This window comes from Apodemus sylvaticus, chromosome 6, assembly GCF_947179515.1.
Source record: "Apodemus sylvaticus chromosome 6, mApoSyl1.1, whole genome shotgun sequence".
In the NCBI taxonomy this organism is placed as follows: Eukaryota; Metazoa; Chordata; class Mammalia; order Rodentia; family Muridae; genus Apodemus; species Apodemus sylvaticus.
The window spans coordinates 51,545,405-51,689,583 of NC_067477.1; the positions used below are offsets into that span (position 1 = coordinate 51,545,405).

The 144,179-nt window shown below is 44.4% G+C and overlaps 2 protein-coding genes across 5 annotated transcripts; one reads left to right on the plus strand and one right to left on the minus strand.

The window, feature by feature from the left end:
- Positions 1–11,572: 11,572 nt before the first annotated feature.
- Frmd6 (FERM domain containing 6) lies at positions 11,573–87,724 on the minus strand. 4 transcript variants are annotated; one of them, XM_052185708.1, is made up of 14 exons: positions 87,615–87,724; positions 49,973–50,237; positions 40,624–40,714; positions 36,097–36,176; positions 34,762–34,838; positions 32,473–32,659; positions 29,817–29,972; positions 26,448–26,513; positions 25,426–25,494; positions 23,225–23,399; positions 19,452–19,787; positions 18,390–18,521; positions 15,232–15,323; positions 11,573–12,891 (listed from the first exon to the last, which is right to left on the minus strand). In XM_052185708.1, exons 2-14 carry the CDS (start codon positions 50,069–50,071, stop codon positions 12,607–12,609), a joined length of 1,845 nt encoding a protein of 614 aa, XP_052041668.1. In that variant the 5' UTR covers positions 50,072–50,237; positions 87,615–87,724; the 3' UTR covers positions 11,573–12,606. The 4 variants fall into 4 exon arrangements, with proteins under 4 accessions (XP_052041668.1, XP_052041666.1, XP_052041667.1 ...); XM_052185706.1 differs by having other exon boundaries at positions 36,073–36,176; XM_052185707.1 differs by lacking the exon at positions 87,615–87,724 and adding an exon at positions 87,065–87,475 and having other exon boundaries at positions 36,073–36,176.
- Positions 87,725–126,408: 38,684 nt separating this feature from the next.
- On the plus strand, positions 126,409–126,804 carry LOC127688059 (60S ribosomal protein L36a). The gene has a single exon (XM_052186795.1). The coding sequence runs from the start codon at positions 126,415–126,417 to the stop codon at positions 126,733–126,735; it is 321 nt and encodes a 106-aa protein (XP_052042755.1). The 5' UTR covers positions 126,409–126,414; the 3' UTR covers positions 126,736–126,804.
- The last annotated feature ends 17,375 nt before the right edge of the window (positions 126,805–144,179 follow it).

Below are 144,179 nucleotides of genomic sequence, written 5' to 3' on the forward strand. Positions count from 1 at the left end.
TCACTGTGCTGTACAGAGCGAAGGTCACTGGGAGCCATCCGCCCTCCCCAGGTTGCCTTCATACTCTGCTCCTTCTGATCCCTTCTGAGAGCCGCCTTCCTTAGTTCATCCAGTCTGATGTCTTCCCCAGAGCGAAGGCATCCTGGATTGTGATTCAGCTAAGCTCTCTGTTTGTTGTCAGTTGGGGATAAAAACACAATCCACAGCACGCACACCCTGGGGCGCCGGCAGCTTCCGGAGGACAGAGTTGGAGGAAGGTTAGCACCAAGTAGGCAAAATCCATCCTAAGATCAGAAAAGGGGGGGGGGGGGTTAGGATGATACAAGTCTTCTCCTCCCCTTCCTCCTCTTCCTCCTCCTCCTCCTCATCTTGTTCATCTACTTCTAAGTTTTCTTCCAAAGCCAAACATTACTATATTCACTTATCTAAATCCATCATATGTCTGCTGTTCTACACTTCTGATCTAGAAGCTGGATGGGGGTGGGTGTGTCCAGTAGGGCTTCCACCAGGGGTCAGAAGGGTGCGTGTATCGCTCTGGCCTGCACCCCTGAAAGGCTATGATTCTATTAGCAAGCTTTCTCAGAGCCTACACTGTGACATAAGAGGAGAGCAACCATCAAAAAATAATAAAGAAATGGGTTAGTGGGTCAGACTGGAGGTTAGGACAGGTGCTATTGACAAGCCTCTACAGGGCAGAGACACGATAGAAGCCGGCCGACCGGCGTTAGAACTGGAGGGCAGGCGAGAACTGTCAGAGTAGAGGCAGGAGCTAAGACCAGCATGGATCATGGGAGGAGTGGGGGGGGGGGGGAGGGAGTCTCGGTTGTGATCTACCCTACTCACCTGGCTCCCTGGCACCACGTGGCTACAGAACTTTCACTTATTGCTAACCTCAGCATTAATTGGGCACCTTTCTATGCTAGGACCTACATTAATTAGGTCCTTGGGATGTCACTGCAAATGGGAAGGAAGGGAATGGTTTCTGAACCTATTCCAACAACTTGCTGCAAGTTTTTAAAGAACAAAGAAAACTCTAATACATTCACCACTTTACCTTCCCCGATGATCTCTGCCCCTCCCTTTTCACACCATCTCTCTCTGGAGATGGCTGGAATGAAAAATGGCAATAGCCTATAGGAGACCCCCCCACGGGGAGCCCCCCCATGGGGAGTCCCACCTCTACTGGGGAGCCACACCTCTACCTGAGAGCCGCGCCCCTACCCTCCTTGGGCACCTGTGGCTCCTGTAGCACCAGTTCATCACAGACAGAGGCGAAGGCTTAAAAGGCAGATTTTCAACATACATCCCAGACCCCTGGGTGCAGAAAGTTCCCTTTGCATTAGAACCTAGGGACAGAAGAAGAAGAGAAAGTACTCAGGTAGAGACCTCTGTCTGGGGCTGTGGCTGGGGTGTGCATATCTGGTCCACAGCAGGAGTCTGAGAGGAGAGTTGAAGGACGGATGGCTTCCATGGACCTCGGCAGCACTCCTCAACGTTCTGATTGGCTCTTACAAAAGCTCCCACTTAGTAGCTTCAAAGCCGCCTCTAGGTTTCCTTGACCTTGATCTAGGGTGGACTGATTCACAAACTTCTGGTGAGATCCCTTCCCTCAACTCCAGGCACCACACCCTTTGTCTACAGCCCCTCCCTCTGAATACAGAGTCTCAGGTTCTACTTTTTGTCCTTAGCCCCCAAGAGGCGTGAAGCTGAAACTGGAGGCAGAGCCAGCCCCAGTGCCAGGTGGAGCAATTGACTTGGGTCCTTTCAACAGGGGCGTTGGGTTACCAGACACCCATCTGTTGGCTGTTCTCAGCAAGGAAACTCAAGCCAGATCACTCTCAGGGGCATCAGCGCCACGCTTCCCTGCCTGCCCAGAAAAGGGGCCGCCTCACCTTCTGGCACCTTCCTACTAACAACTCCTGTGTGGACCCTCAAGGCTTTTCATTACTATCCCAGCACCTGGAAGGACAGTCACTGGCAGAAACAGTCTGCTGCTTCTAGAGAAACTGCAGCAGCCGGGCTACGCACCCTTTCCTACCCAAACACAGCAGCACATCCCCCACAGAAGCCAGGTCACCACGTCATCAATGCCACCACCTTTCCAGGAAAAGCAAGGTCACTAAGAGCAGTTCAGTAGTTAGTGAGTGAAATACATTTGATCTCTTTTAAAAAGAAAAAAAGTTAAACCTGGTGTCTGAGTGGTACATTTGCATGAGTTAAAAGTCAAAGACTCTACTAGGCACCATTTCCAGGCAGCAGTGATTTCAGCTCACAGAATGGTTTTAGAGGAGGATTTATGTCCGTAATTCTCAAAGGCATTCTGCTTTCTAAACGCTTCTTCATTCACTGTAGGCCATGAGCAGCTTTCTAAAAGCAAAGGTGAGACTCTCCCACGGCCTTTTTCCACACATCCTCCCGTAGGCACCAGTTTCTGCTCCAGGCGGGAGCAGACAGTGCTCTCCTTAGTCACTGCTCTCTGGTTTGCTCTGTGTGAATTTGTATCACTAGCTTTCTCTACCTTCTTCACGGAACGACAAACCTCCCCTATTGTTCTTAAAAAAACAAACACATTTATGAGACTTTCCCAGTTTTTGAAAACTCCCTGATGATCTGTCTTGAACTGGATTTTACTATTCATTTTTTGTGGGCGTTTCCTGCATTTTTCCCTAGTTTGGACATGCCTGCCCTCACTCTGAGTCATTTCTTGCAAGCCTTCTTTCCATCTGGCCATGAGCACCAGCTGCCTTTCCATGTCTGCAGGTCCTGGATGTCAGCAACCTCTCCCTTTCTTTCTCGTCCTGTTGTCCCTTTGACCTTTCGCTCCTGCTCTCTGGGGACTCCTTTTCTTCCAGCTCCACACCCGGAACGTTCATTTAGCTCTGTAGTGTAGAACTCTCTCTTCATTGTGTGGCAACCTTCTCTAATCTTCTGCGTGCAATACATTCTACCTCTGACAGTATTGATAGCTTTGCTATAAAAGGCACTTACTCCCTGATTCATCTATATTTAACTTTTAAAATTCACATTTATTTAATGAAGGTATGAATGTGGTATGTGTATGTTATGTAAAGGTCAGAGGACAACGTGTGGGAGACTATCATGTGGATTCTGGGGTTCAGACTCCGGCATCAGGCTTAGCTGTAAACACACTTGGCTACTAAATCACCCCTCAACTGTAATCTGTTTATTCTAAAATACTAATTTCCTGAGAAGAATGTGTAGTTTAGAAGAAAACAGCAAAGGTCTTTTTCTGTCTTTAGCTAGTCTCTTCAAATTTACTCAATGTCCTTCATGATCATTTGCCATGCACTGAAAGGATAGAAAATAATACAGCCTAACTCTAATGACCCCAAGGAATCAGAAGTTTAAAATGCTATCTCACTTTGTTAGAAACTAGGTAAAAGGTCACATTCCAGAGCCCGCCCTTTGTTTAGACCTAGCAGACAGGCCTTGAATAGGTGATCCTGGCCCCATAAGGTAACTGGAAATGGGCTAAGCTTATCTTGCTTCTGTAAACTTATGCCATTACCCATACGCAGCTGTAGACATTATAGGAAGCTAATTGGTCCACTGAGCGCGGGCTCCAATAATTTAAACTGATTGGCCTAAAAACTATGGAGTGGTACAAATCAATTGGCTTGCATTTCACGGGCTCTCCATGCTAAGAAATGATTAGTTTGTAATTCACGGGCTTTGTCATAAGCTTATAAAAGCTGTTGTGATTGGCTCGCATTTCGTGGGCTCTCCATGCTAAGAAATGATTGGTTTGTGATTCTCGGGCTCTGTCGTAAACTTATAAAAGCTGTCGCAATTCGGCACCCATAGTCCTCAGTCCACTACCCCCTGCGTGGTGTACGGCTGTGGAACCCAGAATTCTGGAATAAAGAAATCCTCATGCTATTGCATCGAGACCGGTTCTTGCGAGTGATTTGGGTGTCGCCTTCCGGGGCGTGGGGTGCTGGGGCACCCTCGGTTTTGGGGGGGTCTTACAACACCTAACACTTAAGCTCACACTGATAACCATGTCATCGACGCTGTACCATGCTAGTGTAGAGGATTTGTGTTAGCTCACTGACTCAGAGGTGTCAGGGGCTTCAGCAGTCCAGATCATGTTACAGCAGCCAGAATGTACCCAGAGAAGACCCGTCTGCACTTTTTTTTTCTTTTAAAGATTTATTTTACATGTGAGTACACTGTAGCTGTCTTCAGGCACACCAGAAGAGGGCATCAGATCCCATTACAGATGGTTGTGCGCCACCATGTGGTTGCTGGGATTTGAACTCAGCAGTCGGTGTTCTTAACTGCTGAGCCATCTCTCCAGCCCCCATTTTTCTTCTTAATCTGTTTGTGACTCAGCCCACGGGATGGTGCACCCCACATTCAGTTCAGTTCTTTGCCTACTAGTTAATTTTCTCAGAAATGTTCTTACAGATACACCAGGGGTAGGGGTAGGGCACCTTACTATAATCTAGTCAATTTTTCAATTCACTCAGGCTGACAATCAATATTGCCCATCACAGATAGCCTTGGAGCCAAAACCAGCCTGCTGTGTGTGTGTGTGTGTGTGTGTAAAACTATCTCTTCATTTGGAACAGATCTATGCTCCATTGCTTCTGTTGTCTAGGCTGCATTTGTGTTATAATTGTAGAGGTGTGTAGTTCTAATACACTTCACATGACTGAAAAAAAACCAATGTGTTCATTTTTTGGCCTTTTATAAAAAACAAATTTGTACTTCCTTTGATTGTATATTTTCATCTCTTTTGGTCTTTATGCCTTATGGCCAGACATCTCTTTTCCATATGTGCTTATGAACATAATACATTGCTTTTGTTTTTTGTTTTTGCATAAGGCAAAATATAGTTAGCTGCTGTGGACATTCTGAAGCAGCCCCATATTCCACACCTAGGATTAAAACAAAACCATACTCTTACAATATTTCTATGTTTTTTTTGATGAAACCAAAATTCCATAATTCTCATTACACACTAATGCCCAGAGTTTTAATGCACCTAGTCAAGTTGGAAAGTTAATCGTCGTACTCATCCATACTGATACAGCATGTACAACCTTTCACATTGCCTCCCCTCGGACAATCCAGGGATGGAGTCTTAAGGCTCCAGAATGACTCCCAACCCTACTTCCTTCCTTTTCCCTCCGTGGATCAGAAGATTACGTCTTCTAGACCATTCTTTCATGATAGCAGAAGATCTTCAAGTGCTGCTGGGGCAGGGTGTGGGGCAGGAGTGAGTAAACAGTGACCACTATTCAACCTAAGGGTCGACAGGGTTTGAAGCGCTTCATCGGGCCTGCCTCACTGGATGCTGTTTTCTGTGTGTTCTGGCTGCGTATGGAGGACCATGAGAAGTAAAACCTGAGATTTCCCTCTTTCCCTGCGGGGTCTGCTGTCACCTTTCCATCTGCCTGTGGGGTCGCTCCACCGACCTTCTTTGACAGATGGTTTTACTAAGGCAAAAGGCAAAAACCAAAAACCAACCCACCAACCAATCAACCAACCAACCAAACAAACAAAAAACCCAAAATAACAAAAGACAAAACCAATCATCTAAACAAAAAACCTTCGATAATATCCAGGGATAAAACAGGCATTTTCAGCTAGTCAGTGGTGGCGCACGCCTGTAATCCCAGCACTTGGGAGGCAGAGGCAGGCGGATTTCTGAGTTCAAGGCCAGTCTGGTCTACAGAGTGAGTTCCAGGACAGCCTGGGCTATACAGAGAAACCCTGTCTTGAAAAACCAGAACCAAAGCCAAAGCCAAAACCCAGGCATTTTCAGGCTAGTAAATGAAGTTTGGGACGTGTGTCTTAAATGTCAGTCACTTTAGAAGCAAACTTGGAACACAGTTCCTTTCCCAGTTGAGAGCTGTCTGTTCTAACAAAATCAACCTCTGGCAGTAATGGGAGCAATATCTGGCGACGACCTCAGCTGATTGCACTTGATACAGGATGGGTAAACAGTCACCCTATGTAATGAGTTGGTTAATTATAGCTCTTCCATGTTTATAGGCATCCATTAATCTCTGAGTATTTAACGTTGTCACCTACAATGGTTCAGAGCATTTAAGCAGATCTTTTCAAAAGTCACGTCCCTCTGCTGACTCTACATACTGGCTGAAGAAGGAAAGCGTTAGGTGGAGTAGCTCACTTTCATTATCTGCTGCTTGGCTTGGGATCAGCCTGCACAAAGCATCTGAGAAACCATGAAGCAAACAAAACAGTAACAGGGGATTTAAAAATAGCTGACAGCACTCCCCAGTCTCCACCCTCGTCCTCAGCAACACAGTAGCTAACACTCTCACCTAGGGAGTGTGGATGTATTCACATGTCCTGAAACAATGAATCCATTACCTCATCTGGACTTCAGTCCCCTCTAGCAGTTATATTGATGAAAGAATGTCACTCTCACAAAATGTAATGTTTGGATGCTCTGGGGACCTAGCTCATCCCAATCAAGGTTCATGGTGGCTTAGGGGCAGTAGTCGGGCTAGTCCATAGTGCGCAGGTTCAGCTATCGGAAAACTGGCTCAACTCTTGTGCATGTTTTCCCTGCAGAACCACCCTGGAGGAAGATTGGTGAGATGCTCTGGGTTAGTCCCCAGGGCCATGGCTGGGTTCTGCTCTACAGGTCTTTGCAACAAGCAGTCAAGACAAAAGAGAGTAGAGAATTAATTGTCACTATACCTGTGGTGGTTTGAATACACTTGGCCCGCGGTCGGTGGTGGCTCATGCCTGTAATCCCAGCACTCTGGGAGGCAGAGGCAGGCAGATTTTTGAGTTTGAGGCCAGCCTGATCTACAGAGTGAGTTCCAGGACAGCCAGGGCTATACAGAGAAACCCTGTCTCAAAAAAACCAAATCCCAAAAACAAAAGAGCAAACCAAAACAAAAAAAATATGCTTGGCCCAGGGAGTGGTTCTGTTAAGAGGCGTGGCCTTGGAGATCCTCCTCCTAGCTACCTGGAAGCCAGCCTCTTCCTGTTTGCCTTTGGATGAAGATGTAGAACTCTCAGTTCCTTCGGAAGCATGATGCTTACCTGGATGCCGCCATGATTCACGCCATGATGGACTGAACTGAGCCTGTAAGCCAACCCTGATGAACTGTTCACCTGTATAAGAGCTGCTTGGTGTCTATTCACACACTAAGCCACCTACTTAGGCACCCAAGTAAGATGGTGTCTAACTTCAGCATGCAAAGTATTCATGCAGCATACATGTCACTAAAAGTACAGAGTAGTAGTAACTGTCGTTCCAGGGCCTTTCCCAGGTGCACAATTGCCGGCGCTCTACTGTTTTGGGTGGAGGAGAAAACATGCATGTGTGTTCAACAGCCCTTTTGATTAGGTTCTCTCCCTGCCACACCCTGCTCAGAGCCTCACCATCCTCTCTGCTTCCCTTCCCTAACCATCTGCAGGTACCACTCCTCTGTTGACCTCAAACCAACACACATTTCCTTCCTTCTACACCTTCCTAAAGTGACTCCTTTCCGTCCACAAAAGAACCAAACCAACCCAAACCCCGAGCACTCTCTATGCCCTCCAGACCTTCCATGGCCAGGCCCAAAAGGAATTACTCAAGCCAACAGGTTCCTGGAGGTCCTCACTAGGCCCCTGCTGATGACTGTCGTCTGGGTGCCCTTTGCTTGGCTAGCCCCGTGCAGCCAGAAGAGCCTCATTCAAGCAGTCTTTCCTAGTAATACCTCTGCTTTTTTTCTGTTTCCATTCCTCATCCCTGCCTCTGTGCCAAGGAAACACCTGTGTAAGCCTCACATATTCCTGCTGTACTGGGTTCTAAAAAAACAAAGCACTTACTTAGCAATTTCACTCTAAAAATGTGTTGTTCTCCAAGGGCATTGGTTAGGTTGCTATACGTAATTGGAAAGGTTTTGTACACTCTTGGGTTTAAAACTCCAATGGCTGGAGAGGTGGCTGAGCAGTCCCGAGCACTCACAGGGCAGCACCTACTCATCTCTAGAGCAGCTCCAGGGGACCTTTGCTGGCTTCAGACCTGCACACAGACTCATGCACACATGCAGATGAAACTACCCAAACATTTAAATTAAGAAAAGAATTAAATGCTACTGCATCATTCACGAGCTACAGGATCTTGGGGGCAAGGTTGTTTTCTCAGTGTGAAATTTGAAGAACTGCTTTTCCAATAGTTAGAGGACAGGATGGATATAAAGTGCCTGCCTTACACACACAAGGACTGGAGTTTGGATCCCCAGAAACCACAAAAGAGCTGGGTAGCTGTGGTGGCCACCTAGAAGCTTACCTCCTGGGAGGCAGGGGCAGGGATTGATTGGGCAGTTTGGCTGGACTAGCCTAGGCCAGTGAATTCCAGGTTCAGCCTGAGGCCCCGCCTCAGTGAAGTGGAAGGAGAACGGGGACACAGTCTGTGTTAACTTTGGGCTTTCACACACATTTGTGTCATGTAAGTGAAGGGAACTTGGATCATAGCTCACAGTACAGTGTTGCTAGCTTGGGGCCCTAAGCTCAAACCTCAGTATTGCACCCAAATACTCAGTCTCCCCCTACCTCTCATTTGGACTCTAGGCTTCTAAAGGGCTCTGTTCCCCAAGAGCTAAATGTCTGTTTACATTCTGAAACCCTTGTCTCTACCCCTACTCACCAGCAGCATCTAATTTAATTTCTCAAACAATCCTTGGGATTCTTACTGCTACTTTGTAGCCAAGAAAATCAGAGTGAAGAAACGTTTGGTTGTGTGTGTGTGTGGGTGTGTGTGTGTGTGTAGCTGGGCTCTGGAGAGAGATGTCCGAACTCAGCTTGACTCCTTCCCTTTACACCTCGGCCTTTACCTTCCAGCCTTGTGAATACAAGCACACAAAAACAATAGAAACCAACACCTCAGAGACAGCTTTAAATGTCTATGTTTGAGTTATTGCTTTAATTTTGTTTTTTAAAGTAGCCCCTTTAGAGTCAGAGAGAGAGAGAGATGTCTTAATGAGCCAAGGGTCTTGCTGCCCCGCCAGAGTTCAGTCTCTGGAACCCACACAATTGCAGGGAAATCAGCTTCTGCAGATGCCCTCTGCCTCTACATAGGTGCTGTGGCATATGTGTGCGTCCACAGGTACATACAATAAATCAAAATGTAAAAATACACACACTCACATACACATACACACACACATACACATTAAACTAGTTCTTTTAGCCTCTGATGAGACAGCAGAGTGTCTGACTTTGCTCCAGTGTCTGGAAAAGCCCTTGAAACCTTGCTGGTTATCTTAGCTGGCAGTAATCACTGCCCCATAGATATGAGAATCAACACACACTGTTCTATTATGGGTAATGCAGGCCTGGTATGCCCAGAATTATTATTATTATTATTCTTCTTCTTCTTCTTCTTCTTCTTCTTCTTCTTCTTCTTCTTCTTCTTCTTCTTCTTCTTCTTCTCCTTCTCCTTCTCCTTCTCCTTCTCCTTCTCCTTCTCCTTCTCCTTCTCCTTCTCCTTCTCCTTCTCCTTCTCCTTCTCCTTCTCCTTCTCCTTCTCCTTCTCCTTCTCCTTCTCCTTCTCCTTCTCCTTCTCCTTCTCCTTCTCCTTCTCCTTCTCCTTCTCCTTCTCCTTCTCCTTCTCCTTCTCCTTCTCCTTCTCCTTCTCCTTCTCCTTCTCCTTCTCCTTCTCCTTCTCCTTCTCCTTCTCCTTCTCCTTCTCCTTCTCCTTCTCCTTCTCCTTCTCCTTCTCCTTCTCCTTCTCCTTCTCCTTCTCCTTCTCCTTCTCCTTCTCCTTCTCCTTCTCCTTCTCCTTCTCCTTCTCCTTCTCCTTCTCCTTCTCCTTCTCCTTCTCCTTCTCCTTCTCCTTCTCCTTCTCCTTCTCCTTCTCCTTCTCCTTCTCCTTCTCCTTCTCCTTCTCCTCCTCCTCCTCCTCCTCCTCCTCCTCCTCCTCCTCCTCCTCCTCCTCCTCCTCCTCCTCCTCCTCCTCCTCCTCCTCCTCCTCCTCCTCCTCCTCCTCCTCCTCCTCCTCCTCCTCCTCCTCCTCCTCCTCCTCCTCCTCTTCCTCCTCCTCCTCCTCCACCACCACCACCACCACCACCACCATCATCATCACAAGGTAATTTTAACTGAGAAGTATAATAATAAGAGACACCTTAAAGGCAAAAAAAAAAGTTAACTTTATTGTCTCTCTTACCATGAAACACCTATAAGAAATAATTACAAAATAACACCGTTGCTTTTTCTTTTTTACATACTTTTAGTATCATGCTGACATGATGATCCTTTCACAGAAAGGACTGTTTACAGCTCACTTAGATATAAAGCTCACTGTCGCAAAGACAGGTGCAGATGGCGCGGGGAGGTGACACACTGGGCTGGTACATTTACCAGCAACGGACACGCTAACAAGTGCAGCATGAGTAACAGCTTTATACTTTCCTCCTTTTAGTTTTGAAAATGATTTCCCAATACAAAATTGTCAGTTCTTCAAAGTAGATTTCCACATACATCCGTCTAAGATTCTATTGTGGGTCAGAAACTAAAAACTGTTCCCTGGCTGATTTTGTCTTTGAAAATCTGTAAGACTATTCCCAAGTCCGCCTGGAGGAGGGCAAATGACTAGGACAGCCCGGGCAGAACCCTGGAGACTGGATTCTGGAGCAGAGAGAAAAAAGGTTTAAAGCACAACCTGTTCAATTATGCAACTTTTCCATCTTTGTATCTGCAAGAGACGCCGGGGGCTGTGGGGACGCACAGCGCCGCAGTCTGGGCTCTGGAGAGCACACGCCTCACCAGGGTCTGGCCCCTGGGTGTCTGAGAGCAATGATGAGATTGTGTAATGACTCCAAAGCAAAAGAAGCCATCAGGCGACTGACCCCTTTGCTCTTCTTTGAGGACATTGAGACACTTAGACATTCTGGCATCTGAAACTTTGGTTCTTCTAAAAGCATTCGACAAAAGCAAAATAAAGTCATGAGCACAGGACTTTTTTTTTTTCCTTCTTTAAAGTGTCAGGTGAGAGTTTCTGGATGAGACCCTGCTGAGGCCGTGCTGGCACAGGGGCTCTGAACACTGACCTAGCCAGGGGGAAACACTGCTATGTTCTGCCTGACCCTAAATCTATTTCTTCCTTACTTGGAAACATAATTTTGTACAAAAATATGAGTTTCTTTAGAAAATAATACATAGTCTTCTTTTTAATAAAACCCGGCAGATAGCAAAAATGGAGTATCAAAATATGGTAAACAAATGCTGTAAAATACTAAATCATTAAAAACATCTAGAAAGACATTGTGCTATGAAGTTCTCCCCTCAAGGGTGAGCAACATCTTCAATGTAGATCGGGTTGATCAAACTCATTCTCCTGGCTTGGTTTCATTATTCACTGTAACAGCAGCAGGCCCCGCCTTAAAAATGGCCCTTTCTCCATCACCAATAACCTCTGCATCCTTTTACTTCAAAAGGAATAGAAAGACACTCTTGGATTAGTGGTCTCCAATCCTACTTCATGACTGTCTCTACCTGGTACACTTCAAATCAATCTCCCAGCCACAGGAGACTGGTTCACACTGGCCTGGGGTGGGACCCAGGCATGTTTTAAAAGCTCTCTGGACAAGTCTATTTATGCAATCAGGGCTGAGAATCTTGGCCAAAGGCACACATGGAAAAGTCACTCTTAACTCTACATTTATCAACTGATTGTCTGTGGCTAAGCATCTTCGACATTAAACAAGGAATTCTGTGTGTGCAAGACATACACTGAAGTCCAAATGAAAAGCCACTAAGCTTCAAACACATATAAACACAGAGTCCCATGTATCTAGATATGTATAACATATACATACAGTCAGGGTATCTTGTTAAAGCAGAAACTAGCATTACCATCTGTTTGCCACCATTAAAAACCAACCACCAAACAAATGTCTTCTGAGACATTTCCATTGGTTCTTAACATACACCATCTTTGTAAACTGCAAAATGCACCATGTCACGAGCACAGGCGAATCCCAGAGCTTCCTGGGAGGCTCCTGGAAGAACAAAACAGCGGACGTAGCACTGTCCATGCGTGAAGGAGCCCAGGCGTCCCAGCACGCCTTCGGGACTCCTGAGTGGGGCTGCCATCACATACGCATCTTTGGCTAGAACTATACGACTCACACCAACCTCTGTGAGGCAGCAATGGCTATGTACTAAGAATGGCTCTCCATAAAAGAAGAGAGAACTCCCTCTGTCCTCCTCACTGTAAGCACTTCATGAGGGCGTGGCTAAAAACTCAAAAGCAAATAGGCAAGTCAACGTCTTTCACGTGATAAACACATATTTGAACTGGAAAACAAAAGATGAACAAACACTGCAGTCTAACAGTTTGAAAACCAGGTAAAGCCGGAAAGCACGCTTCTTTCTAAAGGTGCAATAAACATCTGGGCACTTGTCTTCCTTTTACATTCTGTGTTTCTTTTACCTCTGCATAATACTTAAAGTGCAACTGTCCCAAGGCTTTTGTTTCCATCTTGAATATTATAAAGAAAGAGCTAAGTTTGGGGTGAAAAAATTATGGCACAAATAATGTGTAAAGACCCTCAGACTCCACAGCCTCCAGCAGACAGCGGCTGCCCGCAGGGCTGCCCGCGGGGTGACTTAGACAACAAACTCTGGGACTTCGTCATGAGTGAGGTCCAGAGAAAAGTACTTGCTGGTTCTTTTCACTGGAAAAGCATCTTGTATGTTGACACACTGCTGAGCCAAGCAGCTGTTGCAGTAGAGACCGCTCTCATCCAGTTCATGGCCACACCCAAACGTGTAGCTCTGAGCAGTGTCCTGACACAGGCCAGCAATGCGCAGGAAGTCTTTCTGGTACAGTCTGATGTCATCAAGGCTCAGGCTATGCCGATCGGTGGAAGTCTTTGGTTTTCGACATATTGTCTGCAAGATAAGGGATGGGTGAGAAAAATACAAATATAGACCATGTGAGAAGGTAATGCCTCTGCCTAGCAGAAACAGCTGCTGCAAACCAAAAAAATGTCGAGTAGTCCTTTCATGTTAGAAATGGCTTTTCAACCCGTGTGTGCCCTTCTGGGGGAGTAACTGAGTATATCACAATGCCTGGCCTGCCAAACACTCAGCTGGTACAGCTGTGTGGCAATTCTCCCAGTGTATATAGCCAGCGCAGAGTCAGGGGGGCAGCCACTCCTAGCATCTGTGAAATGGAGCAACTACTGTAAAGGAAGGCTATGTGATAAAAATACTGGTTTTTGTTTTTCTTTAATCCGGATAGGGCAGTTCAACTTGCTAATACCTCTCCTGCTTGGGTCTGTTAATATTTTAATAAGAAATGGAAAAGCAATTATCACTCAAAAAACAGAACTTGAAGAAGAAAGTTTTAAAGAGTCCAGGGTATAAAGTGTGTCCTGGCTGCCCAAGGCTGGGAGGGAACTGGGGTTTCAGAGATGGCTTAGCCGTTAAGAGCACCGGCAGCTCTTGCAGAAGAGCCAGGAGACCTCCAAGCACCCACAGCATGGTTCTCAACCACTTGTAACTCCGGTCTCCAGAGAACTACACACTCTTCTGGCCTCCACAGGTACCTAATGCATGTGCACACATGTGCACATACACATACGCAAAAATAATTTTTGAAATGCAGAATAAAAAAGCAGTTCGCTGGAGAGATGGCTCAACGGTTAAGAGCACGACTGCTCTTCCGATGGTTGTGAGTTCAAATCCCAGCAACCACATGATGGCTCACAACCATTTGTAATGAGATCTGATGCCTTCTTCTGGGGTGTCTGAAGACAGCAACAGTGTACTTACATATAATAAATAAATCTAAAAAAACAAAAAGCAGCAGTTCATGGTCCTGTCCTTCCAAATGCCACCAGTGGGTGGCCAGCTCTTTGAACTCATGATCCCAAGTAGTCTTGGTGGAAAATAAAAAAGTTAAAAGCTGACTCAGATAATATCACAAATTGGAGATGGTTACTGAGTAGTCAAGAAACCAGACAGTCTTAAGTTTGCTGGTTAGCACCACAAAGGACATCTTGTTGGGAAAAGACACCAATTTGCTAGACACAAAAGTTCCAGGAAGACATTTTGCTACAAAGTATCACATTTGAGTAACATCAGCTATACTGAATAACCCCTTTAACTTACTAATAGTCTTCCCAGGTCTCAAAAGGACCTCAGATGTGGAATTATTTGGTCATTGCCACAAACCCTCAAGGCCCACAAATGCCCCAGAGTTTGTAGGCTTGGCATTTGCTGCTCAGCTGCAACACCTATGATGTCCAGGGATGGCCATCACCACAGCATATATGGGAGGCCGTATGCAGTGAAGCATATATGGGCAGCCTGTGCAGTGCAGCATATACGGGTGGTCGTGTGCAGTACAGCATATATGGGTGGTCGTGTGCAATACAGCATATATGGGTGGTCGTGTGCAGTACAGCATATATGGGCGGCTGTGTGCAGTGCAGCATATATGGGAGGCTGTGTGCAGTGCAACATATATGAGAGGCTGTGTGCAGTGCAACATATAAGGGCAATCATGTGCAGTGCAGCATACATGGACTGGTAGAGCTAGCCTCTAAGTTTCCATGTCACACATACTGTTTAATATTGGGAATTTTAGAAAAATATTTAGTAAATATCATTTTCACAGTATGGGCTTCTTTTATGGAAGTACAAAAAATGGGTTAAAAAGGTAGGAGTAAAAAAGGAAGTAAGAAAGAAAGAGAAGGAAAGAAAGAAGGAAGGAAAGAAAGAAAGAGAGAGAGAGAGAGCGAGAGGAGGAAGAATATAATAATACAGTTTCAGAGTTGAACCAGGGGTCACAGCTGGCAGACAGTCTAGCCAAGCACACTTTGGAAATCCATCTGAAAGGTAAAGTGGGGTAGAAACTGCTCTTCAATAGTATATTCAACAGCAACCTTTCCACCTGCTGAGGTGACCAGTCAGCCCAGAGACACACCACACAGACTCACACAGCCTCTCTCCCTCTCAGGTGTACACACTCAGTTAACCAGAAGCCTGAAGACCAGAGGCTCCCACCCAGAGGGAACTAGAGAGTGTGCAATAAAGTATACAGTTCATCCAAATAAACTCAAATGTAGGTGGAACTTCTAGAGAAATGAAAAAAAACCAGCATTCAGTGAGGATTACGTCAGGAAGCATTTCCTTCTGGCCTTTTGCTCGTTTGTACAAACCGCAGCCTGATGTGAGTATGCCTGCTACTCCAGTTGCTAACATGAAGGTTTCAATCCCCAGTACCTGTGGAAGAGAGTCGGTGCTCTGTCCACGCAGCTTGACAACCGTTTCCGAGGAGCTGGAGGTGGACGAACTGATTTCCTTCACAATTAACCCTGAGGTAAAAGAGAAAAACACAGTGACCTCCTCACATCGCTCTCCACATTCTCTAACAAGTACCACTACCAACTGTGAGCACTGCTGGGCCTCTCAAGTGACTCCTCCTGCTGCTGCTGGTGGCCTTGGCTCACAGCTGGTGGCACACACTCTTTGGCAGGAAGTAAGGGGACTCTAGGAAGGGGTGGCTGGGGTAGGGCGGTTCAGGAATGAGCCATTTATAATGTTAGATGGAGGTCTTAGGTGTCAAGAGGCCTCTTCACCGCATCTGCAGATCTCCCTTCTCTCCACACATCACGAGAGGAACACCAATATCACCTAGTTTTGTTTCCACGTGGACATAAGATGTGGGTTGCTGACCTCTGCTGTCAGATGGCCGGGGCGGGAATCTGCCCAGACAATTAACCGGCTGTGTATCCAGGCCAGTTCTTAACTCTGCCCACATCTCATTCACTTCCTTTTATACACAGGCTGCTACTCAACTAACATTTTAGTGATGACTAAAGAGTTGTGGACAACAAGGGTCAGGCGCTCCTGCTGGTTAACAGATCACAGCCTCCACCGCAGACGCCAGCGGGAAGAGACCAAGACATAGACAGCAGTGAGAATTCAGCACTGAGTCTCATTGGGCAGCACAGCTCTTAATCACCTCTGTGCTCTGAGGAAAGCTCAACTTTCAGAACTAGAAATCTAAGGCTGACATTCTCCCTTCTGACTTTAACAGGTAAGTGATGTGTCCCTCCAAAAAATGTTTCAGAGGCTAAAATTACCAGCTCCAGCTGGGGATCGGACTGAACACCACTAGAGTTCTTCTTGATGAAACAAGTGAGGGCCCACGGGAGAGGCGTGGGACAACTGCTTCAGAGGGGTGGGGCCCCCACCTTATAGGAACTTTTACTCAGATGCTGCTAGCAGCCCAAAGCCCAGCGTGCACCTTGAAGGCACACAGGACTCAGTGACTTGTGAAGCCGTCCCTGGCTCACACACAGGCCTTTAGAATACTTGGGTGACGCTCAGGTTTGGGCGTGGTACACTGCACTGCCAGAGGCCTTCTCCATAGACTCATGAGGAGCACGCACCCACAGGACTGAGGGGCTCCTGCGCTGGCATGGATACTGTTCGACTGTGTGTGGGTTCCCTGGTGCTCTTGGCGCCTCTGTCTGGGAACAATCTCTCCAAGCCCACAGCACCACTAAAGAAGTCAAGACTCAAACATGGCTGCCTTCATCTGTATTCAACCTGAGGTCAGGGTCCAAACGCAAGGCTCATGTGGCAGAGAAGCTAGAACCTGGGGTGAAGCAGGGAAGAGACTGGAAGGCCCCATGGCCCCAAAGTCACATCTGACATGTTATGTCTTAGTTTCATCACTTTTGCATAACCTGTGCTTTCCTTGCCTAGCTTTCGAATTCTGCATGGTATCCTTTGACAATCTTATGTAAAGGCTAATAGTCCGGTGATCGGGCAATTCAACTATCCACTGTTTGTCTTTCTCTTTCACTACTAAAAAGACACACAAATGTTTATTAAATATTATTAATGGCCATCCTATTTAAAATATATTTCTATTTAAAACTAAAAAATTAATAATCTCATAAAACTGAATGCAGAAAGAAACATAATATGAGGCACTTCCCAGTGGCATTTTGGTATATACCACTTTAAATTTTCTTTTTACAAACACAAATATGTAGCATTTCTCAATGCACTTATATGCATACAGTTGCGGGTCTACATTTAATATATAAAGAGACAATTTACTACAATAAAGAGAATGGGTCGGAAGGTCAAGGTCGGCCTAGCATCATGAACCCGGTGTGGCGAGGGCCCCATTCTCCATCTACAGGTCTGGCCTGTCCACTGTGGTTCAGGCTGAGCATCTACGAGTTGTGGTTGGGCTGAGTGAGCAAACAGACTCCCACAGAGAACTGTCCCCTGGACTCTTGTACAGGAAGAGCCAGGATGGCACAGCGTGTGTCTGTCTGCTTCCCCTCTCGCAGCTGGTCATCAAAGCCGGCAGTGGCTAGAGGGGAACTGTCCAGGGCTCTCTTCCCGTGCGGGCTCCCTAAGTCTAAACCTGAGGAACAGAGGAGACTGATGCGACGTGTGAGAAAAGGATTAAAACAAACCGTCGCTGCTGCTTCGGAGAATATTATACAACCTCGAGCTGAAGTTACAGCGAAGGCATACTTGCTAGAATTCATGCAAATATAAAACTCAAGAGTGTCTGTCTAAAAGTCAGACTGGCTTGCCACCCTGTCTTGCAGATCCTTCTATTCGGATGGCACGGTCTAGGACAGGAAGCACACGGAGCCTGGGGGCTGACTTCTGCTGCTAGCCACGGGCACTTGTCTTGTTAATCTCAATTATTTTTCTCATGTACAAAATGGGAAGAGGACAGACTAAAGGATCTTCAAGGTTCCTTCCAGGGCCATTATGTGGTTCTCTAGTTCTCAGATTTATAACGGCAAGGGAGCAAGGGTGGGAGGGAAGAAAGAAAGAAAGAAAGACAGAAAGAAAGAAAGACAGACAGAAAGAAAGAAAGAAAGAAAGAAAGAAAGAAAGAAAGAAAGAAAGAAAGAAAAGAAAAGAAAGAAAGAAGAAAGAAAGAGAGAAAGAAGAAAGAAAAGAAAAAAGAAAGAAAGAAAAGGAAAGAAAAGAAAGAAAAGAAAAAAGAAAGAAAGAAAAGGAAAGGAAAGAAAGAAAGAAAGAAAGAAAGAAAGAAAGAAAGAGAAGGAAAGAAAGAAAGAAAGAAAAGAAAAGAAAGAAAGAAGAAAGAAAGAAAGAGAGAAAGAAGAAAGAAAAGAAAAAAGAAAGAAAGAAAAGGAAAGAAAAGAAAGAAAAGAAAAAAGAAAGAAAGAAAAGGAAAGGAAAGAAAGAAAGAAAGAAAGAAAGAAAGAAAGAAAGAAAGAAAGAAAGAAAGAAAGAAAGAAAGAAAGAAAGAAAGAGAAGGAAAGAAAGAAAGAAAGAAAAGAAAGAAAAAAATCCAGTCATCCTACAACACAGTGTCCAGGACTGAGTAGAAGATGCTAATGTTCTGGAGGCAACAGCTTGCCCTAAGCGCTCACCTGAGTGCCCGTTCAGCTTCCTCGACAGGAGCATATCTTCTGTGATGTAGATACACATCTCCGGGCTGACTTCCAGCGACTCTTCGGTCATCGGCTCCAGGTCCCTGGGGTCATCGACCAGCATCTCTATTTCTGAGACACAGGCAGGGAAGAAGACATTTGATGACCCAAAGGAAAATGAAGACCACAACCCACAGGCATACCACACATGTGGGGTCAGCCAGTAAAGAGTCATATTCGGAAATGATAGGGACAAATTCTCAGCATAACACGCTCCTTTCTGAAAGGCTGTTGTTACCGGCACAGCTTCTCATGCCGTGGTTTGATGCCAATTGCTCTACTCTTTAAGGAAGAGAAGCTGTCCAGCCTACTGCCATGACCCAGGGCTCCCAGATGCTGATGGGTCACTAGCACCGGGGCCAGGAACTGCTGACCCGCGCCCACCTGACCTCCCACTTCCCACAGGAGCTGCCTCAGAGCTGCGTGAAGTATACAGGAGGCTGACATGCCGTGCAGTTTATCTTAACAGAGTCTATAGGTTTCTTTCATCAACCCTAGATGTTACAGATCTAATGTGACATAGAAATGGGCTTAAAAAGTAGCACGTGAATGCTAAACCTGCCTGGCGCAGGCTGGGGGGATCTGTTGCTTTATCTCAGCGGAGAGTAATTTCCTAGCAGTCAGGTTCTGTATTTCTTTTATACTAACTGTAGCTTTGGTTAAAAGGTAGAGCACTCAAGAAACGCTCTGGGAGTTAATCCTATATACCAGATGCAATTTCAGTTTTAGAGAAAGAGGAGGACATTGAGCTCTGTGGACCTAACCACTGCCTTGCTTCTTATGGGGATGAAAAACATAAGGCATAAGGGCTGCAGGGTTTCTGTCCCCTCTATGTCACACAATCCGCCAACCCTATAGTTGCAAAGGTCCCTGGCAGACACAGGCAACGCAATCAGGTCTCTGGGGAGGCAACAAGGCTTCTTCTCTCTCATCATTCCTTTCACTTCCCAGACACCAGCTCTACAGGACCGACACGTGGACAGCCGTAGCAACGGACGTTACCGTCATCTTGCGAGTCCTCTTCCAGGCGATCTTTGCCTCCACTCTCAACCCCTGAGGTGTGGGAGCTGCCGTGGCTGGTCATGGAGCTGCAGGTCTTCAGCTTGCGGTGCATGGCGCTGCCTGAACCGCCGTCTTCTGGACCTGGGTCCCGGGGCTTAGTGTCTGCCTCGATGCCAGACGTGTGGGAGCTGCTGTGGCTGGCCGTGGAGTGGCGGGACAGGCGCTTATGCTTCACACTGCCCGCGCTGCTGCCGCTGGCACGGGATCGCTTCTCCAGCGGGTCCATGTCGAGGTCCAGGTTGTCACTGATGTAGGATTCCCGGTACTGCTTTTTCTCTGTGTGGGAGAACACAGCTGAGCGGCGTACTCAAGCAAGCCAGGTCATGAAGACTGTCAGGCTGAGGTCAAGGGCAGCCTCCCTGAATCTAGTCACTGAGGAATTCTGGGAACTGGAGCTTGACACACACCACCATACAAGGAATAAACACCAGGGCAGCAGAACAGGGGATCAAGGCGGAGGCAGACTTTAAAATGAAGCTGCATTATAGAGAAGTGGGCTCCTCAGAGTCACGGCATGCCCCTTCCTGTCTGTTCACTGCTACCATCCACAGGGATACAAGGTCAAAACTGAGAGCACCTGACACCTTGCAGAGCAATGCGACACTGCACAACAGCCACAACGGGCTTCTGCCTTCTGCAAAGCTGTCAGAATAGCATGTTAAACATCACAATCTGGTCCTCCACAGATGATTCTAGAAAGTCAATGAACACTTGCCAGTGTGCTGACTGCTGTCCATTTTACATGTCTATATGTTCCATTGGGCTCCTGATGCCTTAGGTGCTAAGCCTAACATGACAGGAAATTTCTTTCAAGGATTCTAAAACGTAGCTTTTCAAAAGTAATCCAATACTGGCTTTCTCCAGTTTGACCAAACAATGAGGCATGAGGCATGGCCTACCATGGTCGTCATTACCATGGTCGTCATTACTGGTTTAGAGACACACCACCTGCCCTCTGATTGGTAAAAAACCTCAGATTTAACAGATCAGTGTTGTTGGTTGACATGGTCAAAGTCAGACCCTGGAAAGCCAGACACTAGGATGGCCTCTTAGCAAACACTGAGCTAAACACACTGGAAGTTACGTCTCAGCTGAAAGCGGTGCTGTGCTCAGGTGGCATGCTTATATCTCAGGTTAGAAACATTTCAAAGACACAGTCTATCCTCCTTGTCTTACTACGGATGAGAAGGAAACGCAGCAGACGAGTGCTGAGGACGGAGGACATTGAGGACATTTGAGGAACATTAAACTGGTATCATTTCAGACTAGCAGCCTGGCTGGAATCTTGGGGGCCTGCTCACGGATACAGCCTGCTTCTTGGCTAAGTGGAATCATTTGCAGCCCTGATGTGTGCACACAGCCCTGAACCTGCGCCTCCACTGGCTCTCCAGAGGAAAACGGGTAGTGGACGAAAGAACAGAGGTCTGGGAGATGCAGCCCCATGCCTCCTGATCACGAGCGCTCACAGCCAGATCATCAGAACACCCATGCCCTCTATAGAGTATATTTTGGAATAAATTGTGGTAAGTGTGGCTTCTTGGTCTGGGACCCAAGGATGTTCAAGTAACTGCAGCCGATGTTTTTGATGAGTCAAGGCTTGCTTCTTTCCCTTATGGGCCCCATGGCAATATTCTTGTAACCATTTTCTATAAAAATGGTAAGACAGTAGTATCTCAGAAAGGTACATAGACATGAAATATAAGAACATTCCCTCATTTATCCTCCTAACGCCATAAAAAGACTTTTCTGGTTAAAATAGTCCACAGGTAACATGTGGATGAGTGGATCTGCATCAGAGCGAGCTCACAGAAATTTGGAGTAACAATTTCTTCAGATCTGAAGATACTGCTAAGTAAAACAAACAAACAAACAAACTTTCTTTGTAAGAATCCTGCCTCTATCATTTATTTAAACTCGACCAAATAAAAGATGCAACATGCACCTTTTCCAGTCCTCCACCCCTACTGTGCTTTGAGTGTGCCCCTCAAACTCAGGTTGGAATTCCAGTAGTGCTGTTCAGGGTGAGGCGTGGGGCTGTTCAGAGGTGACTGGGCTGTGGGAGCTCTGTCCTTCCTCACAGAGCACGCTGCTGTGGGAGTGGCTTCCCACACTCCAGTGCCTGCTCCTTGCCCTTCAGATGCGTCAGGAAGTCCCTGCCTGACATTGCCTATGCATCAGCAGCCTGGGGTGTCCTGTTATGGTGGCAGAGTGAACAGACACTTGTCACTCAAGCTCCCAACACACTGAGGGAGGGGGCCCTGGCCTCCAAGAGCTCGGCATCTTTCGAACTTTCCCTTATCTCTGCAGGGAGATCAGACTCTCAAGGGTCCCCCTCAAGGTCATGTGCATCAGTAAATGCTTTGGGTTGAGAGCTGAAGGGACAGATAAACCTTCTAAGGCGCCGTGGTAGCCGCTCATCAATGAGGCACACTGGGAAACAACCTTGGGCTCTGTGCCCGGTGGGCTCATCTGCCCTCACAGGCTCCCTCACGCACATTTGCCTCCCCAGTGGATTCCTCTTAGTGTTCATGCCAACCCCGAGGTGAGTCAACCTGGGAAAAATGGGCAGTCTGCGGCAGAAGAGTCATGGTGGCAGACGGCACGGAGTGAGTGATCCGTCCCTCATCACTGTACAGTCAGGGACTCCACATACACATCTGGCCACACCTGGCTTTAGAGAAGCTGATCAGATGCACGTCTTTAGGGTTGCTTTGTTACACAGAGGGAGGACAGCCCTTGCTTCCCATGGGAGCACTGGTCAGCATTTGTTTCCTATACAGATCTAAAGCAGGAGCCACTGTGCCCAGGGCCCAGGCAGCCATCCCATCTCTAATCTAATTTGACAATAACCACAGTAGGATTCTGTGGAACAAACTGAAAGCAATTCCAAGCAAATATGTGACACTCACGGCCTTTGGGGATGAGGAGCCAGTGTTCACTATGTGGAGGAGGCCCAGGGCGCCCTAACCAAGAGAGAAACTGCTAAACTCAGGTCTGCAGCCAGAGGCCCCAACATGGACTCCTCCCTTGTACAGCTTGCCTCCCCTCAGCAACAGTGCTAGGACCTCAGACGTAACCTCCAGGTCCAGCACATCTCCTCAAAGCCCTGACAGGGCCTTGGTCAAAGTCCTTGGATGGAAAAGGCCTTCTCCATTGTTATTATTATAGGGCCATCTTAAGGACCCCCCTGCTGTCAATCAGAGAAGCTGTGGTCTATCTTCACTTTCACTCGGGGCTGGGAAAGCATCCCACTGGAAGGGAGCATCCCACTGGAAGGGAGCAGCTTCCTGCAGACAGCAGCAGACAGGAACTCTCAGCACTCTGATATAGAGGGTGCCCACCCTAGTCCATTACAAGCTTTTCAAGTCAGGGGCTAGAAACTCTGAACAGATGAGGTGGAGGAGCCGCTCCATCAGTCCTACAGGACTGCAAACTGAATGGAACTTGGCTCTCAAGCTCTGGTCCATGTCTCTAAAAATCCCATTCTGGAGGTTCTTAAAGTTTCTTGTTGCTGGCAGGTAGAGTCGGCCAGCAGAGACAGCTGGGCATGGCACTTCACATCTGTAATGCCAGCACTCAGGAGGCAGAGGCCTGCATTGAGAATTCCAGGACAACCAGGAAATTCTGTCTCATAAAAAGAGGCCAGGGGAGGCAGACACCCTCTGCTTTCCCCATGTGGGACCGGGACTCCCGCCGTCCCGCCACCGGCTCACCTTCGCTCTCCTCCTGCTTGCGGAGGTGGCGCAGGACAGGCTGCAGGTTCATGTAGAGGCGGTGGCTGTTGCTCAGCAGCTGCAGGAGATGCCGGGAGCGCGTGGGGCAGCCTGTGTAATACACCAGCTTCCTGGCGGACGGAAGGCCATCCGGCAAGATCTCAAACTTCTTGCCCTGTGGAGGAGAAATACGAATCAGATTACGGCAGAACACTTTACAAATTGCCAAAGTCCCCTTGATTTTTAAAGTAAGATCCTTATAGATGTGTGAAGTTGCACTGACCATCCTCTGAGGGACGTCTCCTCATCAGAGCTGTCAAAGGACAGAGGACACCAAATTCAGGGTCTCTGGGAAACCCCAACAGTGGGATGGGATGGGTGTGTTCATCTTCTTTATCCTGGCACCAGAGACCCCTCCCCTCCAGATGTAATCCTAACACCTTCATGTAGCAAATGAGAAATGGAGCTGAGGCAAAGCCCAAAGTCCAAGGCGGACTGTCGTTCACAGAGATTGAACTACATTCTTTTAAACCACTGGTTCTTCAACTTATTGGACCCCAATCCTGAGAGGGCAGTATCTGAGCACTAAGCAGGCATCAAGTCACTTAAACCTCACAGACGTCTACAGTGAAAAGCCTGCTATAACCGTCTGAGAATGAATGAGAAACTGAGTCACTAGCTCAAGGTCACACGTGTGGACTGCACTGAGACACTTGTGAAGATGGATTCCTGTCTCCAGGCTAGAATCTTGGGATCAAAAATCCCTTGAGGAAGGGAATAAGGCTGAGAGATCGGACATCTTCAACAAAATCTTAACTAAGAGTGACATGTGAGTTCCCGGGGTCATCAATGATTACAGTACCCTAGAGTCTTAATATCATTACTGATCCTGGGTCATGATTTTCAGTGTTTTGTTTTGTTTGAGCCAGGGTTTCTTTGTGTAGTCCTGACTATCCTGGAACTCACTCTGTAGACCAGGCTGTCCTCAAACTCAGGGATCTGCTTCTGCCACTCAAGTGTTGGGATTAGGTGTGGTGTGTACCACCACAGCCTGGCTATGATTTTCACAGTTCTGGAAAAGGTCCAGACCATGGCAGCATCAGTGCGGAGTGTGGGCAGAACATGCTCCAGTTAACATGTGAGTGAGGCCAGAGCAGACAGCACCCAAGGAACGATGTAGAGTGGGGCCTTCTGACTAGCAGGCTGCGAGGAGCCTGTGCGATGCCAACAAGGTAAGGTGGCCCTTTATCTGCACAGGCCTCTTGTCTACAGGGAGAATGCGTGTCCACACATCCTCAGCTACAGCTTTTCCTGGCCTACTTTTCTCAATTGTTTCAGAGTTCAGTAAAATTGTGGATTTTAGTGACCTCCAAACAAACACAGATGATAGTGGCTGCAATGCTTTGAGTGCTACCACAGTGAACATGACTGTCATAGAACTCGCTTCATCCTCAAGCTCCTGAAGATGAAGTGCTTCCTGTTGCTTGCAGCAGACTACTGCAGACAACTATGAGGCGAATGTTAATAACTGGCATTAACAGAACCATCTTTTTATTTCACTTTCATTCTTCACTCGAACTAAGAAACATCTGAGGCCACCAGCAAGCCTCCACACTGACTCGGTTACCCTGTGGTGCCCACAGGCTGTCTGCAGTGGACTTTTAAATGGTTCTATTTGACCAATTTACCTTGTGTCCCTGCATTTTCCCCTGCTATGGTTCCAGTGACTTAGGACAGTGTGGCAGATACTGGACACACAGATGATAGATAGCTTTTGATTTTAATTTGCTACTGACATAAATGACTGGTTATGAGGATACTTAAGGAAGCAAATTGTCAGTTTTTATTTTTAAGCTTTTTAACATTTACTTATTTTGTGCATGTTGGGGTGTGTGTGTGCAAGCCACTCTGTGTACTGGGGACAGGTCAGAGGCAGTCTTGTAAGTCCAAGGGATTCAACCCAGATTGTCAAGTTTGGCTGCAAGCCCACCATGGCGAGTCATTCTACCTGCCCCTAGCTTCTACTTAAAAACAAAATAAAACAAAATAAAGACTACCCCAACTCCATTCAAATAAACAGACTACTTTTGCTCTTGGACACAGTATTTTTCAAAGTGAAACCTCCCAAATTCTCAAAAATCAACTGATGAGACTTCTTTCTCCACCCCCCCCCCCCATTTCCTAAGTTACTTTAGACTCACCACAAACACCAACTTCCCAACATTTGTCCAGGGGAAATCATACAGCAACTGTTTCTCCTCTTCTAGGTTCTGTGGAAAGAATTTCGGTATATAAGGAGTTAAGGGGAAACAGGATAGATATCCTCAAACTGTCTTGACTTATTATTATTTTTAATATTTATTTATTATTATATGTAAGTACACTGTGGCTGTCTTCAGACACTCCAGAAGAGGGCATTAGATCTCATTATGGATGGTTGTGAGCTATCATGTGGTTGTTGGGATTTGAACTCAGGACCTTCAGAAGAGCAGTCAGTGCTCTTAACCACTGAGCCATCTCTCCAGCCCCTATCCTGACTTATAACAAAGTAAAATTCAGTAATTCAAATCTGAAACAGTCCTAAGCCCTTTTATGGAGAAGGGCTGACAGTAACTAAGATCAACAACAGCCAGCAGCTCCTGTGCACTGCATGCACTGGCCTTCAGAAGGCCACTTTCCCTTAGTTCTATCCCTAAGTTTAAATATTAAGTCCTAAAGACTCAGACACGCAGCAACCGGGAAGGGACTGAGACTTCCAGAATTGGATGTTTTCCCTACACTGAAGATAAGACATCTTTATAGCTTCATCCCAGGGAGCTACCTCCCCTAATCCCTGACATAAAGCTAAGGTTTAACACTGTCCCACGGACAGAAGGGAGATGGTCCCCACCCATTTATGGGACAGCGTGTGTCTCGGACAACTGTAATGGATGTTGAAGACCTGGGTAGGCGCTTTCTAACAGGAGAAAAGAACACTACAGTTCATAAGCCCCAAGGACCAGCGCTTGGGTAGCGACATTGACATTCTGTGAGTGTCACACCTGGGCGCATTGTCTGCCCTGTATTTCCTGCTAAGGGGACTGTCAAGCCAGGCAGAACCATGCCACCCACAGACTAAGCCACCCACCTCTGTGCTGACAATAGGGACGCAAGGACGGAGCCCTGGCGGGGTCACACAGGCATTCTCTGTAGTAAGACCTACCCACCACCATTTAATACGAACCTGAAAAATCTGTATTCCTCGCATGGTCAGTCCCAGGGTCAGTGAACCTTCAACCTCCCTTTTATCCTGACAGAATAAAGTTTCATGGAAAAGTCAGTTTTTCTTCTTATAATAAACAATTGAGCAATGAAGAAACAAAAAAACTGTTTTTTTTTTTTTTTTACTTAAAATAACTGCTCAAATCTTTGTTTCCTGAAAGACTTAAGAAAATCTTGAGTATTTATTAAACCAACTGTACCGTTTTCTTCCGACTCTTCAGGTTTAGAGCTCAGCACTGCATGCATACTTCTGAGACTATTCTAGGTACTCAGGTCTCAGAGAACTCCAGCACACAGGCACCCATGCTGCCTGCCGCATTTGAACATTCTCACCTTCCATTTCGTGCTTAATTGATGAGCTGATGTTAGAATGTGGGGGCAATGGTCTAGTTACAGTCTGAGAGGCATCTGACTTTACCGGTTTCAAATCTGGTAACTTTCCCAGCTCCCTATCTGAGATTCAGTGACCAAACACTTACGGCTCAACTTAAAGCTTTATATTGCTAATTTGCTGATACGATATACATTCTACTGCTGTGTATATATGTGTGTATGTAAACGATAAAACTTAAGCCATTTTAACTGTAAAAACATAGGACAATTAAAAACGTGCTCGGATTTGGCCAATCTTTAAGGACTTAAGTGTAATGAGTAAGGCACGAAGCCTTAAAAATTACTAATAAATTTTTTTTACCAGATATTGCAAGACAATAAGTGAATATTATCAAATCTTTATTAAGTCCAAAAGATGTTTAGGTTTATTTTATATGCCTGGGTATTTAGCCTGGGCATACGAATGTGCACTTAGGGCTGGCAGAAGCTGGAAGAGGGCTCTGATGCCCTGGAACTGGAGTAATGGATGGCTGTGGGCCACTATGTGGGTGGCAGGCATATAACCCATGTCCTGTGAAAGGGCAACAACTACCCCAAAGCACCGAGCCACCTCTCCAGCCCCTCCATCTTTATTGTGTGTAAGGCCAGTTTTTTCAGGATCACAGGAAGAAGTGTTAGAATACGTGGTCTTGCCTGGAATATAAGAGAAGAAACTAGTCTATTTCTTTCTTGGTCTTCCCATCTAATCAATTTTTATGTCAAGAAAGGCACATGCACTGCTGGGCTCAACGGGACCTGCTCCATTAGCATACAACTTCAGGGCAGGTTCCCTCCCCAGGCTGTGCACAGGCTTTCTGAAGTAAGACAGGGCCAAGACAGAGCTGCAGTTCATGTCTGAGGTGAGTATGGGGAAGACAGGCACAAAGGTGCTTGCTTCCTTCAGCATGTTCTGCCTTTCCCTTTATAAGCTGTCCCTATGTGAGGCCGATGGAAGGGCTTGAGCTCGCCAAGTGGCGGTGCTGTCAGGAAGCAGTACCTCATATCCCGCTTCAGTTACAGCTTTTTGTTAAACGTCTTTTTAAGGCAGACAAGACAGTTTATTTTTTCTTTCTTATTTTTTTTTTCTTTTTGGCTTTTCAAGACAGGGTTTCTCTATGTGTCCCTGGCCATCCTGGAACTCACTCTGTAGACCTGGCTGGCCTTGAACTCAGAAACGCACCTGCCTCTACCTCTGCCTCCCAAGTGCTGGGATTAAAGGTGTGCACCACTACTACCTGGCAACAAGACATTTTTCTATGCAGTGCAGAACCATATACTAAGCAAATTTTTTCTTTTTTTTTTTCAAAAAGATTAAATTGTACATACCAACTTTATTGAAAGATTAGTTTCTAATCAGGTTTCTTTAAACTAGCAAGCTTCCCCAGCAAATAAGGCAAAAAAGTGTTTCTGAACACTTGCTAATATCACAGGCATCCTGCCTTACTGTTACTGCGTGGACCCTCTGGCCTCCACAGTGCAGTGTTTCCCTTACTCAAGAGATGGGTCCACAGCCAGTACAGCTGCCAGGTCCCCAGGGCCTCTGACATCCCATCCCAAGGCCAAACTCTGTCCAGTGTACCATTTATATTTCTAATATACTTCAGAATAGGAGCTGATTGTCTCAGATGCCACTCACAGGAATTTTCTCATGTCAAGTGAGATGTCACAATGAAATCTCTCAGAAAAAGTGAGTCAGGCCATTAGGAATTTAGACAGAGATCTACGAGAACTCCATATGCCTTCCTAGGATGGAGAGGCAGTAACTGTGAGGGAGCCAGAGTGAAGGAGGGAGTGTTTTGCACTTTGGAACCAGCCAGGAAGATGACATTTAGTAACACGATCACCCAGCAATATGACCAAACATAATCTGCCCGACAATGGTCCATTTATACTAACTCATCATAAGGGGTACAGTGCAGGCAACCAACATATCAACAAAATTCCATCATGCCCGTCATGTGACAGGTACTGTTTTAAATATGGCTCCCTGGTCGCTTTCTGTAGACTCCAGTCCTAAGGGGTAGGTAGGTCCCAGTGCCCTTTAAGCTATGAGAACCCTGAAGCACAGAGATGTTAAATGCTTTCCTAGGGTCACTGGGATTCACCTCACGGTCAAACCCCACCCGCCATGTTTTATCATCTCCGTCTCACTGGGTTTGCAAATACACCTTGAGTACTTGTAAGAATCCAGTTCTAGTCAGGAATGACCCTTGTAAGGAGAGGGAAGATGCAGAGAGGCGCAGGGAGAGAGGCCAGAGCACGCTGAAACACAGCACGGGCGTGGGCAGAGCATCCCCACAACGTTCTGTGAAAACTGAGGCCTGGGACACACAGGATGCAAAGAGAAGACAGAGCGCCTGAGCCTGTGCTGCGCTTAGCAGATGCAGCACACAAGGAGTGAGCCGGGGCTGCAGCCACCTTCCTGCCACCTGGTTTTGCAACCTTAATGAATTATTTAACTTTCTTAAGCCTCAAGTTTCCTGGCCTATAAAATGATCACTTCTTATGCAGTGGTGGGGGTTTGAAGAAAAAAAGGAGGCAAGCAGTGCTCTGTCTGCACGGGGGGGGGGGGGGGGGGGGGAGGGGGGGGGAGGGGGGGCAGTGGGAACATTTCCATAATTAGAGAACATAATGAGGGTGGGGCTTTCACAGGGCAATATTACAATGTTATTCACCAAACAGGTTGCAAAGGTTACTCTTCCAGGCAGATAAAGAACCACAGCATAAGCCCGGAAGAGCCGGATTCACCATCGTAGCTCTTCATTACCACACATTACAAACACTTAAGAAATCCTACATGCTGCTTCCAAGTGAGATCATTAGGCCTGATCTGTGAAACCATAGGCAGGCCAAAAGAACATCCACGACTTGTTATAAGAGGAAAGCAAAGTTCTCGGGTGAGCTGAAATCTCGTTCAGGAAGGAGTACACTCCAGGGGCTGGGCAGAGGATTTTCCTACCTTGTACAGTCTGTAGTAATGGATGGCAACGTCATCCAGTCGGACGGCCTCTTTGATGTACTTCAGATATGCCTCAGAGGCGGTCAGCGCAAACTGGTCTTTGTGCATGTTCGGAATGTGCTTTAGGATGTATTCCTTCCCTCTTCTGGAAACAACCTGTTGGAACATCGTGCCCCCAAATGACAAGAGGATGAGAAGCTAGAATAGGTCACGTAAAAAGCTGGATAATTCTCATTAGAAAATTCCAATTTTATCCTACTTTCACTATCTTCTTAGGCTACTGGGTGGGACCAGCTAATGTTAAAAGATATAACGTCCACTTGGTAGAACAATCCTAATTGGGAAAAAGTCCCTTGCAAACTGAAGTAATGTCACACACTTCATGGACTAAACTCTTAAACGATGGTACCGTGAAAGACACAGATGTCAGAGAGTGCCTGCAGGGATGGAGTCCCACTAACTCCCACAATCTCACACAGAACATGAAACTATAAGTGCTGTCTGGGGAAGGTAAAGGATCAGGCAGGATTCTTTGGAACACTGGTTCTCACATGAGAAGCCAGGGACTCTACTTGAAAACGTAGGAGAAAACAGTTTCAATTCCACACTCGTTATGATTTACTGAGGCTTAGGTTCAGGTGGTGTCCACCAAGCTTTCAAATGTCAAAGACATACAGCACCCAGCAGCTGCACGCTGAGGGTGTTGAGAAAGGCCACGCTGATTTCAGATGGGTCTGAGAACATGGAAAGCCGGCGGCAACATGAGCAGAAGCAGGGGCTTCGGACGCCGGCAGTGGGAGACACTGGCGAGGTTTTAGCTCTAACGTGACTTCAGAATCTGTTGTTCGCTGCTTACTTTTAATACTTCACAAAGGACTATTATACATGGAGGATGGTGGTGGTGCATGCCTTTAATCCCAGCAGTCAGGAGGCAGAGGCAGGAGCATTTTTGAGAGTGCTAAACCAGCCTGGTCTACATAGGCAGTTCCAGGGAAGCCGAGGCTGCACAGAGAGACCCTGGTTGGGGCTGGGGTGGGTTCAGAAGTTTAAGGCATCCCAGGAGCTGTGTAGACACATCTGTACAGTCACTAGCTGAATGGTGCCAGAGCAACCAGTTTAAGAAATCAGCCAGATCCCGGAGTGTCACACTTGGGAGCCAGGACTTCACCCCACAGGCAACTGGGGAGTTCCTGCAGGCACTGTGCAAGTCAGAGGCTTGATCCTCTCAGATGCAAGCCGCAGAACACCGAAGCAGGAATACCTCTGCAGCCCTGTGCAGAGGTCTGAGACCCAGCGAGGGAATGTGGAAGGGAGGGATGCAGTGGACATGGAAGGAAGCCAACAGCGACAAAATGGGGACTAAGCGGGGGACAGGAAATGGGGTGGGCACATCAGAGTATGGGGGTAGGATGTGGTAGAGGCACAGGGCCAACCTGAGTCCACGTGATGCCAGGTTCTGGGCAACCAGGCCTCTGGCAGCCTCTAGCTCTCGGAAACCAGGGATACAGTTGGAGGGCTACTTCTGTGGAGGTGGAGGAGAGGAGCACTGACTTGGGGTGTTCCGAGTTTGTGGAACTAAGGAATGAGCAGCCGCCTCTCTGTACAGTGCAGACATATTTAGGAGTAACCTGCACATTCTGGAGGTGGGCATGAACAGCCGTGATTGGGATGACCTCTCCCTGGTGTAAATGGCTGAGTGTCGAGTGCAGCGGAAAAATTCAGCAAAAGGAGAGAAAAGTGTCTACAGAGTCAGGCAACAGAGAGGTCATCAGTGACCTTAGAGACAGCATATGCTTGGCTGAGGGGAAGCAGACAGGGGGAAGAGGGCTGAGGAACGCACGCGGGAAGGAAGCAGCTGGAAAAGCCAAACACACTTGGCCTAGCTTTTGGGAAGCTGGCCAGGTGGTTGTGCTTTGTGGGTGCAGGTGACTCATTGTTCTGTGAACATCAGTCGCAGGGAGTGAGCCTGAGTCTGAGCCAGAGCAGAGGACACAGGACAGAGGGACACAGCAGCCTGCAGTGAGACTGACAACCCACCAGGCCAGGGAGCATGCGTGTGAGACCACTCCTGCCAGAGTGACCTACATCGACCTCCTCACGACAGAAGGGGTGGCTCCTCGCCTGGCAGGGAAGGACACAGAGGTCAGTGCCAAAACTTGATGTAGATTTGTTTCCTCAGCCCATTAAAACTGTGAATGACCTCATCTCTTGAGAAGTAATCATTTTTTCCTCAAAGGGGGAAAAATGCACTTCACCTGGAGGCCGGAGAGTGTCACTGCTAGCCAGGCGTGGCGACACACACCTTCAGTCCCTACACCTGGGAGGTGGAAGCAGGTGGATCTCTGTGAGTTCAAGGCCAGCCTGGTTCTACAAAGTAAGTTCCAGGACAGCCAGGGCCAAACAGAGAAAACCTGTCTTAAAAAAAAAAAAAACCCAAAGACTGTCACTGCTATGCACATTCTAACACGGACGGGGCCAGGTAAGCTTAGGTTCTTCCACATCTAAGATGGCCAGTGAGCCTCCTCAGTGATGAGCGACTAGGAAAGACTCCGCTCGGTACGTGGGCATCACAGGGGTTTCGCTGGGCCCAGCACATACAGGCTCATTTCTTGAAGAGGCTTTGTCCGACTGGATGGAGAATCCAGACAGTACCTACCCATGGCGGGAAGTAAGCCTCTGGCTCGAAGTAGTCTCCATGGTGCACTTTCCTTTTGAAGTTGCCGAGGTCAGCTTGCAGTGCAAAGGCTGCCAGCAGGAAGTAGGCCTCCTCTCTCAGCACACACTGAGAGTGCAGCACCTGTTTCCTTAGGTGCCAGTAATAATAGTATCTCGCAATTCGGTCACTAGAAAACACAGAAAAACAGGCATGTTTTGATGGAATGGTGCAAGCGCATGCCAACAGATCCCAAATCCCATCTGCACCTGCTGGTAGAGGCCCTTGGCTTCTGCTCCCTTGGGTCCTCCTCACCGAGGGGTTAAGGTCCAAGCTGGGACCAGATCACCACCTCAGGAGGCCACAGGGGCAGAAGGCTCACATGCCAAAACCCATACCCCAAAGCTCAGAGCCTTTGGCTCATCCAAAGAAAAGGCAGCTCTGCGGGATTCCACTCCAGTAAGGTGCACGTGTCACGGACACAGACTGGACGCGCAGAAGCTGGGCACTCACAGTCTACATGTCGGTGCTGATCACTCACTGTGGGAACAAACGGGGGGCGGGGGGGAGCTGAGAGCCTGGCCTTCCTGTTTGATGGTCCTTGGACTGTTCCCTTCCCTAGTGCATCCCAGATGCTCTACGGCATTTAAAATGCTTGTAGGAGAATATCTAAGCACCAGTGGCCTGTGACTTTCCACTGTCCTAAAGATGGAAGAAGCAAAGCTTTCCTTAAACATGCCTTGCTCTACAGGACGAGGATGCTGCTTTATGGGCACTTGTCTCGACAACTGTGACACTCCCCACATAAGGAAATGCTAATAGTACATGCTTTCATCCAGTTCACTGAGTAGATGAATGCGCAGTGACACCAGCAGTGCTATCGAGGGTGGGGGTGGGGGTGGGGGGTCACAGGACATCTAGTCAAGTCAAAAGAAATGTTCATGGGCAGATTATAATTAAGGAACATGACTGTGGCCGTGCACGCTTTGAGTGACGTCCCTGGCCTCACTCTCAGGCTGTTCACCTGAGGTCACAGCTCACCAGCAGATGATAATAGAAACATATGGGCCTGTTCTAACCAAGACCAGGGCTGAGAATGAAGAGCTTAAAGGTAAAGCATCTGTGTGGTGCTTTTCCCATGAACAGGGTGCTGTTCCGTGGCTGCCATCTATAATGTTCACTACATGCTGTTGGGTGGTTTATGGTGGGCGGGTGTGTGGTGCATAGACAAAGAGTTAACATTCATTAGCCCTACGGGATTTATTAGTAGCTAAGTCATCTATTTTCCTTCTTTACAGGGCATTCCATCCCTACCACTAAAGTGGGTGTGCACTGCACACATGCTGGGGCTGGCTAATGACGTTTTTCGCCTTTAGAACTATTCTCTATGTACTAATATTCCTTACCCTTCTGCTGATGACAGAAGATAGCAAATGCTAGTTTTGCAAGGAACATTAGCCCAGCGTATTTTTTTTTCTTTCATATGAAGGCTTCTCAAAGTTTAAAAGTAAATGGAAAACATACTCATGTTTCCTATAGTTTCTGTCAGCTGAAAATGTGATCTCTAGCACTGAATCCTACACCAAAGAAAGAGGTTCGAAACCAGCTAATTCTAATTTACACTGTGACGCTGATCAGACATCTGCTTCCAAGAAGCAAAGGTCTGTTCCCTGCCCCTCGGCTTGCACCCTTGATTCCACGGGAAGCCCCCCTCCCCACACTCCAGGCTCACTCTTAGTTTCTTCTTTGTTGTTGTTTTTTCAAGGAGGGGTTTCTCTGTGTGGCCCTGGCTGTCCTAGAACTCACTCTGTAGACCAGGCTGGCCTCAGAGTTCTGCCTGCCTTTGCCTCCCGAGCGCTGGGATTAAAGATGTATGCTTACTCTTAATTTTTAAACTAGTGATTAAGAGTGCAAGCAAGACCTCAAGTGAAGGGGAAACCAGGCTAACGGAAAACCAAGGAGCTCGAGAGAGTCTGTGGCCCTGTCCCACTTGGAAAAGAATATAATCGTATTTGATAAATCTCTTTCCAAAACAACGACAGTTCCTTTGGGCTGCGAGTGAAAATGTGAGCTGGTGACATTAACACTCTCACCCTCAGTCTGCCACGCTCAGGAAGTAACCAACGTGCCTCTGGTGGGTTAGGCAGCAAGAATACAAGGATGTGAAAAACAAGCAAAGCCCCAACTGCTGCTGCCGCAGAGCTGCCGTTCTAACCGCACCGGGATGCGTCTGGTGTCTGTCTAGAGAGCTGCGGCAGGGGCAGCAAGGCTCGGCCATGGGCTGGCTCATACCTGATCAGCTTTCCATTTTCCACGTAGTACTGCACCCGGAAATGGATGATCATGGGAGGCCCGAACTGGTCGATGCCCTAAGACAGAGACACATGCAGTGAGCCGTGTTTAGTTATCTCCAACACAGGCTTCAAAGACAAGCACGCTACCATCACTGGCAAGACACATTTCCAAACACAAACAGACTCATCTGCTTGTAACACGGGGCTTGTAGTAGGTGGAACGCTGTTCCACATGGGCACCAGCTCCACATCCAACCAAGGCGTTAGGACGTAAAGCAGGGCACCCTCCCTCTCCGGATTCTCATTTGCCTGCCACGCTGCCAATGGCAGCATAAGGGAAGATAAAAATAAATGTCATGGAAATTTCTAGCGGAGAGCAGGCTCCTGGCCCAGCTCTGTCCCCTGTGGTGACCATTTGCTCCTTATTACAATGCTCTCTTGTTCCCTCAGCATTCCACACAGCACATTCTAATACACTGATTGTTTACTTAAATGCTGGAGACTTTACTCTGCAGTTGGCTTCCATGTCATCTTCCAGCTTAGCCCAGGAATCCTGCACTGCTACGGAGGACCTGCTGCACTACTATGGGAGGACCTGCTGCACTGCTATGGGAGGACCTCCTGCACTGCTATGGGAGGACCTCCTGCACTGCTATGGGAGGACCTCCTGCACTTCTCTGGGAGGACCCACTGCACTGCTATGGAGGATCTCCTGTACTGCTATGGGAGGACCTACTGCACTTCTATGGGAGGACCTCCTGCACTGCTATGGGAGGACCTACTGCACTTCTATGGGAGGACCTCCTGCACTGCTATGGGAGGACCTCCTGCACTGCTATGGAGGATCTAGGATTAGTTGTAATTTCATTCCTGACTCACTAGGTGATGGTAGAAACTACGAGTCCCATCCTATGCTCCCCACTCCCCAATGATATTAACCACATAAAGATGCCACGGTGCACAGGAAAACAACAAAGGCTCAGATGCAAGAACCACCAAAAAGCAAATCTAAAAATTACTAAGACCTCCTACAAGTTGTGACAACACTGTCACAGGAGAAAACCAGATCCTCTCTCCTGCTTTAGACTTTAAAGCACTACTCCACGATTATCGAAACATTGTAACCTATCGGTTTATGCTGCTAGGTATTCACATCTGGTCCACTTGGCATTTCAGTGCTTGTAATTTTCCCTTTTCAGTTTCTACTGGATAAATTATTGCCTATGCTTTTTTTTTTTATTTTAACGTGACAGCTAACATAAACATTTTTACAGAATAAAAAGAATTTTGCGTATAAATGTAATCTCACCCAAGTGACTTCGTATTGCCGTACCTTGCTGGCCTCCTTTTTCCATTCTTTTGGACAATACTTATAAAGCTTTTGTGACAATTCCATATATACATGTTCGTTATCTGCACATTAAAAAAAGAGAGAGACAAGATGCTCAAGAGAAAAGATTTGTTTAAAAGAAAAAAAAAAAAACCTATTCAAAGCTACAGTTCCAGAAACCAGCCTCCGATCTGAGAATGCGCACAAAGACACAAAAAGACCCGAGGGCACGGGCTGGACATACTGAGCTTCTGCAACACGCCACCCAGGATTACAGAGGATGCAAAGCTTAGACGAAATGTGGTTTCTAACAAACGCATGTGCTTAGCTTCCAGGATCTTACAAACCACCTAGCGTCCATTCCTGTGGACACACAGCTTAGAGAAACGCTTTGGTTTAGGGGAGAGAAGACTCTTCTTTTCATAGGTGCTACATGCTGACACGGCAGCACTGTGCCCTGGTCGCTCTCAAAACTGGGGCATTGATGGCAGCTCATTTCCAAGTGCCGGCCAACACCTGCTTTCTGAAGACAGAAACATCCAGTCCATGTTCCCCATGCCAGAGCGGGAGCTTGCCAGAAGGACAAACCATCCCTGGACCTGCCTTTGGGATCTATCCTACAGAAAAGTCTTGCGGAAAAATGAGATTTGAACCCAAACAATCCCCCAACTGGGGCTGGGGTGGTGACATGTTTTTAAAGTGAATAGAAAATCTGTCTACTGGAACTTACATAAAATGAGTGGAGTGTAAGAAAGCAAGCCGGCCCAAACACACTTTTATTTTCCATTTTTCTTCGAGACAAGTTTTTGCAAAGATATTTTTCACAAGAGAAGTCTTTGGCATTCTGATCTTGTACAAGGTTGTAGTTAACACACACACACACACACACACACACACACACACACACACACACACACACACACTCTCTCACTCACTCTAGCTATGTTTTTCTTCCATCAGTAAAGGCATCTTCTTCTGGATGCTCTGTAACAGCCTTCACTATGAAGGGATGTGCACCATACTCATCCCACGAAGATGTGAGCTGACTCCACAGTGAAACCCTGATGACTGCAAGATGCCATTGAAAGTAATGCTACTCTGTCCTAAGTAGGTTGTTCAGGCCTCTTAACATGAAAGCTGAGAGAAGAAATGTTCCACTTAACCCAACGCCTAGGTCACTAAAGCTGTCTCCTGGCACTTTTACTGACTGAACATGACTTTGACTTGTGTGTGGTTTGAGCTCCTGTTGGAAGCAGCAAAATGATGACTAGAAGTGAGACTGCTCAGAGCAGCACATGCATATTTAGATTTTATGTTTTATTGAAAATAAAATTTTCATAGACTATATTCTGTGGTTTCTCCTCCCTGACTCCTCCTATATTCTCCACACCTTCCCTTCCACCCAATTCCATGCTTCCTCTTATTCTTTAGATAAAAAATGCTAATAATCAGAATATCAAAAACAAAACAAAGAAAAAGCACAAGATAGACAGACAGACAGACAGACACACACACACACACACACACACACACACACAAATAAAACCCATAAAAGTACAAAATCAGAAATAATAATATACAAGCAAAAGACCAGTTAAGATAAAAAATGCCCAAACAAAGCAATATGAGACAAAATGTCTACAAAAATACCACTGATTTTGGTTTGTGCTGGCCATCTACTGCTGGGCATGGGGCCTACCCCTAAGTGGGGTGTGTATACCCAGTGAGTCTCCACTAGAGAATACCAAGTTTTCCTTTGGTGAGTGGCTGTTAGAGATAGCTTCTGGGTTAGGAATGGACAGTACTCCCCCTCTCGGCTGAGACTCTAGTCTAGCTGAGGCCTGTGCAGCCCTTGTGCGTGCTGACAATGCACACCTTAAATGACCTTCATGTGTCTATCACTTGACAGTGTGACCAGAGCTATCTAGCTTAGGAACTCTGGGTAGGTGAACACATGTAGACTGGTGGACGCCCTCGAATGTGCACCTGTGTACTATCTTCCCAAATGCCTGGGCATATAAGCCAGGTTTCTCATTGCTGAAGAAAGAAGCCACAAACAATGGAAAGCAGAGGTAGACTGAATCTCATGGAACTGGATTATCATTAGAAGTGTTAACACGAGCTCGTGGAGATCACAGAAAGTAAGTGGAGAAACTTTTCCCAAAAGCTACCATCACCATAAGGACATAATTATTGTGTCTCACGATACGGTACAGAGAGAACGGCACATTATCATTATCTTATATCCCCACCCAAATCATACATAACCTGAATTAATCACGAGGAAACATAAACCCAACCCAAATTTAAGGACATTCCACAGTAACCTGTCTGTTCTCTTAAAAAAAAAAAAAGCCAAGGTCACAGGGAAGGGTGAAGGGATGGCTGAGGAACACAGACTTGAACCAGGCCATCTGTGACTGTCACAGATAGTTCTAGGATCCCTGGAAAAACTAAAGACATTAGCATTAGGGCACAGACTTCCTGACTGTAATGTTGCTCCGTGGTTATGTACAAGATGCTGCTGGTCTTCTGTGCAGAGATGGGAAACAGGCAGGTAGATCACAGATGGAGGAGGAAAAGCTGGTGTTATCACCTAAGGAGACTCGTAATGTCTTCTTGGAACTTTGAAATTATTTCAACACAAAACTGAAAGAATTGGGGTGACATTGTGATTCTTGGTATTTAGATGGATTTTAGAGAGTATTAGACTAGCTGAATCTTAAAATGTCAATGTTCAAAGTACTGAAGAATTACATTCTTTCCAACTATTGAATAGACAACTTCAGTCACCAATTTAAAATGGTGTGAGTGGCTTCAGAGTAAAGCCATCCTTCAGACCGATGGTGGATACATGCCGTACGTCTATACAGACACTGGGAGGAGAGCCAAGTGCGAGGGATGGACTCTGGGCGATACAGTATCAGTGTAGGCTCCACCAGGTTGGGGCTGACGGTGGGGAAGCTATACCCTCACATACGTGGCACGGCGTTCTAGAACCCTCTGTACTTCCACGGCGTTCTAGAACCCTCTGTACTTCCTGCTCACCTGCCTGGGGATCCAAATCCACACTAAGAAAACAAAACCTGTGAGGCAAATTCTCAAGTGTATGTCTACCCTGCAAAGCTGGCATGACAGCAGCTTCTGTCTGTCACATTGTCTTGACAGTGAGAGAAACTGGTGGCATGTCTGAAGAGACCTGCTAGCCAGCGGTAGAACCAGAATCTGAACCAGGCCACTTGACTGACTGCTGTTCTAACACTCCTTCACCACACCACAAACTCTCCTTTAAGGAGCACCTAAGGAAGCTGTGAACTGGTTTTCTTGGACTGACTTGTTGAACCACAGAGATCAACAGTCTGCTGCAGGTGCAGAAGGAAAAACGCCTTTGAGAGCAGAGCAAGAGTTGTCTGGAATCTGGGAGGCAGCTTCCTGCTTCTACACCCAAAGATGGAGGCCAGCATTTCCTGTTTTCACTGCGCTGACTACTACAGGAACAAAGCGGGGGGCAAATGGCTGAATTGTAGGGATATCTGTATTCCTCATTCCATGTTCCAAGACAGGCAACCGAACACAGTTCCCATTTTGGAGGAAAGGGAGCCCGCTTTATCTGTTGACAATGTATTTTCTAACCCGGCAGATAGAAACATTCGCAGTACTGACTAGATTCTCAAACGATCACGATCCTTTAGATGTAAAACAGTCCGAGAAAATGACTAACCACATAAGTGTAGAAAGTATAATTAAACACAAGTAAATCTCCTTGAAAAAGATGAGCAGACATGTTAAAATATTCTGAGATTTAAAAAGCAAAGCCGAGAAATTCCTAGATACACTTTGCCATAAGATAGCTTTTAACAAATGGCTGTAAGTCCCAAGGGTCTGGTGCTAAGTAGGGGACATGAGACACAGTGTCTATGAAATCCTTCCCTGCAAATTCCTAATATAGTGGTGGAAGAAAATGACTGCATTTCACAGTCATACCGCCTGACTAGAAAAAAGAAAAGGACTTGGAAGAAACACAGAAAAAAATTTTCAATTAATCCATCACTGTCACACTTTTAACTGCAAGAGGATCTGAACAGAAGAAAGGTGGGTTTACTGTGTTCAAAATGTCTGTAATGTCATAAGCCATTATCACTTGTAGCCTTGTAGATGGTAATGACAAATGACAAAACCCATCCACTTTCCTCCAGGATAGGGCTGCTCTCCATGGTCAAGGAAACAGCAGCAACAATAAAAACCAAGCCCGGTTCATTAAAACAAAATAAAACAAAACAAAAGGAGCTGACATATAAATGTCTACATTCATAAAAGTAATATTAAGTCTAAAATGTAATAACAATAATAAAATTCCTAAATCACAGAAGTACATCAGTTGACATTAGAAAATAAATACTTCACTAAGAATGATGATTAGTTGGTGGATATTTTGACAATTATATCACATAGTATGATGGCTTTAGACTTTAAAATGTCATTTCCTTGAAGACAGTTGGCTAAAGATACGGAGTGGACTGAGAGACTTACTTTGTATAACACTGAGACCAAAGAGGTGACTGTCCTTTAACCTGAGCAGGTCACACACCTGGACCAGCAACTGGTGACACAGAATTTTAACCTGTGGGAGGGAGAAAAAAAAAAAAGACACTTGAGCTAATTAAATTCAGCCATATTGCCACAATGAGACACTTTTTAAACTTTGTAAATATGCACCTTCCCGGGACATGCTGACATCAACAAAATCACCCCCGGTTTATGGAAATCACTGCAGCCTGGGGCTGGGTCTCAATAATGACTAGCAGTCTGTGCAGTATGTTAATGGGGTACCAATGCAACCTTACACAAGACTCACAAATCTCATGGCACGTGGATCAGGTTCTCAGACCCTACATGAAAAATAGGCCTTCAGAAGAGCTTGCTCCATTTAAGGTATTTATTTAGTATTTTGTCTTTTAACATTTTTTCTTACTTTTATGGATACATTTTAATACAGTACTCAATGTTTTGGTATACCCTACAGCAGTGGTTCTCAAATGTCCTAATGCTGTGACCCTTTAAATATAGGTCCTCATATTGTGTTTTTTTTTTTTTTTTAAGACAGGGTCTCTCTGTGTAGCCTTGGCTGTCCTGGAACTCACTTTGTAGACCAGGCTGGCCTCGAACTCAGAAATCCGAACTCAGAAATCCGCCTGCCTCTGCCTCCCAAGTGCCGAGATTAAAGGCGAGCGCCACCACCACCCAGCTTCCTCATATTGTGCTGAGCCCCATTCATGAAGTTATTTTTGTTGTTACTTTATAACTGCAATTTTTTCCACTGTTAAGAATCATAATGCAAAGCCGGGCGGTGGTGGCGCACACCTTTAATCCCAGCACTTGGGAGGCAGAGGCAGGCAGATTTCTGAGTCCAAGGCCAGCCTGGTCTACAGAGTGAGTTCCAGGACAGCCAGGGCTACACAGAGAAACCCTGTCTCGGAAAAAAAAAACAAATCAAAAAAAAAAAAAAAAAACAAAAAAACAAAAAAAACCCCAAGCCCCCCCCCCCCAAAAAAAGAATCGTAATGCAAATATCTGTGTTTTCTGATGGTCTTAGGTGACTCCTGTAAAGGGTGGTTTACCACTCCTAGGGGTGATGACCCCCAGGTTGAGAACTGCCGCAGGCAGTATGGATTAACCAATGCAGTACCTCGTGTCATTTTTGTATGTGTAAGGACACTTACGACCCACGCTCAGGCAGCAACGATTAGGTATCCAGCACATGATTAGCCATGGTCGCCATTCTGTATAGCTTTCTTGAACTTATTCATCCTGTTGGCTGAAACCCCAGATCCTTTGGCCCACATCTCCCTGCTCTGCCCACCTCAGGCCCTGGCAACTACCATGCACTCTGCTTCTATGAGGCACCCTTTTATGACTGCACATGCAGACTTTGCCTACCTTATGACATTTAGTATAATGCTCTGCAGATTTACCCATAGTGTTGCAAATGAGTCTCCCTCCTGATGTGGCTTATTACTCCACCACGTGTGGATGTGCCACACTGTCTCTTCAGCTGTCAGTGGGCGCCACCACCTGCTATGAAGGAGGCTGCAGGCAATGTGACATGGAGGTGCACGTCCACCAGTGAGGCCTGAGGTGGAAATTTGTGTGTGTGTGTGTGTGTGTGTGTTTTAACAACTCAGTTGTGTCACGTGATATTTTTCGGGAAGCTGTCTTATGTGAGGGCACGTGATGTTTTGATGAAAACAATGACTTGAGAGGGCACGTGATGTTTAGAGAGATAAAGGAAACCACACACACAGTGAGGATGCTCTTGCATTGTTACAGCATCCAACACTTCGCTGGTCTTCACCTTGTAGGGAGAAAAGCACCAAAGAACTTGTGGTATTCCAGCTGCTTCTGGCTGTGCTGGTTAGGTGGAGCCTTGCTGTTTCTGCGGCTGCTACTGATTTGTGTTTGGTGTTTACTATTGAATTGGACTGGGGCATCCTGACAAGGAAGAGCAGAATTTCCCAAAGGAACTACTTCTAAAACAGGTCCACAACATTGTTTTCCTATTAACTTTCTCTCCCCGCTACCTCTGCTCTGTGGGTTGAACCGTTTAAGAAGCCTAAACAAAGTAGGTTTTGAAAAACTCTAAGCACACAGATGTCGTTTCCTCTGGATGTCCGGGAGAGGACTGCGAGATCACACACTCAGTCTGTATGTAATGCTCTGAGGACACACATGCTGTTTGCCACAGGACCACACTGCTTTACATTCAGACCAGCAGGTGACAAGTGCCCTTCCCCTCCATGTCCTCAGCAACTCTTGTCACCAGCTTTTCTATTTGGTGACAGCCATCTAAACACCTGTAAGGCAGTACTTTGCTGCTGTTTTAATTTACACTTTCTTGATGCTTACTGAGGCTAAGTACTCTTTAGCTACCCACCAGTCCCCTGTGTGTCTTCCCATGAGAAGGTCCGCTTAGGGCGTCTATTTTAAAGCAAAGTTTTCTTCTTAAAGGTGTAAGCAAAATACTCATCTACTGCCCAGTGACAGACAGACTGCCCAGATTTTATTTATTTTAATCCATCCCGGTTACTGCTTAACTCATTTTTCTCTTTCTGAATTGAATGAGTGTAATTCAATCATACCAACATAATTTCTACTAATATGAGATTCTGGAGATGAGCTATTCTGAATTGAGAAGATATTAGATATTTTTGTTTTGTATATATGTGTGTGTATATACATGCATGTATTTGTACACATGACGTGTGTGTGAATGGTGGTGGTGGTGTCAGAGGACAACCTTGTTTGAGAGTCTCTTTGTCCTCTGATTCCAAACACTGTAACACGCCAAGCTTTTAACTGGGTTCTGGGACTTGAACTCAGGTCCTCAGGGTTATGTAGCAAGCACTTATATCCTGAGGCAAATCTCCAGGCCCCAGATACGGTTCGGATGCTTTCTCTACTGAGTGAACTATGAGGTGGGAGGTAAGTGAGCCTCCCCAGTCTGCCTAACGGAAACCGAATCACCCAAGAAAGCCCCCAGCTCAACTTCTTTATTTTATAGAGGTAGAAAATAAAACTGTTCCAAGTCATGTGAGTAATAACAAAGGCAGACCCTCAAAAGTTATATGTACTAAAAGTTACATCCTTGAAACACATGGGCAACACAGCCTTTGTGATTTTGTCTGTACATGTTACATGTCCCCTTCCTCTCAGAGGCATTGTCTGCTTTCTTGTGCTTTTTTCAATGATATCTGAAGTATAGTTTTATAATTTATAATTTCAGTGACTATGATTTACTTAATTAAATTACCAAACTTTTATCATATTATTGTCATACAGAACTAAAACTAAGAAAACAAAAACGTGCAAAATCCCAGAGGAAAGAGCAGAAGGCCGAGGGCCAGAGCACCTCCTCAGTTCTTCAGGCACAGGCCATGAAGGAAGTGGCTGAGGAGGCCGTGAAGGCTACTGCTTACTTCTTGCTACCCTGACAAAACACCTGGCTCGTGGTCCCTTGCTGTAGGAAGGGGTGGGGGTGGGGAGGTCACGTGACATCCCCAGTCAGCAGAGGTGCATGCCCGCTGGCTGCTCAGCTAACTGTCACGGTTTTATTCAGTTTGGGATCCCAGTCCACGGGGTGGTCACCCACACTGAAGAGTGTATCTTCTGTGTCAATTAACCTTATCTAGAGAGTCTGTCACAGACATGTTGAGTAGATCCTGTCACAGTGACAATGAAGATGGGCCATTTCAGGAAGGGTCAGGCTATCCAGGACCTGCGTGCAGCAGGTACCATGGTGATTACTGAAGAGTGAGCAGGATTCCGTTCTCAGAGAGGACCTCTGCTGTACTCCACTAGACATGTCTCCCTGTCACCCCGATGAACACTCTAGCTTAGAAACGTGCCATCCAGCAACACTTTCAAATCTTATTTTATGTGCACAGGTGTTTTGCCTGAATGTCTGTCTGTCTGTCTGTCTGTCTGTCTGTCTGTCTACCACATGCATGCAGTGTCCTCAGAAGCTAGAAAATAGCACTAGCTTCCCTGGAACTGATTGTGAGTGCATGTGTGTCCTCTGGAAGAGCCGCCAGTGCATTAGCTTCTGAGCCATCTCTCCAGCCCTGTCAGGCAGCAATTTAATTACAATGTATTGATGCAAACTTACCTCACCACTGGGAAGACCCACTGGCTGCTGGGAATCATCACCAGCCTCTTGGGCTAGCTTGATCCAGCAGCTTGGGTATTTACTTTGTGTCCTAGTGAAGTCCTCCTTATTGCCAAGGCTCACTGTAAACACTGGGTTAGTATTCCATCTGGTAACTATACTGTTACAAGTAAGTTTAAACAGACTGATAGCGAAGAGGAGAAAGGACCACATTTACACACAACTCTTACAGTGAATTCAGCTCCATAAACTTGAAACTTAAAATGTCCCACTGTTCCTGGGGCCCTTTTAACCCTTAGCTTGGCTGCATTTAAATTTTAGTTGGAAATAGAGCAGTCAGATGAAATGTAACAAGCTGCTAAATTCCAAATTACAAACTGAACATTTATAAAATAAAATATGTGGTGACTCTTGACTAAACAAGGCTGTGCCTTTCTTCCCGGCATCCTGTCTAATTATTACTGTTCCGCTACTTTAAATCAAGTATCTGGAGCCTTCTGCTAAAGCTCTTTAACAATCATCAAGTAAGTATAGTGTTCTTGTTTAAAAACTATAATTAAAGAAGGATGTGGCTTGAACGTGTTACCTGCTGTGAAAACAGGATCCAGCGTGGGGTATTTGCAGACTAGAATCTTTAAAGCCACATGGCTGATTGTGAAATTTCTTAATCCCTTTCATCTTCAGGGGCAATGGGACTTTAGAAAGCACTACATTCTCAACAGCGTAGGCTTTATCTAAAAATACCCTCTGTGTTGGACTCTGAATTGGAATGGGTTTGATCCTTGCTGTGCCAATTGTTTGTTACCAGGCAAGGATGCTTGAAATAGTCTCTGGTAAGAAAGAATTGTTTGCCTAACCGCAAGGACTAGAGGTGCAAGCTTTGGCTCTGTGATTTCTGCCACTCTAAAAACTCTCTGTCTCTTACAGAATTTACCAGCATTTATTTTTTTTTTAATGTCCATTTTTTTGTATTTGTTTGATGATTAAGATTAATTTTTTTTCCCGTTTTTCGAGACAGGGTTTCTCTGTGTAAACCTGGCTGTCCTGGAACTCAACTCTGTAGACCAGGTGATTAAGATTAATTTAAAATAGTTCCTATTAGTATAATTCATGGAGATTCAAAATGACTAAAACATTACACTTATTCCAGATGCAGAAAGCCAATATGAAGTCAACTATACCTGCCAGGGGAAAACTTTATTTTAAAAAAGTTTATGTGAGTGTGCCCTGCCTGCTGGGGTAGGGACTGGAAGGCCACTGAAAAACAGTATTGTTACAATTAATTCCTATGCCCAACACGGCAAATAGCAAAATCACCACTCTGCTGTGGGGAGAAGGAATCCTGGAAGATACGAACTGCTTTTCTGGCAGCGGGTAAGTCATCCTTCCAGAGGTCCCAAGGCTCGCCGGAGGGGGGCCTCGGCATGGAGGAGATCTGCATCCTGGGGTAGGAAATGTGGACTGCGAGGCGCTACTCCATCCATCCAGACCGACTTACTGAGCTGCTCTGGGGTACAAAGTTCTTAACACATGGAGCATCTTTGACGTATTCCCACACGAGGCATAGAATAGCCCCACTTCACACATAAGAAACCAAACCGGAATAATAAATGACAGACTTAAGCATGCCCACATCTTCAAAGGAACCATGGAGCAGACGGGTCAGTCCAGGCCCCAGTATCAACAGCCTCAGTGACTGACACAGGCTCCAAGGTACAGTAAGAGGTAGCACTCAGTAGAGGGGCTGGGCCACCGCCTTTCCTGTCTGCCTTAGGATTTTATCAAGTCTCCAGTCCCTACTGAGGAATTTTGCTAAATGAAGATTCCTGTGTCCTGCCCTAGATCTACATCAGCGTCTCTATGGGTGAAGCCCACAGAGCCCCTTCCCCATTAGTACACGGTCGGGTTTAAAGCCACCCATCTACATAGCAGTGTATGTGTGGGAAAGCTATGCCACAGTACCACTTTAAGGCAATTTTACCAGACTGAAATTAAGTTTTAAAAAAATGAAGGCTGACAGTAGGAAGAACGTTTTTAAAATGCTAAGTATGACCCCATAACGCACGCCACGAACCCGCCTGGGGTCTTTTGGTCTGTTCTCTAGAGCTATTTCCCTCGGGTGAGACTCTAGGGCCAATGAATTCCTGCAGAAACTGTAGCCACCACTTAGTGTTCCTCATAAAGACAGATCTGTTAGGACTCCTCCCCACCCTGTACACAGGCACATGCTAGACACCTGTGGACATACACACCTCGCACACTGGTGGACATGCTTACACACCTCGCACACTGGTGGACATGCTTACACACCTCGCACACTGGTGGACATGCTTACACACCTCGCATACTCGGGACATGCTTACACACCTCGCACACTGGTGGACATGCTTACACACCTCGCATACTCGTGGACATGCTTACACACCTCGCACACTTGTGGACATGCTTACACACGTCACACATTGGTGGACATGCTTACATACCTCACACACTGGTGGACATGCTTACACATCTCACATACTCGGGATATACTTACACATCTCGCACACTGGTGGACATGCTTACATACCTTGCACACTGGTGGACATGCTTACACACCTTGCATACTCGTGGACATGTTTACATACCTCGCACACTCGACATGCTTACACTTCAGCATACCTCACTGGATAACAGATGAACAAAAGTGAGAGGAGTTTCCTCAACATACATGCTCTATGTCCTAGACTGCATGTGCTTAAAATTTTAAAGGATACATTATATATGACTGACTTCACACAACAGATCCATAAATATAGTAGAATTTTACTTTCATTTTAATTTATGTTTCTGGTACCCACATTGAAATGTTTCTAATTTTCATTATATTTTAAAAATCAAGTCCTGTAAAGATAATAGTCTGTTACCCCTATACACCCAAAACCAATTTCAAGTTCCCCAATCAGGATCCTAGCTTATTACTAGAAACTCCGGCCAGAAGACAGTAAAATCCACCCACCCATGAGGCAGGTGTGGTGCTCCTGAGCAACCCTGAGGTGACCTGCACAAGTCAAGAACCTGTTGGCTGCTTGAATGAAACCAAGATGCTATGGTTACAGCAGAACCTTGCCGCAATCTAAACTGTTAATGAAGTTATTTAAAAGTCATATATGTTCTACATAAATTATTTCACTATACAAAACATAATATAACTACACCTGCATACAAGCAGAAAACTAACTCTCGGCAAGCTTTCCTTAGTTCCATCAGGGTGACAGGTCTGGGCATGGCCGTTCACACCTTTAGTTCCAGCACTTGAGAGATAGGCAGATGTCAGATGCCTTTGAGTTTGAGGCTAGTCTGGTCTACACAGCAGTTTCTAGGCCAGCCTGGCCTACATAGTGAAGCCTTATCTTTTTTTTTTAAGTCTTTTGTTTTGTTTTGTTTTGTTTTTTGGATTTCGGTTTTGTCGAGACAGGGTTTCTCTGTGTAGCCCTGGCTGTCCTGGAACTCTGTAGACCAGGCTGGCCTTGAACTCAGAAATCTGCCTGCCTCTGCCTCCCAGAGTGCCTGGATTACAGGTGTGGGCCACCTCCACCCAGCCTGTGAAGCCTTATCTTAAAAACAACAACAACAACAAACCTAAAACCAAAAAACAACAACAACAACAAAAAACCTCGAGTTGATAGGTACAAAACTGATTACCAAGAACCTGCTGGCAGCTCTCAGCCAGCTGTGCTTACTGGGATATTCTATGATTTACATATCTACTCTGATAAAAACTAGTGACCTAGGTGTGTCTGTGTCTATAGAACTACGCCCCAGAAAGGGTCACAGCAGTTTTATTAATATTAGTCGGGAATTTTAAATGACATAATAATCATCAACAGCAGTAAGCGTGCAACAAATGGGACTCAGCCATACTGCTGGGATATTATGAGGAAGACAACATGACTGCTGTTGTGGCAATTTCGTGGGCAGATGCAGAGGGAAAAGGGCTTTAAGACAAGAACTGCATCATTCTGGCGGCAGGAGGATGGTAACTGGGCAGGACTACCTTCTGATCAAAACAGTTGTTATCACTGAGAGCAATGGATTGCTGATGAGGAAGAGTCCTGAAGGGTTTTTCTGAGGAGATGGGAAATTTCTCTCTGAAACTGGGAAACAGCTACATAGGAGCACATACTAACAGAGTTACACTGGGCTGTGCACTGAAGGATTTTTATCCTTTGAAATGAGTAAAATTATAATTTAACTGTTAAAAGTACAAAGGGGAAAAATGAAAGTTTCTCAGTCCTCACCGTCCAGGTTAACAAGTATCTGATTCTGATCTAAGAGCCAGAGGAACATCTTGGCTCATGCATATCAGCTCACCCTGGACATGGACTCTAACAACCAATAAACTACAGTCAAGATGAAAATGAGAAACTTAGCAACTGCTACCACTTTACATTCGTGGTTGACAACTGTGAGCATTTAAAACACAGACAGATACAAATATAAATTTTATTCAGGAAGCCAGGCAATTTGAGAGACAAAAACCAATGCAAAAAACCCCAAAAAAACAAAAAACTCCCCAAAACAAAACAAACAACCCCCCCCCAAAAAAAACAAAACCAAAAAAACCAACAAAACAACAACAACCAAAAACCCCCAAACCATTTACTGACATTTTCAGATTCCATTCTTCCTCCATCTATGGTTCCCAATTCTTGTCTTTTTTACATGATTTTTTTAGCCAAGAAAGAGGCTTCCATACAGAAGGAAATAACAAAATGAATCTTTCTCAATACAGAAACTAAGGGTGAAGGAAATTGAAAGAAACCGAGTTTGGTGGTGGGATCTGAGGGGCACTGTGGCTGAGCACCGTGAATCAGAAGCATTCGGTAGACCCGAATGGCAATGCGGAAGACACTCCAAACAATTCCACATGTACACCAAGGCTGAACACACAGAAAGATAAGGAAACAGAGAAGCCCAATAAATTCACTCAACTGAAAACTTTTCAATGAAGTATAGGAGCAGATTTTTTTTTTGGCTTTGTTTTAGGGTAGTACCCAGAGCACTCACTAACTTTACCCCAAGCCACATCGCTGCTGACAGCTGTGTGGATGCCTATGCGAGGGCCTGCCAGTCTCTCTGGCTCATTCTGCAGTGATCCCCCGCTCCAGCCACCCAACCTGGGCGTGGCCCTGCCTGGACGAGCATGCTGAAACCCTCCTGGGTGGGTCTACTCACATTTATGATGATGCTCACGGACTTGTCATTGGGGAGGAAAATGCACACTCTGCGGCGGTCCTGCATGACTTTGTTGTTATGGAAGGTCAGTTTGTTCATTGTGTTGTGGGCTGGCCGGTGGGCGGGCTGGGTGCGCTGGTGTTCAGCAACTTCTCAGGCTCCCAGCACTCCAAAGCCAACTTCTCCTCCTCATCATACGGCCAACAGAAGCATCGTGGTGCCCCACAATGTAGGTTTCATAGCTGTAGAAAGCCCACCGGGAGACCTGAGAATAAAGGGGGAAGAGAGTCTGTTAAGCACAGAGGCCAGCGGCACACAACCGGTCTCGCAGGCACGGGGAAACGGAACGAGCATGTCAAGCTGAGACGGCCGTACTTGGTGCAGACACATTCTGTTAACTGTCTTTCATGCACGCTTCGCTCTTAGACATGAGTGGACAGACATAGCAAGAGCCTGGGCTGTGATCACAGATGGATCAATACCATAAGTTCAAGGCAATGAATGCATCCTGACCGAGGAGTTTCTGGTTCACCAGGGAGGCCCCGGGGTTCTGGAGTGAACTACAAAAACAGCATCAACAAAGCCTCTCTTCCAGGACTGCAGAACTCGGATGTGTCTCTGGCTCCTGTCTCGTTCATTCTTGATCGCTGGTGACATTCATTTCACCAGCTGGCTCTCCAAAGGAAGTCCAGGCTGCCGGGCCACCCATGGGAGCTGCAGGAGCCACTGTCACTGATTTCTCTATGACATTCCCCATGGCTAGTAAATCCTCCTTAGTTTTTAATGTCCTGTTTTCTCCTGGTTCTTTTAACTGGCTGATTACAATTTAATTCATTAGCTCACCAATCAAATAACACATAGCAGTACTAAGACTGTGTTATCAAACCATATCTATATGTAAAAGAGCTGTGGGCTTTAGAAACCTTTCCAGTTTCATCAGTTTAGTAACCTTAAGGTTCTTTGGTTTTGTTTTTGATTTTTTAAAGTTTTGAAGTATGGAACTTTGCTTGCAAATAACGAAACTTTTATCTCTGGTCTTCAGTATTCTTTCTGTCCATCATTTCTGTTTTCTGTCTCTGGGCATTGGTGAGACCCTGCGGAATAATTTTAAAGCCCTGGTGAGTTTTTCCTTCTCTTGAGGAGTGCTCCATGTGTTGCTAGCGGGGCACTGCTCAACTGCAGGGTTAAGATTGGCTGTCTCTCATGTCACTGGTATTTACATTATCTCTCTGCAGCTGTATTTGCAGGATTCGGGAAAGTGAGTCCAGGACTATGAAACTGATCCCCAAGGCAGAAGCTTGACCTATTAGCTCCTTAAAGTTCATTTGTCTTCAGCCAGAGAGAATCTATTCACAGATGGTACAGGAGTAAATAGGAGCTAGTGATTTTTTAAAAAATATAAATAAAATACAATTTTCAAAAGAATTACTCAAAACTGAAATTAGGCAGTGATCTGGTATGTGGTAGTCCCTTCTTAGGAAGGAGACTACCCATTCATTGCCTGGACGTTCTGTCTTCCGTAGAGGGACAGGGTGATTGTCCCCCTTGGTTTCCAGCACACCTTTGGAAGCCAGGGCTGTCATCTTCTTTAGAGTGGATGCTCAGTCCCTGAGTTCCAGGACCCCTCTTCAAATGCAGCCATTGATCTAGTGAGCTCTTCTTATTCAACAGTGTCTAAGCACTGTGGAAGGATGATGTTGGCTACATGTGAATCACACGGGGTTCGAGATAAATGCAGAGTCCATGCCACAGAGACATGTCTACTCATGACAACTATAGGCACATGTGGAAACCTCCACTTCAAATAGGTAAGGGACCTACATAGTGCTGGATTCCACTACACTCTCAGGGCAAATGCTGGGAGAAGATCCTACGAGCTGACTGATACCAGAGAATGAGCCCTCACTGCTACTGCCGAAAGTGTTCTCGGCATTTCCAAAGGTAGACACCCTACAGCAAGCCAGGTCTATGTTGGCACCCTGAAGCAGAAGTTCAAGTTCAAGGCCATCCTTGGCTTCTGTACATTCCAATCCAGTTCTCCATACAGCAGGGCCCTAGCTCAGGGAACCACACACAAGATGGAGGTGGTGGTGCCCTCAGAAGGATGACAATGGCTGCAAGTTGGGGCCAGTCCACAGCCAGGGTCACAGAGGGAGACACTGTCTCAAAAACCTGAATCTAATAAAATTCCTAAAACAAGTTAAATTTGGAGACTCAGAGTCCCCATCCTACTTATAACCTTTCTTAAAAACTCAGAAAGCAAGTGGAGTAATGGTGGGGCACATCTTTAATCCCAGCACTGAAGAAGCAAAAGCAGGACCATCTCTGAGTTCGAGGCCAGCCTGGTCTACAGAGCGAGTTCCAGGACAGCCAGGGCTACACAGAGAGACCCTGTCTTGAAAACAAACAAACAAACCAAAATTCAGAAAGTATTAAAAGCTCTGAGAAGTTGTGAAGGCAAACTGCTGAAGTCTGATGACATTTCACACACTCACTGAGCACAAAACCAAAGTCCGGGTAAACAATATTCTTAGACATATCACTTGGGAAAGGAGTTCTGGAGTGACTCTTTATCATACTACTAAATTTCATGGCAAAAGTTTTCCCTATCTGTTAGAATATTCCAACATTTAGGCCTGACTTTACTACATAAATTATTAGCTATGACTGAATATATCTTACTTTAAATCATACCCTTAAGTGATATTAATCTCATTATAATTCCTCCTATTTAATTCTTCATTTCATACTGATAGTCCTATGCTTTTCCATTTTTAATTGAACCAATTAAAATAAGACATAACTACTGACCTACTTTTTGGAATTTAAAAGTTAAACCAGGGGGGGGGATCTTCTGAGGTTTAGGGTATTTCCAGAGCTTCATTAAAATATATGAAAATTTTCATTTGGGTACGACTTTTTAAAAAAGATTTATTTATGTATTCATTCATTCATTCATATGAGTATATTGTAGCTATTTTCAGACACACCAGAAGAGGGCATTGGATCCTATCACAGGTGGTTGTGAACTATGGGGTTGCTGGGAATTGAACTCAGGACCTTTAGAAGAGCAGTCAGTACTCTTAACTGCTGAGCCATCTCTCCAGATCCCTGGGTACAACTTTTATTTTATGGGTTCAGACACAGTATAAAAGTCAGGACAAAGACTACTGCAGCAGATTTACTGGAGTCCAGGTCAGAAGCAGTAGCATTGGTCCACAGCTGCACTTAACATTTTGAGGGTAGCAAACCCAAGCCCCTAAACAGCGACGGGATTAAGCCTTCACTGTGCCAAGACAGCATTAAAGCTGGTTCAAAAGTTCCACTAAAAAGGCAAACACAAATCGAACCATAACCTATCTCTAGTTAACACCAGCATAAAGTCTAGTCTTAAACTAGACTGTCCTGGAAAATAGTATCTAGACAGAATTTATACCAATCTGGATTGCAAAAACTAGGTACAGGGCCACTGGCTACTGGGTTCTATGTTCTATGCTGAGCCCCAACTCAATCGCAGGAAGACACATTCCTACCCCAAAGCAATGCCTTTTTGTCCCACAATTCATGAATAAACAGGCAGTGACAAAAGACTGTGGCAGTGATCAGACCCACAACTCTTTTTCCAAAGAGACTTACCAAAAATGTACATAGAACCTTCAGTCTTGAATTTTTACCCACATAATACAGTTTCAGTTAGGATGGAGGCAAAAAAGGACTCTCTTTCTGGGACTACCCCCCTAAAGTGTAAGATGATGATCCTTGGGATCATGAAAGGCAGACATGATTAAGAAAGAATCCACAGGGCGGTAGTGGTACATGCCTGTAATCCCAGCACTTGGGAGGCAGAGGCTGAGGCAGGTGGATTTCTGAGTTCCAGGCCAGCCTGGTCTACAGAGTGAGTTCCAGGACAGCCAGGGGCTATACAGAGAAACCCTGAAACCCTGTCTTGAAAAAACCAAAAAAAAAAAAAAAAAAAAAAAAAAAAAAAAAGAATCCATCAGCAGCCGATATGGCCGCTCTATTACCTAACAGAAACAAAGGAAATTATTTTGGAAAGTGGACTAGGAGAACGCTACCTTCTAACTTAACTGTTTCCCATTTACAAAGCTTAGGACACACACAGGGCACTTAGACTAGGTGCTCACTGCTCCCTGAAAAACAGAACCCAGAAGCTAAGGCTTCTCCTCCAATGTGGGTAACAACTCTCCTGCCACGGTCACTGCCAAAGAAGCCTGAATACTCTTGTGATTCCCACAAGCATACGTTCATGGGTGGGCAATGATATGTCAACTCAAGGGATGGCACAGCTGAATGACAATCTTAAGTACAGATAAACAGCCTATACTGTAAGCTAGACTATGTAATTAAAAAAAAAAAATCAGTCTAGAGCAGTGGTTCTTTATCTGTGGGTCAAGATCCCTTTGGGGGTTGAATGACCCTTTCACAGGGGTCAAATATTAGATATTTACATTATAATTCATAACAGTAGCAAAATTAGAGTTATGAAGTAGCAATGAAAATAATTCTATGGTTGGGGTCACCACAACATGAGGAACTGTATTAAAGGGTCACAGCATTAGGAAGGCTGAGAACCACGGCTCTAGCATACTGTCCTAAAATGCTACCACATGTCTTTCATAGAACAAGTTCCACAGTTTTGTTCATTTACTTTTTTTAAGATTTATTTATTATTATATGTAAGTGCACTGTAGCTGTCTTCAGACACCCCAGAAGAAGGTATCAGATCCCATGACAGATGGTTGTGAGCCACCATGTGGTTGCTAGGATTTGAACTCAGGACCTTTGGAAGAACAGTCGGTGCTCTTAACAGCTGAGCCATCTCTCCAGCCCCCGTCCCTGTTTTAAAGATCATTTATTTTATTAATACAAAATATGTGCTTGAAACACCTACTGTGTGACAAACAGGCAATGAGCTGGTGGGCCAGAGTGAGGGTCCTGCTGCTGTGGCCGTGCCGTGTAGACGTGCTATTGTATCAGGTGATGGGGCCTCTTGCTGGTGGGCTGATGTGTGCGCAGACACCTGAGTAAGGAGCAGGGTGTCCCGTCTTCCACCCTCCCACCCGCCCATCTGTCTCACGAGATCTCCAGGCAGACAATGGTAAACTCCAAGGCTTGCTCACTGCTCTGCACAGCGGAAGTAATGGTGCTGCGGATGGGCTAGCATTTGCTACACACCTGCTGCCTGCTGGGCACTGCTGCTAAGCACTCGTAAACCGGGAAGAAAATGGTGACCTCTTTGTCATGCTCCGCAGGAAGGAACCAGCTGTCTTTCTCCCCAGAACTTAGGAACGCCATGGTGTGAGCTTGCATCACAGAAAACCAACTCTGGCAGACACCCTGGTTCTTGTATCAGAGCATCGCCTCTACATGAACACTTAGCTCAGCCACCTCCAGTTCTGCCTTGTCTGTCTTCTCCATTCGGATCTCAGAGCGGGGCCACCGAGGACACCATGTGGAGTAACACTTGTCGACTGCTGGCTGTTCCGCTTAAAGCACACATCCCTGACCAGTGAAGACCCCATTTCTCAGCCTTTGCCCTTAAATGCGCTAAGGATCCTCCAGGAGCATTCTGGGGTCATTATGGAACTTTTGAGATGTACGGCATAGTTTGGAGAGACGAGTATCTGAGAGAAAAAGGCCCGTGGAGGCTGCACCTACCCCTGGTTGTCTCGGCTTTCCCTGATGCACCACCATAGAGGACACGGCCACAAGTTCCTGTTACCACAGAGCCTTGCCACCAGCTTCATCCCTGCAGAATGTCCCGGGCCTTCTATACCTGTGAAGCAGAGTAAGTCTCCCTCCTCCAAGGTTCTCCTATCGGCCACTTTGTCACAACAATGACAAAATAAACTAACTCAGTATTGCCATCACGGGAAGCCAGTATCTGCATGGGGTTCATCCTGAATCACACGTGTGTTAGCTGCTTCTCGCTTCTGCCCACTAAGTGCTGGAAGCCCTTCTTTTTACCAGTCCCAACAACCCACAATGCTAATGGCACTGCCAAAACTTACCCTGGGGCAAAATTATCCATTGTCACTTTTATTAAATACATGTAAGATTTGTTTTTAATTAAGTGTGTGTGAGCGTTTGTAAGCACACATGCATGCAGTGCCCACTAAGGGCAGAAGAAGGAGCTCGATCCCTAGGACCTGGAACTGCAGAGAGTTTTATGTCATCTGACATGGGTGCTGAGAATTGAACACAGGTCCAAACATGCATTTTATTTTATTTTTTTAATTAAAAACTTGCTACTTAATTCCAAAGGGGTGGGGATCTATCCTGAACTCTTAAAAGTCAAGTTTTTCTAACTTTGTAGATGACATAGCCGGCAGTCATGGAATAGCTTTGGAATTCAGCTTTTTTGAAACAAGCCTCAGTGGCTATGCATTTTCAGGCTGCTTGGACAGGCACATGCACTCCTGGTACTGGGCACACGGTCCATGGAGCTCGCTACTCAAGACCTGAAAATATGAAAAATGACCTGGAAACAGGACATTTGGCCTGTGATCCTCCTGGAAATTCTAACTAACGAAGGATTTTAAAAAGGGTCATTTGCTTCCATGAGATATTTGAGAACAATAAAATGATTTTTATCATTGGATGGTGTCTGTTAGTGGCCAGTTTTTATGTGTTTGAGTGCTTACCTAGGTGTATGAATGTGCACCACATCGTGTCCTGTGTTTAGAGGCCGGAAAGGGTAACTGGGTCCCCTGGAATTGGAATTTGAGAGGATTACAAGCTACCATGGGGGTGCTGTGAACAGAACCTGGGTCTTCTAAAAGAGCAGCAAGTGTTCTTACTACTGGGCCATCCCCCAGCCCTACAGCTAGTCTTTGTAGTGACAACTGCACCTAAGTAGAAAGTGCCAGCTGGCCACCAAGCCCCTGCAGCCAAGTGCTCTGGGAGAACATCGTTTCCTGTTTGCTCTTTTTCTGCACTTTCCAACCTTGCTCCAGTAGAGAAATGGAGCGCTGGGGAAAGGGTTAGGACACACCCCCAGAGCTGGTCTTCAGGAGGTTTACAGTAGGCACAGGAAACAGTATCAGTTAACCCTGATCCTAATATACCAGCAGGGGGACCACGTGTACATTTCCTAATCCAAGACCAATTCTTCATTTGTAGAATTTGTAACAGTGGCCTCCTAAAATGCTGGAAAATTAAATGGTAGGAATATAAAGCAATTCAGTATCACGTTTTTTTTTTTTTTTTAAGATAAGAAAGGTTGTTTGCTCGTAGTTATGAATTTCCAGGTAGGGAGAAGAACAACCACAACTGAGCCATGCAGTCAGTCATCTCAGAGAGAGCTCTCAATTTCACAGCCAGATGTAGCAGCTGGGCTATATTACTGCAGGTTTACCCTGGGGAGGGGAAAGCGTACTGCTGGTTGTACATGGTGCAGTGACATTGTATTATGCCATTTACCCCTCTGAAATTCTGTTTAGAAAGCTGGTGAGTACGGGTGGGTTTGTTCAAATGTGTACTGGCTGACTGCAGGATGCTCAGAGACAGGGTAGGGTAGGGTGTGACCCAATACTGACCAAGTAGGGCACCCCATTCTCCAACCACAATGCTTCATCTATGTATGGAGTGAACATACAACCATAGGCAAAAAGTGGGGCTCCTCCAAGACCTTTATTATATAAATGCTAGAATGGAAGTAGCTGTCTTTCTCTTTGGGTTGCTTCCTGTGAGCCTACTGGCAACCCTGTGTGATAAGGACTATTCCTGAGAAGAATGCTGTCACTGAGGGGAAACTCAAAAGAACAAAGGAAGCCTCCTATCGCCTGAACGGTTACAGGTTCTCTGTCCTGAGGCCAGAAAGCAGCAGGAGTAAGAAGCTCAGGTATCCTTTGTGGTCTCCCTCACTGGCACTTGCAACTGCTGAGTGGATCCTCTCTAGTTCGGTGCATCCAGTAAGTTAACTGGTTGCCCAATCGATTTCCTCACCAAAACCCACTACTACCTCTTGCTGTGTAGCAGCACTCATATTTATTTTACTTAAACAGCAATGCTGTATTTTAAAACTTCTCTCCACTTGAATGAGACAATGGGGAATGAGCTCTGTGATGAACGTTCTCTGTGAGCGGAGCAGACCTAGAGGGGGGGTGGAGAGCTCAAGTCAATGAGACTTTGGAAACTTCAGGCATCCACACCTTGCAGACAATACCGCTTTCTAAGAGTGCCATACCTAATAAACTCATTTAAGGGAAACAAGCCTTTCAGGCAATTAACTCACAAGAGTGCCTTCCGCAGCAAAGGGCCATCCTGCCTTGAGTATTAATGTGTGGGTGAAGACCCTGTCCCAGTATGCCTTTCTGCCGAGCCATGCTGCTGTGTGTGCTTTTACTAACTGTCCACTTATGATGAATTACAGTAGCTGGAGGTGGGGGCGGGAGAGTCTCTGAAAACAGAATAACCCAAAAAAGTTGCCACCTAACTGTCAATTGAGCTATTAACAATGTAAACACACTTTGGGTAAAATAAATAAATAAATGAGCAAACAAAAAAAAAATTAGAGCCTATTTCATATAGCTGGAAAGGGGGCAAGCCAAGCCATTAAACTCATCATTCCATGCAACCTCCCAGGCTGCTGTGTTAGTATGCAGGAAATGGCTCTGTCTGTCTCTAGAATGCCAGTTAGCTGTGGAAGCAACAGAAAGGTTAAGTCCAGGAAGAAGGAAGAACGTGATGATCACAGAGCAACTGCTTGCTCAAGTACAGAGTCTGCCAGACTGTGTCTACCTGTCTGTCTGTCTGTTTGGGAGGGGCACTTTAATCACTGGGCAAACCTCTTCACTTTGCCACTGTTTCTCTCACCTTTGACATGAGACTTGCAAAGATTATTAAACAGGCCGCTCACCTAATGAAATGTTTAGTATACATACTGCATACTATTTATGCCAAGTAATATAACTGGCTTTGGACAATATAAGGAAAGAGGGCACACCACTTTTTGGTCATATGTGCTTCCATAACTTATTTTGCTAATGACTGTATCTTGAGCTCTAAAAGAAATTTCTTCACCTTGTGGTAGCTAACCTCTCTCTCCTCTCCACCCTTCCCTCTGTGGTCATTGCATGATTATATTTAACCGGTGAGATTTGCTACACCTCAAACTTAGGAATGGAAAAGAGTTGTACAGCAGATTGCTCTGGTCTTGAGGTTAAATGAGATTAGTTGCTTCTTGACTTGAGAAGAGCATGCAAAGGGCCAAATAAGTGTGTCATATGTGGTAAAACAGCTGACACACTCGCTACATCATGGCTGGCGTGGCCAACACTACAAGATTTTCACGTTTGAATTTAATAACAGCGCTTCTGGAGCATATTACACTTCTGAATGAACACATCGGTGAAATAGTATGTATCTAAGCATGGATGGCAGAAACCACAGTGCATCAGAGATGCCATCAGGAAGAGCCATTTGCCATGCATCCTTCCAATCACAAACAGCCACACCAGCCACAACCACTGTGCACCTTTCCAGTGTAACTACAGGAGCAACGCCTGGATCCAGACCAATCAAGTAACTGCAGCTTGCACCTGAGCACCGCGGCACTTGGTAAAATTTCACTAGTTGAATAGTCTACATATGAAATTCTTGGGACCAGCCTGTTTCAGATTCTAGAGGTTTTCCAGTGTTGGAACACCTGCAAAGATATAGCAGCAAAAGTTCCTAATCTGAACCTCCGACATGGAAAACTTCTGGAGTGTCAGGCTGACAGGTGCTCGCTCATAAAGCTTCCGTCGCCACCGCATTCTAGCTTATGATGTCATATGAGACGACCAGCCTGAGTGTCACCCCTCAGACCACTGCTAAATTCCGGCCATCGGAGATTATGAGGACTCCTCAGTGAGGAGTCAAAGTTAATGCAGTAGAAGCAACAGAGAGTAATACTATTCTATCCTAGCTAAATGCTAAGTGCCGCTATCAAATGAGACGGCACACTCAGTCAGGGATGATGGCCACTCAACCAATCACCTGCTCTAGCTATCCTGACGTTTTCCAGCTCTACTGTTGCTATTCCGACTCCTGCTCCCAACCTCTGCCTCTCCCACCATTATTTCCTGTAACGTTGTACTCTAACTTGCTTGGTTGAGAAGGTTAGACAAGGCAGGTGGTACTCGGAAGCCACGCGAGCTTTCTTGCCCTATCCCTTCAAAGAAGGCCTGGATGCCTGTTTTCTAGACTGCAGGGACAAGCATCGTTCTATTGCTCAGTGATTGGAAGGCTTTGTTCCTGGGTTGCATAAAAGAAGTCAGGGCCATCTGTCACTCTTTCTAAAACCCTGACACAAATGTCATATTTGCCCCGGTCATACCCCAGAGAAAATGAAGTTAAATCACTCAGTTAAATGGCACTCCTACATGTGAATACTTAGCTGAAGAACACAGTTTCACATGGCATAGTGATAAAATGAAGAGACAACCTGATTTGTTTTGATAGCTAATCTTGCAAAACACAAAGGCTGCGGCTGAGAGAAGGGGTAAACAACAGTGATCTTTAATGCTTGAAAGATATGAGTGCTCTATAAACATTAAAAAATCTTAGAAGGGAAAAATAACATCCCTCTCCTGTACTCCACCCTTTGGATGACCCGCTCCACGACGGCTGCTTTTCTCGCCAGGATTTTCGCATTCTCTGACTAGCAGGATTTCTTAATCACATCCTCATACGCTACTATGTTATGAGCTTGCACCTGTGATCACGGACAACACATGTGCTCGCATCTATAGTGGTTCTCTGGAACACACGACAATCTAGGCACTGTGGTCTTCCGTCACTCGTGTCCTGGGTCACTGCGACTCATTTCACTGCCTTTTTTTGGCTTTTACCACGCTGTTCCCTCTGCCTAGAACATCCTCCCTCGCATCCTGTCCCATCTGCCAACTTCTTCAAGAAAACAAACACCATCCTTCCTGCTCCCTAGACAGTGCAGGTGCAGGCTTTCAAAGCCCATCTCCTGGTCCCTGGCTGGTTAGCAGCTGCTGTCTCTGCTTCTGGGCAGCAGGGGGGGGGGGGGTCTCATCCTTTTCCTGGGACAGGTTTTGATTAGCTTGCTAATCCTTGGGACAGCTCCATATTTACATTGGGAACCCAGTGAGACTTGCTGAATTTATTTTAGACTTGCTTGCCAAAAAAAAAAAAAAAAAAAAAAAGAAAGAAAGAAATTCCTTAGTAATTAAGATTAATATCATGTTCCTTAAACAGCCTTCGGCTCATAACTGTAATCCTAACACTCAGTAGGCTGAGGCAGGAGGACTGCTGAGTGTGTCAGTCCATCCTGAGCTACACAGTGAATTACAGGGCAGCCTGGCTACAGGGTGGGACCCTGTCTCAAACACTAATGAACAAGCAAACAAGCAAGCAAGCAAACCCTTCCCCATGGGCATTAAGTACTGACCACAGCTTTTTGAACAGCTAGGAGAATTATAGACAAACTGGTTACATCTTGTCTTTTCCTCTAAGCACATTCCCCAGTACTCTGAACAAAATAGAGTTTTAAAAAGTTTCCATATTTCTGTTACATCAATTTTTTTTATTAGAATATACACAATGAAGCCAGGCAGTGGTTGCTCATGCCTTTAATTCCAGCACTCAGGTGGCAGAGGAAGGAGGATTTCTGAGTTTGAGGCCAGCGCCTGGTCTACAGCGTGAATTCTAGGACCAGGACAGCCAGGGCTACACAAAGAAACCCTGCCTCAACAAAACAAAACAAAACAAAAAAACAAAACAAAACAAAAAGACCAAACCAACCAACCAACCAACAAACCCAAACACACACACACACACACACACACACACACACATACACACACACACAGAGAGAGAGAGAGAGAGAAAAGGCATTGGTTGGATTCCCCAAACTGCAAGGGCCAAAACACTGGCCCTAGAAACTTGGACTCTAGAGCCAACTGCTTGGTTCTAACTCTGCTCTCGAATTACTGACTACCTAGTCATTTACTAGCTGTATGATGTTGGGTGTATCCTATCACCTTCCTTTTTTTTTTTTTTTAAAGATTTATTTATTCTTCAAACACTCCAGAAGGCATCAGATCTCATTACAGATGGTTGTGAGCCACCATGTGGTTGCTGGGATTTGAACTCAGGTCCTTCAGAAGAGCAGTCAGTGCTCTTAACCCCTGAGCCATCTCACCAGCCCCTCCTATCACCTTTCTGTATAGCACGTTTTTGTAGGGTACTGTCAGGCACATGGTAAGTATGACACAAATCTAGACTATTGTTACGTAGCATAACTCATTAAATAACTGCAGGAGAATGTATAAAGCCGATGACATGGATTTGATGGAGGAGCACACAATATCATCTAAGACCTAATTTCTTCCTGACACCTTGACATCTGAAGGCTGGTGTCTCTCGGAGGGGCTTCATCAACTAGAATGCGGCAGCAAGCAAGGATACTCAGCTAGGGTCATGGGTCACGATGACCCATCAAAAAAAGCAGGAAAAAGTCCGTTTCTACATCTGGAGGTAGAATCAACTTCCTCTGGAGGAAAGGCACTTTTGAAACTAAAACTGAGTACCGCAGGGAAGCCAGGCCGGTGCGGCTGGGTAGGCAATCAGCAGGGAGGTCAAAAGCAATGCTAACAATTCACGAATTTTCAACCACAGAAACTTTTATTTCCTCTGTGTTTTGCATTCAAAAGTCATATCAGGCTTAGCACTGAGGCACAAAAATTCCTTTCAGCCAAGATGAACTTCCAGCCTGACACAGCCAACAAAAAGTGCTGTTCTCAGGGAAAACACTGGGCTGAGAAGCATCTGCTTCTAATTTCTACAATGAAATCTTTGATTCCTTCATTCATGGGACCTGCACTCAATTCCATCTGACACAGGGATTAAGGTTTTGTAAATGATAACTTTGTTGTGAAATTATCATTATTATATATTAAAATGTATATATTAAAACATTAACACTTTTGATGTTTTTCCTGAAATACTTTTGTCCAAAGAGAACGCAATTACAATGCCTTCAAGAAAGACTGAATGAAACATTTAAGAAGTTGCTATCTGTTTTTAGAATACCACATGTTTTCCATATCATTAAGTAGCTCCTCACAGGAATACACATGCAAGTTGGAAACACAGATATCCCCTGCCAAGAGTAAAACATTCGGCATTCAAACCACTCACAGGCAAAAGGAGTGAACTACAGCTAAAAATGAACAAATATAAATCTCAAAAATGGTGCAAAAAATCAAACTAACAGAAAGATATGACTCAATTGCTATGACTAACAAGTTCAAAAACAGGCAAAAATAGAGAATGATTCATTAGGAAGACAGGACAAGAGACTACCAAGGGAAGCAAAGGAATGTTTAATCTCAAAATCATATTAAGAATTTCATATAACATTTTAAATTCTTTTCTTTGTGTGAGCTTCCAATTTAGAAGGTGAAGATCAATCAGTGACTGTGGGCAGCAACCTCCACCACACACTGGAGGCCGCTTTTTAAAAAGCTACACAAGCCTGCCACACTGCACAGTGGGACCTTCTGAGAACTGTGTGTCGTTTACCGCATTCTAAACTATTACAAAAGATTTCACCTACCACATAATTGCTATCATGACTTTGAAACTGAAAAACTGCCTCCAGGGTACCTGGTGTTAATGAAAACTTAGGAGACAATCTAGTGACAACATGTGTGTTCCTGTCTTCAGTTTCTAAGTACACTGAATGGAAACACTGTAACAAAGTACAACCAGAGAACTAACTCTTCATCTCGGTGAAACTTGGGAACTCGACAGGCAGAAAAACCTCTCACTTGAGCAAACAACCCTGTCAATGTGGGTTGGGCTTTTCCTTATAGGAGTTTCCTTCCCTGCTTTAAAACAGCAATGGATATGAGATAATTTAAATCTCTCTGGAAAGTACAATAGTTATAAATTTAATAGAAAGTTAAGAAACATTTGGAAGCATTTAACTATGTCAAACTTGCTCAAGTGCTAATAAAATGTCTTTAAAAAAAAAAACCTGACAGTCATAGAATTATATGGGAAAAACATGAAGCTACAGAAAGACTTTGACATGCCAGAAATTCAACTTTTATTCCTATATATGTTAACTATGAGACTGAGATTACACTGTTACATAGACACACCCAAACATGTTATAGTTCCACAGGCTATGGTTGTATACATGCATACACACATGACCTACACACATGTTGTCTAGGGACAGACATTCTTTTCAGTAAAAGATCAAAAGCACAATCTACAGGCATCAAAGGAAAACATTCTCACAAAGCTTTCTATTGCTATGAAGACTTGTTTTACACCCCCTTGGAGATTTTGCTTTGAATACATGAGTTGGAGACATATACAGACAGAACTGTGATTTATGGCTTAAAAAGCACTTAAGAAAAATGATAAAAGTATTTGCTCTGTGCATGACCTATTTTTTACAGCTTAACAAAATAGTCACTATAGCTGCTACTTTATTTCATACAGGGAGTCTCTGTTAGACACATTAAAACCATCTGCCCCAGCCCAGCCTTGGTGAAAAGTCCCTAAAGTGTCACCAAATTCATGATCTGGTTTGCTCTGTGAAGATCAAGGTGGTTTGTGTGGCTGTTAAGTGGGTGTTGGAAGATGGCCGGAAGCCAGGCTACTGCCCTTATATTGTTCCCCAGGGAAGCTTCACCCTGAAGCTGTCTCTCTTACCCACTAGCCAGTATTTAGTTCCTTCAGCTTCTGGAAGGTAACTAACACAGACTAACAGGCCCACCAGCTGGAATGGTAATTCTGAGCGCAACAGTGCTCACCTATGGGTCAGCATTCTGAACGGCTCACCCCAGTGTCCATCCCCAGGTCTCATTTCTCTCACTCTTCTCACTGGGGTTTTGAAATAAGATGTAAACCGAGGGGCAACATAATTATTCTTCTAAGGGAATGGAAACACAGCCATGTGCTGCGCCTCTGTGCCCTACAGTATGTGAGCTGACTGAGTCAGGAACAGCCTAGTGCAGTTCCCTTGCTCTGACCCACCTGTCACCAGAGTCCTGCTTGTGTGATGTGCATCTCCCTCCCCCTCCACACAGCACATTCCTTCTTATGGTAATCACCGGCTGATGCTGTGAGACACAGTCCAGTTCTTAAAGGGTGTGGAGGAAGAAAATCAGAATCACACCTTACCCTACACGAACATGCTTAATCTTCCATGAAAAATGGAACCATATGCTTTAACCTTGAAGGTTACAGTTTTAAAAAGTCCCAAGCCAAACAAAACCAGAAACTACCCCACCTGAGCTCTGTACATTTTTCATAAGCCTGTGACCACACCGGAAAGGCAACTGCTCCTGAGATGAGCAAGGGACTTTCAGCCTGGGCGAACTGGCTAGGTGGCTCATCCATGGCCAGCTGTCACTCACAGCAGGCCCAATGCCTATCACCAGCGGTGCGGTACCACACTCTATTAACTCCATCAATCTAACCGGGCAAGCCTAGCTCTTGCTTGTTGCCTCAGAGCCATGTCACCTGAGTCAGAAGCAAAGCCATTCAAATGCTTTGAGTAAAAGCCTGCATCTCGCCAGCACAGTGCCACACACCTTTCTTTAGTCCCAGCACCTGAGACTCAAAGGCAGGAAGATCTTTGTGAGTTTGCAGTCAGCCCAATCTACATAATTAGTTCTACAATGGCCAGATCTACATGAGAGACCCATTCTCAAAAGAACCAAAAATTTAAAAAAAAGGACTCGATCCAGTGAGAGGGCTTCATGCACGATCCTGAGGTCAATCCTAGCAGCCCAGAGTGGAAGGGAGAGAACCCATTCCTGAGGCCTACTCCCACTCTGACCACTACACACACACACACACACACACACACACACACAAAACCACAGATAGATTTTTTTTTTAAAATTAAAAAGGAAATAAGGCCAGGCAGTGGTGGCACACACACCTTTAGTCCCAGTACTTGGGAGGCAGAGGCAGGCAGATCTCTGCAAGTTCCAGGCCAGCCAGGACTATATGGAGAAACTCTGTCTCAAGTGAGAAGAATGAATGAATGGGTGTCTAGACTAGGGAAATAGCTCAGAGAATAAACTCCTGGTTAGGGTGTGTGCTAGGACACAGGTTCAAAGACCAGCAAGCACCTTGGGATGAGGAATGAGTTAAGAAATCATATTACCTGTAATGGTGAGCTTTCTACTATGACGAGCTGGGTGAGAATTCTTTCTCACGTAACATTTTGAAAATGTTATCTGGTGTCATTTTACCTTCGATACAGGTCTCAATATCAGACAATCCTCTGACAAGCCATTCTCTCAAAAGGCATCTTCCAATTGAACACAATCTACCTAAGGGTTTAGGAATAATTTCTCCTGAGGGTAAAGGATGCACTTCCCAAGCTACCAGTGCACAGAAACTAGAAAGGATATCTGTGTTTCAGGTTATCAGTGACAAACCGTTGGCCGCAACCCCCACCCCATTTCAGTCTCGCCATGGCGGCTGTGTGATACACGGGGTGGCCTGTAAGCAGATTTCCATTAGCAGATGAATCTTGCTGGAACCATGCCTCAGTCAGCCCAAGAGAAAACGGAACACCTTGGAATATTTGGCCCTCCACATTTTCACGAGTATTCCTTCTAGTCTGAGGCGTTTTAAAGATTTAAAAGAGAAAAACCCCCACTATATCTAGGAATTTCTAGTTCTTGCAGATTTCTGTCTCACTGAGATGAGATTTGAGATCGGAGTTGGAGTGGCAGAGGTAGCTGGGCTTGGGCCACACAAAACACCAGAGAGGACGCAGAGGCACAAAGTGAGGGCCAAAGATTTAGGGTGAGGGACATGCTGGAAATCACGGGCCAGGTACTGACTGGTGCCTGTGTAGGGGCGGGGGGGGGGGGGGGGGTGTCGAGAAAAGGAAAAAACCAAAAACCTTCTACAAAGCCAGAGACAGAATCCACCTCAGAGAGCAACAGGCCAAATAATCCCAAGTTCATGGCTCCTCTTCTGCTAGTCACTAGAGAAAAGCCCCTAACACATGTGGAGACAGGGGGCTTACTCTGAAGGCCCTCCCCATAGCAAGCATCTGAAATAGCCATGGTCTAAAGGCAACTCTTAAAATACCTTACAAGCTGCAGAAGGAATCTTCAGAGGACCAAATGGCAGCTCACATGCTAGACAAGAGGCTCAACTTAAGATCTGGAAACTGGACAGCTACACAGACAACTGAAGCTGACAGATTCAATAACATTGCTGAAATGTTCAGATGTCTTAAAAGACACAAACCCCCAGAGCTCACTGAGAAACAACCTACCTGACTACACCACTATCTATCACACAGATCAAAGTTCTAGGAAAGGTTGACAAAGAAAATGCCAAGTTCAGATGTAGTCCTTCCAACTGTCATCAATGTTTAAAGAGAAAAAAATGCCAATTCTATACAAAATTTTCAGGAAATTAAAGAGAATCATTTCCCAATTATTTTTATGAGGTCAGCATTTCCCAAAACCTTGTCATTATAAGAAAGACAAACAAAATGACCAATATCTTTCATGGACATACTTAACAAAAACCTTTAACAAAACTTGGTGTATTGAATCCATCAAGATATAAAGTGCAGAGATGAAGCCGGGCAGTGGTGGTACATGCCTTTAATCCCAGCACTTGGGAGGCAGAGGCAGTCAGGTCTCTGAGTTTGAGCCTAGCCTAGTCTACAGAGCAAGTTCCAGGATAGCCAGAGCTATACAGAAAAACCCTGTCTCAAAAAATCAAAACAAAATCCACCCCCAAACCCAGGACAAACTATACCTACTTTAAGCCTACAGCATAGTGAACAGTCTATGTCAATGTCAAGTGCCTGGTTTTGAAAGCATATATAGCTATATATATGAGATTTCTTTTTTCTCCAAGTGGAGAGGCTATCAAACGGTTCCAAAATGGAACTACTATTTCTGGAATTTATTGTGGTTCTCAAATTATTTAAAAATAAGTTTTAAACCCCTGAAGTGTGTATTTTTCCTTTACAAAAATTAACAAATGGATCCAAAATTAGCAAAAATAATTTTGAAAACAACAAACAGGTCTTACTGTCTTATTCACAGAATTGTTATGAAAGATACACTAGCCAAAGCAGAATAACATGGGCCTAAGAACAGGTATATAGGTCAATGGAACTGCACACAACCAGAAATATTCCACAGAACAGAATAAAGAGTACAGAACTATAACCTGTAAAAAGTTATCTAACTTTTGACAAAAGTGCTTAAGTAATTGAATAGGGAATGCATTTTTATCAACAGTATTGAAACTACATGGAAAAAAATTATCATTATCCTTATACAGAAGCTAACTTCGGATGAGTTGTAGATCTAACCTTAAAAAAGATAAATTCATGGAACTTATGGAAAAGGTTTGGATCTTTGTGACATTCTTAGGACACCCCAAAACAAGAATATTAAAACCAAAACAACAACAAAACCTTCACAGAACTTTGTCCTTTGAAAGTTACCTTAAAGATACATCTTCAAACTGGAAAAAAAATTAAACACATGCTTCAAAAAAAGCCTAAAAAAACATAACACAGATAGCTCTTGTAACTAAACAAAACTGACAGCTTTAAAAAAAATGGCCAATAAATGTGAAGAGTTATTGCAGGTAAGAATATGTGAGAAGGACAAACACATACTTGAGATGATGGTCATCATCATTAGTCACTAGAAAGACCAATAAAAGCCATGGAAGGCACCCTACATACCCATAGAACCGAGAAGACCAACAGTACCAAGACTCAGTGAGAACTTGGAGCAAGAGCTCGTGGTCATTGCTGATAAGACCTGAAATGGCACAAGGCACTTAACAAAAACAATTAGACAGTTTCTATTAAGGTTGTATATTTGTATAACATGCAACTAAGACAGGAAAAGAATGTGGATATTTATGGTAACTTTATCATGGCTCCAAAACGAGACAATGCAAACATCCTTCATCAGCAAGGGAATGAATGAGCCAACGGTGACAGCTGAATTCTCTAAGAAGGCAAAAGGAACTACTGTATGGGCAACAAATTCAAAGCATTAAGAACTTTGTCTTTAAAAAAAAAATCACTCATGAACATGTTCACCAAAATTCCTAACAAAGCTTGATATCCCTCAAAAACACTACACTAAATGACAGAAGAAACCATGTATTAAAGAAGGTGAAAGAAGGAATGGGGGGGGGGGGGTAGTTAAAACGGGGCCACAGTAAACATTTGGTCCTGACAAAGATATTCTACATTTTAGTTGTTTTCTTAGTTACATGAGCAAATACATTTGTCAAAACTCAATTATCCACTTAAAATTTGTAAACATTATTTTTCATGCATGCAATTTGTCATAGGAAAGTTAAAATATTTAAAAGTGAATCTAAGCCAGGGTGGTGACACACGCCTATAATCCCAGCACTCTGGGAGGCAGAGGCAGGTGGGTTTCTGAGTTCAAGGCCAGCCTTGTCTACAGAGTGGTCTACAGGTCTAGGACAGCTGGGGGTACACAGAGAAACCCTGTCTCAAAAAAAAAAAAAGTGAATCTATATATCCACTATTGTTTATATGTTAAGTAGCAGTTATTAACTCAAACCTCTTGTTGTATGTAAAATGTATGACAGTGTAAAATTGGCTCAACTGGTAAACCCAGGGCTTTATCTTAAACCCTGAGTTTTAAACTCAACCTTAGAACTGAAATGCAGGAAGTTATGGCGATTTTGTGAGAGAGAGAGAAAAAAAAGTCTTATCATCTTTGCATGATCTGTGTCCGGTGAGCTCTGACAGGAAAGGCCCCAAGAATTCATCTCAGGATTGCTTCTTACAGCTGACATGCCTTTCCTGTCACTACTACACAGTGTAAGGATTCCTGGGCATTAGCCCACCCTATTGAGCAGACTTCCTGCAGATCGACATAGAGATGAACTTTCATGAATTAATACTGTTTAGATGAATTAATGATTTTATAGAAATTCCTGATCTGACTCAATAATCTGAAGAAAGTTTTGAGAGATGGTTTCAGTGGTTTAGCTAGAAAGATGCAATAAAGTTAGATTCAAGAATAGAATGTGCCCACTCCTCATAAAAAGAAGTAAAGGTTACATAATAAAAAATACAGTGAGCTTTCATAATTACACTAAAAAGAGAAATAGGCTTGGAACAATTTGTGTTTAAGGAAAAACATTTAGGTCTAAGGATGAAGCCACAAGTGTGCACTATAAGGCAAGGCCATGCAAAATTTGTGGCTTTGAACTTATAATGAGCTTACAGAATGAATGAAACACTGCTTTGAACTTGTTAGTGTTACCTTTCTGCAACTCCCCCTTTATGGGACATTTTATCTATGAGGTAATTCTTACACAGAGATCTTTTCGTCTAAAGGTTATAAAAAGGCTGAATGCAATAAAGAAAGGTGGTGAAGCCATTTTCCACTTCGCCGTGTGTGTGTGTGTGTGTGTGTGTGTGTGTGTTCTCTGTGTGAATGAATGACTTTTTCCTTTCTTTTCTCTCTGGCTTCTGCCTGACTCTGACTCACCAGAGAAAGGAACATTAGCAATAAATCTTTTTTTGTAATTCCCCAGTGTTTAAGTATTAAGAGTCAAGTTTTTTTTTTTTTTTTAGTGCTTATTGAAGCACAGAACAATAACAAAAAAATTATCTTTTATCTATTCAGAATTCTTGCAGAGTTAAGTTTCCCCAGTGCTTATTTAAGCACAAAGAGTTAAGTTCCTCCTGTGCTTCTTTATGCACAAAGAGTTAAAGAAGCTAGCAGTTTTCAGCCATAGAATAAGCAAGAAAGTGTTAAGTTTCCAGAAGCCATTAGCTTCTAGCCCCCAGTATAGAGAAAGTTACAAGGTCTGAGATTATCAGTCTTTTGGCTTTTGTCCAACACTGGGTCCCACTTCAGCCCAGAATCCCAAAATGCAGGACACTGGCAGATTCAAAAAACAAAGACTCAGAGTTACCACTGAGCAAGCATTCTGAATAGGTAAAAGATAAATTCTTGTCAAACAAAAAGGGAGAGCAGTTGTTTGCGGCACTGTGTAAGCTTGCTTCCCTTTGCGTTCTGGTGGACCTGTGCTAGCCTCATCTCTCAATTTCAACAAAATCTTTGGCTCACAAACCAATGCTGAGAAGAGTGATCCACGTTTTCATTCTCAGTGATCTGTGAGGAAATGTCCCATAGAAGGTATGTGGCAGAAATACTTCCACAGAACTGTAGTTAAATCATCCCAAGGGCTTCAGAGACTTCTGAATTCCAGTTTTTATGAAGTTGTAAAGAGTAGATCAAGTTCCTGAATTTAATGTCTAATCCTTAAATGTATCATCATCTCAAAACATTTTTCATTTTAGATCCCTTTTTCAGTCAGTTCAGTAAAGTAACAAGGTAACAGCCATATTCAACACAGGATCCACAGTGTAAAATTTTACACAGGACTTTGCTTTTTGTGGTTAAAGGTCAATGATCTGGAGTTCTGTGTCAACCTGAAGCCATCATGAAACGTAGAAAATGTGTGAAAAGGTAGACCTTAGCTATTCTGAAATAAAACTCTCTGGCAAAATCAGAATGAGAGAAAGAAATTAAGTTGCTAGTATCTGGCAGAAACTAAAATTGACTTTTTTAAGGTACCAAGAGGACTTGGGAGGTTGAGGCAGGATTGTGGCCTGTGAGAAGCTAGCTGTGAGTGCTTTCAGGTCAGCCAAGGCTATGCAGTGAGAAACTACCTGAAAATAACTAAGTAAATAACTAAGTAAATAAGTGTGTGTGCATGTGTGTGTGTGTGTGTATGAGAGAATAAAAGTATTGTGCCCATTTTTCAAATACTGTGCTTATTTTATCAAACATGGTAAACAGTGGTAGGACAGCCCAGTTCTTAAAGTTCTTAAAGCTTGTTGTTGACATGGACTGCACAAGATACAGGTGTCCAGTCACTTCACCCCTTGAAGGTTTTGTTTTACAGCTGTTTTGTTTATTTGTTTAACTAGAAGTCTTCGGACTCAGTTCTCAGATTCTTTAGAAAATTTAGGCATTAAATCTCTCTCTTGCTCCTAAGGAGCTGTCCTTTGCTTCCAGGTCAATTTCCAGGCTCCCAGCTTCGTGAGCTGTCTGTCACCCACGCTGGGGTGGATTTAGGTGATGTAGCTGTCTTTGAGACATTTCTGCTCCTGTAAGTAACCCCTCCCCCATATTCCTGTAAGTAATCCCCCCCCCAAATTCCTGTGAGTAACCCCTCACCCAAACTCCTGTGAGTAACTCCTATAAAATCCAACAGCTCATCAACCTGAGCTTTGGTGGTGTTGGTACTTTGGTCTGTCATGGGTTCTGAGGAGACATGTGTTGCATCTCCCCAGGAAGTTTTGTCACACAACGTCCCCAACCTCAGACATTGCAAGAAACCTGATCTTACCTTGAGAAATCACTGATAATTTCTCTTGTTAGCCTCTACTGGTAGTCCTAAACACTCAGTCTCTACTTAGGGTCTTTTGAATATTTAAGGAACAAATTTTCTATTTTTCCCCCCAATGAAAATATTAAGAGCTGAATATGTATCCTTGCCACAGATTTTACTCAGATGTCAGACTTAGGCTAGAACACACTCCCTGTAGTTGTTTGTTCCACTTATGGGTCAGTGGGTCACAAGGTGATTTGCTAAAAGTATAAACCCAAATGCTAGTTGAAGGACCTCACCCTGCTCGGAAGGAATAAAGTCCCAGTGACACTGCTGTGTTCCAGGTGGCAGGGAAGGAGTCAAGGAGAGGGCAGGACCTATCTGCTGTCAAGCTGCTTGCCGCCTACTGCAAAGCCACAGAGACCTCCCAACAGCAGCACTGTGCAACACCAAAACCACACACAGGAGTCACCACCACACCATCTCACCTGGACTGCGGCGCCCCAAAATGCAGCTTGGCTGGCCCCAAGGCAGCACTTCTGAGCTCTCAAACAAAATGTCACAGCTTTTCCAATCTCTCAGTCAGTTTAAAATGTTATTTCACTGTTTATTCAACAAAAAAATAGATTATGGGTTGTGATGGTCTGTATAAGCTTGGCTCAGGGAGTGGCACCATTAGGAGGCGTGGCCTTGTTGGAGTAGGCGTGGCCTTGTTGGAGCAGGCGTGGCCTTGTTGGAGTAGGCGTGGCCTTGCTGGAGTGGGTGTGGCCTTGTTGGAGTAGGTGTGGCCTTGTTGGAGTAGGTGTGTGTGTGTTGCTGAGGGCATGTGGGCTTTATAACCCTCATCCTGGCTGCCTTTAGAACAAGAGGTGGAACTCTCAGCTCCTCCAGTCCCATGTCTGCCTGGACACTGCCATACTCCTCCTGCCTTGATAATGGACTGAACCTCTGAACCTGTAAGCCATCTCTAATTAAATGCTGTCCTTATAAGAGTTGCTTTGGCCATGGTGTCTGTTCACAGCAGTAAAACCCTAACTAAGCACACTTTAAAATATATTAATTTAGACCTCTCTCTGTACCATTCTGATTCCCAGGCACCGAACACCATACTTCTCAGGAAGCAGTTTAAGAACACACAGGCTATTAATAAAGAGTATTTTCTACTCTGTCTTGGGTCATTTTCATTAGCTTTCTGGACCAGGATCTATTCTGTGACTTCATGGAAATTTCCCTCTTAATGTTTCTCTAGGCACCTGTAAAAGCAAATAATTCAGCGAGTTGCAAATCAACTAAATGTCCTTTTTCTGATGTCTAAAATGGAAGTAGGTTCAGAAAAATGAACTCTTATGATTAGAAAGGCTTTATTTTAAATGTATTTAATTAGAACTTACTGTAAATTTTAGGCACTAGACATCTGTGGGGGAAAAACTGCTCCTTAATTTGATTTTTGAAAAAAAATATTTTTAATGTTACATTTGAAAATCTTGGGTTTGTATGAAGTAGCACTCCTCAAAATATGTCATTAAAAAAAAAAAAAAAACTCCTTCTACAAGTAATTTGAATTCCTTAACAAAGATGTCAAACTGCCCCCCCCACCCCCGAAGTGACTTTAACTTACTGTGAAAAAATTAGCTTTAACACTGCATTCACATAGGTTTGGTTAAGCAGAGAAGTCTCTTTTCTTTGGAAGAAAATCATGAGCTATTTCCTTTGGTTGTGGTGAAGGAACGTAGGCAAACACACCCTCCCTCCCCACACACCAGACTTCACAGCTGGTTCCTCCCCATGGGTCTCAGCATTTCCCAAAGAAATCACATGGGAAAATACTGGCACTCTTCAGTCATGAGCTTGGACTCATTAAATAAAGGTGCCCCACCTATGTCTCACAGGGGGAGGGGTGCTCACTTACTTATATTTCTCTCATCTCAGAAAGAATAGTCCTTACTGTCAATGTCTTTGAAATAATAAATTTGTAAAAATAAGTTACTTTGCAAATTAGCTGTCTTTCCTTTTGTCTTTCATTCAATTTTCAAATCAGACTGAATCACCAAATCCTGGAGTCATAAAGGATTATTAACATCGCTGCAATGACCACAGCCAAAGAAATCTCTTTGGAAATTAAGTTTTTCCTTTTTTAAACATTCAAACTCCACCCACTGGGTTTGACAGAAATTACATCTTCATTAATTTTTCTCCCAAAGTCTATGTTTTTACATTCTGGTTATTTTAAAATCTCCTGTTGGAGAACAGAAAGGAAGGAGGAGGTGGAGGAGTTCAGAGACTGGTCACTGTGGCATCCCTTCTTCTGCCCCTTGTAGGCACTCAGGGAATGCGCTCTGAGATCTCACTGTGTACTTTTTTCTTTTACTGTTTTGAGGACGACAGGTGTGTGGGTGTGGGGGGTGTGTGTATGTGTGTGTGTGTGTGGGGGGGTGTGTTTCTCTGTGTAGCCCTAGCCGTTCTGACACTCACTATGTAGACTAGGCTGGCCTGGAACTCAGATCCTCCAGCCTCTGCCTCCAGGTGCTGGGATTAAAGGTGTTCACCAGTTCGTACAGACAGATGACTTGTGAGTTCAAGGTTAACCTGGCATGCATATAGTGAATTCTAGGCTAGCCAAGAAAATGCAGTGAGACCTTGTCTTTAAAAAAACAAGAACAAAAGCAAAAATCCAGAGGCAGAGGCAGGTGGATCTTTGAGTCTGAGACCAGCCTGGTCTATACGGAGAGTTCTAGGACAGCCAGGGCTACACCGAGAAACTCTGTCTTGAAAAACCAAATAAGGCAGGCAGTGGTGGCGCACGCCTTTAATCCCAGCACTTGGGAGGCAGAGGTAGGCGGATTTCTGAGTTTGAGGCCAGCCTGGTCTACAGAGTGAGTTCCAGGATAGCCAGGGCTACACAGAGAAACCCTGTCTTCAAAAAACCAAAAACCAACCCCCCCCCCAAACCCCAAACCAACCAACCAACCAACCAATAAATAAGCAATCACTCTTATCCTTCTTGCTAGAATGTAAGATTTTTAGGAGTAGGCACCATAATGTACACATTATTTGTCAAATGGAAGAGACCTGTGACAGTTCATCATTAAGATGAGGCAGAGCCCCACCCAGCCCCTCAAACTGTAAGCAGCGCAACTGATTTGTCTGGAGACACCATACACTGATACAGTAGGACAGAACATCGAAGGAGCAATGAATGGATTCCCAGAAGATTATACAGAGGCTATGACAAAGGACGGAATAATATATCTAGAAAGTACAATTTGAGGGAGATTTTACAGAAGACTATTTTTTAGTTCTATGCCATCAGTGCAATTATAGAGTACTACATACCAGAAACAAAATCAAAACAGCTAATCTAGTAAATCTAAAATAAACTTTCTTGGTACTAGCAAATCATATGGTCTTTGCTTTCAAGAAATGAATGGGGGCTGCGCTAGGCGGGGTTACACGTGGGGAGATGACGGGACGAAGTGGCAAGTGGGTTTCAGCTGTGAGGAGCAACAGCACAGAGCCCAGAGAGGAAGCGGCAGATGACGGGATGACGGGAAGGTCATTTAACTAGACCTCTGATGCTCTGAAATGACACTGGCAAGAAGTACCTAGTTAAGACCCATGCCCAGCAGACTTGAGGCTTCATAGACGAGCAGGCTACAGTGGAACGCAGCCCAAGTCCAGCTCGTGTGGACACTGGCTCTCCACTGGACCCTGTGGGGCCTGCTATACAAAGAAGGAAACTCTTACGCTCTGCCAACAGGCCACTGCCAGGATTTCTGACTTTTCAAGGGAAGGCATAAAATATAATTTTTTAAAAAATGTCAAAAATCCCACATTCTAGATGTTGGCAAATCAAAGTGTTAAAAGCTAAATTACATCTAAAGCCAATCTTGCCAGTGGGCGGCAAGCAGCTTTGGTTTGGCATGAAAAAAATCCCATGGTAGGAAATCTGGATAGCGTCCTCCAGTCCCCAACAGGAGAGACCTAACACTGATTTTGAAATCTGCTTAGAGTTAGGCACACTGCAGCACCCACCATGGAAAACACTGTGCTGCAGGATCATTCCACACTAGCCTTGTGTGTTCCTCTGTTACGAGTCAATTATGACCGTTTCACTAACTGCAGAATGACTTGTACGCTTCAGCTGGAAAAACATGCAAGATGGTAATAAAAAAAAGTGTTGACCGAGCAGAAGCGAAGAGAATGTTGACATTAGATGCCTACACCACAGTCCACTAGAAACAGGCCATAATCAGCAGTGCTCCCACCGTTCAAAAAACATATGCCATCACCCACTGCCAACGAAAAGTCTTTGCCCTTTCCAGAATTTCTCTACGATTAGTGACTTTCTAAAGAATCTTTTATTACCAAACAGTATTCAAATACGTGTAACCAAGTCTTAACTCTCCCAATCACTCTTAAGCTTTTAATGCGCCAAAAACAATTCTTGCACATTCAAAGCCTAAGTATTAGTATTTAATAAGCTTAGAGAAAGAAAAGATAATTAGTATCAGAGACGTGATTATTCACTTTGATGACAGTATTACATAAAATTAGCATTATAATTCAAAGATAATTCTAGGAAAGGAAAATTCTTGGTGTCCAATTATGATATAAAATACAGAATTATAAAAATTGCTTAATCACATGCTTAGAAATAAGGATCATCAAGAAAACCATTAGCAAGTATAGAATAAACACAAGAGAGAAGCTTATTAGTTGTCTTGATTCCTGAGAACCCATACCCCTAATCCACTCTGAGGACTTCCAGGCTTGTGGGTCCTACGCACAACCTGGATACCCCAAACCTACCACCATCTTAGAAAATGCCACCCAGAAGTACACAGCTCTTTTTTTCCATAAAAGAACTCATATATTGAATTCAAGAACAGACTGCTGGACAGATAAAACAGTGTTATGTAAAGTGCTTTCTGCATAGTCTTTAGTCAAAGACATTCAACATTCAACTTCAAAACTGCATCTGAATGGTTTTCCTATTTCAATAAGTAGACTATGTACAATCTGCAAACCAGACAACTACTAGCAATATCTAAGAGGGGAGCACTGAAGCCCTCATGGCTTCCAACAATCCAATTTCTGAAATCCTATCCCATATTAAAATATATACATAACCAATATTAAATGTTGTATAAGCCACGGAATTACAAACAATAGTTATCTTCTGTAAAGTTTTCATTTTCTTGAGATCATCTCCAGCTGGGTTTTCGTCCATGCCCCTGTTGTTACCACAGCTTCTGCCATGGTCTAGAATGTCTTCAAGAGTTCAAAAACTGACTCTCCAACCTTACCCCACTTGACCTCAGAGAAATGTGTGGCCTCCCTCCCTCTTCTTGGAAACATTTTCTTTACTTGACTTCAGAGCATTCCCAGCTATCCTTCTGATAGCTTGTTCTCAATCCAAATCTGTTGATAAAGCATCCCAACATTGACCCTGCCCATCACTCCAGGCAGAAAAACAACTCAGCTCCTCTGCTCAATGATGTTAGTAACAACATCAATACTCAAGGAAGGACCCACTCCCTTGGAAATATGTGTGTAAGTTCTTTGGCTTAATGCCTTTTAATGCTACCTTGGACTGTTTCTTTTCTTCTCTACCACCTATAAATACTTATCTGCCCCACAGCTTTGGGTATGGGTCTTTCTCTGTCTACACAAGTTATCTGATCTACATCCTGTTGGCAAGTGCCAAACTCTGGGCCCTTCCCCTGGACTCCAGACTCACTCACATACAGCCAACCACTTTTTCAGCTTCTCCACTGACAATACTCAGAACAGCTTCCTGGAATCCTGTCCACCACAGACACTGGCACAATGAAGCAAAAGGCTTTGGTGTGACCCTGACTGCCTGATCTCAGAGCCTAGATGGTCAGACCACTACCGTTTCTTAGAGATTTCTTGCCTATTTCTCCCCAGGTGGATTACTGACAATGGCTGCTAACTGGCACCTTCCCTACCTCTAACAACTCCTGCATCCTCTGCCCTCTCCGGCTAGCGCTCCTCTCTGCTCAAAACACTCACAGCTACCCTACTTCACTCAAGAGTAAAAACCAGAGTCGTCCTAATGGCCGGGACAGGCCCTGCCTGATGAGTCACGAGCTCTCCGACTTCTCCTACTCTTGCACACCCTTCTCAGACGCGTTGTTCCATCGGAGCCTGCTCTGTCCCCACCCCCTGCTGGAAGGCTTTGTTCAGATCTTCTGTGTGGTTCTCACCAACCTTCACTTCACCTTTTCGATCTTCTAAATTACACTGTAGATAATCTGAAGGGTTTCATTGTTGTTGTTTACTGTAGGGTAAAAATTGATATACAATAAAATCATGTTCCATACTTTGGCTTTTGGTGTTTCTTGGACTAGCGATATTCAGGACAACTCTCCTGATACAGAGCAAGGCAAATGATCACAAGACACCTCTCACACTCTCCCCAGCACTGTGCTGTTCAGTCAGGGGCACTTAAGCCAACTTTCAGCCCCCAGCACTACCAACTCACTGTGAACTTGTTAGACATAAATCCAACAACAGTGTCTGTCCCTCTGGCGGGACTGTCCCCATCTCCCTGGACCAGCGTCTCTCCTTCTGTTTAACACGCGTGACCTTCTTCTATCACATAAGATGTGCTCTCTTGAGAGCAAACATGAAGGTGGGGCTTTTTTCTCTAGTCTGCTCTCTTACATATCTCTGGGGCCTACAACACAACCTGGCATGTGCTGGCTGTACTTTACGTTAAATGAACAACTGAATTTAAGCATTCTGCCACTTTGACTTAGTTTCCTTCTAATACTTGAGGCGTTTCCCACATTCCCAGGAAGTTCCTGAAGATGGAGTTCCGACTGGCTTCCTATCCGCCACTGGCTCAGCACCTAGAGCTGGGGACAGATGTTGTACGCTTTGCCAGCATTGCTCGTTACCTGATAACTGAGGCTCAATTTATCACTTACCCAGAAACATCTAATCCCTTTCCCTGTGCATGGATTTCACTACCCAGGTGGACTCTGGCAGGGGACTGTAGCCACTCCTTGGCATAGTTCTGAACACTTCGTAAAGCCTGTTGGGCTTAGTGTACACGTTTGAAGTGTTCAGGTTACTGAAGTCTGAGGTTTCCAGACCGTAGAGACAGGAACAGGTTGTGTGAGGTAGCACCCCCTCACCCCCAAGGAACAGATGAGAAAGATACAGCACAGTCTCGCTGGCCTATAGCTGAGTTTGTAATTATGTTGTTTAGATGTAAATGTATCTTCCCAATGTGCTTAAGTTAAGTTCCTTTTGGCTTAAATGTTCCCTCTGAAACTTTCAGACTATTAATTTCCTCCGAATGAATGGTTTTAAAAATCTTAAACTTTGGGCCCAATAACAGAAAGTCATTAAGGATTTGACTCACAGTACATAAACTGGGGGTGTGTGCATGTGTGTGTATGTATTAAACAACTGCTCATCCCCGTAATGGGGCTTTCTTTAAAAGGGCTCATGGGAAATTCTGCAGGGTGTATGAGCAGAAACCAGGGTCCTCCGCCACTCTTAAGTTTGAAAGTATTTTACCCAATATTAATGACCACAAAGAGGGTATTCTTTTTTTTTTTTTTGAATCTTTTTTTTATTCGATATGTTTTTTATTTACATTTCAAATGATTTCCCCACTCCCAAAGAGTCCCGTAAGCCCCCTTCTCTCCCCCTGTCCTCCCACCCACCCCGAGGGTATTCTTAATAAGTGGATTTGCTATTTTATATTTGTAAAGGAAACCCCAATTAGTGGGGAGGTGGGGGAACTTCTTTCCATCAATTAGTGATCAGTGGCAAAGGCCAGCTTCTCCTGCAGCACAGACGGCCCAATATTTGAACAGAAATCACTAGGTTTTGTTGCCTGCTCTTCCTGAGAAGAAAAACCGATGTACTAGCAGTCAACAAAAGCGACCTCTAAAAAGCCTATACGTACTTTCCTCTTGATAATAGCTAAAACCACTTGCCGGCTTACTGTATGTCAAAAACCAGGCTGGTTGTCTTACATGTACCATTTCATCTAATGATCACGAGAACCCTGTGGGGCAGGTAATCTTTCTATCAGCCATCATTTTACAGATGAGAAGGAAATGCAAAGCACAGGTTAATTTCTCTAGTTACCCAATGGAGAACAGCAGTGTGGATTCCAGGGAGTGACTTTGAAGCTACCCAATGGAATCTGGGTCAGCATACTGGAGACACATAGTCATGACAGCCTGCTGTGGAGTCAGCCGGGTACCTATCAGCAAATGAATGAATGAAGAAAAATTGGTCTACCCACAATACCCCCCCTCTGTGTGTGTGTGTGTGTGTGTGTGTGTGCATGTGTTTATCTAGTCATAAAGTAAATAATTTGCATGGAAATGGCAGGAATTTGGACATTACTCTATTAAATGAGATTAAGCCAAAGTCAGAAAGCCAATACGCGGTCCCTAGATTTCATATACATATATGAAATTCATATGTGAGTGTCTGTGACATAAAAAGGGAAGCAATAATAGCTGGATAAAGGAAGGGCATGAGGGGGGAGGGGTATATATAGCCAAATCACATGACATGCTTGAATGGAAACATCTTTTGAAACCTATCACTGTGTAAAATGAATACATGCTAACTTAAAAAAGAAATCCTCATCAGGCAGCCAGTGGCGACACACCCTTTATAATCCTAGCATTCAGGGGGCAGAGGCAGACAGATCTTTGAGTTTGAGGCTAGCCTCGTCTACAGAGTGAATTCCAGGACATCCAGGCTCGTACAGAGAAATCCTGTCTTGGAAAAAAACAAACAAACAAAACCCCTTATCTTACCATCTCACCTCCGTGCCTCATTAATACACTCTTCAAACTATCATGGTTCTTCCTCTTGTGACTTTACTGGGCATATGTCAGGGCTATAGATCTTTGGTCAGTGTATCTGAACATTTCCAAGATTATACATGATTTAATCTTGCTGTTGAAAGTAGTACCTCATTTCAACAGGGCTGATGATGACATAGTCTTACTTAATATTTCTGTAATTTATCATCCACTACCACCTTTTTAATGCGCCTAAACTGAAATGTTAAGCCTGTCTGTAACCATGAAAATATCCTCTATTCTTCAGGGAGAGGTTGAGTGAGAGTATCCGCCCGCATCCTTCTCAAGCTCTCGGTCTCAAGCTCACAGGGTCTTTCAGTGTGATCAAAATCCTAGAGTTCTTGTTAAGAGCTTCCTGGGCGGACCACAGCACTCAACGTCAGAATTTCAACACTGTTTTGGTGAAGACTGGACAGTTCTGAGGTTAGTTACATGCTCGGGGAGAAGATGCAGAGGGGGGGAAACTGCAGAGGGGAAAAGCATAAGCAGAGGAAACAACAGCAAATTAAAAGGTCCTCAAGAGGGCTGGATGAATCAGACCAGAGCAATCATCCTCTAGGCACTGAGCCTCCAGGCAGACTGGAATGAGAGGCACTGGGCTCCAGCCCTGTGTTCTGCCCTGCAGGGCAAAACCTGCACTGGTCTGGACAGCAGCCCTCCGGTAAACTGCTGGCTGGACTACACCAGGTCCAGAGAGGCTTCCTTCCATGTGGCATGGTCCTTAGGGTGAAACTTGGTATGAGTCATTCCACCTCTAAAAAAGATGATGGTTAGCTGATGGGTCACCTAAGGCCCCTTCCCCTCCTTGACGCTTAGCTGACGTCTGGCCACGGTCTAGCTGACCATTGTGACTCGAACTGTAACCCACAGACCTTGTAACCCACAGACCTTGAGCTCCATGTTGACCTGCAGGGCGGCTGCTGCTCCTGCCTTTTCATCCTTCCATACCCTGTTGATTAACTTATTTCTGTTGCTTTTAATGTAAAAATTATACTCTTGATTCTGAAGTACTCAAAAATTTTTGGAGTCATCAAAAGATTAGTCACTACATATCAGCCCCACACTACCCATGTCCGTTAAAGAATGTGGAAACAGACAGATTAATGGAAATGAAAGAAAAAGAATTGCCGATGCTTACACCAATTTCTAGGTATACCATGACATTGTTGGGCTAAAGAAGACATACTACCCAACCTCCCAAAGGGAAAATATACAAGAAAACCAACCAATTATCTATATTTGACTGCATTTAAATGAAATCTAAGAACAGATTAAAACTAACCTATTTAGATAAGAAATCGGAACGTTTGATCATCTTTGGACCAGATAGCTTTGTGCCAGATGATTCTGAGTTATATATTTCTCTGGACACATATAAGGAGTAAGCAACAGATTCAAAGGAATACAGACCAAAAGGACCAGCAAGGACCAAAAAGCGTGAAAGACAGACAGACAGCCACGGAAACTGCAGCACGCTGTTTCCTGTGGGGAGAATATTAATTTACATTTCTATTAATGTGGCCAGAGAGCCAGTTCCTGAGTTTGCTTTACTTTAGGGGAAGACTTTCTCCCTCCCATGAGACCCTGACTGTGTGCTAATACAAAACATCATTTTCTATAAATCACAAGATTGCTAGAAAGCATCTGAGGATACCCCAGGATAATCCATGCAGGATACTCTGTTTTGAAATTGACGCTTTTGATCAGAATCTGGCCATGCACGACACGATAAATACAGTCACCCGGGTGATACCTGAATCTCTGGTTTCCTACTATTTGAACTCTGCCTCAGTGGGCATGCAGATGGGGGCAAAGAAAAGCAAGACAATGCTGAGCTAGAGACAAAGCCAGGGAAGCCCAGGGAAGCACTGCCTTCTCCTCAGGACTGCAGTTGGTTCATCTGTGCGTTTGTTTCAACACATCTTTCTCTTCCTGGAGCAACAGAGCCAGCTGTCAGATCAGGTTTTTGGGTTTTTGGTTTTTTTTTTCTTCTCCTTCTCAGTGTTCTGTAATCTTTCTTTGATCAGTTTGATGTACTGCACGATCGTTCCACTCGGTGCATACAAAGACTGACCATATACAAACTTGCACCGGAAGTAATTACACCACTAAATCATGAGACATAATGAGATGGGCAGAGCGCCCACTTCCACTCCAAACCTAATAATGTCAGCATCACTGCTGAAGCACCCTTTGGTCCCGCAGTTTTTATCAAGTATGTATTAATAGCTTTCCAAAACGTTACTGACCAATTGTATTAAAACTGTAATATACTATCTGTATAATCATTAGCACATGCACACACAGTTTCCATTCTTTAACAGGAGATGTGGCTGGGTGGGGGGAGCAATGATGACATTCAGCCCATACACATCCCTTAACAGCAAACTAGTGAATCAGCATCAAGGGAGGCAAGGTTTCCAGGACAACGATCAACAGCCAGCCCCATTCCAGGCTGTATACAGACCCCCTAGGCACATGAATTCTGAATGTGCTCTTTGACCAGCTAGAAAGATATTCTTTTAATTTCTATTTTCAAATAGAAAGTTCTTCCTACTTTAACGTTAATTTTCCACTATTTATCCTTCTAAGTTTAAATTTTCCAAGTAACCCAGTGCTCAATAGTCTGCTACCTAGTTCCTCTCAAATTATCCCTTTAATTGTTTCTTCTTACTTATATAGATTAGCAAAGCCTCTTCCCCAGGACAACGCACAAACTGAAAAGTCCTCTCAACTATCCCATATCCAGCAAAGTTTAGCCAGAGAAGCCAGCAACACCACTTTTCCTGCTTAGCTTTAGGGAAGATGGGTTTAAATTAAAATTTCACTACTCATAAAACACCTTCACAGAAACCCTGTTTCACGCAAAACCAGAAGAACATAGTAACGTTACCAAATGTGTAGTTACATAATCATACAAAAGCCAGGGGTAGTGGCTCACACCTTTCATCCTAGCATCCTAGTACTAGGAGGCAGAGGCAGGTGAATCTCTGTTGAATCTGAGGCTAGCCTGGTCTACGCAGGACAGCCAGAGCTACGCAGTGAGACCCTGTCTCAAAAAAGCAAACCAAACTAACCAAAAAACAAAAACAAACAAAAACAAAACCCACAATCATACAAATACTTCCTAAAAATACTTGGTTGGAAATGTCCACCAGAGCTCTTTTAACTGGGGTGTGAGGAGTATCGATCAGTTAAAAATGTATCAGTCTGGTCCAGTGTGGTGGTGTACATCTTTATCCAAGCACAGAGGAGGCAGAGGCAGGCAGATCTCTTCCAGTTCAAGGCTACCACGGTCTACAGAGTGGGTTCCAGGCTCAGGGCTATTACACAGTGGACCCCCCCCCCCCCCAGTGGATTGTTTCTCTTGGGAAACAATCGCTCAATCTTCTCATTTTAACTGTGCTTGTTTAGGGTAAGGAGGGGACCAAGGGTTGAGATTAGTCAAACAACAAAATACACTTGAAGCCACAAACTCTTACAGCTGAATTCTGTTGAAGACTGTAAACACCTGACATTTGTTTGTCTGTTCTCCCCACCCCTGTTAAAAAAGAAAAATGAAAAGCTAGAAACAAATAACTAAAACCAACCCTCTTTAAGGCTAGCTACCCTAAAGGGTGGACGCCTCCTGCTCTTACATGCAGAAACAGACTGCATGTACTACACTGGGACACTATGAGGCACTTATTAAGAGTAACAAGAAAATAGCTCTCTCGGCGTATGTGCAGAAAGCTTTCTATTGTTGAGAAGATTTAAAATAACATTAAAGTGACTTTGGAGAAAGCCCATGAAATTCAGACTTCGATTCAGAAACAGGCCTATGGGATAATTTGTGGATGCCATCTGGGATCCAGGCAGCCTCATCAACAAAAGGGAAACTTGTTGAGATCATCCAAATCTACAATTCACATACATTTCTACATCTGGACTGAATTAATCTTTTCTTGGTACAGGCTTTCATGTAATAAAATAATTGTTTGCAGGTTTTATCTTTAAAAAAAAAAAAGAAGGAAAGAAAAGAAAACATGGCTTTAGAAATCAAAATGTAAAACATCCAAGTTGAAAACTACAAAGAATTCCTTTATCAGAAAGTTAGCTGTAAGACAGGAGTCATTTACACAGAACTCTTAAAAACTGAGGGCTCAGTCCAAAACAATTCTATTTGAAACCTGCATTCCAAGCAACTGCCACAAAAGGCTACATAGCCCATTATGTCATAAGTTCTGAAAGCCAAAAGCTGTATAAGCATAGTTAAATGTGGAATGGTCTCCAACAGCCCCCAATTCAGCCAACCCCGTTGAATGTCAGATTTTTAAAAAACCTGTATAGCACACTGGCATTTTGTGTTAAAAGGAGGGCCTCTAGCCTGCCTGGGTTGCTTTCAGGTATTTTCCTGTAAAGCTACGGGTACCTTAAATCTACACCCTCAGACTGTGTATATGAAACTGATGTCTTACCCCTGCTAACCCCAAAAAGGAAGCGATGGAAAAAAACAGAAAGATTTTCCTGTCTGAAAATGTTTTGAGCCCTTAAAGAACTGCGATTAGTGTGGCCTATCAGGGGCAGATCACAGGTAGGCAACTCAAAGCTGGTAGGTGGGTGAGTGGGTGGGTGGGGGAGTTCCTATTACAGTCAGTCTGCTTTCTGGAGAAGATGTCCTGCAGATAACTTGATATGGATATCCCCTGGGGGACCCTCTCCGTCCAATAATCTACCAGAGGTCTACTTTACTACGAAATATGAAGTCAGTATGTTTACAAACATATCCTCCCCTTAAAACCCTCACATTTCAATGTCAACCACCTCCAATTGTGGAGTATTCTCATTTTTAATGTAAAACTATAATTTCTCAAAACCACACCCAAGGAAAATGATTAGGTGCTACAAGTTTTACTACAAAGGACTGGAGCAAAAGGCATCTGTTTTCCTGCTCCTTTCTGCTCTCTTCCCCTCCCCCACTCTCCATCCTGCAAGCCATTTGGAGGTCTTGGCTGTTAAAACTTTCTACAGCAGTCTCAATACTCTAGATTCGGGATAAGAGAAAACAAACAAACAAAAACTCTTTTTGTCCTTTTAACAATGACGGGCCTAAATTTATTCACTGCTCGCAAGAAAACTCAAAAGTCACAAGTCTTTTAAATGACAGATGTATTACGGAAAATTTTCCCCACAGAGTTTTTGATGCTGTGAAATATCAACTCCCCGAAACCACAGAAAGGAAATGACTTACATTCTTGGAAAATGAAGCCACTAGCAGCTTTCTCCAAAAGCATTCTCTAATCCCCAAACTACACACTGTGACAACAGGGGGTATTTCGTGCAAAAACTAAATGTAAGTAGATGCTTCGAAAACCGGTAAACAAACATCACTTGGTCCAAAGAAAGGAGGGAATCATGTGTGGAAAATCTGGCAAGGTACACTTTCCCTTCCACGTTCAAACGTGCCAAGAATCCTTGCACAAGTTTTCCTTCCCCACTGTGGGCACTACTCAGCTCCCGGGGTGGCAATGCTAGCAAAACAGACTGGCTGCTTATATAAATAAATAAACAAATCTCCAAAAGGTGTAAGGGGGCCACTGAGCCAGTATTTCTTCTGACACTAGCCACACAACTGTACGGTCTGAAAATTGTGCCAGCTTTTATTCCAACTTTAAATGTGCATGTTTTGACAGCTTTCCATCTATTCTTGCCTTTAAGAAAGTGCTCTACCATTAGGCTAAGCCATTTTAGAACTCCAAGTTGTTTAAATCCTGTAGACTTCACATGGGTGAACCCGAGCTGTCTACATCCCCGCTTCCCCGGAGGGGAGGCTAGTGGTCTTTTTTACCTGGTCGAGTTAAGTTCCTCCAGAAACCAAAATTCTGCAGGCCGCACCCCGAACTCGAGTGTCCCCGAGGCCCCCTTCAGGGGTTTCCCACACTAGGCACTGGCGGGGATACCGGACAGCCGCGCTGGGGTGCCTTCCCGAAGCTGGCTACCCGGCCTGCGCGCACAACAGGCAATACCGCACATCGCTCGGGTACTCGGGACTCACGGCTGGTCCCAGCTAGTCACAGACGGGGCGCTACAGGCAGGCGACCCTCGAGCCAGAGTCCCGGAGATCGGGTCCAGGAACGCAGAGCCTGGCCCGCGCTTCCCCCACGGCCGCGGCTGCCCGGGGGCCCCGGCCTCCTGCCCCGGCGTGGGCGAGCTCCAACTCGCGGAGAGACGACCTGCCCGCCCGGTGCCCGACGCCCAGAGCCCCGTGAGAAAGAAGAAAGACGCCGAGAGCGGCAAAGCCGGGAATCGTACTTTAGACCAGCAGGGGGCACAGCGGCGGCCAGGGCGCGCCGTCCCAGAAAGGGGGCCAGGAGGCCGGCGCCCGCTCCCGCGCGTACCTCCAAAGTCGCCAGCGCCAGGCGTCCGACTCAGAACCCGGGTCTGCTACAGAGGCGCGGAGCCTACTCGCTTCTCCCTGCACTCCCGCTGCAGCCCGACCAACACTGCAGCTGCCCCGCCCCCCGCCCACGCCTTCCGCTCCGCCCCCTCGGGTTCACGCCTACAGCCCGCCGAGACACGCCCTCCCTGCCCGAGGCCCCGCCCCGCTCCGAGTTGGAGGCGGAGACTAAGCAGCGGAAGAAGCAGAGGGCTGCGAGATCGCGGGTGCACGTGGAGCGCTGCCCTCCCCGTCCCGCCCCGCCCCGCCCCGCCCTGGACCCAACCAAGAGTCCTGTGGAGGGGTGTAGATACCCAGGGAACGGGGATCGCGGGGAAATCTTTCACTCTTCTAGTCATCGGATAACCACTCAATAGATTATATAATCTATTGAGTGGACTGTGCTTTGCATGCCTTTCCCGATGGGACAGAGGCCGGTGTGTGAGGGTAATAGATTGTCTGCTCTCCCCTCCGTCTGAATGGTCCCGTCCGCTCATTCCCCCCCCCCCCACACACCCTAGTCCCTGGACGCTCCCTCGCAGGCCTAGACGGGTTACCTGGGGGTAGTTGTTTTACCTGAGCTGCTGCTTAATAATTCGGAACTGGGGCGGCCTCTGCGAGAAGAGGCGGTCTCCAGAACCGGAGACTTCGTGACTCCTTAATCCCCTCCCGTCAGGCGCCCACTTCGCCTTCACGGTTTTATCCTGCATGTGGGCTGTGAGTGCGGCCCAAGCCCATCCGCCCCCGCTCAGTCTGTCTCCCCAGGTTGAAACAGCCTCTGCCTGTGGCCCTCAAAATGATGTTTACCCTTGGTGAAGGTGGTTTGCGTGGCTGTGAGCAGTGCAAAAGACAGCTCTAAATGATTTCAATAGCCCCAAAGACCCCAAGCAGAATGGAGGTTTCTCTGCTCCTTTTGGTAGTCAGGTGAAGAAGTCAAGTCCTCTTGTTTGTTCTGGATCTGCTGCGGTGCCTAGCAGAATAATTAGAGGGACCCCAACCGCCACCCACAGAGCTGCAAGCTTCTGGGTGTTCTGAGGGTGTTGCTGTTCCAGTGAGGAGGATCTCTGAGTGTCTAGCGTTTTCATTTAGGTGCAGACACCTGAGGAAGAACACTTGATACCCATAGAAGCTAGCTTTGAAATAGCTGATCGCTGGGATTAAACACCATGACCCAATCCAATGCGTTTCTTTCAGCATACGACTCTCAAGTCACACTGCATCGCTGAGGGAAATCAGACAAGAACTCAATGCAGAAACCCGGCATCTGGATTGATGCAAAGGCCGTAGAAAAACGTGTCTCACTAGATAAGCTAAGCTCGTTTCTTCCTGTATTCAGGGCCATCAAGCCAGGGAGGGTAGCCCCTCTCCCTTCCATGAGAGCTGGGCCCTCTGACATCAATTATCAATTAGCAAATTCACCGAAGGCCATTGTGGTTGGGGACACTTCTCAGTTGATGGTCCCTCTTCCCAAATAATCTATCTTGTGTCAGATGGACATAAAAACTAGCCAGACATCCTGGTGGGCCATGTGGTGCAGATCTTTAATTCCAGCCCCCGGAAGGCAGAGCTGAGCAGGTGGATCTCTGAGTTTGAGGCCAGCCTGGTCTACAGAGTGAGTTTCAGGACAGTTTGGACTACACAGAGAAACCCTGTCTTGGAAAAACAAAACAAACAACCCCAAAACAACTATCCAGCACACCTTTCAATAGCCTTTCCATTTTGGAGACCATGAATAGTAAGTTGTTGCTGGTTTCAATGAGAGTGAGCATGTACAAATAAAGATATTTATTTTCTTTTTTATATTTACTCAGGATGTGTGCAAATTGGGTATTAATTGGTAATTAATTGCTTTCTAATTAGATAAACCAGCATATAAATAAACATATTACTATTTTGGAAAGCGTTCCTAAATCTGATTTATTTTTAGGTTTCATATATCAAAATCTAGCAGAGAAAAAAAAAACCCAGCAGATTGTTAGACTGTGAAACATAACTGCCTTTATAAAACAATTAGGCAACCCAAAGAGCAAAGTATTTTAAAGAGCTTTTTTTTTAATTTTTTTGTTTGTTTGTTTCAAGTTTAAGATCAGACTTATTTTCAGGGCTAGATTGTGGTAAATTTTACTATATGAATTTGTTTCTGAATTGTAATGGTCATATTAAAAGTGTGAAGACCACAATAATCACTCTTGCATGATATATTTTTATAAACCATTTCAAACTATCTAAGTTAGTTTTATAAACCCTTGCAACATAAAATGCCACTTGGAAGCAGCATACAGCCAACTAAAGCTAGAAAGGGGACTGAGAAAGGATGTGTTTCTTATCATGAAATGTGTTTTTAATGTTCTCCTTACAATGAGGAAGGCAGTTCTGTATGCAGCCTGGATTTCTCCTCTGACGATGGGATCTAGTTTATTTTCACTGGTTCGATGAGATGTTTCTCTGAAGTGGAATACTTCACCAAGTGATGCATTCTGCATATCTTAAATGATTACTTTTCTTTTTGAAGCATTTAAATACCAGCATTTTTAGCATTGTTTTTCTCTGGATCTAGTCCATGGATGTATTAAATACTCCCAACAATGGAACAAAGGATTAGCCCTGGGATTCAAAGATTGAAAACACCCCTGAATCTAGATCAGATTGGGAGAAAAGGCGTACTGTTCCAGAGCTGCAACATCCTCAGTGCTGAGATAGAGTCGCCCTGGAGGAACAGTGCACAGGCCTGGAGCCTTCAGGAAGAACACTAGACACCCGTGGGAACAGCAGTTTGCCTGGAAACCAGTCCTTCTCAGGCCTGTCAGCATATTGGGATCATCCAGAGACTACCAATGACTATGTACTGTCTGGACTATATAACCTTGGCTTTGGAACATTTTTAATAGCCCCATATTAAGTGGAGAAATACTTGGAGTGAGGGGTTAACGTGTTTTCAGGTAGGGATACAGAATAAGAGAGTATCCAGAAACATACCTTTCTTTTTTTTTTTTAATATTTATTTATTATTATATCTTAAGTACAAGGTATCTATGTTCAGACACACAAGAAGAGGGTGTCAGATCTCATTACAGATGGTTTGTGAACCACCATGTGGTTGCTGGGATTTGAACTCAGGACCTTTGGAAGAACAGTCAGTGCTCTTAACCACTGAGCCACCTCTCCAGCCCAGAAGCAAGCCTTTCTTTTAAACCATGATAACCATACAGCTTACTCCTAAGAATCAAGAGTCCTATTTGTTTAGTCTGTCGGTCTGTCTGTCTGTCTGCCTGCCTGCCTGTCTGTCTCTGTCTGTCTATCTGTCTATAACAAGGTCTTGCTATGTGTTCCTGACTAGCTTCAACTTGTGGTAATTCTCATCCTTTCTCTGATTCCTGAGTGTTCTCAGAGAGCAGCTGATGAATCAGGAGCTGGAACATCGCTCTGGGTCTTTTAAGATCCACATGTAGACACAAAAGTCAAACACTGTGGGGAATCCATGACCCATTCTGCTCTGTTTTCTGTTGTGAGCCCTTACTGTCCTCCCCCATCTGACATGCAGTGGGAAGCCTCACTCTGAGACAGCATCTGATCTTCACAAGGAATCCCTCAAGCGCACCCGAGTTAGCAGCAGTGTCCCTGCAGTCAGCCTTGCCACTGCCATGTGACTTGCAACTCCTAGAGCTCAGAGCCATCCTCCAAACTGGGTCACACCTTTGCAGGAAAGGAGGGCTGGGCAGGGCCCTGCTGGCCTCATCTGTGGAGCCTTCCTTCTAACTCTGCAGTATCTGAACATTCTAGTTTTCCAGGGCTGAGATCATGAAGTTTGTGGTAAAACCAACCATCCATCCAGGCGGTGTGCCTTCTCTATCCTTTACATGCTGCACAAAACCAACCACACAGTGTGTCTCCCATATTCTCGTACATGCTGTATAAAACCATGCAGACTGTGTCCTATACCCTGTGTTTGCTGTATTAAGCCAAATGTTGATTTTCTTTTTTTTTTTTTACAACGTCTTGCCATGTGTTCCTGACTGGCCTCAACTTGTGTAATTCTTTTCCTTTCTCTGACTCCTGAGTTCTGGGAGGCAGATGCCATCACAGCTGCCCTGGGCCTTATGCATTTTGATGTAAGGAATTCACGTATATAGAAAGCCAAAGGAACAAAATATTATAAATAAGTTTTAAAAAATATTTTAAAGATTGAATTTGTTCACAATTAAACTGTAATAAAAATGAACTATATGAACATTTTCCAAATCACATCTGTTATAATAAGTATTCCTATACATGTACTTTCTAGAATTTCCAGAATTAGATGTGAACAGTTAAGATCAGCACCACATATTGAAGAACAACTTTGGTTTTTCATCTATTATGCATTCCAAGTCTTGGACACACTGTCTCCTATATTCTTGTACATGCTATATAAAACCAACCATACAGACAGTGACCTATATTTTGTACACGTATAAAACCAGCAATACAGGCTGTGTTCTATATTCTTGTACATGTTGTATAAAAACCAAATTTTGTCCTTCAAAATCAAGGTATCCTACTTTTAAATATTTTCTCAAATATTAATGAGTAAAGCCAAGCACAGGATTGCATGCCTGTAATCCCAGCTCTTGAGAGACTGAGGCAGGAAGATACCTCAGTTCAAGGCCTACTCGGTTTGTACAGCAAAACAACCTGCCTCAAAACAATCTATGAGAATCTAATGATATTCTTTTTCAGTTTTGTGCTGCTCAACTAGTACAGGTAAGTCTTTTGAACTAGTTTGCTCAATAGCATTAATCCTTTTAATTAATCATTGATTGGTGCACATTACAGAGTGTATTGCTTACTCTGTGATTATGTGACTACTGTGTGTGTGTGAGTGTGTGTGTGTGTGTGTGTGTGTGTGTGTGTGTGTGCTGGAGATTGCTGGACTCTAGTATGACAAAAACGATATCATTATCATGTGCTCAAAGGAAGATCAAAACTCCAAATCTAAATGGGGCTTACTGAACACAGACAGGTCACTTTTACATCATAAAGTGAAAAAGGTCCCAGATCACATGAGTTGGGACCATCTCTATTTAAATTCCTGAGGAGGTGTTCCTGTTAGAATAATTATATGGATACCTGAAATCTATTTTTCCAACCTTTTCCAGAGATTTTATTTTGCAGAACACAGTGATAACCAGCTGAGGTCAGTAACGGGGGAGGTTATGCATTAGGGCAGGAGAGCTGGCACACAAGCGCCCTACCGTTTAAGTGTCTGTGTACCAGACTTTGTCTGTTATCAGCTACACAGACATTTAAACCTTGGAACAGGTCTGAAATGATTTCATTTAGAGTATATTTTAGTTTGCTATAAAAATGAATCTCAATAATCACCAAAAGAAAATGTGAACTTAATTTCTAAGACCTCCAGCCAGTGTGATAAATAATGTTTAATTTTGAAAATGTCTTCTTTGAAAGCCAGTATATCAAATTACTGACTTCTCTTTTAGACCAGAACTTAGATTTCAGCATTAAAGTATACTATAAATACCTCCAAAACTTGGAGTACACAATAGACAAAAAAACAAAGTTGGTCTTCAATATACAGAACTGATCTTAACTGTTCACGTGTCTCTCTGGTATCTGGGAAGTATGTGTACAGGGAATGCTTACTATATAGCAGATATGATTTGGAAAATGCACACATAGTTACTTTTTATCAATTTAATTCTAAACAACAAATTCAACTTAATATTTTAGAAAAACTTATTTATAATATTTTGTTCTTTTGGCTTCCTATATATTTGTATTCTTTTTTTTTTTTTTCCTCAAGACAGGGATTCTCTGTGCAGCCCTGGCTGTCCTGGATCTCACTCTATAGACCACACTGGCCTCTAACTCAGAAATCTGCCTGCCTCTGCCTCCCAAGTGCTGGGATTAAAGGGATGCACCACCACTGTCTGACTTTTATTTCTTTAAGACTTGTATTCTTCACATCAAAATACATAAAGCCCGGGGTAGGTGTGGTGACACCTCCTCCCAGCACTCAGGAGAAAAAGAATTACCACAAGTTGAGGCCAGTCAGGAAAACATAGCCAGACTTTGATCAGGAGAGAGAGAGAGAGAAAGAGAGAGGTGGGGAGAGAGGGAAGGAGTGGAGAGAGAGAGAGAGAGAGAAGAGAAAAAAATCAAAGTTTGGTTTAATACAGCAAACACAGGGTATAGGACACAGTCTGCATGGTTTTATACAGCATGTACGAGAATATGGGAGACACACTGTGTGGTTGGTTTTGTGCAGCATGTAAAGGATAGAGAAGGCACACCGCCTGGATGGATGGTTGGTTTTACCACAAACTTCATGATCTCAGCCCTGGAAAACTAGAATGTTCAGATACTGCAGAGTTAGAAGGAAGGCTCCACAGATGAGGCCAGGAGGGCCCTGCCCAGCCCTCCTTTCCTGCAAAGGTGTGACCCAGTTTGGAGGATGGCTCTGAGCTCTAGGAGTTGCAAGTCACATGGCAGTGGCAAGGCTGCCCGCAGGGACACGGCTGCTAACTCGGGTGCGCTTGAGGGATTCCTTGTGAAGATCAGATGCTGTCTCAGAGTGAGGCTTCCCACTGCATGTCAGATGGGGGAGGACAGTAAGGGCTCACAACAGAAAACAGAGCAGAATGGGTCATGGATTCCCCACGGCAGAACTCACTAGTGTTTGACTTTTGTGTCTACATGTGGATCTTAAAAGACCCAGAGCAGTGTTTCAGCTCCTGATTCATCAGCTGCTCTCTGAGACACGGAAAGAAAACACGCCCCACACTGATGGTGACACCTGTACCTGGAGTTAGAGCAGAGGAGAGCTAGAAGGAAGCCTGAGTCTGGACACGGACTCCACAGCCTTCTTTACGCTTCAGGCACGTCCTAGCTTCCTCTATCTGTCAAAGGAATCCTGGGAGGAGTCCCTTTGAGACACGTGATAACAGATAGGTATCTTTGCCGCGGAGGTTTTATTCACTGTTTTATTTGGTCTTATCACTTTGTCCCTGCAGCAGCAGAGCAAGAGCAGTAGGAAAGGGCAACGTTGAGCTTTCCGAACTTGGGTTTCCTGCTAGGTGATTTCAGGTTTTCTAGAGAACAGCAGCAACCATGCTGCTTGCTGAGAGGTCTTCACAAAAGGCCCCGCCCCCTCCTGTCTTAACTTGGACACCTTAGAGTAGGTTGTAAGCATAACAAACCTGCTATTAAACTTGGCTTTCAGGACTTAAAAAACGATTGATGTGTGAGTACACGTGAGCTATTGGAGCTCAGGGAGTAAATTTACCATTGGTGTGGCCTCAAGAAACAACCAGATTATAAAACAAGGCCCTGCTGGATAAGAGAAATGATTTGGGACATCTTCTTTAAATCCCCAACTTTTTTTTTTTCTTTTTTCTGGATTTTGGTTTTTTTTTCTGAGACAGGGTTTCTCTGTTTAGCCCAGGCTGTCCTGGAACTCACTTTGTAGACCAGGCTGGCCTCAAACTCAGAAATCCGCCTGCCTTTGCCTCCCAGAGTGCTGGGATTATAGGCGTGCGCCACCACCGCCCAGACCTAACTTTCTTCATCTTTAAGTTAGAAAAAAAAAAAATCAATACTGTCATTCTTACTCAGTTTGGGTGTGGAGTTAAATGCCAAAGAAAGTCTTCTACAAGCAAAGCAATGCCTACACGTTTCCTTCTTAAATGATAGCCTATCAAATTGCCCTGAAGTGTTTGCATGTACACCAGTTCTTAGGGGGAAGAACTCTGGTAATTATATCTCAGATATTGAATTAGAAATCATGGATTGGAAAATTATTCTCAAAAACCTCAGATCAAGGTTTTGCCTTTTGATAGGTACAGAGACAGGAAAATAGTGGGCAGTATCAATTATAACTAGCTGTCTTTGAAGGTAAGACAGGGACATGCATTGGTGAGTCATACACTTTTCAAAAGCACCAATGTGCTTGGGACTTGTGTATAATTAGTCCAAACACTCCATGTGGTTTCTTTCTTCTTCTTTTCTGAGGTATTTCATTGGTCATTTCACGTAGCTGGGGTGGCCTGATCACCCAACCTCCACCTCCCAAGAGCTGGGGTCATAGGTATGCTCCATGCTAGTTTTCCTGTGGTTTCTTGAGCTAGAGAAACAGAAGGCAATTCTTCTCTTCTGCCACTGGTCCCTATTGCATAATAATTTTTGTCCTTGTCCTAAAGGATAATGGACATATATATATAGTCTATGATTATTTCATATAATACCAATGTATAAAAATCAGTACAAGGTATTCATAATCCTTTTCATAATACCGTGCCCCTGAAATTATTGATGAATGTGTTTGTCTCTTGGAATTTAAGCTTTGCATGAGCTTGTATCTCATCTCTTTCCGTGGTGGCCCTGGTCCCTAGAACATACCTGGCATATATTTACTGAATGAATGAATTTCATAAATTACGTGGAGGGAGGAAGAAAACCGCGTATGTACCATGTGTTTGTGTTTGTGTGTTGGTACAGTGGAAAGCAGAGAGGCCAAGATGAGAATGTGGAAGGAAAAACATTTTTGGGTCATGTATCCCAGAGGTTGGTGGGGAAAGGTACATCCTTTAACAGAAGTTTTATTGGCACGAGTAAGATGCCTTACATCAACAAGCCCACTTAATGTTTAGATTTTCAAATGTGCCCTTCTCCCAGCCTTAAGCAGGCTGAATAGACCTTAAGTGTTTGCCACTGTTGGTCTTCTGACCTAGCCGACCTAGGTGGAGTCTTCTGCCTCGCTGCTCCTGCAGTTTCCTACAGGAGCAGACTGCCTGCTGAGCTTGCTTTGTGACATAATCCAGCTGAAACAAAGGCTGGGTCTCTGGGCTCTCCCTATATACAGTGCTAAACATTAAACTCTGAGCCTGGATCAGAAACCTTTGTCTTGGCTTCATCCTTCCCTCGCCCACCCATCCTTTCTCATTTCCAGCCTCCCTTTCAGGTACCCAGTTCATCCATGGCTGCTGGACAGCTACATTCAAGTATGGGTATGGGAGAGTGGTTAAAAATCCTGTATCGGTTGATGTTCCTTATTGTAGATTTGTGGTTTTAGCCTCAGTCTTCTCGCCACTTTTGACTTAAAGTCACGTACAACGGTGCTTGCTGAAGCCATTTACCACAGGTACAAATTGCTGGATTCTTTGCCAACAAAACACGCTGATGGGACAGAACGGCTTGAGCTCCAACATGGTGGGGTGGGGAGGTCAGAGGATGGGACGAGTGGCCTAGCTTCCGTTTGCACGCCGCCTGCCCCTCCGCGTGGAGTTGGCATCAGGGGCTTCACCTCAGAGCCCTTGAGGTCACGCTGTTCGCCACACCCTGCCTGCCCTTCCTCCCTAGACCAGGCAGCTCCCAAGCCCCTCCCAGGCTCTTAGCTTAGACCCTGGGTTTTTGGCTTCAATTCTTTTCAGTTTAATCTCTAGGGTAGTTTTGTGTCCTGGTCCTCTTGGCCTTCTAATTCAGCTTTTCTAACAATCTCAAAATGAAGGTCAACTCAACCATTGCTTTCCCTGCTTTTTTGCTTTAAAGTCACTGAGGAAGTCTAAGAAACTCAAATAAATGAGTAGTCAGTCATGTCACCAAGGCAACAGGTCCATCAGTGTTCCTGCAGATGCTTTGTCAATCTCATATTTTTCCCTGCTCGGCTCTCTGTCCTAGCCCAGAGACTATTCAGATGTTCCTAGATAACATTTGCTCCCTCTCCTCTCCCCTCCTTCTCTTCTTCCTCTTCCCCATCCCCTTCCCTGCCTCTGTCTCCCTGCATCTCTCCCACCTGTCTCCCCTCTCCCTTCTTTTCCACCTTCCCTGCTAAACAGTCTGGTGTTCAACGTAGTTGAATCCGGAGCTCTCTTCAGATCCCTCCACCTGCCATTGTCAACCCAGCCTTCCTACTTGCTCATCAGTCACAGAAGAGGTTTACAAATGTGGCCTTGCTGAGTCCTCAGAGTAGTTCTTTGAAGAAATCACCATCATTGTCTTCATTTATAGACACCCAAAGATTTACAGAAAACCCATAGGAAATCTGACCTCCCATTCTTTGTCCCTCTAGTCTGTTGCCTCCAGTACAGAGCTGGTCAGGCATTTTCTCAGGGGCAGTCACTCTCTCCACCTCTAGACTTCTCTGGATCCTTCTCCATCATATACTGTTGGCACATTAGCAGATATTTAATGACTAAGTAGTGCCATGCCTGGTATTAAGGGCAAGTGTCATCTTCTGCCCTCCTTTTTTTTTTTATTGAATATATTCTTCATTTACATTTCAAATGTTATACCCTTTCCCAGTTTCCCCCCTCAAAGAAAACCCCCACCCCATTCTCCCACCCCACCCCTGTCTGCAAGAATATGCCCCTCCACCCAACCTACTCCCACCTACTCCCCCTCCATTTCGCCACGCTGGGACATCTATCAAACCCTCATAGGACCAAGGACCTCTCCTCTCACTGATGCCTGACAAGGCATTCCTCTGCCACACTTTTGGCTGGAACCATGTGTACCCCTTGGTTGATGGCTTAGTCCCTGGGAGCCCTGGGGCGTCTGATTGGCTGACATTGTTGTTCTTCCCATGAGGCTGCAAACCCCTTCAGCTCCTCCAGTCCATCCTCCAACTCCTTCATTGGGGACCCTGCATTGGTTGGCTGCTATTCTGCCCTCCTTTTAATAAAATATTGCATACTACAGTGTTCAAACCTACAGGTCCTGCTCTCCTTTCAGACCCAAGAGTATTCTGAAAACCAACACTTTCTGACTATGCAGGGATTTGATGTCTTAAAGGCATTCCAACACTTGAGATGTGGAAAATATTTGTGATACAAAAGAATCTTCAAGTTCATAATTCACCACTTCTGGTGATTCTTTTTCCTCAGAGAACATTTAGCCATGTCTAGAGAAGTATGTTTAGCCATCGGAGGGGAGAGGAGAAGAGCAGCAGTTAGGCTAACAGGTAGAGGCTAGGGACGTGGCTAAACACCCCACAGTGCAAAGGACCATGCTTACAATGGAGGATTTTCATTGCTGGTTGAGATTCAGGGATCTAAAAGATAAAGGCAAGTAGAATAGTATGCTTCTGTTTGGGGGTGGGTGGGATCCATCTGGGATCTTGACTGAGCTTGCAGGAAACTTGGAACCAAGCCACTGGAGGTGAAGCTCATGTTTTTGCAATCCACAAAGTGATTCAGCAGAGATATATTTAATAGATCAAATAGTATGTATGTTAAACAAGTAGCCATCACTAAATACAAAAATTAAGCTTTGTTTTTATTGATTTCTAGGGATTGAAAGCTGGACCTGCACATGGCAGGCAAACATACTACCACCGAACCATATCTCCAATCATTCAAAATGAAATTTTGAAATGATCATTGAGAGCTATCAAAAGTTGATTATAGGGCTGGAGAGATGGCTCAGGGGTTAAGAGCACTGGCTGCTCTTCCAGAGGTCCCGAGTTCAATTCCCAGAAACCACATAGTAGCTCACAACCATCTGTAATGGGATCTGATGCCCTCTTCTGGTGTGTCTGAAGACAGTAACAGTGTACTCATATACATAAAATAAATAATCTTTTAAAAAGTTGGTTATATAAATTATCACATTCATATTGACAGATACTTCTTAATCTCTAGATTTCCATCATAAATCATATCTAACATTTATGATAAAGAATATAAATGCTATACAACACCTAAGTATGTTGATCTTATGATCATCAACCTGAGAATAGTTATAAGATATAGAACAAGTTATCTTGCGAAAATAGTGTCTAGTTCCAACCTAGATTATTAGCTGATTTCTTTTTGGCAATGGTTTCCAAAGCTGGCATTGGATCTGAACCATGTAAGACCTGGTGACAAGGCTGAGAATACTGATTTAAAACAACCGCAGCAAACTCGAAAGTGATTCTGACATCCATTCATAACCGCATAGATAGTCAGCTTATTGAGGCTGATGCCAAAGCTAGTTTTAAAGGAAGTCAAGATTTCAAAGTGTTCTATTTGAAGCTTTAAAATGCCACAGGCACCACAGCCTTACCGAGCTCCCCTTTCAGTGAATAAAAACCCTGTAGGGGAAAGTGAATGTGTTAAGATGTGATTAGTAATGTTTTTACCACAATAAGGGCATTGACGTCATTGTAGCCAAGTCAGGTTGAGGAAGGGTTGTCTGTTTTTAATTTCCTGTGATGTGAATAATCAAAATTGATTATTAATTTGGGCAGTAAGAAGCTGTTCAACTAAAGCTAATGAAGTGGAAACTACCAATGTTGTGGTGAATAGCATAATTGCCTTTAGTCCCTAGAAACTGCCACATCAGTCTAATTGTGTATAAACGAAGGAGAGCCTTGGTTAACATTTTCATAAATATGCCAAAGCTGAGAGAATATAGACTGAATAGAATATATGAGCATCCTAATTTCTTTTTCCCACTCCAGAGTTTGCTCTTTGCCTTGGGCTGATATATATATATATATCACATATGTACCTATGCACATGAGTACATTTCATGCCTGTTGTTCTGCCCATTCTGGACTTTGGAAAGAGACAATTCATAGACAGATACAAACTGGCTTGTCTAGATAGAAAGCAGTTTCTTGAGTATATGACAAGAGTAAGTGTTTCCAGGACTGCAATACGTTTATAAGTGACAGCCATTCACAGTGTCTTAAACACTGTGCCGAGTTTAAGTTCACTGTCTTATTTAATCATAACAGCAATACAGGTGTTATCTTATATTTTGTTTTACAAATAAGGAAGCAAGACATTAAAATTACCCAAAATTGAATAACTCTTTAATAACAGAATTTCCGAGTTATTTGAAAAGAGAACAGTTCTGTCTGTACAAAAGGAAACACCTAGTTTTGATTGAAAAAAAAATACAGGTGATAGTGAGTGTCAGTTACCTTCACCACAGAGTGTGAGATTTCAGGCAGCAAGCTGTGGATCAGAATTCAGGGGAAATTACCCAAAGTGTGTGCCCACTCACTGATTTAAAACCCACACATGTATATGGAACAGGAAGGGCTGGGGACAAACTCCCAACCCATTTCCAGTGGGCGGACCTGTTTAGTAATAATTACAAAGAATCACTGGAGGTCATTTGGCAAGCAGGAGTCAAGAAGCAGAACTTGGTGGACACTGCTTCAGGCTGGCCTAGGTCTTGAAGGGATGAAAGGAAGGACCAGACTAGAGCTCTTAAGTAGACGCCACACCCCTCAGTGATCTGTTTGGAACTCAGTCTCTGAACCACACACATACCACAAGAGAGTCTGAGCATTCACGTTACAGGAGAGAAACTGTCAGGTCCTCAGGTTCTGTGCAGCACTGCTGAAGTCATGTTATAAAATCCTGAAAGTGACAGAACCTCTGATGTCAGCTGTGGCTCCCAGAGAAGTGGCCCAGCAAGGAGAGTCTTCAGCAGGAATTCAAACAATGCAGAACCACCCTCCTGAGGCTCACAGGCCAGGCGGATACAGGAAGTGAGGATTGATACAGGATACTTTCTTCCCCTAGCCCTGGCTGCCAGGGCCCTTCCAATCATTAACCCTGGAATGAACTTGGCAAATTTTCTGCTTTTTTACAGACCACCCTGCAGCTCTTAGCATCCTGGAGAATTCATAGATAAATATGCCCAAATTTCAAGAAAAGACAATTATTAGAATCTTCTGGGAGATTTGGTGCACAAACGGTGGTGGTGGTGGAGGTGGTGGAGATGGTGATGGTGGTAGTGGGGTGGTGGAGGTGGTGGTGGTGGTGGTGACAGTGGTGACAGTGGTGGTGGTGGTGGTGGTGATGGTGGTGGTGGTGGCGGCAGTGGTGGCAGTAGCAGCAGCAGCAGCAACAGGTAAGTTAAGTTGGAATAGATGTGAAAAAACGTAGTTGAATGTCTGGCTTACATTCATGGACATGAGAAGACAACAACGTGGAATGTAGTCTTTACTACTAATGCCTACTTCAAAATGAAGTCCCTTTAGTTTTGTGACTGGCCCTGCTGATTGACAGGGGGTCAAGTTTTCCTTGTTCTGTTTCTTTTACTTCCCTGGGATACACTGCCCTGGAAGTCTGTGGTGGCAAACAGTTGCGAATGTGTCCTGCCCTCTGCTGATGGCGTGCCACATGCTTTACCTCAGACGCTATTTCTGGGCTCTGCTATCACTCTGGCTACTCTTCAAAAATGTTTCTATTTATATCAGAACTACATTCCTAAAATAAAGGAATGACATATGACATATTTGACATCACCTACATAGTAAGCAGGAACACATTAATTAATTAGTCAAGTCGGGTTTTAAAGGATATTGATGCAATAGCTTTCACTTAAAATGTTTATTCTTGACCTGAAGTCGGAAGCATGTTTATACAAAAAGAATTTCTGGCCAATTATTTCAGTGAAAAAGTGAAATTTGTATTTTAAAATGTGAACTGTAACTACTATTCTGGTATTTAGGAGTGTGGGAAAAATGGTTCCAAACGAGTCTGGGCTTTTCTTCCCCACAGTTGCCTCCGTCTTGCTGCTCTTTCTCAGCTCTCTTGAGAATGAGCTCTGGATGGCTTCCCTCCCAGTGTGCACTGGGGACATAGAACCACAGCACACACATGAAATAAGCATGTGACCTGTCACACTGAGAGACTTCAGACATTGCGTCCCATATTTTGGGCCTCAAACTGGACTTCACCATACTAAGAAACATTGTATACTTTTAAAGCACAGAGACAACCCTTGTAGCTTGCTGAAACAGATGCTGGTGGACAGAAGGGCCTTCTGAGCCATCCTCAACTCAAATCAGCATCCCATGCAGTAACTTCCTGGTTGGAAATATAAAGGGTTACAGCACAAAGCCAGGCAGAAACAAACAAACAAACAAACAAACCAGGTAGCTAGGTAAGCAGATGACTCAAGACAAAGGGTCAGTCCATGACAGAGGCCACTGGCCCTCCAGATAGGAGTGGATAGAGCTGTCAGTGACCTACTGCTGCCCTCCATGAGGTCTACAAAATGCAAAGCTTGGTCCACCTAAAAGGAATAGGTTTGTGTTTGGCCGCTTTTTGTTTTTGTGTTTTAAGACAGGATCTCAAGTAGCCCTTGCTGCTTCAAACTCTGCTACGTCATGGTGGCCAAGGAGGATGCTGAACTCTTTTTTTTTTTTTTTGGTTTTGGTTTTTTGGGGACAGGGTTTCTCTGTGGATTCCTGGCTGTCCTGGAACTCACTCTTTAGACCAGGCTGGCCTCGAACTCAGAAATCCACCTGCCTCTGCCTTCCAAGTGCTGGGATTACAGCATGTGCCACCACGCCTGGCTGATGCTGAACTCTTAATACTCTGACATCTGCCTAGAAAGTGTTGGGATTACAGGTGTGTCCCACCACACTCAGCCCAAAGTAACAAAACTTATGGTGGTTTAGCTGGAAAATGCTGTTCTTCTAGATAAAGAGAATATGAAGGTTAGTTTTGGCTGCTTTAGATCACCACGATGTAGCAGACACTAAAGTATGTTTCATTTAGCTCTTATGCCTCCCAACAAGCAGGAGAAGCAGAATACCTTGTAACTTAATAATCACTCTTTTTAAAAGGTGAAGTTTCCCAAGGCATAAAGAAGTGCCTACCTGGAAACTAAACCTGGTCAATGGAAGAGGTTAAATTCTCAAAACCTAAAATATGATACCTCACAGTAAAAATGTATTTAAAACATTAAAAAAAAGTTTAAATTTTTCCCTAAATATCTTTTACAAACAAAACCTGTGCAACCTGGAGCACTGATTGACAACTAAGGATTTTGTTTGCCTGTAGCTAGGTTCCCATCACTTGTGATATTAAAGGGTCCAAGAAGAGGATTCCCTGTAGCCAGATTCCCTGCACGGTAACGGCAAAGAAACTAAGCTTACACTAAACACAGGTTAGTCTCTGTTTGATGGGAAGCTATTTTCAGAACTGAAAGGAACTTGCAGATAGTCAAAGCTAACATGTTCATTTTGTACAGGAGAAGCAATAAGATTACTTTACTGCATCAGGGACGACCAATGTGTCAAGGTCTGTGTCTGGTTTTCCTGATTGTATTCTTTCAGCTACACTAAGTTATAAGTTACATCCAGATTCATGAGAGAAAGGGTTTTCTACTTTTTTCTCTAGGGTTTTTTTGTTTGTTTGTTTTGATTTGCTAAAAGCTAATAAATTAATCTTTTAAATTTTCCTTTGTTTTCAAGAAAAGGGGAAAAATGAATGAAATGTGTTTTGATTTCTCTAGAGCATTTGAATTTCACGAGTTTTGCATTTCCTACAAAAGGGGCCAAGCCCAGCAATTTAATTTTCTTAGGCTAAGAGCTTTGATTAAAGCCTTCACCTTGACAAATAATTAGTTTGGGGAATGGGGGAATAGAGATAATTCGGAGATATGATAAACATCCATTCATTTATTCAAAGAGATACTCACTGCATGCCAAATATGGTTGAGACACCATGCGAGGCCCAGGTCAGGCAAACAACATTACAGCATAGTCCGTTCCCTCAAGGGGAGCGTCTCCCTGCCCCAGGTTTCCTCTCTTAGCAAAGGGGCTGTGTATTTATTTATCCTGGCTTCACTTAGATTGGGCAGATGTCTCCCAAGCATGGTACGCAGACTCTATGCAGTATACCATATGTGACAAGATACAAACATTTTTATGAGATAGTAATTCATCATTTGATTGTATGAAAACGTACTTGTATATTCAGTGTGGTTTTGTATTTACTTAAATGCAGAAAAACCCAAGCAGCCCACAAACATATATTAAATAATCCTAAGCGTATAGGCAGAGGCTGCAGTGCAAGCTCTTGCAACCTGCTTTGCCCTGGCTATACGCGCTGTCACGCCTAGGCGAGCTCTCTTTGTTTCATTTGGGCTTTCTTCTTGTGACCGTGGGGGCTGCACTCAGGGCTCCATGCCTCCAAGTCTTCGGCTCTGACATTTCATACATGGATGATACAGATTTTTAAGAATACAGAGGATTGAACACACAGCACAGACTCCAGGTGCTGAATTTCTCTGTCCATCCGACATTCATTTAAAGATATGCGTGTCAAGAAGCTGCCTCTGAAGGCTGTTCTCTGTGTAGAATACGTAACCACTTTGCTGTTAGCTCCAAGCAGTTCAGTTCCCTCTCAGGACCTTGGCTTTTAGCTACGAATGTGAAAATTGATTAGAGTTATCATCCATGCCATTTGATCTAACAAGCTTTCCTTGTAAAAACACAGCATTGCTTTTTATTATAAATCCATGGTTACCTTCTAATTAAGGCAGATAATTACTCACTTTCTCATTTTTTAATTCAAAGATGTGCAGCTGTGTTTGTATTACAAACAGCAAACACATCGGAAGGAATGGTCTGTAACAAGCTGTGGTAGTTACTTGTTTAGCGAGATGGTTGATCTTCGGAGCTGGCATCTGCAGCCTGCCTCACCCGCACATCTGGGGAATAGATGGGCTTCTTGTTGCATCGTGGCTAGCTCACACGCTGACTTCACTGCTTTTGATGTGGGCCCAGACTGTGATGGCCAGATAAGGTATAAAACCTGTAACAGGCTGAGGGCAACTAGTGCCTCAGCTTTTCCAACCAGAAAACCATGGAGGCAGAAAGATAGAGAGACTAGGAATTAGTAGACTCCCTCCCAGCCCAAGCCCCAGTCAACTTTATTTCCTAGATTTAAAACTAAATACATCAGCATTTATAAATTTATCGTGGGGTCTGGAGACATGGTTTGGTGCTGGTCAAGAGTATGTTCTGTTTGGTACTCAACAAAGAATTCACTCAGTGTTCCTCAAATTTATTATGGAGTTCGGGCTGCTCAGCCCATAGGATCCTCTCTTGGAACACAGTTTGGAAGCAGTTTGATCTGTGCCACACTGCTACCTTTACTAACTTCACAATAACAACTGTTTTAGCACAACAACTTAAAGTTTCTCTCCAGTCCTTCCCCTCATTCTTAGGGCCCATGGTTAGCTAGTAGCTTTGTCCGATTACTCCCGTTAGAAGGTAAGTGCTATTCAGTATACAAGATGAGCCAAGCCACAAGACCGCCAGAGTTGGGACTTAAACATAAAGTCCTACAATTTAAAGACTTAATTGTTAAACATGCAGATAATCCTCAATTACCAGAATCTGTGTTGGGCGTAATATAACGAAAAAGTTATTTCTTAGTATGTTAGTCATATTCTCATCTTCTGTCCCTTGTCTCACAATCCGAAACTAAGCATGAGCAGCCTCCCAACTCGATTCTGTAAGGAATAGGGGAGCCAATAAAACCAGACAGCCTCCGGAGAGTGACTTCATCCACAGAGGGCCACATAACTTCTTCCACGCACCCCCTCCCTTCTGCACCCTCTCCTAGAGCCACTACAGAGATGCCAGGTGGTGGTGGGTGGCAGTGACATCAGTAAAAGTTCCTCCTACCAGAGGGAAGCAGAACTATTACTCAAAATATGTACCAGTTTAATTCCGGAGCCTTTCTGTTTCTCGCCTTGGGTGGTAAAAAGGACTCTGTGGCTTTTCTTTGCACTAACTGGGCAATCTTTTCTTAGCTGGGAAAATTGAAAATGTCTTCACAAGCAGGAATCCCGCTCCTCCGCGTTCCCCCTGGAGCTGCCAGCTGACTCTCAGTCCCGGGGGCTTGAACTCTGCATCAAGCTCAGCATCAGAGAGTGGAAGTGAGAACCCCGCACCACAAGATAATCGCCACGTACAGGAGGGATAATAATAGACAGCTGAAGAACCCCGAGTGAGTCCCACCGGTTGACATTTACACGTGCTTTCCATTAAAACACCCCCTGATCCTTAAGATTGTCCTGCTTTGTTTGTTTATTCTTGGCGCAGTTAATTTCAGCTTGGAACTAAGTGATGCAGGATCAACTCTCAGCTTCGCTTGCTATCTGTGTGACCTTTGGTGATTTAGCTGACCTCTCTGAGCCTGTGTTTTTTCACTTATAAAATGATGATTATAAAACTCTCTTAGGGATGATAAGTTTTGTGTTGTGAAATGTGGAAATGTTCATCTCAGACTTTCATTCAATCCCATCCTTTGAGAAGAAAATCAAGAACAGACCATTTCCTCCATTCTGTTTTCTTTGAAATAACAGCACAGGCTGTAAGAGGCTTATCCTAAAGGGACTTGTCTCAGTTTGTAGAAACAGAGCAGGCCTTCCGTAAGAAGCAACTGACCATGGCTGGGGGAAGACCTGCCTCCAGCGCCCTGCTCCATCATCTGCCACAGGCACTAGGTCTCTTTCTCCCCTTTATTCTGAATTTCTGACTAAGCACACTTTTTCAACCTGTGTGTTTTACATTGATGAATGAATGTGTGTCACATTCGTACAGTACTTAGGATCCCACAGGGTATCATTTAAAAGACAGACACAAAGACTTGCAAGGCTATGGAGCAACTGGAACCCTTCTCATACAAGGCTAGCAGGAATGGGGGATTCTTTCCATTCCAGAAAGGATCTTGGCAGTTTTAAAACAAGTTAAACCTATGATATCACTCAGCCAAAATCTTCCTTCCTTCCTTTCTTCCTTCCTTCCTTCCTTCCTTCCTTCCTTCCTTCCTTCCTTCCTTCCTTCCTTCCTTCCTTCCTTCCTTCCTTCCTCCTCTTCCCTCCTCCTCCCTCTCTCTCTCTTTTTCTTTTTTTGAGACAGGGCTTTTCTTAGTAGCCCCGACTGCCCTGAACAACCTCTGTAGACCAGGCTGGCCTTGAACCCAGAGATATGCCTGCCTCTGCCCACGGAGCACAGCGATTAAAGGTATGTTTTACCACCACCCAGCTTACGTGAGTTTTCTTAGCAGCATCACTAACAATGTCAATTGGAATTAAGTTGTTTCAGGGAAAGGGAAGTCTACTCAGAATAAAAAGAACCCATAACCAGCACTTCATGAATGAACCTTAAAGCTGTCGTACTCAGTGCAGGAAGGGAGAAATAAATGACAGACTATGAGTCCATGAAACGGGAAATCAATGGAAACAGTGTATTAGAGCCTGCCGGTGACTTCAGGTAAGAGACAGGACTGACGAGGAAATAGTCATAGGGCAGATCTGGGGGATATTGGAATGGTTCCCAAACTGTATTGTGGTGATAATTATACAACTCTTAGAAGTTTATAGAACATTGTAGAATGTTATGACAATTATGCTCTCGGTTGCTCAGAATGTCTTATGTCTTTATCATTCATATTGTTCTCCTTATCAATTGTAGGGGTCTGAGTAGTGCGGAAGCTCAAGTCTTGTGTTCCTAGAAATGGACAGTCGTCTCCATCTTCCAGTCTCTCCTGCTCTGCAGGTAATGACTCACTTACTGCAGCCTTTAAACTGAGTGAAGTGCAGAGCAAAACAAGCGAAACAGAGACAGAACTGGGTGACAACTAAGCCCCAAAGAAAGGACACAGGGAACAGGGAGCAGTCAGAGCCACTCCTGGTCTTTAACATCAGCCTGGAGATGGCGGAGCAGGTTCCACCTGGCCTGCCTTTTGAGCACACGTACCCAACGTTCTCAGCTGTCACCTCCTGTCTTGGCCCTACAGCCTCTATCTGTCCTCTCCTACCTTTGATTTGGTTTGGTTTGTAATGATTTTTTATGGCCCAGGATTTTTCATCTGATGGTTCTCAGACACCTGTGCACAGGAGTGTCTTATCTGGAGAGACCTTCTGATGTGGCTCGTGCCCCATCTGAAGCTTATGAAATGTCTTTCTAGGCCTTACAAACATACCGAAGCTGGGAGCCGGGACTATTCATTTGTGATTAATGTGACAGCAGGAAATAAATATGGCTGAGAATCTCAAAGAATAGTGAATGGAATCTAGCTCAGGACTTGACGTTGATCACGCCTTCTTACAACTTTATCCAGTCTCAGGTTCTTGTTTCTGCCTTTTGGAGGCAAGGTCTCACGGTATAGCCCTCATAGAAGGGATCTCCCTGCCTCTGCCTCAGAATGCCAGGATTAAAGGCATGGGCTGTCAGACCCCACCAGTCTTAGTTCTTCCAAGTTCAATTGTTAAGAGATCCTGAGCTCCATGCGGGGCAGGTAGATCCACCCAGCACTGAGGGTGCAGGGTTTGTTTGCTCGCTGTGCTGGCGATTGAAGCCAAGGCCTGGTATATATGAAGCAAGTGCCCTACTGCTGAGCTACATTCCCAGCCCACATGGGTACAGGTCCAAAGGCAAGAAGAATAGTCAGAGAGTGTGAGTCATCTAAATGTCTGCCCATTTGGCATACAAATGAAGCCTACTTAAAGTTAAAAAGGTCCCGCAAGCCTGCTTGGGATAATTGGGATTTTGAACTATGTGAGCCTTTTACCATAAGGAGCTTATAGTACTTCGAAAATTATAGTTGATAATTATCAAGCAGTCATTATGGCCCCAGCACCTTGCTTAATCTTCACAAAACCCTACATAGTAGGTACAGCAATTAGCCCCATTTTTGTAGATGAGAGAAACGAGACCTAAAGAGAGTTTTCTGCTCAGGGTGGTAGCTGATAGCACAAGCAGGATTCAAGGCGAGGTCTTTCTGACCCTTAGACCATTGTCCTTTGTCACTCACTACCTGGTGCATCCAACTAAACTTCACAGTGATAAATGTCTTTCTAAACAGTCACCCTCATTGGAGATGGGCGGCCAGGAGAGGACAGAGAAATGTAACCCTTAGAGAAGAGTGGGGAGCAAGGGTCTTCGTACATCTCTGTCCTTGACCATATCCTCCTCCCAGCCCCCACCTCATATTAGCTCGTCACCAACCGATCACCAGCTCTTAACCAGTACACTCACCCAGGTCCCAGCTGTAGGTTGTCGATTCAACCGGAATACTTCAGACTTTGCCTTTGCTGGAAATCACTGGTGCAACTGAAAAGGAAAAGACTGTTCGTATGCAGGATATTGTGTAATTGGAACTAGGAAAGAAACAGCTTTGTTTGGCTTACATTTAATGCAAAGGTCTGTCCCGCTGCCAAAGGAGAAAGGATTGGGGATGAAGACCATTATGACACAACGCATCTCCACACAGATTCTAAGTAACCAAAATTGACTCAAGGTAAATCGTTACATGGCAAATTCCTTTAAGATCCCTCCTTGATGTGTCTTGGAGTTGTTTGTCTTAATTTAACATCAGACCATAGTAGCCTGGGAGGAATGATAAACCCTGACAGTGAGTGATTGGCAGAACAAGTTTCCTGGAAACCTTTCCTTATGAAGATGTGCCTGGTGCTACAGTCACTGCAGAGAACCCTCATCCAGCTCTTAATGGTGAAGAGAAAAAGTCATAAAGGCAAGCCTGCCACCAACCACAACCTTTCATGTTTTCCCTCCTCTCTTCTCCTGAGTTCAAATAATTTTTATTTTCCTGAATAAACCTCAAAACTATATTAATCTATTGGCAAGCTAGTATACAAGAGAATACTTTTCTTCTAGACCTCGGTGCATAAACAGCTTCCATCTGATCTGTAACCTTTCTATAGAAGTCGCTGTATCCTTCCCTTCGAGAATCCTAATGTCTATACCACAGCAACAATAGAGAAAAAGCTGCCACAGAGGTTAAAACGTTCTGTTGGATGCAAATTCCTGTTCTTTCTCTCTGCTGTGTTATCTTATTCCCCATCAGACCTTGGAGTACCACCAAGGACTGGACACACAAATATTTATCCTGCATATTTAATGCCAAGTGAAAACCCAGGACAGGACAATTCCAAAGAATAAGACGCAAGCCTTGTTCTTTGGGATCTCATAATTTAGTCCAGATGAAAGGAGGGGAAAATAGTATTAAATTCTGAAAAGACTGACTCTGATAGGAAGTGCTAGGGAGTTAGCTGAGGCCACAGTTAACGTGAGTGGGTTAACATGGGTGCTGAAGGAGAGCTAAGGAAGGCAAACTCTGGGCAAGCAGAAGAGAGCGAAGCGTCTTTTACAAAGACCTGGAGTGAGGAATGACCATTGTGCCCAGCTGCTATCGGGAGTGCTGAGGTTTGTCCCGGGGTGCTAAACAACTTGAAGGCTATAGAAATACATATATCAGTATATAAGCAATGAAACTCTCTACATGCACATGTATACATATTTAATAACAGTTCTCTAAGACACTGAATAAATTCAGTTCCAAAGCATAGGCAAGCATTGGACAGATACTGCTTTCTGACTTGTCTAGAATATGCCTATTTTCACACCATCATTTAAAAAAAATAAGAAAGAAAGAAAAGGAAGATTCCAAAAGGGCCATGAGACAAATATAGGCTTAGAAATATTAGAGATAGCTGGGCGGTGGTGGTGCACGCCTGTAATCCTAGCACTCTGGGAGGCAGAGGCAGGTGGATTTCTGAGTTCGAGGCCAGTGTGGTCTACAGAGTGAGTTCCAGAACAGCCAAAGCTATACAGAGAAACCCTGTCTCGAAAAAACCAAATCCAACAAAACAAAACAAAACAAAAAGGAAGAAATTTTGGAGATACTGGATTCTGTTTTCAGTTTTTATTTCATTGGTTTTGAAAAAATTCGAACCATAGAAAGTATTCAATCTCTCCTGAGTTCCTTCCTTTGTCACTCAAAGATGTAGGGCCCTCTCATTTCTGTCACTAACACACACAGTTCTAACTACCAGTGTTGCTGGTGACATTTTCCTCTAGCCTCACATTATGCTTGAGACAGACTAAGCAGTCAATGATGGTGCCTTAAAATCATGATAATGTTGGCTCTTCTATCTAACAGGAGAGCTAATGTTAACTGTCTTTCTGGGTCTCAAGCTATACAATGTAACTTTTATTATCAGTATAATTTTTTTTCTCTTATCTGGGACATTTAAAAGCTTTCTAATGGGCTTAATTACACAGCTTTAAATTTGTACACGATTGGACTGCATCGTCATTTAAGATGGTATTAAACGGGCCAAGTGTGCATCCCAGACAAAATCTCCGACATCCCTTAGCTCCAATTTGCACTTTAAAAATTCATTTTACTAACTTGTGGAGTGTAAAGTATTTGATGCTGATGTTTAACTGTCTCGGCATTGAAGTTTTTAAGGCTAAGTGAAAAACGTCCCTGTGGGTTCCCGGGGCAGCAGAAAGCAGCTGCAGACAACGCTCTGATTCACTGGCTAAATAAAGCCCAGCACGGCTCATTTAATGAAAGACATAGAAAGAACACACCACACCACCATCACCACCACCACTACCACCACACAGACACAGACACAGACACAGACACAGACACAGACACAGACACAGACACACACACACACACACACACACACACAGAGAGAGAGAGAGAGAGAGAGAGAGAGAGAGAGAAAGAATGTCTCACATGTACTCCCCCTACGGGTCATCTCACTATTAGGAAGAATACAATAATTAAAAACTAAGAATGGAGAGAGGACAGTTCTGAAATTGACAAGTCCAATTTACCCTTTATGTGTTATTCAGAGTCTCCAAGACACTCAAATTTTTCCTATACCCCAACATTTGACTCGCAATAGCCACAAGGTTCCCAGGAAGGACTGCAGTTTGGGACCCAGCAGAACAAAGTGGATGGGAAAATTTCTGACTCTGTTTCCTGCCCTACATGCGCTGTGCACAGACGCCTTGCTCGGTGACGTCAGCGCTGTGCATGGACGCCTTGCTTTCCTGCACTTCCTTCTTTATTGAGCATTTCCCCCACTGTCTACAACCAACACAGCAAACACAGTCTTTATTCTTAGACTGCTCAAAGTCTAGTGAAAAAGACGGGAGTCAGGCTGGTCCCTCAACACAGTCGCTGTGCTGGGATGGAAACAAAGTGCCCATGGTGACCTGGAGCCACCATGGGCAGCAGACCTTATGGTGGTACCTGGAGAAGGAGGAGGAAGAGGAGAAGGAGGAGGAGGAGGAGGAGGAGGAGGAGGAGGAGGAGGAGGAGGAGGAGGAGGAGGAGAAGGAGAAGGAAAAGTCACTGGATCTGAAGAGGGGTGAAAAGGCTTTGTCAGCATGGGAAACACAGAATATGAATTTGACTTTTGGCAAAAGTCACTGATGGAGCTGACAGGGGAAGGGGTGATTCATGGACCGCTAGCATCCAGAGTGGTCCACATGGGGTCGAGTTTCACAGTCTACTATATCTGAGTGTTTGGGTGTGTAGGATTCAAAGAGTCCCTGTTAAGGCTGTTTCCTCGATGACTGTGAGGAATCACGAGGGCTGACTGGTCCATCGGGACAAAGGTTCTGCATTTAAAATTGCATTTCATTTCCTAATGAGCGGGACTTCCACCAGGATCATTTTTGTTTCCTTCACTTTAACACCAGTCTAGTCCTTCCCTGCACTCCATGTGCTAAAGGAACATGGACTTCACTCGTGTATTGAGGGCAGTCAGTTACTTCCAGCTTTCATCTGGCTTAATGGTACCCTCTATCCTAGCACTTGGAAATTCAAGGCTAGCGTACACTATATTATTGCAAGACTTTGTTTAAATAAATACATAAATATTTTGATTTCACTCTTTTTTTTTGAGGACCAAGTATTATTTATTCTCATTGTATTTTCAAGAAAACTGAAGGGTTTTTTTGTTTTGTTTTTTTTCTGAAACAGAGTTCCTCTGTGTAGCTGGGGCTGTCCTAAAACTTGCTCTATAGACCAGGTTGACCTCTAACTTAGAGTTCTGCCTGCCTCTGTCCCCAGAGTGCTGGGATTAAAGGGGTACATCACCCAGCTTGTTTTAATCTTTCTTTATCTGGATGTGTGTGTCCAAGTTAGTGTGAATATACACTACATATGTGTGGGTTCCTATGGAGGGCAGAAGCATCACATCCCTTGGTGCTGGAGTTTCAGGTGATTGTGAGCCATTTGATGTGGGTGTGGGAACTAAACTTGGCTCCTCAGGAAGAGCAGCAAGTGCTCCTAACTGCTGAACTGATTTCTAGGGAGAAGAATAAAAATATACATGGGAAACAAACCAATGAATGAATAATTTCCTAGGACAATGAAGGAAGATTACTGAAACCTTGGTGATTGGAAGCTTTATTGAAGAGAAGTGCTCATAAACGCTTCTACGAGGATGCTTCCTGACTAGAGTCTGTCTGCACCTTCCCTACTCATGGCCAGCACGGCGCTCAGCGCCTCTCAACTGGACGATCTGAGCTGTACAGTGTCACTGACCTCACGAGTCACCTAGATGTGCTCCCATTGGCAAAAGATGCAGAAGTGCCAAGGGTTGGTTGCCAGGTGAGCTGTACTTGTTAGTTGTGGTCAATGGTTCCTGTTGTGTTCTAAAAGAACAGCCCTGGCTCACTTGATGCATGACATGGTCACCCTCTTTGTGCTGGTCCCCTCTGTGACCGCATGAGCTTGACCCAGATGGGAAGCTTTTTCAGTTCTAACTTTAGCACTTCTGCTGGCTTTCAGACCCTAGCTATGCTTAGCAGATTCTGTTCCCCAACTATAAAGCAGGGGTAATCATATTGACCTACTTACATTGGTTTGCAAGGAGGACTCTGTTATATGTTTTCTATACTGTCAGTGTTTCCAAATTACATACATTTAAACCAATGGTTTGGAATGAATCATTTTTGTGGATGGCTTTTTTTTTTTTTTTTGGTTTAAAGATCTCAGACATGCCAGGCAGTGGTGGCACACGCCTTTAATCCCAGCACTTGGGAGGCAGAGGCAGGCGGATTTCTGAGTTCGAGGCCAGCCTGGTCTACAGAGTGAGTTCCAGGACAGCTAGGGTTACACAGAGAAACCCTGTCTCAAAAAAACCAACCAACCAACCAACCAACCAAACAACCAACCAAACAAAAAGATCCCAGACGTAGTGAGGAATAGCAGCTAACCCAGTAGAGTTATATATCCTTCTGTCATGTCCTCTTGAGGTTCTGCCCATCTCCCTGAACAACTTTCAGGGTGGAGCAACCAGATCTTCAGGTCTCTTCAGAAGCTGATTAGGGTGAAGCTGGCCTTCCTGACTTGCTGCGGCACTAAGGAAGTTGATCCCGGCAGTAGCTCGGCCTGGAGGAGCAGCTCAGTATTGTCTGGAGAAAGCAGACAGGGCAGCAAGGCAGAAAGCCTGTAGCCCTGTGCACAGTTGGACCAGCGGGGGTGGCAGGCCTGTTCTTTTATGGAGGCTACCCGTCTAACTCCACACTTAGAGCCTTTGAGTCACCCCCTCAAGCACAAATAACCGGGCTGCCAAAGTCACGTGTGGTGGTGAGGTAACTTCAAAAAGTAAAGGCTTAAAAGGCAGCTTCCTTTGAGTGCTGATTTGGACACCAACAGTGGCGTGGTTAAGTGTCACTCTGTGTTTAAAGTAAATTATACAGCAGCCCTGGAATGTGGCACTGTGTAAGTCCCAGAGCAGCAAACAGATTCGAGTCCACCAGCGAACTCTGGCAAGTCAGCTAGCTGGCTTGGATGCTGTATCTTCCTTATTTTCCTATTTCTGTCTTGGAGGCCATCTCCAGAAGCTGCAGAACTTGAAAAAATATATGGGTGCATTGTGCAACTCTGGAAATCTTGCACCAGCTGCCGAGCATATGTTTGCAGCATGGCTTGAGGTCTATAGGTTCTCTATAGGATAGTAGTCACTCACTCTTTATCCACAGGGCCCTGGAAGATAACTCAGGCCCATTGTGGCAGTCGAAGTATGGGTCTGGACATCATTCTGTCTTGGCAGGTCCTGACGGGACCAGACTTCAACTGTTCAGGGAGGGGGGAAATCCCCAGCAGGAAAAGGCTCATGGAGAGGAAAGACACTCCCAGGAGCCAAAAGACATGACGGTTGTGGACTGCAGGATGTTGGAGCCCCATTTTGAGGGTCCATAGCTTAGCTTTCTTCTGAAAAGAAGGGTTCCAGGGTATCAGACCTCTGTCACTTGAGACACTTTTGGGAATCACACTTTCTGAGAGAAAGAGACTCAGTCATCACCTCTCTTCCCTTCATTCTGACATCTGGCCCCCCGCGCATATGCCAGATCCGGGGAACTTTTCTTGAGGTCTGAGGAGGATCATTTCCCTATAGCCTCGTGGAGCTCCCGGTGGTGAGCTCCTGCTGGCATCTGTATTCCTGCTAATTAGCTGCCCTTGATGGATTTATTTCATCCAGTGGTAACTTCTAGAGACGTTCCCAGGCCAATTTAAAAGTGGAGTGCCCAAACCAAACTGCGTGGAAATCAGGTTTGGATGACCTCCACCGAGCGGTCAGGCCAGTTCCCACGGGGTTTGAACTCTGCGTTCCCGGAGAGCACTAAAGTTGTGGAAAGATACTTCAGGAAGAAATCCCACATAGACCATTTAATTCAGTTGGCTCCATTTTGCAAATGAGGGAGCTGGGGGCTCATAGAGGCGAATAGCTCATCAGGCGGAGCTGAAAAACTGAAAAGAACACGGCACGTACTGCCGACTACCCGGGAAATGTGTGTGGGGGACAGTGTGGAGTGTCGCCGTGAAAAAAGGCCTCGGCTATGACCCTCAAGCTCAGCTTTCTTTGCAATTTCAAACTTTTTTTTTTCAAATGGAGAAATATCAAACTCCTAAAGAAAACACATGAAATGCAGCTGTTGAGCTATTTCAGATATTCCAGAAAATATATAAAGTAGTTGACATAGTTTTGGTAGGGTCAGCTGCTTGGAAACATGAAACTTCCCCCAACATCTAGATAAATCTGTGTCCTGGGTTCTAATCATGCCCTGTCCACTTGCTGTAAACCTTTGTGCTTCGAGTGCGTGTGTGGGGGTCTCTGAGTCCACTCTCCTTTAAAAGTAGTCAGGGGTGAGGGTGTGATGACAGAGAGCTTCCTTTAGGTGTCATTGAGAAGAAATCTTTCTTGTCATTTTTATGATGTTTCCAAATGGTACATACCAGCCTCTGATTTATTAAAGGGGAGATCCGGGATGTTTTTCTCCTTTCCCCTCCTCTTTTCCCTCCCCTCTTCCCTCTCCTCTCTTTCCTTCTCCTTCCCTTCTTCCCCTGTCCTCTCTCTTCCTCTGCCTTTATACCTCAGCTCATTGAACATCCAACTACAATAAATGCTCATGTAGGGACACGGTTAGCCAGTCACATGCTTAACTTGGACCTCCTGTGATTTAATAAAAACAAGTGTCTTTTTCATATTGTTCAAGTTTTTCACCTGTATAAACCCCCCATTTTAATATAAACATAAGAAGACTCTCTTTTCAATTGAATCAAGTCCAGTCAGTGTGAAACTTATGTCATGAGAAATATCTGATGTGTACAGAATAGCAGGTTCAAATGGAGCTGAAGTAACCATCAAGGCCGTTCGAAATCACCAGATGCTCCTTTGAGATTTTGTCTTATTATTGGAAATTCCTCGTGTACAGGGAGTCCCAGAATCATCCGGACTTCTTTAATATCACAAATACATATGTATATATAATCCATGTATGTGCATATGTATACATTTTACAGCAGAGGTAACTGAATTTGTTGTAAAATACATTTGTGGTTACGCTATAAGATTTTACAGAATGTACTGGAATAAATTTACTTCCATTTTGGTTATGTGGTTCTGAAAGCAGATGCCACAGCATCGTCTCCCCACTGAATCCGAGCCTCCTGTAGATTTAATTGTTCCAATCAGTGACAGCACTGTCTACCCAACCCCTCAGACCAGATGGCTGGCTGTCATTATCTCTGTTTGTTTTGTTTGTTTTCTATGCTGGGGTCAGAATCCAGAGCCTTGTACATGCTACACAAGTGTCTACCTCTGAGCTATGACCCCCAAATCCCAGGAGTCCCCTCAACATTTATCTTCTTACTCAACTGGCACAGAGACCTGCCGATGCCACTTCCGGAATGTGCTTAGACTCTGCCTTGTTCTCGCTCCACCTCTGTTGAGTCTGTTCCTCCCAAGCCACCACTGAGTCAGTGGGCCGCTCTCCCTCAGCCTCCCAATCCTTTTTCATCTTCCATACTTGACTCTCTCTCATCTGTGTTGCTCATAATGACCAGAGAAAGTGTTTGATGAAGGAGCCTCGAGCAAATGGGTCCCGGCTTCCAGATTCCTAAACGGAGATCTAAAGCTCTCTCTATGACTTCCCTGGCTCCCTGAACACCAGGTGCCATGGCCTTCTTTAATGTCTAAAACATTTCCTTCATCTCTACCCAACCGTAGGCAATACAGGTTCATTTCCATACTTAGGTCTTAACCGCATGTAAATTTCCAGGGAAGTCTTTCTTGTACCAAGTTAGTGTAGACAATGTAATGGAACACAGAGGATGTAATTGTTACTCTCAAACAAACCTTAGTCCTCTCTAAAGAACTCTTACAATTATAGACTGGAGAAATGGTGCTGCAGTTAAGAACACCAGTTGTTTTGCAAAGGACCTGGGTTCAATTCCCAGTGTCTACATGGCAGCTCACAACTATCTAGAACTTCAGTTTCAGGGGATCCGACACCCTCTGTTGGCCTCTCTGAGGCACTGCACAGATGTGGTACACATAAACACATACAGACAAACTACACATACACATAAAATAAGAATAATAAATCTTAAAACAACAACAACAACAAAAATATCTTATAATGGCCAGGCATGGTGGCACACTCCTTTAATTCTAGCTCTTGAATGGCAGAGCCACACGGATCTCTATGAGTTTGTTACCAGCCTGGTCTACATAGTAAGTTCCAGGACAGCCAGAGCTAAACAGTGAGACCCTGTCTCAAAAACCTTTTGCAAATATGAGTATTATATTTTAATGTATTATATCACACTAATATATTTTATTGTTTTTATATTATACTAATATAGTTTATTTTTTATATTATAATTTTATGCATGGTCTCTAGACACCGTGTATGTTTTAACTCTATATAGGCATATAATAAATGTCTAATCAATTTGTGTAAAAAGACAGATCATTTATGTCATGCATTTGAAAGTTGCATGTGGGGGCTGGAGAGATGGCTCAGCAGGTAAGAGCACTGACTGCTCTTCCAAAGGTCATGAGCTCGAATCCCAGCATCCACATGGTGGCTCACAACCATCCATAAAGAGATCTGACACCCTCTTCTGGCTGTCTGAAGACAGCAATGGTGTACTTACATATAATAAATAAATAAATATTAAAAAAAAAGAAAGTTGCATGTGTTAGTCAAACAAGTATGACTATTCTCACACTGCTAAATCCACTTTCATACCCACCAGGTGGTTTTTCCTCTTGTCTAAATAAGACAGATTTTAAACAAGTATAACAAATGAGAAAAAATGGTTTCTCAAATTCAGCACTACTCGGCACACAGGAAATAACAGTAACAATGGCTGTTGTTGCTCTTTATTTTCACAAATATATTTTAATTGATACAGGAGTTGTAATACTTATGTGGTCTAGTGTAGCAGCTCAACAGTAAGTATATGATATAAATAGATCAGAAGGCTGGCATCCCTGTCACTTCAGACACACATTTTTGAGATAATTTCTTTATGTGTGAAACATTCCAACTCCTTCTCCTGAGTGTTGATTCTGTGGATCTTATGTGCCAGGATTTCTCCAGTTCTATTTGCCCATTTAATCTTTCCAACAACTCTATGGAGTAGGCAATGGTATATTTATCCATCTTGGTGTTTGCTTGTTTTTGAGTTATAGCCCTGACGGTCCTGGAAGTTACTATGTAGACCATGCTGGCCTCAGACTCACAGAGATCTGACTGTCACTGCCTCCCAAGTGCTGTGATTAAAGGTGTGTGCCACCACTCCAGGCTATTTTTTCCTGTTTTGTTTTTGTTTTTGTTTTTGTTTTCTTTTTTGTTGTTGTTGTAAAGTTAGAGGTATAGAGAGCTTAAATAACTAACCCAAGGTCTGGAGCCGTGGTCCCACATGTAGCACTAGGTCGGTTAAAATATATTTCATGTGATAATGTATATTCCTGTTGCTTATCTCACTGAAGTGCAGTTGTGACAGAGCTTTGCACAGTCAGGTTTTCCCTATTGAGCAATGCTCCAGGTTATAGAGTAACTTCTGGCTCATCGGCACTCACCAGGGCTCCTTTCCTCTTTACAGCTCCCACTTCTGCTCTCCCTGCTTCTCCCACTTTTCATTTCTTCCCTCTTTCTGCCTGCTGTTCAGTCATAAAATCTCTAATGGGGCCACTTTTCTGTCAGGATATCACATGTAAGGTCAGGCATTCCCACATTCCAAAGGTAGGTCAACGCGCTTGTGTGGAGAAGAGACTTCTGCCAGAACAATGACTCACCATGCAAAGCAGTTCAATAGGAGGTCACTGCTTCAATTAAGAGCAGTGTGCTTGTCCCCAGGAATGCAAGAGGCCTACCACAGAGCCCTCCTAAGGATTGAGTGTGGCTTCTGTGACACTTGGGAAAGTCACACTCATCATAAACAAGTCCTGATGTTTTATTTCATGACCGACCAAAAGGAGGTGAGGATACTGTGCAGTTCTTGACATTACAACACCAGACATATTTATAGTAAGCACAAGACAACCGCCTCGAGGTTATGCACCAGTTAATAATATAGGTAGTGGAGTGGCTGGTTCTTTGAAAGGCGTCTCTTTGTAGCTTGTTTACTTGCTTGTCCTTCTGACCAGAGTCCTGTTTACCAGAACATCTACTACACAGATATGGGACTATGGTGAGGTTGGCTTGGGCGACTTCCTGTCTCATTATTTCCGAGCCTGCCCTAGACTTGACTGGAATTGTCTTGCACTGTCACTCCTGTCTCTGTACCCTTGAAGGTGTTTTCTTTTCTATTATTGGTTACCTTAGCAACCAACAAAGCCCACTCAGTGGGCTCCTTATTGGTTCAATCTTGCTATTGTGGGGGTTGGTGGTTAGCCCTTGCAGTTTGGGGATTTTTGTTTTTAAAGATCCCAAGATAATTTCAGTTTATAGCTGAGGACTAGACTATCATTTTCAGTAAATAACAACACTTTATCAGAAGATGTATGGCCACACAGCATAGCCACCCCATCCCCAAATCCTCTCTAAGCTGTTGTACACGCCATCTCATCCTGCTCCTCTCCCTTCTAGCTTTAGAGATGCAACGCTTTCTCCGTTTCCAACCACTGACTATGTATTCACTTCTTATCCATATCTTCCATGTCATGTATTGGATCTCCTCTTCAGGTTGACTCTCTCCCTCCAGACTGTAAAGAAGCTAAAGTCTCCTCCATCATAAGAAAAATAATCATAGAATCTGCCATTTATACCAGTCTCTCAGAACTTGGCACTGTTGTCATAGTCTTTGTGAAATATTTCTAAATTCCCTAGTACTTGGTGCGCGCAGTTGGCTTCTAAATAGAGATGCTGTAAAAATAAGTAGATTTCTCCCTCTCCAAGGTATGAAGCTCCCTGAGGGCAGGAGCCACACCACCTTCATCTTTGTTGACATCTGTACCTGGCTCACTGTGTTTAATCTAGGATTTTGGTGAGCAGAATTGCAAAAACAATTCTCTGCCTGGACAGAATGACGTGGTCTGCCTGGCAACAAATGAGTTTCCTTTCTTCCAGCTTGCACACACTATTTCATACAAATAACTGCTGCAGAAGTTGAATGGCATATTTTTATTAATTAATTAATATTAATTTTGAGTTTTATGCCATGTCACAGGATAATGACCCATTTACTTCTGAAAGATAAACTTCTACATAAATTTTCCATAGAACTCCTCTCAGCAGTGTTTCTGATGTCTCCAAGATTGTTACTCACTCCGTGACCAGCAGTAGTCAGAAGGAAGAAGAATCAACAAGATGACCTATACATTATCGTCTTAGAAATTAAAAATCTTAGATGGGCGGTGATGGCGCATGCCTTTAATCCCAGCACTTGGGAGGCAGAGGCGGGTGGATTTCTGAGTTTGAGGCCAGCCTGGTCTACACAGTGAGTTCCAGGACAGCCAGGGCTATACAGAGAAACCCTGTCTCAAAACAAACAAACAAAACAAACAAACAAACAAACAAACAAAAAAGAAATTAAGAATCTCTCCCAGACATTTTAACATTCAGTACGGCTTCCCTGTGCTGACCTGTCTGCACCGAGGAGTGGGGGCATGCTGGGCCACAAGGGCAAGCAGCCCTGTGTTGGAAATTTCCTGTTTTTTCTTTTCCCTTTAAACATTTCTTTAAACATGAAACATTTCTTTAAACACACATGTCTGTCCTCATTCACACCCCAAGCTCCTTGAGGGAGGAGAGAAACCCTTTGTCCTTTGATTAGTTAGCTGAATGGGATCTCCTCAGCCCTGGCCCCCTCTTCCTGTCAACATTTTATGAAACTCATGGCTGCACGTATCCATAAGCACCAGAAAACCCCTGTGAGGTATTGACTACACTCCCTTGACTTAGAAGCCGTGGAAATATACTGATGACCCTTAGATGGTTGTCACAGGTCTATAATTATACAAGACCACAACTGAACTACCCCAGCAGGCCAATTACAGGAAGGGCCACTCTTTCGTATACAATGTGACATTGCCTCTAAAAATAATTCTGTCCAAGACTCAGAGAGAAGTACCCTCTAAAGGGGAGCAATCTTTGAAGGACTCATATGTATGGGTTTGCATGTCTCTGAAATATGGATATAAACTGTACATGGGGAAAGGAAGCCACCAAACTCAATGAAAAGAAATTGCTGCATTAAAAATCCCATTTAAAGTTATCCATCCTGAAAATTTTACATATAACTCTTTGCTTCTGTCCAGCCTGGAAACAATCTCCACAGAGTTAACAAACTAATTCCGAGAACAGCAGTGTCTCCGAGAAAATGCCCAAATCCATCTTTTAGAGTAGACAGTCCACTGTTGGATTTCAAAACAAAAGAGATTTGTCTAATTCTTTATTTCTGTGCAAGGATGAGTTCTTATTGTTATACAGGGTACATTATTTCACATTTTACGTGAGCAAGATATTAAAAAGGAAGTTTTACAGTGCAGAAGAGAGTCTAGAATCAGGCTCTCATAACAGGGCCCTAGAAGGCAGTGCTCTTAACTGAGTACAGATATGCTTGGTAAATTCAGAGATGTTCCAGGATGTCTGCACACTTTCCTAAGTCAGTGTAGTTTTCAGAGCAGGAGAGTAGTAGTCTATGACTTCATGACACAGTACAGCATCACTGTTCTGTGTGGCCACTGAATACTTTGTAGCCTATGTCACCTCAATTGAGGGCAGATGCAAGAGCAAAATTCACTCTTGATTGTGAAGACCTATAGTGACAAGAACGTGCACTAGCTCTGTAATCATTCTATTGATTAAAGACAAAATTATATTTTGTATATGTAGGACTGGAATTATTTTTAAAATGGATTCTGCCTCTTCCCTTTTTACTTTGAAAAATATAGCAATTAGATAAAACTGAAGTTGCACATGTAGATCACATTATATTTCTATGGGAGGGTGCTGGTCTACCGCTTTCATTAGACTTGTAAGAGACACTTTTCCTTAGAGAAAAGAGGATCTTGTGACGATACACAAGCTCACACCTCGGCCTGTAGATGATGTCTTAGTCACTGAGACTTGGTGGGTCTCTGATGCAGTCCAGTACCAGGTCACTGCGACAAGAGGCTATGCTGACATTGCTGGTAACTGAGAGGAACAGGGTGACCCACCCATCAGTCCACTGACCACTTGCACACAGGTTCGGTACTACCTCATATTCGAGGTTTAGGAGTATTAAGTATCCATGGATCTGCCGGGTCCACCTCTCTGGTTTCTCCACCCGAGGATTGAATAATTCAGCAGCTTGCACCCTAAACCTGCTCCTCTTGCATTTTCTATCTGGGTCACAGCCATCTATGGCTTCCTACTCCCTGAATTGCATGCCCACACCCAACACGCAAACACTCATTAAGATCTATCCATCTCTCAGTACACCCTTTGGGTTTCATTGTCACCACTCTTTGGAATGTTGCTATAATCTCTCAGCTCTCCTCTCTTCCTTCACATCCTCTCCTTCACTGCTATTAAATTTAATTTTAAAGCAATCACAGATTTAGTATATTATTCCCTGATTCAAGCGATAAATCATAAACCAAAATGTTTTATGGTAGTCAGAGTGTTTCTTCATAAGCTGCCTTTGTCCTGGTTCTGTGTCTACTTGTCTCCCCACACGGGTTACCCTACCACAGTCTTTCTTCATGTCTCTAAGCCCATGAACCTGCACATTTGCTGCTGGAATGGCTTTCCCTCCCTTCGAACTCACTCTCTGTTCATTTCTGCCACAACTGGGTATGGACTTTCCCCACTGTGGCACATCTGTCAGTGTACTGATTTATTTGTGACTCCTTTTGCTTGTTGCCTAAGAGACGGCCAAGAACTGGTAGGGGTTATTTGACAGCTAGAGAAATTCCAGATAGACAATGTTCCTACAGATCTTCCCAAAATACAGCTCTCTAACTTTATGAGCTTGAGTGGTCTTTGACCATCTCATCTCTTCAGGAACATGTAATACCTATGGGAGTAGAGCACCCCTAAATGCTGCCTGCTGTCTCCTTTCATGCTCACACCAACCTTTGAAGCAAGCATGCCTTCTTATACACATTTTGCAGAACCAAGGCCCCCATGATTTAAGCAAGATGTCTAAAGTTAGGAAGCTAGTTGAAGGCAGGATGAAAATCAGAACTCAGGTCTTTTTCTGCTTGGTCAAGCCAGCTTTCCCTTTCTCAGATGGCAACTTACATCTACAAGTATTCTCTGAGCTACTCAGAGTAAATAAGGGTGATATATTCACATAGAAATAGAACATTTTTGTGGAAGGAACCACATTACGTCAATAAGGTTAGCTTTATCCTCAGCTCTATGGGTTCTGAGCCATCTAATGAAAATGCTTGTCTCATTTACATTGCCTATTAAGCGGAGAAATTTGCATTAGCTATATTTATTGTTAATGGAAAATAAGGGTGAATTTAAACATAAAATTGGGTATATCAAGGCATTAAATTTACTTGCGGATTTTTAAGCATTTCTTTTGGCAATATTTGGTGTGTCACAGAATCTGACAACCATAAAAATTAAGGGAATACCACTAGTAGTATCGGTGGAGAGATGGTGCAGCAGTTTAGAACATATACTGTTCTTCCAAAGAACCTGAGTTCAGTTTCTAGTAGTCTCACAACCACTTGTAACTCTAGTCCTAGGGGGTCGAACATCTTTTTCTTGCTTCCTCCCACACCCTCACATGTGAGTATAGACATGCAGACACACATGTACATATGCATTAAAAAAAAAGAAATCTTTTTTTTTTTAAAGAACCTTATTGATATAATCCTCATTTTGTTCTGTGCATTTGGTTGGAGAACACTTGTGGTTATATACAATTTTATCTGTCCCTGTCTAGTTTGATTCAGTTCAGTTTTTTTTTTGTTGTTGTTGTTGTTGTTGTTGTTGTTGTTGTTTATTTTGAGAAGGATTCTCTATGTAGGCCAGGCTAGTTTCAGACTCATATTCCTCATCCTCAGCCTCCCAAGTTTGGGATGATAGGTATGTGCCAATACAGCAGTTCTGTAATTGGCTTCATTAGTGGAGTTCTTCACAGCTGTAGTTGTCTGTCAGCCTCTCTCATCATAGTGCCAAGTTGCAGAGTAACTGATGTCTAAAGGTATTGAATCCAGCAAACCCGTAGTGTTAACCTAATATGAGCCCAGCCATGTTCCCTCCTCTGCTTCTCTGGTGGAGCTTTCTTGGATCAGCAGTGCCGCCATTTCCTGGGCTCTTGTTAGATATGCAGACTCTTGGGCCCCAGAGCCAGCCTACTGAATTCAGATTTGCATTGAATGAGACACACAGGTGATTCATGTGCATATATCGTGGAAGAGATGGTGGCTTTCAGCCTTGGCTACACTTAGAAAGGCTTTGAAGTCCTAATGTCCGGGTTGCACCTTCTGTTGCATCAAGGCTCTACAAATGGAACCCACACAGTGGCTTTTATCACAGCGGCCCTGGTGATTCCATTCAAGAGTTACGGGGGGAATAGAGTCACAATCACAAACAAATCCAAGGCTGTCAATGCAGTTTCCCTTTCCAGGGACAGAGTTCTTCCTACCACACCATTCTATGCATTTCCAGGAGGAGTTCCAGGAAAATTAGGCAAAACTGAGTCAGCCAAGTGCAGGGTTGGTTTAGCATCCTGGGATCCCACTTTGCTTGGGCTATGTGTGCACCCCACTTCTAGCAATTATGTGCTTGAATAAGGACCAAGTGAATAAGTTGTTTGAAACTCTTACTCTATGTGTGTGTGCATATTCCACTCTGAACAGTGACTCTAACATAGGACCCCCACCTACATGGAGTGGTGTGTACACCCTTTTAAGATAAAATAACACTTTCCTTCCCTAACAACAATCAAACTTAGGCAGATTCTATTCCATTGTAGTCTCCTGATGTCTGGGTAGGAGAGGGAAAAGGCCAATCTAACTAAACTGTTCTGGGGGCATGCTCAGTAAGGCGATATTGTGCTCTCAAAGCAACTGTAGAAAGAATCTCCTAACGCTGGGCGGTGGTGGCGCACGCCTGTAATCCCAGCACTTTGGTAGGCAGAGGCAGGCGGATTTATGAGTTCGAGGCCAGCCTGGTCTACAGAGTGAGTTCCAGGACAGCCAGGGCTATACAGAGAAACCCTGTCTCAAAAAAAACCAAATAAAAAAGAATCTATTCAGACATGATAAAAATCAGATGCATGGCAGGAAGGAACAAATGTACATAGTTGATAAGTGATTATAAATTATAACTTAATCAATCAATCAAAATAGAGAGCCCCTTTCCTGTTTGGCGTGTGTGGTTGAGGCGGGATTGTGGCGGCTGCTCTCTCATTTTCATCACAGACACTTCTGCAAAGATGGTCAATGTACCGAAGACCCGAAGAACTTTCTGTAAGAAATGCGGAAAGCACCAGCCTCACAAAGTGACCCAGTATAAGAAGGGCAAGGATTCCCTGTATGCCCAAGGAAAGCGGCGCTACGATCGAAAGCAGAGTGGTTATGGTGGGCAGACAAAGCCAATTTTCCGAAAGAAGGCCAAAACCACAAAGAAGATTGTGCTCAGGCTCGAGTGTGTTGACCCCAACTGCAGGTCCAAGAGGATGCTGGCCATTAAGAGATGCAAGCATTTTGAACTGGGAGGCGACAAGAAGAGAAAGGGCCAAGTGATCCAGTTCTAAAACTTGTGTTCTGAGAGGAAAATACTGAAGCAGTAGAAAAATGACCTGCTAGAGAATAAAGTTAATGCTAATGATAAAAACAAAAAATTGAGAACTATCCAAACTACATCCTAAAGCAAGCAGCCCCTCCCTCCTTTAGAGTCCCATAAAAGAGACACAGGGACCTTGGGTTCTCTTACCCAAGTGGCCCCGCTCTCTTGCATTGCAATCTCCCTTTCTATCCCTTCACTTTGAATTGAATTCCATTGCCACTTTTGCAAAGCTCTGTGAGCTTTGTTTCAGGTCCTTCAATAAGAGGCCAAGAACCCAGAAATACTGGGTCTGGAGTTTAACCGCCATTAACAAAACAACAAAATAATATAGAAATCAAAATTTGCTAGGTGTTGGTGGAAGGCAGAGGCATGTGGATCTCTGTGAGTTTGAGGCCAGCCTGGTCTATAGCATGAGTTCTAGGACAGTCAGGGCTACACGTGGAGGGGAGGGGGGGCGGAGGAGCTCTTAGGTTTTGGGCAGTTTGGAATGTATCATGGTAGAAGGAATGGTGACCTGGAAAAGCAGCTTTGGCATTTATCTTCCAACTCCTTCTGCCACAGGTCCCCAGGTGGAAGACTGTCCTGGGCTGAGCCTGGGACTCCATCAGGGAGAAGAGACGGGAAATAATAGAGCTTGTAGAGTAGTGCCTATTACATCTGCCCACACTGATAGATGCCCATTCTAGCGGTGACTCTGCAGCCATGGTAGCTGCTGGCGAGAGGCTCAGCTCTCAATCCTGCCTATGAGCACGGTACTCCTCAACACCTTTCCAAAGCTTCTCAGCCAAGAAGACTCCACAGACATGCGCTTCAAATTCTTTGCATCTTCAGATTTTATGTTCATGTCTTGGGTGATATGATCTACAGTCTGCACTACACCATATTCTCCAGAAAGTCTGGGTTAAGAGCTTAAGAAGCTCAAAGAGAAAGCCTAGTCCCTAACACATTGGGGGAGGATCTGAAAGTCTGGAAGAAACAGCTGCCTGAGCTGAGTCTCCTGTCAACCCCCTGCCTCACCTTCAGTAAAAACTAGATTCTGGTCTCAGAATTTCTCACCAGTCTCAATACACACCGCGCTGTAAGCTCTTTGATTCCATTTTGATGGAACAGGCACAGCCCCTTGTCCCCCCACTCTCCCTCCTGTAACACTGTCCTTTGTTACTTGTAAACCTTTGCCTGCCTGGTGAATCCCCTCCTGTCCTTTAGAGCTCAGTCACAGCATAACAACAGCGCCTCTTTCTTCTGCTGGCCCTTGTCCACCCCCTTCCCGTGTCTTCTTCCACTGTTTCCTGAGCAATCCGTACACTTATGTGCATGGAACAACTCCAGTATCGTCACTGTGTGGGGATGCTCTCTTCCTGTCGTCTGTAAATTCAGAGAGCACAGCTCTTTCGACCCTAAACCACAACCGAGGAAGTAGCAGGCAACAATCATATGAAAGACACAGAACAGGCTCCTTGGACCTCATGCACAGCACAATATTACAAGACTAGGCTAATCATGCCAGGCTTCCTGATCAAGTTCCTAGTAGCTCTCCTGGTTAAAATGTACATTTATGCATGATTCTTTCACACTGTTTAGAAGATACTGTTTTCAAAAATAAGAAAAAAAAAGAATAATCAGAGAATAGAAAGGTTACTAAAAAAAAAAAACTATAAAAGAACATAAAAATTCAATAGGAGGTTTGGGAAAATATTGTTGGAGAGCAGAGGAGCCGTTCATCCTGAACATTTTTGTGTACCCTGCACTAGGATAGCTCATTGGCCTGTCTCTGAGCCCTGCTAGCCTGAGCTCCTTCACAGCACGGACCGAGTCTCTCTGCCCCATCAGCACTCCAGTGCTTAGTACATAATGGTTGCTGGCACATATCTACTGAAGAAATGAAGGGCGAGCGCACGAAGAAGCGAATGTACACAATTGTTGAGGCAGGGCTTGAGCCAAGACCGGATATATGCAGCTTTGGTGTTTTAGGAAAAGATCTCCACCCAGGAAGGAGGCAGAGGAGGCAGCGGGTTCCCAGCATCACAACCTGAAGAAGGAAAAGATGAACCTACAGATAGATGCAAGAACTCTGAGGAAGAGAAGGGGGAAGGAGGAAGCTCCCGTATTGGTTGGTATTTGGGGGACCATTGTTTGACAAGTGCATCATCAGTACTTTCCATGATTTCTCTCACAAAGTTCCACAATACCACAAGGCAGCTCTAATGTCATCACCAGGGGGATGTCCCTTTATATACGGCTTTACTTTCCAAGGTTCCAGTTGCCTAAAAGGTAACTATGGCCCCAAAATATTAAATGGAAAATCTCAGAAATAAATCATTCATATATTTTAATTTACTTTTTATTATAGCACATTGGTATAATTATTCTATTATTAGTTATTAATATTAATATCTTACTGTGCCTAACTTACACATGAATGTTTATTCTAGGGATGGATGTACAGGAGACAAAACAGAACATCAATAGAAACTTATGCAGATGAAGGGAGGCTACCACACGCATTTCCTGGATGCCAAGGCAAGCTATACAAGGATAACTATCTGTCTAAAGAGTCTAGAGACAAAAGGCCGGTCATAGACCTTTGATTTGAGGAAAAGAATCTGACTGTGTCTGTGTTGCCTTGATGCTGGGCTATCCTCCCTGGCACAGGAATTCTCAAGCTTCCTGTGAGTCCTGTTTTCCTGGCCCTCACCCAGCCAGGGCTCCCAGCCTCTCCGAAGATCAAGGCTTCCAGCCAGGATGCCAGCTCCTTCTCTCAGATTATGCAGTAGCAGTCCTCCACCCTTGCCCCCAAAACCCTGTGTGGGAGAGTAAATAGTCGGGTTTGGGATGTAATGGTTTTCTTCTGCTTTGTGTTACAGGATCTGATACACACACACACACACACACACACACACACACACAGACACTGCCCAGAACCTCAAATAATTACAGTGAGACTACTCTGCTTCCTTCTCTTGGCCGCAGCAGACAGTCGGGAGCCCAGACACTGGGGAGAGGGGGTGAGAGCAGAGTGACTGGTGACTGGGAAAGGCGGGCCAGGAATTAGGGACTGTAACAGAACCACAGGCTTAGTGTCACTGTGGCACTGGGCGGGAGTGGGGGAAAGGCCCTGCCTAGAGGGTCAGGGACTTGCCTCATTTAAAAATCACTTAATAGAAAGTCCTGCCAACAAACGATTAAGTGAGGGGAAAGGCAAACCTAAGGCGACTCCTGCACGAGACTATCATTTCTGTCATGAAGGATCTGAACAGCCCACACATGCTCTCTGGGCACCACCAGCTGCACTCTTCTATGAGGAGGAGGGACTGGTGTAGCAGGAGGAGCGAGGTGCTTTGGCTTTGTTGGAAATAAGATAACAAATTCAATAGACTAGTAAAAACGAAGCAGCTTTTAATATACAGTTCTGCAGAAAGAGACCCGGTGTGGAGAAAAGGCCAGCGTGGCTTGCTGATTTGGAGGAAGATTCTTGTAGAATGCTCTCATCACTTCCTGTCTCTCTTCCCATAGGCTAAGCCTTACTCCCTTCCCAAAGTCCTCCTCTCACTAGCCCAGTACACAGAGACTTATTCAGTGAACAATTTGGGGCTTGGAACTGCCCCCTTTTTCTGATGGGCTCCAAGCAGATGCTGCCTGCTGAAGCCAGGTACAAGCTAGGGGGGAGAGAGAGACAGAGAGACAGACAGAGAGACAGAAAGAGAGACAGAGAGAGACAGAGAGAGACAGAGACAGAGAGAGAGACAGAGACAGAGAGAGAGAGAGACAGAGACACACACACACACACACAGAGAGAGAGAGAGAGAGAGAGAGAGAGAGAGAGAGACAGACAGAGACAGAGACAGAGAGACAGAGAGACTCATCTCTGGCTCCTCTGTGACTCCAATGAACTCTAAACATGCCTTCTATTGAAAATGGACTACAGCAATCTGTTTCTTACAGGGGTTACCTATAATTTGGAAATTTTCCAATCCCTTGACAAACATGTATCACTGGGTAGGGAAAAATGGTAAAGCTAAGTCAAAGAAATTTTAGAAACAGTTAATAATGTGGGAGATGTGCCCACTCATTTCCTTGTCCATCAGGATTAGACAGGGCCAGTTCACTCTTTGATCTCCATGACCATGACCTCCTCCATATTAAATGTGGAGTTCACTTTCTGCCATGTGGTGCAAACACAGCCAATTTCACAGTCTATTTAAGCAAGAAAGACCGACAAGATCATCTGATCTAGCAGCTCTTTCCTACTATCTCTACAATCTTACTTCTGGTAACCAGAGACTTCCAGTTTTTCAACATTAATTGAAGACACTTAATCTTAGAACTATTAGGAAAGGAAAAATTAAGAGGCTGAGGTGGCTATCATGCAGTCTAGCTCAAGGCCAGAGCATCACTAAAACAGAAATTTGGAGAGGGAAGGTAGGGGAGGGAGGGTAGAGACTGGCCTGTGCACACAACCTACACAGTGCTTAGTGGGTTTGTGCGTTTATGTATATATGTGAATGTGAAGGTGTGCTTATGTAATATGTGTACTTGTGTTTGTGTGACCCAGTGATTAAATCTGTATAGCTATGTTTGTGTAGTTGTGTGCATATTTTGTGCATAAATTGCAAATGTTTGTGGTTGTACACCTATGGATGTGTATGAGGGAATGTTTGTGTGTGGAGTGGGAAGAGCTTTCTTTCTCCAGGACAGGATGCCAAGAAGGAGCTGCCAACTTGCTTCTTGACTCATCCTTTCGATGACCTTGAAGCATCACAGGAGGATACAGGGATATGGCAGGAGAAGGATCCACCCCACCCCCAGCACAGGAGAGAACAGGCGCTCCCTAGTCTCAGGGGACTAACCCATCTTGCTTCTGACTAAGTCATCAATTTTTCAGTTGACACTAATTTTTCTGACCCTCCAGAGTCAATGGCATGGAAGTTGGGTAATTAAGAGTCACTGCAGATTAGCTCAGAGTCTAAGGATTAAACATAGGAAGGATTAGCCATAGATGTCTTGGGACACAAGGAGTCTCACTTCTCCTGCCTGACCTTTTAACAAAAGAATAAAGTAATGTTTGCTAAACTTAGTTGCATTCTTCATCAACGGGTTTCAAAATAGATAAATATTACATCATTGGTTTTTCAAGGCATATATACTACCTCAAATTATTGAGGGGGTCAAGTTATCAAATAGCCATATTATAGGACCCATTAACATCCTGCACTATTTTGGTCTACTGGGTGACTTTTTTGTAGATGGAATGTGACACTGTCACAGGCCTGACACAAACGAATATTCTAAACAGAAACCCATGCATCTCAATTTGACTATCAGACTGTTGAAAGAATGGCCCTCAAAGAAACAGGAATTTCCCTGGAAATCTCAGGATGGGAGAAAGAAAAGGGCAACTCGAGGGGGCACTTGTCTCTCTAAAGGAGATTTCAGAGTTACATGTGATCAAACCACCTTCCAGAATAGGACTGAAACCCAGACAATGGTGGGCCCAGCTGGGCAGGACTGCACCTTGATCAGAGCTGCTTATCTTTATGTCCTTGGCCTTTTATTTAAATTTTGATCTCATTTCAGGATCCCAAAGATGGACTTCAGGAGTTGCTAGATCTCTTTGCCTTTGCTCCTAGTGTGGTCACATTGAATACATCTTCTTTTTCTGGTTTTCAAGTTTAATTTGGTTCCTATTGCTGATGTATTAAGGATGGGTTCCTGGACCTGACTTGGGTATCCAAATTGGTTATCGAAATTGATTTAGGAAATACAGAGTAACCAAAAAAAAAAAAAAAAAAGTGGGAAAATCACTTCTAATTCTACCTCTTAGATTTAGCAAGTCTGAATTTAAGTGCAAATACTTAAAGAGAATTTTAGTTAAAACTTTTTTATGGACCCACACTACCAGAAGAGTTAATAATATAGCGAGCAGTCCTAGGTCACTTGCTTTTAGTCTTTCTGAGTTGTTATTAATTACAAAATGCCATAGCATTTGTTTCTCTGGCATCTGATGACTTCAAAATCAAAATACACACACAGTTTGTGTCTAGTAAGGACCTGAGTTCTGGTTCAGAAATGGAGTGATTGTTTTTAATATGACCTCACCCAGAAGCACTGGCTAGTGCATTGGTGGTGCTATCAGGAGTTAATTCTACACATTAGAGCTCTCACTCATGACTTTATGATTCTCCTAAAACATCCTCTTGTCTGGCATGCTGTCACCTTGGGAATTAAGATTTCAACACATAAATTTACTTTGTGATGTGACACAAAAATTTATACTACCAAACCAATAAAGGATTCCATATCTATCAACTGTTTTGATACACCATACTTTATACCATATGGTTTTGTTCCACATGAATTTTGTTCTGTGTGTATAATAACAGAGGATGAACAGCTCTTTAAATATTTCTACACTATAATCTGAAAAGGAAGAAATGTTATATGCTAAGCGATATTTATGAGTGTTACAAAGGTTATTCAACTGAAAGTATTAAAAGTGAAAAAGAAGAAATACTTTGCCATAAACCAGGAGTCAATAGAATTTTTTTGAAAAGGGCAGGTAGTAAGTCTTCTTCTTCTTCTTCTTCTTCTTCTTCTTCTTCTTCTTCTTCTTCTTCTTCTTCTTCTTCTTCTTCTTCTTCTTCTTCTTCTTCTTCTTCTTCTTCTTTTTGGCTTTTTGAGAGACAGGGTTTCTCTATGTAGTCCTGGCTGTCCTGGAACTCACTCTGTAGACCAGGCTGGCCTCGAACTCAGAAATCCGCCTGCCTCTGCCTCCCAAGTGCTGGGATTACAGGCATGCGCCACCATGCCTGGCTGGTAGTAAGTATTTTATGACTTACAAATAAGATCTCTGATAAAAACTATTCAAGTCTACCATCAGAGCACAAAAGCTGCCATAGAAAAGAGGTACATGAACTAGTAAGGCTGTCTCAATAAAACTTTATTTATAAACACTGAAACTAAATTCCATAAAGTTCTTATATATGTCATAAAATAATATTCTTCTTTTAGTTTTTTCACCCATTCAAAGACTGTAAAAAGCCCTCTTCACATGGGAGCCACTACAGCAAGTGGCCCACTCGTACTGCAAATTATCCATTCATACTAAGGAGGTAATAATATATCTGCATCTAGCCACAGACCAAGTCACAGAATTTGTAAGGATTCTCTCTCCTACCCTTCTTTATTCTGGACTTGACACCCTACACCCACACCCACACCCACTCACGTCTACACCTATTATCCCCAAGCCTTTCATAGCAGTAGGTCATCCTTCCCAGGTTCCCACATTCAAAAATTGCTCTTGTCTAGTGTGAAGGCACACACCTGTAGTCTCAGGAGGATAAATATTAGCTTGATCCAACCTGTCCCATAAGAACCACCTTGCAGAGCTGGGAGTGGTAGCATAGGCCTTCAACCTCAGCCTTCGGGAGGCAGAGGCAAGAGGATAGCTCTTTGTGAGACCCAGGGCAGCCTGATCTACATAAATTTCTGGGTCAGCCAGAGATATACGATGAGATCCTGTCTCCAAAGCAAACTAAAACAAAAAGGACAAACATATCTTCCCTTTTCCTTAGTCGACTCTGTTTCTTGGAGTATCTAATTATCTCTCTGGAAGTCATTCACATCAAGGAGTGACTGGTAGGAACCAGCTCTCCTCTGGGAGTTTCCACTTTAAGAATACGTAGCTATGTAACTAGCTGGATGTTGGGGAAGTCCTTTTTGAGCACAGGGTATCCAGCTGTTCATTCCGGAAGGTGATTCCGATGCTCCGAATCTGGTCAAGAAGGTTAAGATAATTCCTCTGCCAACCATTTAGCCAGGGAAGCAAAGCAACAGTGATATAAAGGGAATTCAAAGTTCAAATCACAGCCAGGCAGGGGTAGTGCATTACCTTAATCCCAGCACACTCTCGGAGGCAGGGGCAGGTGAATCCTAGTGAGTTGGAGGCCAGCCTGGTCTACAGAGCAAGTTCTAGGATAACCAGGGCTACACAAAAGAAACCCTGCCTCAAAAAACCAAAACAACTACAACAAAACAATGAGAGAGAGAGAGAGAGAGAGAGAGAGAGAGAGAGAGAGAGAGAGAGAGAAAGGAAGAAAGAAAAGGTTCAAATTAAATAGAAAGTTCAAATTAAGATAGAGACTCTTGTGTTTTCTCGTCGTTGTCCAACAGTCTGGGACAATTCTCTATACATTGTACTACAGGGGACCTTTGTTTCATGTCCCCAACTTAAGTGGTAGCAGCCAACATTAAAAAATTGCCAATGTTCAACATGTACTGTACCACGTAAACTAGTGGCTATATCGATGTCCTCTTGTAGCTGGCAGGAATAATCTAAAGATACTCCTTAGTATCGGTATAATCTAAAGATACTCTTGTTCCCTTCTCTTTGGCTTTTAGATTATTAAATCACTGGAACCCAGGATGTTAGACTTTCCATAGGAATCTCCAGTTAGAGAGGAAAACCTGAAGCCCAGGGGGCAGCCAGAGGAGGAACTTGCTCCCGGGAGGTGGAGATAGATTTACTAGTTGTTAGATGAGTTTACTGGTGAGACTTGAGCTGAGACAGTGCTGGGCAGGGACAGTCTCTGGGAAGGCTACTTCATTGTGCACATCTCTTGGCTTCTGTTGGAACCTAACTCTCCTGTTGTCCCTCTTCCCAGTGTGGCCACATGGAGAAAATCCCCTCTTTTGCTTTTCACTATTCATGTCTGTATAAATTGGGTTATTGAGGTTATAGGTGGCTGAATCTGGCTTGTTGGAGCACATGTACTGTGACCCAAGTCTGATAATATTGTGTTCTATGGTCATTTTTCTCTTGGAAAAAAAGAAAAGTGGCCTTAAGATGAAATGCATGGAGGGAAGATCCTGGAAGGTGAATAGATAAACAATGGGCAGAGATGCCAACTTTATAGCCCTGGCTGCCCTAGAACTCACTCTGTAGGCCAGGCTGGTCTTGAACTCAGAAGTCTGACTACCTCTGCCTCCCAAGTACTGGAATTAAAGGTGTGCACCACCACTGCCTGGCTAAGATGCCAACTTTGCTTAGGCAAGATGGGGTGATGGAGAAATGTACTAGCCATGCCATCGGCAGGAAGCTTCTGTGGTGACTCGCTCAGTGGAGGGCAGCTGCCGGGGAGGAGAGTGGGAGCAGTTTCTCTCTCTACTGTAGTACTTTTTGGTGACTAGCTTTTCAGGATTACAAAGTGAGTAAATAATTTCTTCCTTTTCAAAAACATTAGCATATAGAGATAAAGTGAAGTAGACTCCAGCATCATGGATAATGGCGTTCCAACATCCTCAGGGGCCATTGCTTTTATCCAAGGGTCCCTGTTTCATGGCTTTACATGTGCATAAATGATCAAAGAAAAATCCTTTTTTTGTTTTTTTCATTAAGCACCAACCCAAGCTTGGAGGCAGTTCTTGAACCTTTTAGTAAATTTGCAGAGATTTGTAAAGCTCTAAAGTGAACGCACGCACGTGTAAAGGACAGAACCTGGGAGGGAGGTTTGGCAGGATCCCTCAGACAGGCAGAGGAGGTGGGGTTGATCTGAAACTTCTGAAGGAGGCACTCATCCTGGGAGAGCAGCGGGGTGAGCTACCCAGAATGAGACCGCAAGTCTTCTTCCCAGAAAGACATTTTAAACCCAGGGGGAGAAAATGCCTCTCTAAGTTGTCAGGGAAAGGTAGCCTTGGGGCACCTAAGTGCTTCCACCCAGGGGCTTTGGGTCAGACAACTTTCCCCAGCCATGAGATTTCCTTGGGTGTGGAGAAATACTAGGAGTGGGGGGTCAAGAGAAGTCTGGAACCTAGCTGGAAGGTTCACTTCTGTGCACCCGTTACTTCAGGAAGTCAGTGGTGAAAATGCATCTTATCTCTATGTTCTAAAAATGGCTGCCAGATAGCTTTTTCTTTAATCACTCAATTTTCATTTCAAAGCTAACTGTTAATAGGTCATTACAATAATATGCAAATTACTAACCAGAATATTGGCAACTGCTCTTGCTGCAAGCAAGACATTGCACTCTTCATCTGACCATAGTTCCACTTTGGCTGGCTCTCTGCCTTTGGCCATGGCCAAGGTTTGATGATTCAGAGAAAGGCAAATTGCTTAGCTAATTAAAATCTATTCTTAAAAAAAGAAAAAAAAATCACTTTTTTTTCCCTTATATTGTCAGGCAAGGTTGAATGAGTACAACTTTCTTTGTGAAAAAGCTAAAAATAAATTCTGGGCTTAGATGTTATAGATGAAATTGCTGCCTTAAATTCTAAATTGCAGAAAAATAAAGACTTCCTGTTGAGCTTGTGACTTAGCTGGGGAGGAGCAGGCTCTCTGCTATTACTGCAGCCCTTGCAAACCGAACAGCAGGGGCTTGAGGGAGACCCAGAGCCCTTGTGCTAAATAGCAACAGAAAACTCTGCTGCCTTTGGCGTTTGTGATTCTGCATCTATTCCAGCCTTTCCCACCCTGCCCGCTCCACTCTGCAAGAGTCAAATGGATTTCTGAAGTCAATGGCAAGAGAGTATTGTGATTCCTGTTGATAACTAAATTATGTGCCAATTACTCATGTTCTTCAGAAATAAGGTACTAAATGGAGAAAGAAAATCAGGACCCCCCCCTCCCCCCAAGATTCTGCACATCTTTGCTGCCTACTATAGTAATTGTCTGGGCCCAGGGCACTGATGCCCCTTGTTAATTCAAAGGAGGGCTTTCTGCAGGGAAAGAAAATAACTGCTTACCCTAGCTTTAGGGGAGAAATCATAATGCTATACCATTTAAAACTTAGAAAATCAACAGTGTCACCTTGAGTTTATAGAGTTCATGTTTGCAATTTCAGGCTTTCTGCTAACTCTTTAGGAGCCTGAGTTATATGGCTGGAGATTGGTGACTGAGCCGAGAAAGGGGGAGATCACCGGTTCTCCATCCAAACCTGGGAGGACCTGGGGCCTTGGTCTGGTACTCAGAGGTTAGATTAGTTTCCAGAGGGCACCCAGGGCAGAGAAGTCAGAGGACCTCAAAAACATTTGCTTCTGCCTTTAAGAAAACGAATTTACCCTGCGAAGTTGTCATCATTAAGGACCTGACCACTGGGGTCAAGCCAGGTGTCAGAGGAGGCTGCACTGCTTCGGAGAAGTGGCAGGGTGCCAAAGGGGCTGCCAGGGCCTGACTTGAACCCCGTGCCCACACAGCCCACCCGCTGCGCCTGGCTTGTTCCTAGGTGCCTGCGCACGAGCTATGCAAGCTCTAGGGCTGGCCCTGGGGCTGAGCGCTCTCTGCCTACCGCTGCCGACATGATTTCTGACTGGGACCTGTTGTTTGGTTTGCTTAGCTGATTGCTCTCCCTTTCTACTCAGTACCACAAAGCTATTTCCTCTCATCTCTCTTTTTAATATATTCGTTGCCAAGGATTGAAAACGGGGGCATTTTCTGTTGGAGAGAAAGCTGTGGTGCTATAAAATGGCTTCTTGTTCTTTCTTCCAGTTCCATATGAAAAACAAACAAACAAACAAACAAACAAACAAACAAAGCTGGGAGAAGGAGGCAGCTGTCTGCTTCCAGAGTCAGCCCTGTTCCCAGGCCTGTCTCCTCCTATACTCCAACAATGGTTCCAGGCCCAGGTTACAGCTGTTCCCCGAACTCGGCTGTCACAGAGAATGCTAGCGGACCTGGGTACCGTGGACTTAGAAGCAGAGCTTCTCTGAAACTTGTTTTAGGATTTGTTTACTTTTCTCGTTAATCTTTCTGATGTGCTTCTTACCGCATGCATAGAATGTTCTAAGTAGTCCCTATTCTAGGGACTCATCTGCTCTTTACACAATCCTTTAAATTAACCCTTTATCACCGTTGTACAGATGGGGAAACCAGGGTGCAGAGAAACCCAGCCATTGCCCAACGCGACCCCACAGCATGGGGAAAGTTGTTTTTCCTTTGCATGTCTCCTGTATTCCAGCCAAACGTGAGCCCCAGCTCTTCTGTCCCATGCTCTGCGTAGGTAAGTCCGTTTTGTTGGTTCTATATTGTCTAAATGCTAAGTAACTTTCAAGGTCAGAGGCAGGCACAGCCTCTTCCAGATAGCCTCTACTGATAGCCTTCAGCCAGAGTCACTCTCCTTATCCTAAAAAGGTAACGCAGCACCCATTTTACCTCGAGGCTCTGCACTACATTCTTCCCTATAGGCTAGTTAGTGCTGTGCGCAAGCACAAACCTGATTTGTGTAAATACAAGCTTTCCAGGCAGGCTTTGTGCCTTGACCTCACCCACCTCTCCCAAAGCCTGGCTGAGACCTTGGACAATTAGACAATTCCTGTTGCAGAATTTATCACATGGCAGCCACACAAGCGATGCTCTGAGCCATGGTGTTTGATACGCAATGCAATTAGGCTCTTATAAAAATGCTTATTATGAAATAAATACATTTATATATGTTAGTCGGAAACTACCATTTTTCCTGAGGGGCAAGGCACTGTGTACTATATAAACAACAAAGAGCAGAGCAACAAATCCAACCCCAGAAGCTCATGTGTAGGATCAGACTGCGTAACAGGGCATGGCTTCTGTGTATTTGGTTTTTTCTTTTGGAGTCGCAGTCTCTCTCTGTGTATACCTGGTGGTTCTGCAACCTGTTACTTAGATCAGGCTGGTCTGGAACTCAAAGATCCATCTGCCTCTGCCTCCCCCTCCCCTACTGAGATTAAAGGTGCACCCCACTAAACCAGAGTTCTCTGCATTCTCTTTTGTGAAACCTGAGATTCTGTTGGGCTGTTGGTTTTCCCACTTCCCTTTCTGGACCTATGAACTTTTTTCACGGGGGTGGGGGATGGTGAGGGGTGGGGGGCTCTGCTCAGGAGAACCGTCCCACCTGCCACCCTGCACACATGGGAAGCTGTGCTCACAAACCACCAGAGCATCCTGCTTAACCAGAGTCCGGAGCAATGGCTCAGGTCTCCGCAGCTGGAGAGCAGGGTGGAGGAGAGGTCACAATCTGCATACTAAGAAATTAGAACGGAAACGACCTCCCTCCAGATCAAACAGGTGACAGAGAAGTCATAGAAAAAGCCTGCTCTAGGCAAGGGATCTATAAAGGTCACAATCCTTGAGCACAAGGCCATTGGTGAGTAGTTTTTTTTTTCCAGTCACAGCCCATTCTATTCCTGGAACAGTTTAAGAAACTCTCCCAGCTTCTAACTGGATCCTTGTGATCCTTTCCAATTCCTTGCTCTAGGACACAGCACTGGGACATCCTGGTACCCAGCAGATCCACGAGACCCTGTTATTTTCTGCTACCCTCTGGATACAAAACATTCCTGCCTTTTTAAAAAGGAGCACATTCAAAGTTCTTATCTTTGACCCTGTCAGTACCTTTAGCCAAGGGGTACTTAAGAAAGAATATGCCTCCCTAACCTTCAAGTTGGCAAGTGGAGCAAACCGAACAGTGCCACACACACACACACACACACACACACACACACACACACACACACAGTTTGTTTTTCGAATAAGGGTTTCTTTGTGTAGCCCTGGCTGTCCTAGAACTCACTCTGTATACTAGGCTGGCCTCAAACTCAGAAATCTGCCTGCCTCTGCCTCCCAAGTGCTGGGATTAAAGGCTTGCGCCACCACTGCCTGGCTCCAAAATCTTTTTGATAGGACTGTAAGTATCCATTTACAGTAGAGTTCCCAACATCAGTCGCACACAGCATCCTAAGACTGAAATCATTAGAGGGCTCTTGATTCTGGCTATTCTTCAGAGCCCCTGTGGAAATATACAATCTCTCTCTCTCCTTCCCTCTCTCCCTCTCTCCCTCACCTCTCTTTCTCCTGGAAATTCCACAAAGCTTTCATAGTTCATTTGGCTGTGACATGTAGGTTAAGAATCACTGTGGCAAAACAAGACAGAAAACTAATAAAGCCGCGCTCCCTCCCTGGCTTGTCTGTTGCCTTTGCCGCTTTTAATCAAAAGGGTTACAGCAGGAACAGGAACAGGAACAGGAACATTAGTTTTGCAGTGACAAGACTCGCAGTATTTCACAGCTGTGGAAAACAGTGAGCAGCTGTGATCTTAGCAGCAAAGTAACATTTTTTTCTTCCACAAGCAGAAACCAAAATACATAAAAACCCAACCTACTCCAAAGAAGAAAGAGTACAGACCGGAGATCAAGGAGCTTCCTTCCATGCTGGAATGTTACTAAGGAATTACTGGCAACCCACTATTGCTTCAGGATCTAAGGAAGGCGAGCTGTTGTTTCCGAAGAAACTATAACGAACCGTAGTCCATAACCACAAGGTCAAGCCAGTACTTTCCGGTCTGTAAAGGGTAACTGATCTGCATTCTTATCTAAAACACACCCACATTAGTAGGCTTTTCCGAGAGATAGAAGGTGTCCTCTTGGCGGTTCTAGTGTGGCTGATTCTGAGAGCTGTTACTGTATGGACTTAGACTGTGCTCTCCTCTTTAAAGTCTCTTCCTCCTTTCCCAGTGAAAACATATAGTCTACAGACTCGGGGGAAAGATGGACGGGGAAGACCGGGATGGAAGCTACGCTACAAACTCTGTCTACCTCTGAGGGGAGAACAGTCGGGAGGCCAGCCTTTACATTGCTGATACTTTCTTACCCAGGATAGGAAAGGGTGGAAGGATGTTCACTCTCCTTGTCTCAAAAAGTACGAGAAGCTGCACCTGGGTTCCATCAGTAATCTGCCCTGCTATCCCCACCTCACATACTATAGAAATATGCTCACCCATGCCAACCTATTTTGTCTGATCTATGGTTCAGAAAGTCAGAGTATTTTTCTCTTGAAAACAAGGAATATAAATTTTATGAAGAGGAAGAGGACTTCATATATATGTGTCTGTGTATATGTGTATCTGTATATATGCGTGTATATATAATAAAGTACCAAATTACCACGTTCTGTTTTGTCATTGAAAAATTAAACAATTGTTTGCTCTGGAGGCAGCTAAAAGTAGGACTAGACATTTACCTAGACTTTCTCTTTGAGATGAAGTAAAGTGTAGCAGGGCAGAAAGACTCTGCGACTGGATTTGCCGAGACAGAGTGAGGGCTCACCTGTCTGACACAATTCTATGCTTACAGCAGTTTCAAAAAGCGGAGGCCCGGAGGGGGGGGGAAGGGGGCCAAAAACTCAGTAAGCAGCAGCCTGTGGTCCTAGCACAGCTCCATTAGTCACTCACTGGCTATTTGTCATGGAGAGGCGGAGAGGCAGAGAGACGGAGAGGCAGAGAGACAGAGAGACGGAGAGACAGAGGAGAGACAGAGAGATGCGTCTGTTAAAGGCCTGGGCGAGGGTAGCTCTGCTTTCTGGGAATGTGTCTGCTCTCGCACACATTCTCTACCTCCAGCGGGAAAAGATGGACGATGAAGACCGGGATGGAGGCTACGCTACAAACACGGTCTACGTAAGAAGGGAGAAACTTCCTGAACTGTTGGCGGTGTGTAGAGTTAGATCTACCCTGCTTTCCTTGACAAAACATCTTCCGGGCCCTGCAACGCTTCAGGATACCACCAAAAGGAGAAAGTTGGTGTAGGCAAAAATACTACACAATTCACTGTATCTTAAACCAAGGGACAAAATGGTATGACAGGGCCACTCCATGTACACGACTATTAGTCTGGAGTCAAATTAAACAACCAGTCCTTTAAAAAACAAACAAACAAACAAACAAACAAACAAACAAGGCCACCACACATCCTCCTGGCTCCGCCTCTGCATCCTGGGGCCCTCAGCATGATGTCTGCACTGGACTAGCATGTGCGGACGACTCTGGGGTGCAGCCTCTCCAGCAGCGGCGTGAAGCTCTCTTAGTCTTTCATCAGCTAGAATGCCAAGAAAAGGATTCCTCATCGGAGGACCACCCAGTGTAGGTAGGTTTGCTGTTTGCAGTCAGTGCCTGCTCTCCCAGCAGCTGATCCCTGGCTGACCTCTGCAGTGGGCGCGGTGAGGAGGTAAGAAGAGGCCCGAGACTCCTCCCTCCACTTCAGTGTGCCTCGGGCTGAGCAGTGGCCTGCTCCTGGTGAACCTGAGTGCCTCTGTGTTTTGGCTTGTTGTGTATGCTTTTCCTGGTGTAAATTGTTCTTTTGACAGTTCAGGTAACTTGTTGCATTTATTATATCTTTGAAAAAAAATGTGAAAAACTGTGGTTAGAAGCTTTATTCCCAATACCACTTTTATTTCCTGTTATTCTGAGGCTCTACGCGGAGTCTCTCTTCCCTGTAGGCTTATTTAGTCTTTCTTGTATCATAGTAAAACCACATTTCATTCTAATAAAAAAGTATTGGGTTTCATAGGGAATTTCTATTTTTGCCTTCATTGTCCTTTATATATTTTTAACAAAGGACACGTATTTTTTAAAAAAATATATTTGTCTGTTAATTTAAAATGAATAATAGCTAATAAGTAGAAATTGTAGCTTACATAATAATCATAACTCTGTCTGGGCCTGTATATTTGGGTAGGTAATGTAACCCCGTTTGCCTTAATCCAGAGAAATGTGTTAAGACTCAGAGGCTGCATTGCTGTTACTATGGAAACCAGAGAATGTACCTAGCATGATTCAGGAGACCTTCTAGAGTCTCAATAATTATGTCATTTGAAGAAAAGAAATAAAATTTTAATTTAGATGTGTATACTGTTTATATCATTTATCACAGTTTACTAAAATGTTCTCCGACGTTAGCCGATACATTCCTTGACCCTTTGTTAATTTCCTTCAGCAGCTGCTGATAGGCTTTTGAGAGACTGGGCTAAAAGATTCACTGAACTCCCAGGATGCCTGTCGAGCACTGCACAGGCTTCAGGGCAGGGAGAGAGAACACAGACACAGGCTGGCCTGTGTATAAAGAGATTACAGGCAGCGACTCCTGAACCCGGATAGGGCTGCGGGCAAAACCACGTCTTGTTCTTGTTTTGGTCGAGGGACCTGAAGGAACACCAGCAAAAGCCGAGGCGGTCTTCTGCTCTCTAGGGAGCAGAAGTTTAGACCAAGTGTGTGTGTGTGGGGGGTGTGTGTTGTTTTTAAATAATATTTTCTTCCCGGTCAAAAAAATAATGTGTGCTAATTGCTGAGTATTTTAAAATGTGGTAATTTTAGAGGAACTAGTCAGGGTTGGCTATGTTTTCAGTGAACACGCTGTTTTGCTGTATTTCCCCTCATGTCAGGGAACACAGAGTGGGGCAGTCAGGAAGCAGGGAGAGTCCTAGGAACCGTCCACTTTCTCCCTTACAGGTGGGTGCCTCGCAGGGGTGTAAATGCTTTCACTCTGCCTCACCTCCTGAGGCTCCAGACTTCCCAGGAGCATCACAGGATGACAAGCACACGGGCAGCTCTCGCTGCATGATAGTGAAGGACTGAGAAGAGCATCATTCAACCAAAACCTGCAGAGTGACCATAA

Excerpts from the sequence above, each read along its gene's own strand:
- Frmd6 (XM_052185706.1), bottom strand. The coding sequence starts at position 50,071 with ATGAACAAACTGACCTTCCATAACAACAAAGTCATGCAGGACCGCCGC. Across the intron at positions 25,495-26,447 it reads GAGGAATACAGATTTTTCAG|AACCTAGAAGAGGAGAAACA; the intron begins GTTCGTATTAAA and ends TTCTTTCCACAG. Across the intron at positions 15,324-18,389 it reads GAAGCTGAACGGGCACTCAG|GGTTAATTGTGAAGGAAATC; the intron begins GTGAGCGCTTAG and ends CTTTTACCTCAG.
- LOC127688059 (XM_052186795.1), top strand. The coding sequence starts at position 126,415 with ATGGTCAATGTACCGAAGACCCGAAGAACTTTCTGTAAGAAATGCGGA.